Raw genomic sequence first — 118305 nt, 5'->3', positions numbered from 1 at the left:
GGGACGCGTTTACATCCGAAGCAGCAAAGCATTAAAAACACCCAAAAAAACCTCAGTGTGCTTCTCAGACCCGCCGCTCCAAATGCAGGCCAGCTATTTTCATGAGATGTTAAGAGGAAACGGGTTTTCTGGTTTACGGGAAAGCCATAAAATCCTTGAGTGGTCTAGGCAGCAGCTAGTTTAAACAAAGAGAGAAAAGGAAGACTCGTGTGAGGTGAGGAATGACAAAGACAGATGGAAAGAGACAGGGTGCTGTGATGTCATAACATTTCTGCAAGACCTCAGTTAGACAAGTCGTCACTGGTGGAGATAAAAAACACACACCACGGAAAGACCTTTATTATTATTATTTACCTCATCTGGAAAATGGAATTAATTCGAAACAGATGCTGTGTTTCATGTGCATGTTGTTAACAACATGTTACGTTGTAAAAACATTTCCCTTTCTGTTTTCTAGGACTACCTACAAACAATGCCCGGACAACCGGAGCCCGAAAGCGAAAATATACAGTCCACATACAGTATGAATTACTGGGCCGAGCTTACTTCAGCAAATCTTTGTGCTTTGCTGGCTGAAAAACGCTTCACTTTTCCCTGCATTTATCAAACGAGGTGAACATGTGTGCGACAAACACTGCCAGGAGGAGAGAGAATAAAAGACCCCGAGAGGCGCAATAAGGTTTTGAGGAGTGAAGTTTAATGGGATCATGATTGTCTTTGTCGGAGGTCAAATATTTAATTGGTTTATGGGACAGAAAGCACAACCAGAGCTTCTCCTACTGTACATTCACTCGGCCAACTAAAACTCTCTACATTAGATAAACCATCGCGGCACAGAACCACTCTCGGCGGCTCAGTCTCACAGAGGGTCATTACTTTTGACAAATTACAGACATTTTGCTCTTTCAAAGGTTGAGAGAAAAGGCTACCACATATTATCTTTCTCATTTTGTCGGCACACATTGCACACTGTTCCCAGCTAACTGTTTTCATCTCCGCCTATCAAAGGGATTTATTGATCTAGCCGGATGAAACTCTCCTTCTCTTTTCTTGTATCGGGGCAATCTCTTCTCTGTGATGACACTTTAGCTAGTTGAGATCAGTGTTACTCTTTGGGAGAGTAAAAGTGACCTCAGACTGGCTCTTTGGTTGACATCCATCCGCTCCTCGGGCACTACGACACGCACAGACTGACAGAGAGGCCGACAGAACGACAGACCGGCAGAGTGCTGCTGGGAAGACACAGGTAAATTTGAACAGAGACAGAGGTACAGACAGACGAAGAAGGAAGGAGGCAAATTAGTGCGGTAGAGAGGGCGGACTGTGACCTTATTGGCCAGACTGTTACAGGTGACATCACAGCGTGCTAGTTGTGGAAGCAGCCAGTCGCTTTCCTATGTAGATCCTAAAAAGAGAAAAGAAAAAGCTGTTATTACTAAACTTCTCCTAAAAACTACAATTGTACAATAGGCATTTTTTAAGTCTTTCCAAACCAATAACAAATTGTAAAAAAAATAATGTCATCAATGGATTTTTATCTGCTATAGCGGAACACAATCGCTAGAATTTGTGGCTAACTACTTAGAAACAGAAGTGGATGTTTTTAAAGGGATGGACAACGCGCTGCCACTCAACCTTGCTAGTTAAATCTCCCAGTGGCCACTGATGGTATTGCAACAAAGAAATCCTTTGCAGCTCTAAAATAATTTCAACCATAGACTAGCATTACGTGATACATAAATCAGCTAACAAAACAAAATGATTCTCTTTATTATACATTTTCCATCCAATGAGGTTTATTTTGTATACATTTTTCCTGAAGCTGGTGAAAGTAACTGATGTAAACCATAGACTGTATATGAAGATGGATGACCAAAGTGAAGCCAAAGCGTGTCGATCGCCACCTGGTGGCTGGCAGCAGAACAGGTCATTAGTGAGCAGTTGGGGCATGGACCAAAGAACATGTCGAATAAATCTTTCTCATAGATGGTTTATGTCTTTTTATATAGCTCTTATCATACTCATGTATTTTCTTGTGTTCCTTTTTCTGGCATTGATGGTATAAAAACTAAGTGAAACATCGTGATTGGCAGCTGAGTCGGACTCGTGATTGGTGATTGGCGAGCGCGTGTATCGACAGGGCCTTGCTACTGTGGCTCCATCCCCCGAGCGCTACTGTGCAGGCTCTGTTTCCAAATGATGTCATCGGTGCAAGATGGCAGCGTTCCTACCCTGGATATTTTGACTTGATTTCTGGATAGCGTAAGTGGAGATATGTAATCAACCTTAATATATACAGGATATGATGTAAAGCCTATAGGCTGAGCAGAAACATGCAGACGGGCATGTTGGGGGCAACACTAATGTGCACATGAGGTGGGACTCCCAATGCAGAAGAAAACCTTGAAGCTACAATCATTTCTTAAATAACATGCCAGGTGAGCAATTTTCAGCCAAATGACTCCATCGTTGAGTCCATTATCCCCTTCCTGTGATACATCCATGGTAACAGAGAAGTAGTTCCAAGGCCAGGAAACACCTCATTAATCGTTAACTAACTTCATTATATATGTTCCGTTTATGACTAATACATCCACTGGTTCTCAGTGTGTGGGAGACGGTCAGGGACGCAATTAGAGCTTCAACTAAATTTAGCATCGCTGTAGTTTACCCTCCAGCAAAGCCAGCAAATACATTAGCCGAGATTCTGTTACGTTAAAACAAAACAAACAAGTAGTTAAGCAGACCATTTTTATTATAGGACCACCTAGCTCTGCTGTATACTGCAACACAAGAACATCTGTTCAGCTCTACATCCGACCATAAACTAGTGACGTCGCCTGGATGTTTTCAACCTTTTGCCTCTTTCTGAGGTTTCTACATTTGCTTTCCCCTGTTCAGATTTTTTTCTTGCATTTTCCTTCCTCTAGCTGAGGGTTAAGGGCAGAGGATGCTGCACCTTATTTCTGCTTTATTCTGTTTTAAAAGTTAGTAAGAATTGGATGTATCTGATTCCATTAGCACTGCAAACTACTCTTTAAGACTTAGAGAACAGTAGCACCGCTGTAATGAATTTGCTTCGGATAATGTATTAATTAACGCAACACGAGTCTATCTTTGTGTTAACATGTCTCACCCGACGCCGAGTGTGAGCAGGTGTGAAGCCAGCAGCGAAGGAACGAGGATGAGGAGAACATCGGAGGAGAAGAGTCCTCTCTTCATCACCTCTGTCTTCCTAACGCTGAGGGAGCTCGGCTGCTTCGGGTGCTGAAACACAAACTCTCTGAAGAGAGAGAGAGAGAAAGGAGAGAGAGGACGACAAGGAGCCACAGATAAGAGGTGCAGGGAGAGGGAAGATAGAAAGAGGAGAACAAAATAAACAGAGATAATGAGAACACAAGAGAGAAGAGTGGGAATGTGAGAGAGGGAGCAGAGTTCTCGGAGCCGGGGATCATTAAGAAGCACTACCTGTCAAACAGATTAAAAGATCTAGTGTGGCAGAGTAAATAAAAAGGAGGATGATTCATGTGTTTCTCAAAACTCAAAGGTAGAATCCACAAGCCAGAAACAACATTGGAATGTGCTGTCAAACTGATCAATGAATTCCCAGTTTTTTATGTTTTGAAAATAAAACAGACCGGATTTTTCAACTAACTTTTTAACAAATGATACATACTATCACAACATGTTAATGTGTGGGTTCCAGAGGTGCTATGTGGATTTCGAATCCTGGACAGAGCCATGCTAAACCCCTTCCCCCTCCTTTTCAGGATTTATGCAAAGCTAAGCAATTTTTTTCTGGCTCAAAACCACGAGAGTAGTATTGATCGTCTCGTCTAACTCTTGGCAAGAGAGAAATGTTCATTTTAAACCATTACACATCTTTGCAAGCACTCTTACAACGTATGGAACATCTTGAATACAAAATAAAATGTAATTATTGACTTTGACAGAGTTGGTCTTACTTTGGTGGCATATTTTCAGGTCTACTGGACCAATCCCACACCCAGTCTGTGTCCACTCGCCGCTCACCGTCCTCCTGCAACACACATGAAGGATGAGAGGATGTGCAAGAGAAGAAATAGAGTGATAAAAAAAAAGATGGAGACTGTGATGTTAACAGATAGACTGTATATAAAGATGGATGACATGGCAGCTCTTAAAAAGTGAAGCCAAATCATCTTGATCTAGTATAGTTCATAAACCCTGTCTCCTCCATGTTAGTGGAAAGGACATTTATACTAAAAAGCCAAAGTAATATTTTTTCCTCAAAGATGGTTTTTAGTTGGTTCTTATCACACTGACTTGTCACATTTTTCTGGGGGGTTTGGTTTAACTTATTTGATGCTATAAAAACGGGGTGAAACGTCATGATTGACAGCTGACATTGACTTGTGACTGGTCGAGTGTGTGAATCAATCTTTATATACAGTCTATTTGTTGAGTACCTGAGTACATGTGCATGGCTGATGCTGACATTAACTTACATCTTGAGTTTGAACATATGTCTCATAAACCTTGAGGGGAAAATCTCTAAATACCATTTAGCAAGAAGCAACTGCACCAACACAGTTACAACATAGTTATAAGAAAGAAAAACAACTTGTTTGACCGTCCCTAAGATGTGAGTGGACACTTGAAGGCATCACCTATGAGTCTTTAATTTTCTGTTGAACAAATACATCACTTCATGAATTCAAATAAATGTTCCATAATATAGATTATAGATTTCCAGCAAGCCTCATGTCTCTGCAGGTTGATTTTAAACTGTGCTGTAATAAATGGTAAGAAGTGGTTGGGTGTGAAGCAGGAAATCTGATTAAATAGATTACAAAAAGGAAGGTGGCGTTGGGATGAAGTGTGAGAAAAAGAATACCTGTATGGTGACACAGTCACTGTCCTGGTCACTGTTGGGTCTCGGGGAACCAGTGGACCGAGGAGTCCCCACCTGCGGAGGACTGTGGAACAAACAGGCCTTTACAATGTGGTCACACTGCAACCGAATGAGTCTACATTACTATTACAGCAAACAAAAACAGGAAAATAAACACACGGTGTGAAAACAAAGTTCCACTGAGTACAGCCCCCCACAAACCAAACACACAGCATCCACACCAACCTGTCTTTACTCCTCTCACACTCCAGCTGCGCCTCCAGAAGGATCCTCTCTAGCTCCCCATGCAGGGCGGAGGAGATGCTGTCCTGCGGCCCTGTCAGACTCTCCCTGCTGCTCACGGCTGCGATCAGCTCCTCCAGCTCGACCCAGGAGCCTGATGAGTAAACGACACGAGCAGCAGAGTTTGTGATGACACAACGAGCAGGGGAGGCAGGAACCAGCGGGACCCCATACACATACATTCAACTGTAGTGGGCCAGAGACGAGCCGTGATTGTGTGAGGGAAGTAAACATATTTATACGTTTTAAACGAGTGTATTTACATTTTGATTGAGCGTGCAATATTTTTTTGTTCTAATCACAGTACACACTGCTGAGAGAAGATCTGTCACTGCAAACAAATTATTACAAAATGTTTAAATGCTTTAAAAAATCTAATCTGCTCAGTAAATAAAACTACATTAGTATTTTAGAAAATGCTAATAATCCCTTTCAGATTGTGTGATAAAGTGTGATAAACCTAGCATAGTTTTTTATATGTAAAATATTCTTATTGATGATTCGACCTGCAATAAATTGTCTGTGCATGAATGATTGTTGTATCCTGTATTTTTAGTTCATATATTTAAAAAAAACATCATCGGAAAAGCAGTTTCCATTGCCAAATTAAGAAATAAGCCTTCTTGTAAAATGTTGTATCTTCGTTGTGGAGTAGACAGGTTTGTGTTGTGCGCTGACATATGGTGAGTCATAGGTCAAGCAGCACCACCAGGGATGTCCTGACACGACACCCGACCGGGGACATGTTGAATTCCTGGATGGAAATGCAGCTGGACAGTGACATCACACACACACACACACACACACACACACACACACACACACACACACACACACACACACACACACACACACACACACACACACGTATAAAAACATGTGTATGTAACATACAGAGAAGAGACAGAGACCAAGGGTCTGTTTCCTCTCTTATCGATGACTCCTGAAAACACAGACGGCAAATTAATGAATGGACACATGAATGGAGGGTCATTGGGTGCATGGGCAGGAAGAGATTTACACATGCACACACATGCATGCTGGTGTGTATGGCGTGCCCACACTCAGCAGCCAAACAGTGGAGCAGTGCTAACTCGGGCTGACAGCATGCCTGCTTATGTAAGATGTTATTTCTGTTAAGAGATTAGCCATTCACCCTCTGCTTTCCTCCCCTTGTTTCTCCCTCGTCATGCTGTCTGTATCCCTATCTGACACATTTACAAAACATCAACACCTCATCTGTATATCCTTCCCCTCTCGTCTGATCTCTCTAATCTTCACGTCATAACTGGGTTTAGGACACGGTGCGAACGTCACCGACAGTTTGCAGAAGAGGTTGGAATCAGTGGGGACGGGGATGGAGAGAAGACGGGGGACGAAGGGTGAGGAGGGGAGGTTGGTTGAGGCAGATTTAGGGGGGGGGGGACTCTGCCATTGCCCTAGTTGTGTTCCCACAGAGGGGAGGTATGACATAACAACTGCCTCGCTGCCTGACTTATCTAGCTGGCAACGCTCTGCGGCGCTAAATCAGTTTCTGTGCGGTGCAATCCCCCGTACGCACATTCATCTGTGCCACACTGCCAAATCAGCTTTATATAATGTGGACAAGAGCTGGATGTTAAAAGACTCAATGAGCTGCAGCGCTACAGATTAATGTTTGTTATGAATGCCAGTTCCCAGTTTAGAGACTGCACACAAGTGATCAGGCTGTGAGGGGGAGGCAGAGAAAGGGGGGGGTTTGTTGTGTGTTTTCTTTATGTTGAAGGGAGGGAAGAGACGACAGGAGGGTCTTTAGATTTTTACTACCTCATATTTTTATATATTCTTTTTCTTTGTCTTTCAAGATGTAACATAAAAAAACCTTAAAACGACATCAAAATAGAAATGTCTTTGTGTGCACCATGCACCATAAAGATGAGTTTATTCTGCACGTGGTAAAGTTAAATGTATCCTAAACAATTTAAGTACCACAGGATATATATGTTATAAATCATTTACATTATACATCCAATATATATGATAAAATGCATGCTCATCACAAACCAACATGTTCTGCTGTTTGAAGCAATAATATGACGGTGCCTTGATCCGTTTTAATGCACATTTTCAATTTTACACTTTTAAAAACCTGAGGTGGAAAAGATGTGTATGGACCAATAATAAAATGTGACCAAATAATAGAGAAACAAACCACAAATGATTTCCATATTCTTTTCCTGGAATTTAATTTAAATTTGTACTTCATTTCGATGGAAACCTGAGTTTTGGTAATAAGGTCATTCAGAGGCCTGCTGGAAAACTGCGGAAATGACCCACATTCGTTATGTTTTTTGTAATTGCCAACTTTGCCAGTAATGTGCAGTTTGGGCTGTTAAAAAAATGATGGTTCCATTAATATATTAAATCTGAAACTGGGGTTAGGCAATTATAGGGACGGGTGTTCAAATATTAAAATACTCCAGTATTGGTAGAGCTGTAATTGATAACCCTGTGCAGATTTGTAAAACTCTGAATTTAAAGTCTAACCCCCTCCCCCACCTCAGTAACTCTCACACAGTTCCTCAGTGTCCTGCCCCCCCCTCACATTGCTCCACATGTTGGGCCCAGCATCCTCTCTGCACACATAAGCTTCAGGAAATCTCCACAGCCTAATTGGTTTATAGAGATACAAACAGGTGAGTCAGGGAATCCGTTTACACAATGACGGTGTCAGTGGCAACAACAATGACAAATAGAAAAACTGCCTCTTCCCTCTTCTTCTTCTTCTTCCTCATCTTTCTCTCTGTAACATCATGTCACACTTTCCCTCTCAGCCCTGAAACTGGGAGAATCCTGTGCAGCTGTGGGTGAACATCTGCCCATCACACCTGGAAACGCACTGATCCACGGGGTCACAGCTGCCGTTGTTTGTCCAGACTGTTGACATTTGCACTCGGAAATTAGACTGTGAATCTGTGTGCGCGCACACACCAGGCAGCTTTAACCATCCTCCCTGTTTAATACACGTGAGGTTACCCTGCGTCCCAAAGCGACCTAGTAACTGACTGAATAAACAGCAAAACAAAGAGCCGGTCCGTGTAGCACCACCACTCACCGTAGAGTCCGTCCTCTGGTGTCTGTGAGCCGGACAGAGACATGTTGGATGGCCGGGGGCTGTGCGGGACTGTGCGGGGCTGGAGGCTGAGCGCGCAGAGATGCTGACACTGACCGAGGAGGACGAGCAGGTGCTGGACGAGGTTTCTGCGCCAGTGAGGAGCTTTTTCTCTCAATCACTCCCTGTGTTTGTTGTGGAGTCTAAAACCGGACACCGACGCTGCGTTAATCCACCCCCTCCTCTCCCCTCCCTCCCTCCATCCATCCATCCATTCATCCTCACCCCCCGCCCCTCTCCCGCGTGTCAGCAGCAGGGAGGAGGTAAACAACACGAGCTCAGCAGGTGAGACCGAGACAGACCTGTTTCCCAAAAAGTTCCCCCGTTCTTTACAAATAGAATTCTGAAATATTGATTAAGAACTTATTAAAATGTATTTTGTACAATATTATTATTGTTACGATATTGTACTTTACAACGTGTACAATGTTGTAACTGTACAATGTTGTAATGTTTATTTACAATACGGTAATTTACAATCTTTACATATTGCAATGAAGTTTTTGCACAGTATTGCAATTTACAACATTTACATATCTATAATTTTATTATTAGTTTCTGACATAAGCTTTTACGAATAACTTTTAGTCAATCAGAAGTGTTTTATTACAATTGTTAGTACAGTCTTACAATATGCATTTTACAAGAAGTCACACAATCACCACAGAACATAAGACAACATCTTCTCACCTCACTGTTGATGTTACATTATTTATTTGAGAGTTTAACTTAGTTAGTTAGTTAGTAGTTACAAATGACGTGCCATGATACAAACAGACCAACACCTAAACCAGTACACATCATTACACAATAAGAACAGCAACAGTAACAATTAAGGACATGTCATGAACATGAAACACTGACTGACAGTAGAGAGCTGGATTAGTGGTGGCATGTCTTATATAGTGCTGCTTTGGCTGCAGGTACCAGGCTATTTCTGATGCGGGCAGCTGTTGCACCTTATTGACCTGTATCAGTGTCCTGATGGCATTATGTTTAAGTGGCAGATGAGTGAGTGAGGGATGCCTTGTGCCATTTGAGGTTCTAATGCGGGTAATGGCCTTGGAATTGAGTTCATAGAGGTTGGATGGGGAAAGACTTATTATCTTGGCAGCAGTACAAGTTGTGCGTGTTTGTTTTGTCCGGTTTGTAAGATCGTGTTGAAGAAACAGGCGGAGTGGAAAGACAGGATGGGTTGGATGATAATGCGATAGATCCGCTGTGTTTGCAGATGACAGTCAGAGATGTTGACTCTTTGTTATCGTGTGGTGCTCATGTTCTGCTGGAGGACGACAGAAACACCACTCAGAAGCCATTTGCATCTGATGACACAAATCAAATAACTTCCCTTTCCTCGTTTACAACACTGCCCTGAACATATCAAACTGTTGATATGTCATACTATATCACGCAATTGCTGATTCAGTTAACAAATGTGGTAAATGACCTAAAAATTCTAAAAGAAGCCTCCAAATTTGCTGTTAATTTTAATAACAGCAGTTGGATGAAACCAAACATAATAATTATATTGTAATTATATTTATCTCCTCTCATCCTACACACAGTCAGTGTGCTAATTAAATTCCATAACAACCTGCCAGTTAGATTAAATTTTTCTTGAAGGGCTGAACTAAAGGAGAGGTAGGATTAATGGCTTCGCTATGTGCCTATAACAACAGCTAATTTCAGAGGGGACCATTTATCTTTTAACTTGAAGAATCGTGTCCCAAATTGTTGGTCAAGGGTAATTTTGACCTGATAGTGTTATCTCAGGAAAGGTCAAGTATCAAAAACACCCCCACAAAATGTATCCAGATGATGAATGTCCACATAATAATTACCATATTATAAACTGCTGAACCGGTGGTGATTGGAAAGACCAGTTGAGCAGCCAAACAATATCACCGTCCTAAGGCCCAAACCACACTGGGTATCCTCTGTTGTATGCAGCAGCTTTAACACTGTGATGTTATAGGTGAAAGTGCCATGAGAACGACAAAAGGTTATGTAGTTATACATGTACACATATATCACTATAGTAACCTATAGGGATATGGTTAGTAGTGTCAGCCCCAAAAGGAAATATTGTTTTGCTTGGTGGAAGGAGAGCAGTGACAGCTTTCTTGGCTCTGGGAACAAGTACGACAAATACCAGAACTATATACTCAGATCCGATTGATGGATTATGAGACGATGGCAGAGATCGTTTAAAGACCACTCCTTTCTTCCCACACACTTTGTGCAACTGTTTTATGTCACTTTCAGCAACATCGTGCAGAACAAGTGTGCAGTGCTGCGGTCGGTTGAAAAGTACACTTGAATTTCAGCGGTGTGTTACAGTAATGATGATAAGAGCAAATTCAGTTTCTTTGCTTTTGACAGAGCTCTTTGACTTTCCAACGACTGATGTTCTTAATATGAACTTAAATAAAAAACAACTTAAATGTTTGTTTATCGCTGAAGAAGTCCTCATGGTGTTTAGATGTGGGATGTGTGGTGATTTTTAAGCTAAGGGTTAGAGAAGATCAATACCACTCAAAAGTTCATCCGTTTCATATGAGATTCACCTTGGAGGCTGGTTAGCTTAGCTTTACATAAAGAAAGTAAGTAGAGCAAAACAACTGACATGGCTCTGTCCAAAGCTTATAATAACCTATGAAGCACCTCTTCATGAATCTTGAATCTTGAATCATGTAGTTTCGTATAAACAGATATGGGAGTAATTGTCTCATCTTATCCACCAAGACAGCAAACACATGCATTTCATTTCATTTAAATTTCAGCAGAAGAAGGTCACCTTGGTATTATTTTATGCACTTGACACATCCATTCCTTCCTGTGCATTATCATGCGTTTTATCTTCTCTGCTCATTTGTAGCAAATAACATCTTCATGGCACCAGACAGTCATTTTGAATGATTTCATGACCATTAGGTTTTAATCATCACTATAATCAATCAGATAAACATGTCTACTAAAACTGTTGCCCTTTAAATCAAATCCTCTTCGTGATGTTCCTGAACGTAACTCTGCAAAAGAAAATTGTCATCACACGGGATTACAAACAGATTATAATGTATTTTAATGATTTCAATCTTTCCTCATAGATAAGAAAGCATTTGTGACAACCGTTACAAATATAACACTGTAACCTCTTTTGAAAAATAGTAAATAAATGAAAAATATTTAATATATTTAAGATTTCACATTTGTAGCCCAGAGATGGACATGCAAAACGTTTTTTTTGGCGACCTGCTGTTCGGGTGCGTGTCTGTTCTAAAGCCAAATAATTTAGCATCCATCTGTTGTATCATTACCAGCCATGTTTACAATATGGATATTATAGCTGTATATTGTAATCAGGGTATGCTTAGGTTGGGGTTTAACTCAGTTAACTCTGGAGAATATCAGCAAGGCTCTACCTTTTTAATCTTTGCCAGGCTGTATATAGGCTGCAGAGCACCGTTTGATGTGTGCCTTAAAAACATCAAATGAAATGGACCAGAGCAGATCAGGATTTTACATGGTTGCTTCCTCATCACCTTATCGGCAGCATATACCTGCAGAACATGGGAAAACCTCAGTGTTATTATTTAACTATTTTTCTAAAATTAAAATTAGATTGAGAATGTGTTTTAGACTTCAGTGTTTGCATCTGTATTAGATGAGCCCTGTGGCCGATGATTCATTTATTTCTGTGGCTTCACTTGAAGACATCAGTGCACGGACTCGGTGCTGCATTTCACTCATGTAGCCGAGAGCAAAGGGAGACTCTGGAGGATGCACACGCTACACTCTCATGCAAATACAGTGCTCGTCATGAGGCGTGTACACCTAATTGACCCTGAAACTTATTAACAATTATAAATTCAGTGAACCTTAAATCACTCAGGGACAAATGAGCACAACATTTTAAGTGGAAACAGATTTTCTTTTCTTTGCTGAATCTTTTTTTTGGAGTGTTTTGTCATGCAACACTTCAAGAGCAACATCGCCACCTAGTGGAGAGAGCTACCACAATGCCGCATGTCCAGAGGCAGGTTTATTTACAGGCGACAGAATTAGAACTGTCACATCTTCATGCTGATTAAAATACAACTGGTTTAGAAGCTCTAAACATTTTCTGTAAATCACTTTGTCAAACTTACTTGAAGTAGACAGGCAGATCAAGCATTAAGGATTGATGCAAAGTACCGTGAGTGCCTTCTGGTGCACGGCAGCGGCCACAAACCTCTCTACCTTCACAGCCCATCTTCTCAGCCATTTATTATGTTGCCAGGCAGCGTTTCTCTCCTGACCCCCAGCCTTGTTTCTAGACAAGAGGGCAGACACAGAAAGTCACCGCTGGGTCGAGAAACAAAGCGGCAAAAGTTCCCTCATCCATCAAAGCAACTTATAATCTTTGACAATGTCCCGGGCCCGGCTCAGATCAGAGAGGGAGATGCCAGCTACGCTCAGGTCCGGCAAATGACTGCCCACCTCGTTCATCCATCATGGTTGAAAGCGAGATAGCAAAAAAATAACAAAAAGAAATCCTTTTCAGGTAATGACCACGGTGGATCTCAGCATTAGACACGTCCACTCTGCTACAACCTTGTTTCAGGCTATGATTGATCACATGATCGGAGTGTACATTAAAGGATCTGCTTAAAATTCACCAGACATGGTGGCTGATTAATGAGAGCCGGTGAAACTCGGTGGTGTTCTCCCGGTTACTGTGCGGGCACATGATCTGATGGGCTGTATGCAGAGAGCCTTCAGATTACAGCGGTGATTACAGTTTGTGAGAGGACGGTGACAGAGTTACAGTATGTGGACAACACAAAGCCAGAAACAGAGAAAAAGAGATACACACTTTTACTAGGACATGTTGTCGATCCATAGGATAATTATTGCACAGCCATGCTATCAACATGGGGAGACTCTACTTGGAACAGTGGTGCCAACATGTTCACGTTGACTATGACAGCATGTCCATGGTTCATTTAATTACTGTAGGTTAGTTTAGGTAATTTAGTTGGTTACTAACCTAGTTTAGTTAGTTATTTTTATTTGTTAGCATTATTATTTATCTTTTGGTGTTGCTCATTATTATTTGACCTTTTACTATCTTAGTTTAATTTATTTTATGTAGTTATTTGTATTTTTATTTTACTTTTAGATATCTATTATGTGTATTTTTATTGATGTCTTCTCTGCTATATGCATTTGTCTCTAAATCTGAATGTTTGCGCACATTCTTAGTAAATTGATCCTATGTTTTGTCAATCACCTGGGAAGCACTTTGGGTTGCATTTGATTTGTTTGAAAGGTGCTATATAAAATTAAGTTTGTTTGACTGGTCACCGTATTGGTTTAACATTTGCTAATTCGTAATTAGCAATTACAACTGAGGCTGATGGAAATTGCGTCAGTTTTTCAAATCTTCCGGAGGGGGACATTAGTGTGTTTACCAAATTTACCAATTTCAATAGCTGCCAAAACATTTCAATCAAAACCCTCATCGTCAGCCTCATGGTGGCACTAGAGAAATTGTCAGGTGATCACAGAAATCCTCTGGAGACTATGAATGTCTGCACATTTCAGGGTGATCAATCTAATAATGCTTTAGGTGATTAAATATGGACTTAAAGTAGTGGACTGACAAACTGGAGTTAGCATCCCTACACCCATGTTGCTAGCATGGTTACATATTAACACATATTATCCATGTAGGTATCTTCTGCAGCCCAAATGTACACAAACACTGACTCCAGTGATGTTGCCGTTTTAATGACGATGCCATCAGCGTCGTATTCAGCATATTCATTATATCAGTAAATACAGTGGATTTATTTCCAACACTGTTATAAAAAAACTAATATTCTTTAAAGGGTCATTACAGTAAGCAGTTTTTGAATTCTGCCTGGCAAATACATCAGCATCAGCAGTGTGTGTCTATTATGGCCTATTAGTATTCTCATTTCTGTGTCGTTCCACAAAGCGGTGTGCGCACAGCTGCTGTGTCTGTGCCCGCGAGTCTCTAAAACTAAAAAGGACCGCTTTTCAGCTCTCTCAAGATACCTTGACCCTCACATAACTCCACTGTAATCACCAGAGGGACGGTTTAGATGGTGATGAGTTTCGCACGTCGTCAAAATATAATGTGCAATAAACTAAACGCCACCTGTAAACACTGCCAGCAGAAGCTCTTTGTCGTCTGTAAACTCAAGGTCCTCTCTGTAGCCGGCAGACTGCGCTGCCTGTTTGGAGTCTGTCCTCCTTTCATTTTCCTCCACTGCTCCATCTGCCGCATCGCCGTGCTGACAGTCTCCAGCAGACACAAACATGCACGGATTCCAACAGCGCTGGTCTCTCAACTCGTCAACGTCGCCGCAGTCGTGTACAGCAAAGCTCTCAGTGCAGCACATGACCCTGAACATCCCTGTAACCGCAGCGTCACTGCATCAATGCGACTGCCGATGCAGAACCTGGGGCCTGTTTCTGAGTTAGATGGAGAGAAAATATAATAATGTAAGTTTCAAAGTAGTTAACTTTAAGAATAAAAAATACTATTCTTAGACGAGATTTCTGTCGGCGATTTTGCACCAAAACCACAATGTTCTTTCATTAATTGAAAATGTTGCGGGCACACCATTGGAGTACAACCTTTTAATTTGATATTGTGAACTTAATTATCAAACAATTACTTACTCATCGTTCATTTGTAGTCTTGCCACCTTGATGAATATAAATCCAAGATTCACTCTTCTTTTTGCTTTGGTTTTGTTCTCTACCAACTCCTGAGAGACAAAATTGGCCCTGAAGCTGTTAAATGCTCCACAACTTCCACCAGCTAGTTAATCACTTTGCATGTCTGCTTTCTGGAGCTGAGCAGACAGGAGACAAGCTGGTGAACATTCAACAAGATGCACTTTCAGACCCCTGAGATAATTACAGTAAGGATCCAGCAACATTGCACAAAACTGTTAATGGATATGAAGGAAACTTGTATCTGTGCACATGTGGGGGCAGTGAAGGTCCCATCAAACCCTCTGAGGATATGTTTTCATCACTGAATACAGTGGCACATGTAAAAATACTCATGTAAGAGAAGACTTGCTTATTTGCTTCGTCAGTGTGAACCTAATATTTAAGAGGTCTGATGATTCGAATAAATCTCAGAAAAATGTCTTTAATGAGTTTTTTAATGAATAAACGATTCATCTTAAAAATTGTTGATTGATTGACAATAAAGATAATTATTAATTGCAATCATAAATCTAATACCATGGATCTTTTATCAAATCTGACTTTTATTAAGCCGCCTCTATTGCATATAAATACGTAGGACAAAATATTTGAAACGGATCTCAATATAATGTATTCCAATACATCATTTAACTATGATCTCAATTATAAAATAGAATTGATTTAACATTAACAACAATGTAAAAAAAAAAGCAATATTCACTTTGTAAATGAAGAATTTATGGCAAAACTATTGAAGTGAGTTGCATTAGATTTTAAAAAAGTGGCTACAGAGTGTTAATACAAAGTTGTGCATGTACTGGAATACTTATTAATAGCTTAAAGGCTTGACTCCATGTTCGAATGCATATTCCATCTCTTCCATGACTACATTATATTCCATTACGGCAGCTGAGGACCTGTCTCATTCAGCTCCTATCCTGTGGAGGTAATTGTGCTCTTTCCATGAAACTGTAGCTGAAATCCACTGAAAAGACGATTCCTAGAAACTGGGTCTAAGAGTGTATACGATCTGAGAGATGTAAGAAAAACAGATTCAGTGAGATTTGAATGCAAGTCTTATAGAGAGAGAGAGAGAGAGAGGGGCGATAGGACAAGATAACTGATCAGAGCTGATAAAATGGAATGAGATGTCTCAGCCCTGAAGGCATCTCGGTGTAGACTTTATCTCTCCATCTCCGCTGTATTGTGGTTTTCTACTATTCAGCCTCAGGTGACAGCAGCCAGTGCGGTGATGATGGGGGTAGATGTGCAACTACAATAATAAAAAAAAAAAAGGAAAACATTCCAATTTATTCTTGTCATCATACATATAAAACATAATTCCGATGATTTGTTCGCCCATTAATTTGCATGCACAACACTTACTCATGTTAATCAAGAGAGGCTTGAAAACACTGGAGTGGTTTAACCTTCGCTGGCTGTGGATCCGCCTCTGCTTCAGAGGGCCATTGTCCATGTGTCTCTATTATGGTGCTGGTCACGGTTACCCGGCTCTGCCCCCCCGCTCATATGGGAGATATCTGAAGAATAATTCCACCTGTCTGTTCCTATCTCCTTCTCCCTCCTTCTTCCTCCCCTCTCTTCCTCCCTCTCTCCATGCATGACCTTTCTGCATTCCTCTCCAGCTGACCTTGGTGTCCTTTCCTTTTTTCCCACCTCACACTACTAGCAGGCTCTAACACCCCCCTTAAACCACCTCGTGCCCCCCAACTCACTGCTCCCTCTCGGTTCCGCCCCCTGGATCATTCTGCTCCCCTCTCTCCTCCCCTCTCCTCCCCTCTCCTCCTCTCGCCGTCTCCCTCTTTGCTCTCTGCAGCTGTACATACTCTGCTTTTTAATTAGACCGACTCACTGGCTCCTCCTCCCTCTGCCTCTTACTCTCCATCTCACACCCCCTCTTCCCCCAATCCCCCCTTTCCATCCCTCCCACCCTTTGCTTACAAGGATACAGGGGCTTGCATGGCGACACGGAGGGGAGGTCATGATGGAGAGACGCAGAGAGAGAGGAGGAGAGAGGGACGAGGAACAAGACAGGGAGAACTGAGAGGAGCATCTGAGAGGATAACTGCCTGTTTGCTCACTCTTGTCTCCTTGCTCCCCCTCCTGTCCATTCACTTCCACTCACAGCACAAACGCTCAGACAGCTATAGGTAGGCACAGCGGAGCGCAGAGCTCTGAGGGATGGATAAAAAGGTTCCCACGTGAAAGGCATGAATCCACGGAAGAGGAGGAGGGCGAGATAGGAGAGAGAGAAAAAAAAAAACAGACACAACCAGAGAGGAGAGGAGAAGAGGAAGGGGTGAGGAGGAGAGGAAGGGGGAGACCAGAGAGGACCAGATGGACTCCACACAGAGGAGAGGAAACGGTGCAAAGCTCACCGAGCGGCAGTGACAGAGAGGTGGGAATAAGAGCAAACGTGAACGTCAGAGGGATGGAATAATGGGAGGAAGAGATGTGAAAGAGCAGCGAAGAAGAGGAGCGAGCGTTTGTGGGAGAAAGAGACAACACAGAGAGGAAACAGGAAGAGAGAGAGATGTGGTATGTGTGACTCAGTTCTGTGTCCTGATGGAAGATAGTACAGCAATCTCCCCATCAGTCTCCTCTCAGCATCACCATAGAGATAACCAAGTGAGAGAGCTCAGAGCTGATTTGAAAGCATCTTACAAGTATGTGTTTTGATTTTGTGCAGTTCAGCAGCTTCTACTTAATGTTTTGTTTTGGCTGCTTTTTACATTTTGCTGAATCGTACAACGAGGAGAGAGGCAGTGTGTGTCCTTGCATGCGTGCACACACGTGCATGCATACATTTTGTTTACGTTTTGTGGCAGCTGTCTGTGTGTGTGTGCACATATTTATCAATAGAGGTGTGTTGATGTGCTCATAGTGTGTCTGTGTTTGTGAAATGGGACTGTATAGATATAAAAATAAGTGTGTGTGTGTGTGTCTATGTGTGTATGTGCGTGTGTGTGTTTGGGAACTGGGATTTGCTTTACTGCAGGTGTGGGAGTTATTTTCCAAGATTGTGCAGCTTTATGAGAAGCTTTTAAGAGTGAGGAGCTTAGATTCGTCTGTCAGTGATGTAGCTTTGCAGATTCCAGCCGCGTGCTTTCAATGCATATTTGTCACGAGCATGTGCGTGTGTGTGTGTGTGTGTGTGTGTGTGTGTGTGTGCATGCGTGTGGTGAGGGGGGGTATACACCGAAAGTTTGTGGAGGAGGAGGTGGAGGCACTGAGTGAGGGAATTCCATTTGTATGGATCTGTGTGTGTGTGTGTGCGTGCGTGTGTGCCTGCAAGAAAGGTTCATTGCATACTATTCTGGCTACATGACCGTTTAACTTTGCAGATTCTAAGTGGTGTGTGAAATCGTTATTGTGTTTCACTTTCACAAACTATAATAATATTATGTACACATATGCTTTTATGCAATTGTAATACATTTAGGAGCAATAAAACTGTTGTGGTCTGCACATTCCTAATGTTTCTCAGTTAACTCATCTCCAACTAAGTGTGTAACCGACATGCATGATACAAATGTAATTGCACATGCACTCTCCCATGCATGCACGTCATCACATACACATGCATGCACAGGTGCACATTAGTGCACGGACATTTGCTGTGTGAAGAAACCCTGCGCTGTTAATCCTGTCTGTCGTTGCACAAACTCTTTTCACTTGTTCTCTCACTCCCTCTGCTCTGCGCTTCAGTATCTTTCCCTTTTATCTTATCTTATCAGCGTGTCTTTTAAGGGGTCAGCTATCTCCGTCTCCCAGCTTCCTCTTAATCGTTTTCTCACGTTGCTTATAAGTCTGTCGTCTGTCTCCACCACTTAATTTTCTGTCTTCACCTCGCGGAAGTGAATAAACTCCTGTCTTATTCCTTTACTTTAATTTCCGTTTTCCACGCTCTGATAATCTGTCTTTCCGCGGGCCAGGTGTCGCCGGACTGACAGTGATTTGGCATCATGGGTAAAACGCAATTAGCTTTTTACACCAACATTAGCACATATGTGCAGTTTTCTTTTTAAATATGAGTAAACCCGCTCAGTAAGGACTTACACATTTCTTGGAGAGGACTTTGTCTTTCTGTCCAGGCTGCTGCTAGCTGCCATGCACAGTGACAATATAGATCTATCACATCTCATTGGTGCTCCTGTCGGTGTCGGAGCCTCACTTTATGTGGGGTGATGTGTGTTTTTAAAACTTATTTCGGAGCTACACTCGAAGCACAACACTCTCTCAGTGGGCCTGTGAAGCCAAAGCCTGTTGATCGCCACCTGGTGGCTGGTTGCAGTATAGGTCATAATTTCCGCCTCCTCCATGTTGGTGGATAGGACATGGTCCTAAGTCAAAGTACAGTCAAATAAATCTCTCCCAAGGATGGTTTGTCATTTTAGGTTGTTCTAATCACGCTGATGTTTGTTTAAGTGCTCATTTTGCAAGTAAGTTTGGTTCTACTTAGTAATTTGAAGCCATAAAATGGGGGTAAGCTACTCAGACTCTGGCTCCCAATGATATCTGGGATATTTTGACATCCTTTCTGGATAGTGGGAAAAAGTGGAAATGTGTCATCTACCTTTGTATAATGTCTATGTTTTAGACAAGAATATTGCAGCATGACAGCCTGACAGAAAGTAACCCCCAGGGCAGGAACCAGGCACTATGTAAATACGGTACATGTAGCATGCTCTTTTCTTGACATGTCAGTCATGCCACCTGTTCTGTTTGGTAGCTGATAATTCCCACAGAGTAGTTGGAGCATTTAACCTCTGTGGCAGAGAGAAGAGGAGAGCTGGAGCACAAAAGAACCAACCAGCCACAGAAACAAGACAATTAGAGCTGCAGAACCAGTGCAAGGAAGAAAACAACGTTTACTTTGGCTTCCTTTCACAGACACCCAAACATCCTCGAATTTGCTCACAGTTGGCTAAGTATGCTTATCGCAATCCATTGGCCTGCATATAGGGATTTCATATTAGGCAGAGGATTTTGGTCAAAAGAGGACAGATGGAACAAATCACTTCTGGCACTCTCACTCCAAAAGTTAGAAGTAATCCGGCCATCCTTCAAGGAAACGGGAGCAAGTCGGGTGGCCGCACTGTCCCCTTTAGTAATGAGCATTCCAGTGACTCGGCAAGCTAATGTTTGTGTACTTGTGTGACAGTGAAAGTGATGTTTAACCTTGAATTATTTGCATCCTGCGCTGTTACATAAGGTGAGAGAGCCTTAGTATCTCTTGAAAGTTCTGCAGCAAAATATTCATGGTGATAAAACATTGAATTGTTAGTGGCTGAATCTATGAGGATAAACACTTTAGGCCAATTCATGCTTGTGCGTGGAAGCTACGCCGTAGCAGACGCCATTTTTGAATTGAGTTGAAAGAACGAACATGGATGACTTCTTTCTTTTCTTCATTGCTGTTCTTTTTTTGGCGGTGTAATTTCAGTGTGACTCACACAGAAACACACCTAACACAACTATGAATGCTCTGCCCTGTGCGTGTAAGCTACATCGTACCTAGGAGTACCTGGGGTCCTTTTAGGGTGGGGGTAGATTTGCAAGTGATGAGAAAGAGCAACAACTGAAAGTCTTTGCTTTGCTGTTCACTTTTCTTGAAGCGATGTCCCCTGCATACGTTTATTTTGTCACATGTAAAGGCTGCTTCATAGCACTTCCATATTTCATATGCTTCGTTGCTCAGCGATGGTGGCTACCTCTTGGGTGATGGCTTTATTTTGATGACAAGAAAAAAAAATCCCCAGAGACTTGTGAGCACTCCTTTTGTGGAGGTTGATTATGTAAAACTTCTGCTGCAGCCAGTGCCTGGTGAAATATGGCTATTGCTGTGATGGCTGACTGTAACTGGCCAAATTGGATGCCTGTACATAGTCATAAACAAACAAACTAGCATTTGCATCTTGCTGCTATTACACAAGCATCTGACATGAATAACAATGGTTGCGTTCCCCCTGCGTTGCCTAGGATGTATAATGAATTAAGAATCATAATTTAATTTGTGTTTGTTTGTGTAATTTCATTTGCTGTTAAGCATGATCAGGCTTAAGTTTTCATTAGCCAGAGGCAGCGACATCAGTAACAAGCTCTTACAATGGAGATTTTTCTTTTCTCCTCAAGATCAAATCCCAGACCAAAGAAGATGATGCCTTTAGTGACTTTACGTACTTCTCTTACAATTAGCATCATTTTAGATTGTATTTGGCTTCTGCTTTGCTTTGCCTGTGTATGCATATGAATGTGTTTACATACAAATATATGTGCCCATAAAGTCATTTATGGGCTTACATCTGGATTTTTTTTAATGTGCTTGTTCATTTTATTGTACCAAATAAAAACAAACCACCCCCTTGTTTGAGACGTTGCTGTGCTGCACATGGTGCTTACCTAACAAGGTTTTCATCTACAGGCAACTCTCACTTGAATTCAAGATCTCTTTGGACACGAAAGGAAACACCACAAAGGCTTATGCACTTTGCATCTGTTCTGTTAGATGACTAAATTCCTCTGACAACATGCAGGTATAACTCTTACCTTCCCTTGTGCTCATAGGACCAATAACTGATCATATAGCTTTGCTTAGTTCCTCTCCAGTTCCCCCTTAAATGCCCTGACACGCTGATGCTCCTGATTTACCACTTCACTGAACCCTAACCGTGACATTTCCTCTGCTGCCAGGGGTTGTTCCCTCCTGCTTTGCTCCCCGTCCCCCTACCTCTGCCTGTCTGTCGCCAACCGCCTCGTCTCCCTCCTACTTATTCAGATTCCTACTCCTCTCAGTTTGCTATGTGTCTCATAGCATCTCTAAATATAACCGAGTATGTCTGCCTCCTCTTCCTCCCTGTGCCTCCTCTTCATCTCAGCCCTGTCTGACAAATTTCAGCGTGCCTAGACGATCCGATCTGACATGCCTTTACATAACAATTCAATCCACGGCACCTTCCACCTCCTCAGCACAGTGAGACCCAAAGGTGTGTTATTGGCATGGATGCAATTTTCAGCATCCCTGAAAGACTCAAGCACAGAATATTATTAGATCTGCGCAAGCGGAGCCTTGGCTTCTTGAATTTTGAATGCATCAGATATGTTTCTCAGAGTCAGCACGGCTTAGTCCAGGGAGATCAGATGTGACCTTAGCATTATCATGACACACACACGTACACAGCCATAAAAGACACACACACACAGGAAGGAGGACAGAAGCCTATATTCACAGTAAAGTCTTCTCGGAGAGGTAGGCAGTTAGCAAGGAGTCAGTAGTAAATCTTAAATAATAACCGTAAAGAGTTATGACCCTTGCTGACATTATGCCGTGGCACACCTTCCTCCTCCTGCCTGGTGATTTATCTCTAGTCTGCCAATAAAGCTCAACATGAAAATGTCACATGTAGGAAAGGGCTGGCCTCACCCACAGGAGTGAGCCCATGCAGCATTAAGAGGGACCGGATTCATTAAACTGTCAGCGTAAATTTTGATGCGAGGGTAGTTTGAAGATCGAGAGGGAGGAAGGGGGATGGGAGACAACATGACTAGGTCAAAACTAAGTACATAGCAGGACAGTGCACGGTCAATGTGCGGCATTGAGGACGTAGTTAAAAAACTTTTTCGGAGCAGCTATTATACTGAGTGTCATTCTAGTTCTGTTTCTGTTCTCAAACAACAGAAGAAGTATGAAATAGCGACTGAAGTGCAGCTCACTAAAACTACATGTTAACCTGCAGTCACTTCCAAGCCATTTCCGAGCTGCTGCTCTGCACGGCTAAAATCCAGGTTTTATAACCACAACACTGTCTGCCAAAATCATTGTAGACATAAGTTAAAGGCTGTGCTGTGATCCCAGCCATATTAACTTGTGAAATGATCGCTCAGAGAAAAAGTAAGAAGCTCATCCATGTCTACGTCAGCCACTGTACATGCGGTCAATTGAATGAGAGGCATAGAGAGTGGAGCAGTGTGCTTGCAGGGGGAATTAAAGCCCAGCCACGTACTTATAGTGCAGTACTGGCGTTTCCTCTTCAATGGAAAGTAGTGAAAGGTTTGTCTCAAAAGTGGCTAGATTTGTCACTATATCTGAAAAGTAAAAAATCAAGCGACAAAGGCAACATAGCCTGTAAATGCCACTTGATGATGAAATATAAACTATTTCAAATAATAGCATCCAATAAGGAAACTCAAATGCTCAGCTGACCACTATCACTAAAGTCAGTCCGCCACGGACATTTGCATTCTTCCTGGGGCTTGCCTCGCGTTTCCGTTCCGAAAGAGGCAGCGACGGAGATTGGAGTGGTGGTAGTGGAGGAGGGAAGGAAGAGAGAAATGGGTTGGAAAGAAAACGGCACAGGGACCAGATGGAAGAAAGATTGAAAGAAGGCAGGATCAGGATGACACCCCAGAGGATGAGTAAGGGTTATGGTGCTGCGGCGGGTAGATGAAACTCTGAGGGAAATCTATCCAAGAGTGTTTCATGAAGTGCTTTTTGAAGAAAAAAATCAGGAGTGGAAACGTGATTGTATCCAGGGACAATTAGGAAAGATAATCACCATCAAGGTCAAATGGACAATGTAGCTCGAAGCGGGTCAATAATGTCCTATAGATTAGCCTCTGCTTTTGTTTGCTTGCCTGTGTAGCTTGAGTGAATGTGCACCTACTATTAGCCACAGTGATTAGGTCGCCTGTGTGAATCAGAGTTTAACCGCTTGTCTGTATTACTTTTGCAGTAAGTAAAACAAGAAAGAATCCTGTGGTCCGTTTCTAAATCCATTAATATATCTAAATACAGTATATAGTCTGTATAGTTGATATTTACCCTCAAGGCTCTGTCTGCTGTGACTTTGATCGTTATTAATCCTAATAAACGTGTTTTGAACGGGGTTGACGGTGGGGTGCGGTTGTGACAAAGATCCTCCTCTTCAGAGCTGGAGAGAGAAACAGAGAAAACAGTGGACGTAAATAAAAGTGGCAGCCCCTCGGGTTTCTCTCTCCCTAAATAACCTGGGAGCTGTGAAGGAGTCACTAATTACCCCTCCCACTGAATAGAGGGGGCAGCAGAGTAACGGCCAGTCACACTCCCGCACAGAATTAGCCTGAGCCTGTCAGTGTCAGAGGCTATCACAATGAGATAACAAGGCACAGATCCATAGATCGTGTAAGGCAAATGACAGCATCACGCCTGACTGCCAGACTGACTGTCTGTGCCAGACAGGAAATGGAAGTGATATATATACGTATTAAGGCCATAGTTTGTCAAAAACAGGGCGCAGAATCGGAGTGACGAGAACATACTACTAACTACAGCATGCGGACAGACTGTCACACAGTGACCAGATGAATCAGAATGGATGTCATCATGGCAGATCATCAAGGACTGATAACAGGGCCGCAGACTGTTAAACATGGAGGAAAAGGAAATTCAGTGAGACACACACATATGAGGAATAAAATACGAGTCACACTGTGTGTCCATGAGCGGGAATAAAACTGAAAACCACCGGTGCTGCTTCTTCTGCTGCTACTACAGTACAGCTACTTTTAATAATAGTGTTGGTAATACCCACTTGAAAAGAACTTGAGTATCGCCTTCAACCAGAGTGAATGGGTCTTAATTACAATCTCTTTGCTTTTGTTTTGGATGGATATTTCTGTGTCGCTGATGATATACCTACTGTTTTTCTTATTCGCTGTTTTTCTTTCAACACCGCCTTCCTTTCATTAATCTTTCCCAAATTGATGTCTTCGTTGTCAATCCTGTGTTGACCCCTCTCTTTATAACAGCTGCCTATCTTATATCTTATTATATATATTATTATAACAAAATATGTGTCTTACTCCTCTTTATTTCTCTTTCTTTCAGCCGTCTTCAGGAGCTCACTGTGTCTTCAGTCATGATAGAATGAGTCACTGACAGAAGACTTCCGAAAGAAAGAAACAGAAGGAAAGTGATAAAATCTAAAGGAAGGGAAGGAGGACAAAAAAAAGGTACAAGAGACAGGCCACTATGGGGAATCAGGCAGCCCCATCACAAACTTTGGCCATCCAATCTCCTGAGGGCCCAAGAGACAAAGCAAGAAGACAAGGAAGGGCCACCAATTAGACAAGCTGATGTGATGGACACAGAAAGGATGGACAGGTTGCGTTCCTTGTCTCCATGCTTATTTGCCAGTAACTTCTTTGGCCTAGTCAAGAGTTCACCTCCCTGCAAAGTTCAAGAAAAATGGGAATAAGAAGTGCACGGCTTCAGAGGACATGGAACACTATGGACACTTCTCATGTGCTGATTTGAATGAATATTTGATGCTGCATATATTTATTTTTGGATGAGTTGAAGAGCAAAGGCCTATACAGGTCTTTGGGTTATCATTTATCACAAAGATCTATACTCATTTTTTACTTAATATTACTACAATGTGAACTGTGAATAAGGATATCCATCCTTTCTCGAGGACAATCTGAGTTGCAAAATAAGGTTTGGTGTAAAGATTGGAGATAACCTGAGCAGCTGCATACAGGCCTATTAAGAGACAGCTGTATTACCAGTCTGCTCCGTGATGGAACTGAAACTCAGTCAATCAATTGTACAGATCTCTCAATGTTATAATAAACATATATTAAAGGAGAGGTCACTTTCCTTGTTGATGCACTACCACAGCTAGGTTTTCACAAAATCAAACAACCTGCAGAGCCTGTGGATGTTGAGAAATGGTGAGCAAAGAGCCAAACCACCTGCTTAGAGCCCAAACCAACGGCAAGAGCACCTTGGCGGACAAGCTGCCTGGGACGATGACTGTGCGCTCAGTACTGCTCAATCGAGACTCCCCGGATATTGAGAGCCGCCTGAAGCGGCGTCGCAGCCGTACCCACCAGGTCCGCTTCAAGGACCTGGAGGATGGCAGCAGCAGCAGCGGCAACAGTGGAACAGGAGAAAACAATAGCCATCCGAAACCTGCCGCAGACTGTGCGAGCCCACATCCTCTTCGTAAACACAGCAGCAGATCCCCGCAGCCATGGACCGACAGGGATGGGCCACGGACCGGTGGCCTACCTGGCCAAACCTCTGTGGTTGGGGCCGTGCGTGGGGACATGGCAAGTACTATAGAAGTGGTGGCTGCTTTTTTAGCCAGGGCCCCTCCTCATCCACTGACGCCGGGTCCTACACGCCGATGCTGGGCTCCACCACAGACTAACTCATTAACCTTGCCAATGACTCGCAAGCCCAGTACGAGCACCAGCACAGCCATCCAGACCTCCCCATGCCTGAAAAAGCCACAGTCCCTCTCTTCCACCACCACACGTAGCCACAGCCTCGGGGACTCGGTTGGCGTAGATGGGGATGACGAACATGACTCTCAAGATGAGTATCATACGCACAACCATGTGCCTGGGTCCAGGGACCTGAACGGTCCTCTTGGGCCTGGTGATCGAACTGTTGTGGAACGGAGGTCGAAAGCCTCCAGGATCGACATTAAATCAGCTGTTAGTGTGGTTAAAAACTCAAGGCACAGCTGTCCCCCTTCAGTCCTTCACAGCATTGAGCCATGTCACTGTTCCTCTGTGGTCCTCCGCGATGGCCCCAAGCGGCAAGGAAGCAGCACTCCGTCAGTGGTCAGGAGGAGAAAGCGGCTTAATAGGACAACAAGTGATCCTGGAAAGGAGGTGCACTACTGCACCATTCCTACTCAGACTGAAAGCCCTAGACGATCTCCGTCTCTTTCCAATACCAAACTCTGCACCACTCAAGTTCAAACTGAGAGCCCTCCCTCACCTCAAAAATCGAAGTATTCCACCGCCCAAAGTCAAACTGAGAGTCAGCATAAGTCTCCATCTTTGAGTGACAAACAATGCACAAACCAAAATCAAATTAGTAACACTTGTTTGGCCCTACCTCCCAATGTTGAGCTGTGTACCACTCAAATACAAACAGACTCTCCCTGTCACTCTCCTGCAAATAATCAGCCCTCCGCTATCCAGACACAAACTCGCAGCCCTTGTGCTTCCCCTCCTCCGACAGTATCACCCAGCTCAGTGCAAATTCAATCTGTGAGTCCTGTATCCCCAACTGTGACTCAAGACCCTCCCAAAACCCAAATAACTACTGTGCCTTACTCTACCTCTCCCCTACCTACAAGTGCACCAACACAGACTCCTGAACACCAGGCCATGGCACCATGCTCCTCTCCAGCCAAGCCAGTTTGCACGACCCCATCTCTGCCCATAGCACTTTGCATTCCTCGCTCCACTTCAACCCCGACTATCATCCAAAACCCAATCCCCTATCATACAGTCCTGTTAACACCAACAACCCCTAGCACTGCTAATGTAAGCTCCAGTCCTTCCTCGACTGCTCCACCATGCCTCACTCAAAAGTGCACATCTCCTGTCCCAATGGTATCAGATGCTCCCTTAACCTGTTCCACCCCCACCCCGACTACAACCCCGAACATAACTCCCTTTGACCCTATCAGACAACTAACCACTCCTCCAAACGTAACACATCAAGCACCACTCAAGTCATCAAACACAACAACCCCATCTAATCTAACACCCTGTACATTTGTAACCCAAACTGCTATGTCTTGCACCTCCATATCATATTACACTACCACACATCCAGGTGGTCCCCATGCCCCTCACCCAAATTCTACATCCCCTTCTTATGCGACTCTCATACAAACTGTATCTCGTTGCAATATACCATGTCAAACTCTTCAAAATGCCTCCTCCGTCAACACAGGCATAACCCCCTACTCCTCTCCCGTCCCCAACCTTAAATCGTGCACTTCTCCGCCTTCACTTGTAAAAACGTACGCGTCCACTCTTCCAAATGCGCAACCATGTGCAACACCAACTAAAGCTGTTCCTCTGTACTCTTCCACATTTCGTGCTGCACCACCGTACACCCCCCCCTCTCAGGCCCCCAACAATGCTCAGGATAAAAGGGGCATTCGACTTCCCCCTCCTCCCCCACCACCTCCACCCTACACGCCTCGTAAAAAGGGAAATGATCCACCAGGTCCTGGAATCCGAACACCCATGCTCAGGGCAGACAGCAAGGCCAATGTGAAAGATAAAGACAGTGGGAAGGAGAAAAAGGAGGAGAAAAAATGTACAGACTCACCCAAGCTCTGCGAGCGAGCCAGCTCTCTGAAGCACAGAGCTCAAACCCCGCCAGTTGCTGCGATGAAGGGAGAGAAGCAGTCCTCCTCATCCTCTCCTGCCAAGGCCTGTTTTAAGCCCAGCTGTCTCAGCTCAGCCCAGGCTCAGCTTGGGGTCCTACACAAAATGCTCTGCTCAGGAGCCAACGTAAGGCCCAACACTCCCAACAGCCAGCACCCTCTCCCTCCAAACCAGCAGGGTTGCTCGGGAGCCAGGGGCTGCTGTGCTTCTGGGGAGCAGTCTACAACGGGGCCCCTGACTGCCACCCAAGCTGACACACTAAGACAGGTCCAGGAAATTCTGGGAGGGTTGGTGTCTGGGGCTAGGTGCAAACTGGACCCGTCCAGAGTGACAGAAAAGCTCCTGGGTCCCAATGGACCCCTGCATGATATTCGTAACTTGCAGACCCAGCTCCAAAGCTTGGAGGGGGTCCTGGAGACCAGCCAGAATACCATTAAGGTCCTGCTGGATGTAATTCAAGACCTTGAGAAGAAGGAAGCGGAGAGAGATGGGTGAGGCAATATTTCATTTCGGTAGGACAGTTAACATTGTAATAATGAAAAGGTGATGCCTGCACGCTGTCTCCAAATCACAGATCTGTTTTAGTAAACAATGATTTGAGCTTTGATTGGAAGGTTAAACATGTGACTCAAAAGGCTTTTTACACTTTTTATGAAACCTGGGCTACCTAAACTCCAACTCTCTAGAAATACTAGCTTAGTTTGTATCACATTAAGGTCATGTTTCTACATACAACAATACTGCATGAAAAACTCATTCATCTGAATGAGGTCACTCTGCTGACACAGTGGAGACAAAGACAGCTCCAGCAAAAAAACATAGTCATATCTTGCAAAGTGCTGGAGAATACGTACAACCACTGTATTTCTACTGTTTAACTAACACTGAATTACTAACTAACACATTCTAGAATTGTAAAACAGTGCACCTTGGTATTCTAAAACATTCGGTATTTTGTTTCTGATGTGTTTTCAAACTCACTGCTCTACTACTAAAACGCATCAGTAGATGAAAAATAAGCCAAAGCAGGCTGTTGGGTTGTTGAATGCAGGGAAGCTTTCAAAGCAGTTCAGCAGTGACACTTAAAAAAATCACAGCCCAAAGTTTGTGTCCTGGAGGGCTCACTGCACACAATTTAGATTCAAAGTAACCATGTGACACCATTTTGATTGGACAATGAAAGAGCCTTCTTCACTGACATGATGTGAGGACCATTAACCTCAATCTGCACAAAATTAATTGCGTGATTCTGGTTCTAATTTGAAATTTCAGGACTAACCCTGCTCTGGAGTGCGTTGCAAAAGTGTTGACTTTCGCTTTGACTATTCCAGGGGCTAATTTAACTCTACTTCACTTTTGAAAGGTTAAAAGTTTACCCCAAGTGTGCAATTTTAGATTTTCACATCGAAGATGACCCAGGATCACAGTATTGTTCTTTGCACCGCACGCGTCCAAGGTGTGGCTCAAAGGTAGTGTTAACAGTAGTGTGAAATATTGCACAGCCTCGGGTTGAATCAGGGGTTTTGAAAGGGGTTTGCCTGAGTTTAAAGGTAGTGTGAAAGCCCTCGGCCATAAAAAGTAGCAACCCCATATTTGAGGTTGCAAATGTGAAATGACTGGAAGCCTTAGGCGAATGGACCTGTAAACCCAGGACTAACAGAGGCCTCTGAGAACAGGGCCGAGCGTGGTAATGAAAACCATCTGGTAATAGGTTGGTCTGTTGGATGGAAGGATGGATGGATGGATAGATAGATGGATAGATAGATAGATAGATAAAACAAAACAGTGGGAGTACGTAAATCATGACCGCCTGGTATTTCCAGTCCTGGAAAGTAAATGTCAGCGTGTAGCCCTATAAACCTGCTGTTTTATTACCAGACAGTTAATTTCTTGAGTAAGATTCAGACTCTCCCCACACAAAAACAAATTAGGGGCAGACATGTTAATGCAGCCGTAGCTTTGCATTAGAAGACTGTTTCTTTCCTGGAACAGAGTAGACAAGTGGGTCGATGTTTAGTCAAATTATTGTTCCCCCAAAAATAGGAATATCCACAACCCGGCAGTAACAATGTCCCTGCATCATGTGAATATTACAAATACAAGGTTGTTGTGATGCAGCTTCTCTATTTATAGCCTATCCCAGCATTGTAAGCATTGTAAATACTGTGGGGACAAAGCCGTGTGGACAGGACACAATTTGGTAAAAAAAAAAAATGAGAAGGGAGAAGAGACGGAAGTGGCCGAAACAGCCGGGAGAAAGAGCAAAGGAAACTGAAAGTGAGACAGATGGCATGCAGTAGTTATTTTTTATGAAGTCTCATGTCAGTCATGCGAGTCCCAACTTTCGATATGATAAAGAATTTATGTCTTGTCAGACCACTGGGAGACTTTTGAGAGGCTGCTTGCACCTACTTTGCAGCAGGTCTCCTCTCGTGCACCGTGCATGTATACGCAGCAGCAGGGCGGGTGTAGATAGAAATCAGCGTTTGGCTGTCACCGTGTTGGTGGATTCAGATGCTCCACGCCTCTTAGTGTAAACCCTTTACCATTCTCATCAAGTCTTTAATCAATCTGCTTCCTACGTTGTAAGCTGCTTAGTAATTTCTCCCGCCTCATCATACCAAAATAGTACATGATGTGGGGGACAAGAAAAAACTCCTGGATGGAAAAAAACGACACACTCGGATGGATGTGTTTCTATGAATCCATGGAAAGGCTTGACTGAAATTTGAGCAGCTTAATCCAAATCACACTAACGCTCACACTAATACCAACACTATACCTCTTCGACATTTGAACAGGTGACTCCACCGTCTTGTGTCTCATAAATTGACATCTTGCGTGTTCCGGTGTAAGAAAACAGCGATGGGACGACGTGTAACGCGTGCAGACTCAAACCTTTACCTCATAAGCATTTATTTTATGCCTGAAGTGATGTGGTGACTCATGTCTTTTACGTAACAGCCGAGCCGGTTGGAAGGGGTATCGTTCATTAAAAAATTATCAGGGGTGATTTCAGAGAGAAGATTGGTTTATTTGCCGCGGATGAGTGCGTGTGTGTCTGTGTGTGTGTGTGTGTGCCAGGAATTCTGGTTCAACGAGGGAGAGGATAACCTAAATATGTCTCTGTGGGCTCACACACAACACACACACACACACACACACACACACACACACACACACACACGCACAACATCACTCTTTTACCCCTGATATGTCATCTCTGTGCTTTTCAACAGAAGACATTCCTACAGGACCGGACAGGACATTGAGAACTGTGGGACCTGCAGGGACTGTGCCTGCATCATCTACAGGTACTTTGGGATGGATGCATTGTGTGAACTGTTTGCATATTTATTGCTTGTTTTACATGAGAGCAGTGAGAGTGCAGTGCGTGTCTCGCTGCAGAATTATGTGCATCGCGCTGTCATTTTGCATCACGTCAGTTTTGGGGAGTTCAGTTTTATGGCTTGGTAGGATTGTCGTTCTGCTCTGTGTGACAGCACAGCCGGATGCAGCAACTTTGGAGTGTATGGCCACGCATTGCGCAAACACACACCAGTGCAGGCTTGATCACTGAACGCAGTTATGAGAGATTTATTGAGACTTATCACACACACACACACACACACACACACACACACACACACACACACACACACACACACACACACACCCTCATGCTGTCTCTCTCAAATTTAACGAGGTGAACAGTAACACACACTTAAATCGTGCACCAGTGTGTGTGTTCCCCTCTTAGACTCTTCTCATTTTTCTACACTCCCTATCTCTCCTTTTACACACAGATGCACAGATGACACAGTGTCACACACACACACACACACACACACACACACACACAAACGCGCACACACGCACAGTTACTGCATAATCATTCCGCTCTGAGATTTGAATTGAAATCAGTCAATTAACAAACAGGATTTCACACTTTACAGGAGGGTGAAGCAAAGCAAAAAAGAAAAAGTGTGGCTTGCTATGAAATTGAAATTCCTGTCTCTCAGTTGGAAATGTCAAAACTGCAACAAAAAAAAAAGTGAGGATATTAGAAGAAGGCAAATCTTGTAGCGGGAGAGGTGGAAGCAAACAGTGCAGCGGGCAGAGGGACGGTGTTCGGGGTGCTCACATGCACAAATGTAATTTGATTATAGCAGGATTATGGGAGTACCGTGATTATTAAAACTTGCATGTAAACACCTTACAGGGGTTATGTTCATCAAATTATGTTGTAAATCTGAGAAGGCATAACCCAATTACCAGGCCGAGCTTCATCATCAGTCTTTTTAATTGTAGACTGGAGCTGTGAGACGTGGCGTGTGTGTGTGTAGACCGCGGACTGATTACCTTCAGTGATTTGATTCTGCACACTCACCTACTCACTCATTTATTATTTATTATTTTTCGCAGCTAATAAGGTGTTTCCTGTAGCCACACAACACATCCTCTATGTTAAACCTGATTATCAAACAAATCCTATTATCGCTGAAGTCGAGTTACTGTAAACCGCATAAATGAATCAAACTGTTATCCCTAACCTGGTTGTTTCTCTGCGTTTTATTTATTTATACTGTGTACGCAAAGCTCCCCCCAATAAGGGACCAGAAGAAGAAGTCAGACGGTTGGGGGCGAGAAGAAAGACAGTGGAGGATAAGAGAGTGGAAAGCAAAAAGAAAAAAAAAGATCTGAGAGAAAAGATCTGAGATTTAGAAATGGAACAAGAGAGAAGAAGAGAGAGCAGAGGGAGAAGAGGCCCGTAAAGAAAATGATTCATTCAGAAACTAAATACAGCTTCATCTTGAAAGATAGGAATATTACGGTGAGGGTTCCCCGCTCAGGATTGTCAGCACAAAGCGGCCATACTTCCTCAACTTGAAGACAGAGAAAAATAAATAGAGGCGACTGCTCTGAGAGAGGGGAAACGTGACAGTAGATACTTTATCTTCCTGGTATGTTGTACCGTATCATCATGTGTTCATCACGGAGGTGGCTGGAAATCCCAAGCCACTGTTTTACGCTCAGATGAGGACTTATCACTCAATCGCCTGTCAGGTGGACATGCTTTCTTCCATGTGTGACAAGAGGATTTTCCTGCTTTGAAAGGGGAGGAGATTTTCCTCTACTTTGAGGCTCAAGTTGAGCCCGGTCTAAAAAGAGAATTTGGCAGCGACGGAGAAAAAAAAAGGTGTTTGGGGGCGAAGAGAAAAGATAAAGTGAAGCCTGAAAAGGAGTGAGTGATGGAAAAGCCATAAAATCTGACAGGACAGATTCCATCAATTAAAAAGCTTCTTGAAGAAGTCTTAGCCCTCAAAGAAAAAAAGCACAGCTCAGCACACCACACACTATCAATCTACTTCAAATGATTAGACAGGAATTTGTTTAGAAGAATGGATATAATAACAGATTGGACGGCAAGAACATTTGTTCTCGCACAATAAGCTACTGATACATTTGACCTGGGTGAACCTAAAGCTATAGAGTTTTTATTTTAATCAGTATATTAACAATAGATCAAATGATGAGAGTGTGAAAGGGATCGTCTGTGGGGATCAGCTCACAGAGAAATATTACTGCACTTGAACATTTACCCTCAGCTCCACGCAGCGCTTTAGCATATTTCAGCAAATCTTTTTGGTTTTATGTTCAGTCTAGCCATTTCCATTGCGTTGATTTCGGCAACAGCAACTTGCAAACTGTATGTAAAGATGGACATCTTCACTTCCTCCCACTATAAAGAAATGAGGGTGAAATATACCGAATACAAATCTATAATCTGCACAGAAGCGATCAGAGGATGGAGCAACAGTGGTGACCACGAGTTAGTCTCACCTGTCAATAATGACGAAAGTTACCAAAAAAGGGAGAATTTTAAATCCTACTTAAGTGTAACAAGAAGTACCTAAAATTACAAAAGCTGTATATAAAATCTGTATCTGACATTGTAGTTTGACTTTTTAGTTTGACCCATGTCCCATCCACTAACATGACGGAGGCATGGTTTACGATCTATACTGCAGTCAGCAACCAGGGGGCCATCAAGATGCTTTGGCTTCACATTCAGACAGCTGTCCCTCAATGATATATAAACAGATAACAGATATGAAAATCATTCAAATATATGGCAATATTTGTATTTTTATTCTGGGCTTTATTCCATATCTTCTAAAAAAGAAAATCAAGCAGCAGTTCTGATGAATAATTTACCTTTATTAATACCTCCTGCTCTATTTCCACATTGTTAGTTAAGCTGAATTAATTGTAACTCAGTTTAGACTTTTTTCTCTAATGTTTAGGAGGTGGTTCAAATACAAATCATGTTTAATTATTTGATTTAAACAGGGACATGGTTAAAATGTTATATGTTATAAGGCAGAAAATGGAGAAGAAAAAGTGCAGTATAAGCCACAATTGACTGTGAACAAAGATATGAATATACATATAATCGTAACATAAGCATATAGTCAGTAAAAACCTCTTAAAACCCACTACACGCGTCAAATGCCCAATAGACAAATGTATCAACTAGCTGTGAAGCTTTGAGCAGCTGAAGAGCCTGAATATTTAACTTACATTCCTTGGGTGACTATAAACACGCTTAATATTGCTTCTTATCTGCTTGGTATAGGCAATGGTTTAATAATAAACCACTCACTGACTTTATTAGGTTCTGTCAAAGTGGTTAACTGCAAGTGGACAAAACATCAAATTATACAGATATATTATATTTTAGTATAAGATAAGTTAAGTTTTAAAAGCTCAAAAAGTACACTGAGATTCGGGCGAATTTGTATTAAATTATGCACAATGAATACGCACTGAGAATATTACCATTAGTTGTAAAAGACTGGCAGTGAAGAAACAAAGCATACTCAGTATGAATGTGTGTGTGAACATTATGAATCCAACTAAAATACACATGAACTTTTATATCATATTTTATATCAATGTGGATTTAAGAGGAAAATCATACATGTTTACTTTGAAGGAGTTAAAAGTAAAAAGTAGTGAATTTGTGAACATCTCTTAATTAGAACAAATTAGTTTGTCACGGGGACAAACTGTGTGTGTGTGTGTGTGTGTGTGTGTGTGTGTGTGTGTGTGTGTGTTTGTTGCACACTTACTCAGGACATCTTTCAGGGCAAAGCTTATATAAAAATGCTAATGACACTTAAAGCATGCAAATACGGCTACAGACTTTAACATTTGAACATTTTGTACGGCAGCCATGCACGTCTCATAAATAAGCACTTCATTTGTTCTGCTTTTCAAGGGCCTTGTATTACGGAAGGAATAATGCATGATGTATATGTGATGTTATTTATCCAGCAGCAGTGGCACATTATTAACTGCATATTAATACTTGAACAGGATTGTGTGGCCGTGCAAGAGTGTTAATTAGTGAGCGGAGATGTTTTTTTTTCCCACTGTTTTTCTCTTTGCTAATCGCAAGTGTGCTTTACGGAACAAAGTAGGGAGGTCTAACAAGGAAGTGTTGTGCTTAATCCCCGTGGAGCGTGCGGAGACGGCGGCCTAATCAGATCTGTGCTCTGCTGCTTTATCTCTGCCGCTGCTCAGTCTATTGCTCGATCACGCATTTCACTGGAGGAGCTTGATGGCCTGCTACTCTGAGATGGATTAATGACTCTCTGGACCATACGATTTCAGCTAAACAATGAGTCCACAAAAGACTTTCCTTTTTTTTCCCTCCAAACACAATCCGTCAACTCCTTCGCTCAACAGCAGATAATTGAGAAAAAGGGGCTGCTGAGGAGGCGTTTCCTGCTCTCTGTCTCCTTCCTGCTGACTGCTTATCTGAGGGGATGCCACTGATATGATGGCTTCACATCACTTGTGTTGTTGTTCCTCTATTTCTCTCATTTAGGCTCCTTTTCCACTGGTCAAAAACCCTAATCAGTTTTTTGTCTGCAATGGGACTAGATACCATCAGCATTCACTCCCGTGTCAAACGACTCTGCAGTGGTCACAGGTTTTTATCAGCTCCGGCTCAGATCGTCAGAGATGGAAACATGATACCTGAGAGCAGGGCCGTGCACAGCCATTTTAGGGGGCAGGTGCCCAAGTGAAAAGAAAGGGCACCTTTCTAATTATTAATATTATTTATGAAAATTAGGTTACATAAAGTAGTGCATCTTTTAATCAAACATTTATTTATTAAAGTACCCAACCACGAGAGGATGTTTGATAACAAATTAATATAAAATATGGTATTGAATTCACTATTTCTACATTTATATAAAGTGTATATATAGCAATCTATGTACACTGTATGTGCAGGATATGCATTGACCCTCTGATGCTTTTTAATTCACAACAGTGTCAATGTTGAGGCTTTCAAGCACTATACCTGGTGGACACCAAAGAAGACAGGTCAGGGGCGTGTAGCATTGATGCCCCTCCGCAGGGTTATCAGTTCAAATGCATAAATTGTTGTAGTGTGTCAGGCATTACGAGTTTTTAATCAAGAATTGATGCCATCGTGAGCCATATTAAAAGACTGAGATGTGTATCTGTGCAGGCAAATTTTTTTTCTTATTCATATTTTGAAATTCTAGAACCTGACCACTGCACTCTTTCTGCCTGATGTTATCATGCGCATTGAACTTTCTTACATTTGCGTACTTACTCTTACTTTACCAATTAGGAACAACCTTCGGCACATTTGTGAGGTTATACATGACTCACCAAGGAAATAAACAGAAAGGCAAACTCCTCAACTGGCAATGGAAAAGAAGTCAATTGCTTTTTTATTAGCGGGTTTTCCCACTTAAAAAAAAAAAAAAAACGTATACTCGCTAAATTTGTGTTAAAGAGGTATTAGATCTGGGCTGAAGCATCCTGTTTGTCAGTGAAGGCCTCGTAACATCACTGATGCGTACATTCGTGCGAGGCGCTGTGGAGATGATGGCTGAGTTGAGGATTCCTCCACCTTTGTCCTACGAGGCCTCGCAGAACGAGACCATGGGCCGATCCATTGGGAGGGTTCGGGAGGAACACTGTGTGACAGCGCCTACAGTAACAACTCATGACTCGCAATTCTCACCACACACACACACATCGTGAATCAGCGCTTCCATGACGCACATCTCCCCTGACACAACTTTGCATGACAGGACTGGATACTGGCACGCTGTCCTTTGATTGCGATGAACCAGAGAGTAGCGTGGCGGAGCATAAGAGACTCCGGAGAAGAGAAGCGGGATGACTCTTCGTGCATCTCTCAATATCTCCAACTTTTTTTTTCATATTCCTCATGCTTCTTCCGATTACCCCCCCGCCTTCCCACCACCACTTTCGTTCTTTTTTCCCATCATAAATGCCTCCTGTGCCGTGAAATATTCATCCGCATAAAAACTTAATCACAGCAGCTTTAAAAGATTTTAAAAAGTAATAATAGTGTTAAAGAGAGACCTGGAGACACGTCCCTGTTGGCTTGGTGTGGGTGAAGTAAGGCTCCCAGATGCCAAAAGATCCCTAAGATGGAGCAGTGCTGAATGTTTCACATGGTTAAAACAGCCTGTAAAATGGGGGCTGATGAGTTACAGACAAAATTAATTGACTGCATTTGAAAATAAAATAGTAAAAATAAGCATGAGGAGAAATAACGTGCATCCAAGGAATATGGAGACCTCGTACTCTAAAGTGGAGAATGTAGCAAGAACAATGTATAATGTCTTTGCTGTCACTCAAGGCGGTGTTAAGAGCTGTGGGCTGCGGTGCATGGAGCCCTCATTCACACTACTCCTGCCCTCTATAATGTGCTTCTGTCTACTTCCCCGTCTCCAGAGTGCTGCTCCTCAGCTTGGACTCGAGTCTCCTTTTACCGACTTTGATTCACTCTCTCATATGGCCCAGAAAGGCATAGCCGTCCATTTCACATACTCCACATGGTCCCAACACTGGCCCATAGCTACTGACAGCTTCTCATTGTCCTGGTTTTATCCATAGGAATATGCTATTTTACAGACATCAGAAAGAGGCTTCCTTCTCCCGCAGATCGCTTGTGTCACTTCCTCCGCTCCCCCCCCCCTTCACTTCTCCGTTTTCCTGCGCTTTGAATAGAAATACATTTCACACCTAAATGGGGATGAGGAGAAGTGGTGCAAGCTCGCAGCTCTGGGTTGGGTATAGGAGCAGCAGGAGAGAGGGGTGAGAGGAGCGTCAGAGAGGAGGTGAGTAGGAAAGATTGCCCAGGCATCTACATAGGATTTTTTTTTTTTTGTTGCTTTCTCTGCCACAGCCAAGTGAACCAGAACCTGGAGTGTTCCTCTGCACAGTTTATTCAGGCAAACCAGCATCTGCACTATATACACACACAGTATGCAAATGAGGAGAAACCTGTGATAAATCTGTGCCTCATTGTGTGCACGTTCAGCGGAGCGTTTTTCAAAAAGCCGCTATGTGCGAGAGTATCATAGATGAACTTCTCGTGTTCACGGTTACAAGGATATTTCTGAACCTGTATCCAAGCCTACAGCCATTCATTAAACATTGACTATTCTGTGCCATTATCATAACAGGGAGTGGAAAGACCTGACTGAATAGAATATCAAATGAGATTCCAGGAAAATACAGGGGTTAGAAAACAGGAGAGGAAAAGTGCATCAGTGTTTGAAGAGGCAACCAAGCAAAAGCGACAGAAAGAAAAAACAGAAGAGCAACAGAAGACGAACCTGTGTGTGTGTGTGTGTGTGTGTGAGAGAGTGTGAGTGAGAGAGAGAGTTGCTCATATCAGAATATTCTAGGCTTTGCAACGTACACCCAGGATTAATGATCAGTGTCAGAGTAGGAAGCAAAACTGTCCTGTAAAAACTTGGACGATCTGGAGGTCAGGGTCATTAATGGACACATAAGCAGGGTCTCAATTCAGGAGCTGCATTCTTTGGAGGACGTGATCTACAAAGGAGGCAGTCTTCTTGGGTCACCGAGACCATGAAGGTCGAACTGAGACAAAGGCTTACCGGGATCGCCGTCACAAGCTCGTGGTGTCCTTATTGCTATTGCCTAGCAACAGAGTTGATGTTGGACACAACGAGAAAGTTTTAATGGCCCCATGTGCAGGTTAGCTGTTCGGTGGAGTTGAAGCGTGATACTCAAGCGTTTAAGCTCAACTCAGAACAACCAGCACCATTAGCTCTTAGAAAAATGGTTCATCACTGAAGTGCAATGAATCCTGGGACAGGTTGGGCCAGGAAGAATTCACTTATTGGAACTTTTGTTTTTCTGGGATAAAAGGATGCATTTGTCAGCCGCATTTGAAGGACCTTTAGAAATGAAACAGTGTAGTCACGCCTCTGTGATGCAATTGGTCTTTAAACGCAGCCTCTGAAGGATGCAGCCCCTGAATTGGGAGACAGTCCAAATGTCATTCATAATACAGTTCTAATTAATTTTGTTCATGATCTTTCCTAAATGTTAAAATATCTATAATCCATCTTTCAGTATGAACAATGTATCAAAGGACATGATGAATTATCACCTTCATCATCGTCGACTCCCCTCAAGTGTTCCGGTTCATTCTCATGGCTCTCACAGATTTGTGTTGAGTCATAGCATGCAGCTATTCTTAGTTTAAAAAAAGCTATAAAGCCTGATGTCTACTATACCTCTGAGGGTGGTGGAGACCAAAAATGCAGCTAAACGAAAGTCATTGTTACCAGTTAAAGTTAACGGCCTTGGATTCATCAGTTGAGAAAAGTGCACTAAAATACACAGAGGCAATTTAAGAATACAATGAATGGCTATAGTGGAAATGTAATCAAATATGACCTGTTTACCAATGTGTTAATAATACATCTATTGACATTAAGTCCCCGCAGCACAGCATCAGTTTATTCTTCTCATAGCAGAGCCTGGATTTGAGCTTTTCTTTTTCCAGATCTTTTAAATCACTACGTTGTCCTTATTTGATAAGAAATTGATCAGATCACAAACAGATTTCTTGCTCACATCGTATATTTACCCAACAACAGAGAGAGAAAGAGAAACAGAGAGAGACAGAGATGAATAGAAACTGATAGAAAGGCAACAAGAGAGGAAAAATAGGCCCCGGTGTTCCTTCAGTTTAACTGGATATGAGAGGCTTTCGTTGCTTTAAAAAAAAAAGATTTGTCAGATTCTTGACTTTGACCTTTTGCTAACAACCCTGTCAGAGCTTTCAGACCTGTGTGTGTGTGTGTGTGTGTGTGTGCGTGTGTGTGTGTGCGTGTGTGTGTGTGCGCGCGCAGACATGAGCTGCATTTCCCCATGGATGAGACTGATAATGGAGTAGTGGTGTGTGTGTGTGTGAAATGTGTAAAGGGCAGGGCAGGCAGTTCTTCTGCAGTAATCCATCTTTTCTTCAGGGCTGAGCCGAGGAGCAACAGGCATCTCACGGGGAGGGGGAGGGAGGAAATACACTGGAGGCATCACTCTCATTCACATGAAACTAACACAGAGGAAACGTTCTCCCGGCAGGAGCGTGAGATTTTCACAGCGAGAAAACAAGAAAATAGAAGAGTATTATTTGTTTCATATCCTCAGTTTTTCTCGTGCACGGCTGACAGCACTACAGTTACCGAAACCCCCAAAAAACCAACACAGGCACAGTTGAAAGTGGCGTGTTAGCGGTGCATACATCTATACGCCACATTTGTCTCAGACCCTTCAATAGAGATGCGACACTGTCAAATTGTTGCACGTCCTTGTAAATGTGTATCCATCCACTCGTGAGTTTGTTTGTGTGAAGAAATGACAGATACAGGGCTCAGTGTGAAAACAGGGGGAGAGCGGGAGCGGCTAGAGAGGCACCGAGAAGCGAGGGAGAGCGAGAACCCTCGTTCACGCTGTTTGGCAATAATGACAGAGCCGAGGCCTTGCCAATAGTGAGTGCCAGATGGTGCCCATCACGGTTGTGCCATGTCTTTGAAATGGGGAGGAGAGAGGAAGATCAAGAGTGGCATGTGGAACTGGGAAGCGCTGCCTAATGTGGATGATGTGTCATATAAATACTAATCACGTTAGAATCACACCCACAGCTAAATTAGATCCCTAAAGCTCTTCCACCAGCACCCACTCTCCTCGTTTTGGCACCGAGTCATTATCAGACATGATCAATAGATGAGATATAAATGCTCACGGCTAATGTAAGAAATATTTTCCCATAAACAAGTCTAATAGTACTTATGTGGTACCATTAGTGGTTATTATTTGCTCTAGTAATGGCAGATTCATCATTTACTAATGGGTTATAGATCAGTTATAAGCATTGTTTCGGGGTTGCCAGGTTGTAAGAAATTACTTTGGCTCCTCCAGGATGAACGAGTGCGCTTGAAATGAATTAGTTTGCACAACGTGTCGTCCTCCCTTGTCTGCAGGCGAGTGTTAGTTGTTTACAGCAGCCACAAAGGCAAAATGAAAACGCTGCTGTAGACATGATTATTGTTCAGACGAGGATAATGGCGCACAGTTTCAGACAGGCTTGTTTTGAATAAACAGCGTCACACTCGTTTGTACGCACAGTAAATGACATTCAGACGCCGTAAAGGTGTGAGAGGAAGATGTTTTCAGATGTGAGGATCCCACAAGCAAGTCTGTTAAAGTGTCAGTGACTGTTCTTCTTTCACTGAACAGTACTTTTGTCTTACTTCTTCGCAAAGCACTTTTAAGTTTTTATTAACAATATTTATGACATTAGCTTCCATTTATTAGCCCTTTAATTGGGGTTTTAATAGAGGGTACGGAATGTTTATACAGCAGAACTAGTATTTAGCCAATGATCTGTGGCTCCCTTTAACACAACATAAACACAGCTACACTAAAGATGATCTTCTGACACTAAATCTATACCGTCTTGGCAGCAGTTGCAAAACAAATCTAAACAAAACACTGTTATCCCGCAAAGTATGTCTTTATATATTTTTGGCTCTTCAGTCATCCGGAAAAGAAAAAAAAACGCCCCCCCAAAAACCGATTGAGATAAACATTGGTGTTAATCGGTTTCCTATTTTCTGCATCTATGCACAGCCATCCTCCCTGCAGCTCACCTTAGCCTTTAATCTTCATTACCCCTGGAGACTGCCTTCATCCGTCCCACCACCAAACGCTACGGAGTCAAAACAAAACACACCCCTCAACGGAAACGAGGAAGACGGCCTCGATACATTAGTGTGTGTTTATGAATGGCTACGACGGAGATAAAGATGGATTGTTTTTTTTTTTAAATGGCAAACTGCCACCCTGCTGTCACACCTCCCTCTCTCTCTGTCTCTCTGATCTACTCAATAGCCACTCATCCGTCAGAGCCTTCCGCTCTAGCAGCTATCACTCAATACCTCTGTGGTGCTGAGGACAAACAGGTACTATATGCGGGCAGCCGTCACCTCTTGCCTTTTAATTCACCCTAGCTGACTCACTGTCCAGTTCATTTATCAGGATAATGTGTCAGATGGTCAAATGATGACTTACAAAACTTTCCCCAGAAAGAGGAAACCTGTCCAGCGCTTTTGTGTCTATGCCCATCCATCGCTGAGCTTTGGATAAATATCAATTGTGGGTGGATGATGAGGAAAAAAAATCCTGGCTCGAGTGTTAGCACAGGCTGGGTGAGCACACCTCATCACATATGTTGCACTAAATTTGGTCCACAACAGCCTCAGGAGGATGAACAGTCCATTTTGGTCCAGTTTCCTTCAATACCAACGCTCAGCTATATTTTGACACGCTGAGTTGTGTTTAACTACACTTTAACACTAAAGCTGTGTTTATGCTCACACTCTGACTGAATTGTAAAGACATGTTCAGCAGTTCGTGGCTCACAATTACAGGGAAGGCTAACCATGCCGTAGCTCAAACTGTCGACTGCAGACATACTGTAAGAGAAGTTCAACATTAAAGCTGTGAGCAGTTTTAAGACTATACCCACCAAGAAACCTCTCTGAAATCTTAGGTTTAGTTTGCTGCTTTGTGCTTCATCCTTCATTTAGGACGCTGTCACTCCCACCTTGCTTTGGTCCGGACCTTTGGACTTTTCAGTTTAGTCTCAGGTGAGCGAGGTTCCTCGGACCAGGATCTGAACCGATGGATAAAAACTTCGTCAGATCAAAAGAAATGCTCTTGGAGCAGAATTAGCTGAACCATGCTTCACTTTGTTTGCAGTATAAGAAAAAACTTTTTTGGAGGGTTCAGACTTTCGGCAGCTGAGTCAGCATTAAACCATAGAAGAAGAAAAACAAAGCTGAAGCTTGCTTGCAGTCTTCTCCTCCAATGATATCACCTCCGACAATACACGTAGGTGATGACGACAGGACGTACGCAAGTCATACAAAACTCTTTATTACCCTAAATTGCAACGTGAAACCAAAACTGACCAGGTCAAATGTGTAACACAGACATGAACCTTGATTTGAAAGTTGGTTTGTAATTCAGGTGTGAAATCATCCTTCGCAGCGGTTCATCTGGAGTTGCTATAATCAGTCATTTATATTACCATAGGATCAAATGACTGTGTGTGTAAAGAAGTATTGCTCACAGTGATAAACCTGCTGCATTATCACCTGACTCTGTATTTCCCCTCATGCAGTTATAGCACGTTGATATGAACATAGGGGAACATTTTAGCCATAGACTGAATTTCCCTCAGAAGAGGTGGTGGAGATCAAAAACGGAGCTAAAAGAGAATAAATATTAAACTTAGATTTGACTATAATTAATGATCATGTTGCTCTCTGCTACATGTGTAAATATGGCCCAAAATGTAATTTTCTTATTTGCTTATTTTAGATGAACCCACTGTTGTACCAACAGCCATACATGACGTATTCATGTCGTCAGAGGTCTACGTCTCACCTACCACCACCTCTTTTATGGTACATTTACTAATCTGGTTGCAGAATGTGTCTATGACGGACACAAATATTTGATAGCAGCATGCAGGCCCACTGAACTCCCAAAGTAAACCAGTAATGAGTGTGAATTCACATTGAGCAGCTTTTTTCCCAGCGAGCAGATCCTGGGTGCTCAGCACTGCCAGCATTGCTTTTGGCCGCTGCTTCAGTGTATGCGAGCTTGTCTCATTTATACACTTTGTACAGCATCTTCCTATGGTGCAATGAGCCCCACTGCGTAAACAAAGCACTGAGCGTTAGACCACAGTAGCAGCTCAGGTCTTAAGCTGATGTGGGCAATCTCTGATGGGACTGTGTGCTCCTGGTCCACATCTGTTTTTATATCTTAACCTCAGTTGATCTTTATTATAACACAATTTGATGCAGAGGATTTTCTCTGATATTAAGCCTTCCAGGTTCCTCGTCTCGTCTCTTCACCAAAGAGAATTTTGTGTTATTTATTCATCCGCAAGGAGAGAAAGACAAACAAGGTGAGGGTCGGTGCTGTCTCTCAATTTGCTGTAGGTTTTTTGAAAACAAAGCATTGTGCAAAGCGCCAGAGGTCACTAATAAGGTCACATTTGTAAAATCTATGGGAGTAATTCCTATAAAAATGTAAATATTAGGAATTCATTATCCCACAATGGCAAAAAGGATGCGAGCGAGAGGACAGGGACGGAGGGAGCAACGGTAATATTAGGGCAACACAAGGTTAAAATCATCCACAACAGGTGTCCTTCTGTTTATTCTGAATTGCTGCCAAGAAGTTCAGCTCTTAGTTATGGAGCCAAAAGTACTGACCTTGAAAAATGCCAGATTTGTATCTGAGCACACATAGTTTCAATACAATATATTGTTGACTTATGCTAAGAGGTGTTGTGGCATAATGTGATCCGACTGCTGATGATGTGCAGTTAGGCTTTTAGCATCCTATGATTATCATAAATTACATCGCAGAGTCGAACCCTACCGTGGATAGCATAAATCAAATGATGATGAGTCCCTGAGGTATAAATCATGTGTACAGTGTCAGTATCTGTTTTTTTCTTGCTTAGTCAATCTCCTCCCAGCGATACAGACTCAAATCTCATCGTTCTCGGCTCGTTGCAGACATCAATTTCAACTGGTTGTAGCCGGAGTCCACTATCTTGTTAGTGAAGCCCTCTGTATATCTTTAGGTTGTGATGAGATTTCTTGCAGACCTCTGTGAGCTCGATGAATTGGGGTCTGGATATGCAGGATTACCGATTTCAGTGTTTTTCCTCCACAATAAAACTTCCTCTGGCAGCTCCGTGGCTACACTGGGACCCACCCTCTGTCAATCAGAATCAGTTTAAACCATCAGACAGAGCGAAGCAAGATGACTCAGCCATCTGTCAATAAAATGAACCTGACTACAACAAAAACTGGCTGACTGGGTGTCCAGCCTGAAATCATGCCCTAATAATCTCATTATATTTAGATCTAAAGCAATTTCTCAGGATTGCAGCTCAACTGTCTGGAGCTAGGATTTTGGTTTTAAGACTCTCATCCTAACATACTGTGAAATTTCATAATTTTTTATGTTCTCCCCAGGGGATAGATCATAATGACGTTTACTGTAGTGCCATCATGAGGTTAATATTTCTGTTAAGTGAAATATCTCAACAGATGTTGGATAGTCATATAACTGACAGACATTAATGGCCCCCATGAATTGTATTATTAATAGCAATCCCTTCAACTTCCAGTTCCAGCGACATCACAAGGTCAAATATTTAATCAGCCTAAGGACGTTTTCACATTTACCTTGTTTGGTCAGTACCTTGGTGTTAAAATCGGTCATCGGTGGGAAAACATCTTAATACTTTGATTTATGACCAAATACCTGGAAAATTTGAGCAAATGGCAGCATAGTAATATCTTAAAGTAACGCCGTGAAAAAAAAGACAACAATAAACCTGCTAAACCCCAACATGCTGCCATTGTTTCTGTGTGCGTGTTAGTATGCTGCCGTTAGCCTCACCCTATAGAGCTGCTATCATGGCTGTCGACTCTCAGCCATGTTTGACTTTGTGTTGCTCTAAACTCTTTGTTCGAGGCCTCTGATTTCACTTCAGTGCTGTAATTGTCTTAAAATCAAATCTTTTCTCCGTTTCATTGCTTGGCTAAATTCTCGGCTGGTCAATTGCACATACTGTCCGTTCCTTAAGTGATTCTCTCAGTGAAACACTGACTTCACCTGCTGTAAAGGACTTCACAAGTATTGATCACTGCTTTTCCTCTTTCTGCTTCTTTCTGCTGCACTATGGCTACACCCACCGCTAACTGATGGTGAAAACATCAATACAACACAGAGCGTATGAACGTGTCTTTGTGGGGCATCATTTATTTATTTTTCATTCTATAGCGTTCAATATCACACTGGTGCAAATCGTATGTGCACGGTTAAATGAATTACGGTGTGGTGCGAGAATCAATTGTTACGTACAATGCGATCTGTTTGCATCACATGGCTTCTCACATCAGTGCAATCTGAATGTTAATGCAGGTATCAAAGGAGGATTTGTAAATCCACTCCACAGTTTGGGACATCACCTCAGAATAATAGTCTGAGGAGAGTGTCACACCTGAGGGTACAGCTTGTTCTCCTGAGAAGTAATAGAGATTACTGTGTGCATGTGTGTGTGCATGTTGAGGCGCTGTGGGGTTTACATTCGATGGGGGAAGTGTCTATGTATGTGTGTGCAAACATGCAGGTTCATCTCTTGCATTGTGTGTTGTCATATGCAAGCATTCGTGGAGGTGTGGTACCTCATCACAGACGAACTCCACAGAGAGTGACTGCTCGGGCAGTCAAATGACACGTTCACTTTTTTTCTTTGAGGATATTCGGCCTATAGGAAGGGAAAATTGCAAAGATATATCGAGTTGATTGCCTCTGCGCTGCTATATTTCTTCTTAAGGTCTCTCCTCCGCCACACAGGACAAGAGATGGGGGAGAAATCACGATCTTGTGGTGGTGTGAATGTTTTATAGATGGGAGGTTGAAAAGGAGATGAAAACCTGCTCAAACTCTGTGCTTATGTTATTATAAAAAAAAAAAAGCTTGTATCCAATCCTCTCATCCTCATTTGAGAAGCAGAAGGCGAGTATCCAGCTGACCAGCATGCTATTGTGTGCAAATTCATCCGACTGCAGTTAAAGCCACAGCACTACAGACATTTACACAAGGATTTCTAGTGCTAATTTCACTGTTTAAATATCAGAGTTAATTGTTTCCAATGGCAGTTCAATAATTTTTAATTCCAGGCAAGTGGTAACCACAGACTGCTGAGGTCACCGTGTCCCGCACTGAATGATTAAAAAGAGATTCACACTGTAAATCTCTGAGGATGGAAGACCGTGTTCAGGGTTCGCTGGGAACGGATCGAGCGCCGACGAGTTCACAAGTCTTGCAGCAAGAAATATCAACTCCTCTGACTGATGTGTTGTTGATTTTTGAGGCACTTTGATCCTCCCACTGAAACTCTGACATTATACAGCAACTGCAGGACTTAGAGGGATCATATAATTAGAAGTGTGTGAGGGCAAAATATGTTTGAAGACTCATAAAATCCTTTGGAGTATATTTACTCCTTCTCCCTCGTTGGAAGAATTCAGGATCTGTGCAAATATTTTTTCATTTTAAAAGTTTAACTGCTTCACACACAATGTCTCCCGCTTCACTAAGAGGTCCATTCTCAGTCTATGTGAGGTGGAGGTTGTAAGTTTCATATCACACTTCAGTGGGTTGCATATCGGAGAGAAGACGACCGCGCACTGAGCTTCAGTGATTTTATTGTACACCTGGAGTTTGCTGCCACAGTCAATACCAGTGTCAGATGCATATTTACAGATATACACACTCAGTGTTACAAAGGTAAATCTGAGTTCATCGTTTAGTTTAGATTTTGTATTACAATTTGTTTCTCATTTCTTAAGCTTAGACTCTTGACTTTACCGTCTTTGTAATGGCTCAATGAATACAGGTCCATCTTTATTTGAATCCTTACTCAATACAAATTGTCCTCTTTAGAAATAAGTAAATAAGTCATCTTAAGATTTGGGGATATAACCCAAAATATATGTTTTATATAGTTTTATGGTGTATTAAAAATTCAATATGGAATTTGTCATGGTTAGTGACAAACTCAGGTACATCTTAGTAATTTGTTGATGCTTTTGATTCGATTAATTTAGTGTGAGGTCATCTTCTCATAAATATACATTATTGAGCAGAGGTTTCAGGCACTGAAAGTACAGCAAAATGCTCTGAGTTAGTTTTAGTTTTGGATTAGTTTTAGGAATCTGGAAAGTCGCACATTTTTACAAATCTATGCTTAAACTAAACTACAATACAGAGACTTCCCCCCACCTTCTCTCCTGCACCTCAAAGTGTCTTAGCCCCGCCTCCAGCTGCGTACTAAAGGCATTTTCATATTTCCAGGAAGAAGAACTTCAACCAAAACGTAGATCAGAACAATACTTGGTGCAATGACCTGATGCCTTCAATCCTTGTTAAATTTGCAGTTTTTTCAAACATCTTGTAACTGGATTTGACAAGAAATTGAATTATTCGCAGAATATAAATAATTATTGATAGATCATTCACAAAAAAATTCATATGGAGCCTCTAACGATTTCAGATGCACGCACCACCGTGATGCAGGGAACTCAGCTAATCAAGTTTTATTTTCATATCTGAATGTCATAATGAAATTAGGGACTCTGTACTAAACACATTTTTGATATCAGGGGACTGCATGTGATTGTTGTAACAAAATATTAAGTAATCAGAATCGGGGGTTTATTGCAAAGTAGTTTTACACATACAAGGAATTTGCTGTGGTGTGTTTTGAGCAAGAATGCCTATAACAAATATAATAAGCACAGAAGCACATGGCTACAGAAAGTACCAGAGTCACAGGTGGAAACAAACCTCCACGGGGAAACAACTTATTCTGCAACTATTGTAAAAAAAATAAACGCTTTTTTTGGATGAGCTTGCAAGTTTGCAGGTCAACACACTACCGCGACCATCCCATCCTCCAGTTTTGAAATCTATATTTTGCAGCACATCTCTAACCCTCATGGCCTGCACCAACTATAAAACACACCTAATTTGCCCACAGGCTTGGCCTGGGGTGGGCAGTAGCCTACAGCCAAACAGGCGGGAAAAAATGTGAGCAGAGGACAGAAGAGGAGCAGCGAGGTAAACTGTGTTAGGTTCACAGCTTCCTGCCTGCCACAGTTTGTGGGCTCAGAGTGCAGATAATTAAGGTTGAGAGTGGACAGCTCCCCGCAGTGCCAGTGTGCCTTGATCATGCAGCGCCGTGGACCAGGGCGATACATTTTCACAAACAGGGAACACAGCAGCAGGAGCCACTGGGGAGCTCTATAGGGAGCTGAGCTGTATGGTGAAAATGGGGGAATGGAGCACTTTATTTACTCTGTCCATGTTTGGGCGGTAGAGACTCCGTCAAAGGACTTCGGTACTGACTAGTGGCTCATTCTACGCAGCTCTGGAGGTTTGTTTCAAGCTGTGAAGCAGTCCCCGCTGCCACAAAGAGGTTTAGTTGAAGTGGCTTTTTTCCTACCTGCTTTAAATATTGCGGAGAGAAGAGAAGAAATCCTCTCCACTGCTCTTTGTACCCACTCACTGTTTCACTGTTTACTCTGTCCGCACCCGTTGCCTGCACCGTGCTCCTGTCTGGAGTTCGGTGTTTCATTTGTTTTTGTGTGCATTAGAATACCAGTGGGCATCCACAGTGAAGTGGTTGACTGACTGAGGGAGTGGGAGTTATGAGGCCAGATGGATATGAATGTGAGAGTCCTCACTGTTCTCTCCTAAAAACTCGGGGCCCCACGCCGCCGCTGCTGCTGCTGCTGAGCTCAGTCCTCCTTGCTTCCTCTGCAGCACTTCTCTCCTCAAATCGTCAACCGAGGGAGTCCTCTTTATTTCCAGCATCTGCGCTATGAAGAGAAACACCAGCAAACTAGGCCACTGCATAATAAGCAAGAATAGCAGCAAAGTGAAATGAATAAAAAAAAAAGAAAGAAAAGAATCAGTTTGTGGGGAGAAAGCTTATCCAACATGCAAATGTTGACTAAAGTAATGCAGCAGGCAAATATTGTCCTGATTATTATTATTGATTAACTTTACCTACAGCATCTGCTGAGGTGCATCAGAGTTCACATCTCATTTAAAGCCCTCAGCTATATGGTCACATGACTGACGATGTACCTTAACCCAACACAGAAAGACCCCGGGTGAACAAGGATTTGAACCGGGAACCTTTTTTGCTGTGTGGAAACAGACCATTCATTCTTAACTTTGTAATGTAACTCCACATTTAAAAACTTACTAAAGCAAAACCATAAAACCCTTTTCAGCAAAGTATTAAAAGTGTTTGTTCTGCAGGAAAATGGACCTTATATATTATATTATTAGATTGTCACTGATGCAACAAGCAGCTGTTTGCCGCTGCAGGAGCTTATTCGACATGCAACTGCTGACAAAAGTGAATCAGCGAGCAAATATTATCCTTATTCCTTTTTCTTTTTGCAGATGCGACCGTTTATTATTGCCTGCCTTTACCTATAGATTCTGCAGAGGTGCATCAGAGTTCACATCTCATTTCAGCGGCCGAGCCCCTTCAGCTATGCTGTCATGTGACTGACGATGTACCTTGCTGACTTTTAGTTTTCGTGTGAGTGTCAGCTGCGGTCCTGGGATCCCTCCTGGTGCTGCACTATTTCTGTGATACTCAGCATTTTTGCACTCGATTCACTTTGTCAACAGCTTCATTATTGTCTACTAGGAAGTGACACATGCTCGAGTACTCACTGCTTCTCCTTTAATGATTTTTGACTCTAGTTCTTGGTTGTATTTTGTGTCTCGTCTATATTTCTGTAACAATCCAGCGTCTGAGACACATTTTTTATTTATTTATTAAATAACAACGTCCGACAACCCTGACCTGTCCGGGGTGTGTACCCCACCTCTAGCTCAATGTCAGGGCTCTGCAAACACACTTAAACACATTTGAGCAACACTTCACTGCATTGTTTCTCTCTCTCTCTCTTTATTCTCTATCCAGTGTGGAGCACGACTTTCGCCTGCAGGAAGGGCAGGTCGTACGCACATGGAAGGTGGGCGACCCTCCGGAAGGCTCACCGCAGCCCTCCACTCCCCAGGCCTCCACACCCAACCAACAAGACTCCCCGCAGCCGGTGCGACCCCCGGCCACCACCAAGAAGAACAGGAAGAAATGCTTCTGGTTCCTCTGAGCGCTGGAGGACGGAGATATTTTGATACTGTAATGCACTGCGTACTTTTCTTTAAAAAAAACTTTAAAAAACAAAACAAATTACAAAGAATTAACTATGGTGGTACGGAATGAACTGGATACTTCAGATTGAAACATAAAACTGTGGGTGGAGAAAGCAAAAGACAAAGGTTATGTTTTTAGCTGTTGGAGTTGATGAAAATGGTTTGACTGGAGCGCACATGTTGTTACTGCTCTTAAAATGCCTCTTCAGCACTCGCAGGTTTGATATGGTGCAGGGAAGTGAAAGTGCTGAAGTCAAATAAAAGCGAAAGTTCAGTCCACAATATGGGAGGAAGCAATTAGGAGATATAAAGAGAATGTATAGCAGGTGGATGGGGGGGAAGGGGCAAAGTGCAACAGGCAATACAGCCGAGACGACAGAGCATATTTATAAAAGATGATATTATTAGAGTTTATAGGCAAAGAGGGAAAAAGACAAAGAGAAAAAGATGTATCTTCATTAATGGACTTCATCAAATCGGTCAGAACACCAGCTTTTATATCCACTGACATTTAAAAAGAATTATTATGAACTGTATTTAAAACTTTTAATATACTGTAATTGATTACACATGTCTACATGCACATGCATTAACATATACATAAAATAACTGATGAACATTTACATTCAAAGCAAATATAAAATGAGATAATGGGTGAATTGAGTTCTGTACATACCAGAGCTGTTCTGCTTGGATGCTATATTTCAGATATGGATTACTGCTCTATAAAAGTATTTTACCACAGCCGGCTTGTGTGTGTGTTTCTGGACACTGGACTCAACATGTTTCAAGACATTATCCTCACATTCTTAACGTCAGCATGCAAATACCTATAGTGTGAAAACATAAAGTAAAGGTGTACAGATTTATCCAGTTTTAAAAGTAAAGGTATCTGCTCTGCAGGGATTGACTGTGTTTACATGAACACCGATAGATCGACTATTGACCTTATTCAGAATTCAGGTATTATTTAGATTATGATGTTTACAGTTGCTAATAAAAGTAAATCCCTTCACATTCCAGTTTACATTTCACAGCATAGTCTGATTATGACTCATGTGATTATGTCCACTGCTAAACTGTTACATCCCACGTTATTCCACCAGTATTAAAACAGTTTAGTGTACGATTCTACCGTTTACATTTTGGATGTTTTCTTTCGAATTTTGTAAAAGCTTCCGCCTTTTATTTTTTGGACATCATCATTAGACCTTAGTCACTGCAGGAAACTGGGATTAGGCAAATGACTGTCAATCTTTAACAAAAACAAAACTATATATATATCACAGGCGAAATTGAGTCAGGGAAGCGGCTCAGTCCTCAGATGGCGGCTCAGACAGCCCACTTTCCTGGACACTCCAGGGCAAGTCTCAGGAAATCAAGCCTCAGCTGTTTGATGGCTGTGAGAAGCCCCAAATATTACTACTTAGTAATTCATGACACACATAAGCTGCTTCTGTGAGGCTCTGAGGTGGCATGAGATTGTGGCCTAATTTATTCCCAACTTCGGAAAGTGTTAGCTCTCGGTTTGTTTGCCTGCTTGTTTGCATTTGTGCGGCCCGCTGCCAGCTTCCACTTCCACTACCACAAACAGAGCAGTTGGAAACTATTTTGTTTTGGTTGGGGAGCATTATTGGAAGCGATGGGATAGTTTCAGGCATCTGTGTCTGGCGGTGTATGAGTCCACAGCCCCCCTTATGTCCCGGACTGGTAACTGCCACTTTTTCAAGCTGTGAACACACAAGCGTGCGTAGGTACACACGAGCAGACGCACACAAACACGTCAACCTGAGCTCTCAGTCCTGCTGTGCTGCACTGAGGTGAAGAAGTTGAAAAGCCCTCCCTGCACATACCATCGCTTCATAAGCAACACATTTACACACAAACTCCGTCACACACACTCACCATCTCGCAACCACACAATTCCACTTCACAAACACACACACACACACACAATCGCACAGCTAACATATTGTTCTCAGAACAACATAATGCATTATCTCCCCCGCAGTTGTTCCTCTCTCTCTCTCTCTCTCACAACCAGGCACATGCTCGCTCCTAGTAGCTCTGTGTGTGCCGCGCAACGCTGAGAGGAGTGTAGAGTTGTCAGTCATTAATCTGCTACAGCACAGCCTGTAATCCTGATGACAGAGCGGAGCGGGCTTACAGAGAGCAGAGAGGATCTGAGCTCAGCCTGGAGTGGGGAACAAAGGAGCCAGAGAAGACTGGCTTTGAATCCATAAAGAGAAAGGGAGTGTGCACGACTCTGTGTGTGTGTGTGTGTGTGTGTGTGTGTGTGTGTGTGTGTGTGTGTGTGTGTGTGTGTGTGTGTGTGTGTGTGCGTGTGTGTGTGTGTGTGAGGATTCTGGGGTGAGGTAGGTAACTATTCTGTCAGCAATGCTGCAGTGCTATTCAAGAATGAATGCTGGCAAACACAAAAGGGGAGAAAAGCTTTAACAGGGAAAGCAACCCTTCCTGCCGGTGTGTCACAGCGACACGCCGGCTAAATGGGCTCGTGTCCAGACTGGTCATTAAAGCGGCTCCGGAGAAGCGCGGCGGCTCGCAGAGACGGAGAGTGAACAAGCGTTATTTTGGAGGCCTCTTCAAAGAAACATCAAGGGTCAAAGTTGGCTCACGCAATTCAGCGCAACATCAGTCGCGGCTCGGCTGAAAATGAAGGAGAAAAAAAAAAATAACCATGTCTCCAGGCATCAACAAGCATGTATAATGGGCATGTGAAAACAACTACAACTGGCCCCGCATGCTGAGAGAGGAAGCGGCAAAGCTAATACTGCATGAGTCATTGGGCTCCGGCTGCTATAGAGATATTATGTTTCACTTTAGCACATTACAACTAAAGAGGTCATTTCACAGTCAATCAGACCGAGAAGTCATAGGTGCGGGAGGCAGAACCTGCACGCCGGTCCAGCAGTGAAATAATATTATTTGAAGGCTAATGCAGTAAATGATGCAACATAAACTGTGTCTTTTCTCAATGACTTAATAATGATGCTGATAAACAAGCCCCAAAGTTGCAATGATACTTGAAAGAAATTGCTTTTCTTTGATCCGAGATAGGAGCCTCATTAGTGGCCGAATAAAAGGAAAAAAAATGGATTGAATGTGGACCAGGGGATTCAAATTAAAAATACACCCACATGCGTGTGCACGAAAACACGTGCACACTCATACAGATAGACTTGCAAAATGCCTGTGAACATTCTTCTGGACGGCTCTTTAGATTTCAGGGGCATCACACAGACTCAGTATCCCAGCCAAATACAGACGGCAAACACATTTTTAGGAACCAGCAGAAAAAGCAGGATGACAATGTCCTCAACCACAGGGCACAACTAGTGAAGTATAAAGAGTTTTAAAACAAGGGTTCTGCATGTTTCAAATTCAAGACTTTTTAAGACCATAATAAATAAAACATTTCGAGTAAGACAGATATGTGGGAATATTGAAGAAATGACTAATACTGCATGAGTCCATGATGACCCCATAACTGAAGATAAGGTGTAGTAGCCTTGTAGAGAATAGCCCCGAAACGCAATATTATCTCTTAAAACTACAGGCAGAGGGAGTAGATATCCATAGACTTTACCCCAGTCAAGGTGAGTGTCCATTATAATGATGGAAGTAGGGTAAAATGTTAACATTTTTAAGATCTAGCTTAAGACTATGTTCATAATAGTTGAATATATTACTGATTTGTTGAGGTCTAAAATTCAGATGATTCAAGTTTAGATACAGAAACCCTGATAAAAATGATGTGGTGCAGTCCCCAGATCTCAACCAAATTGAGCGACTGTAAGTGCAGACCTCTTGTGTGTACATGCATACTTGCTCTTATATTGTGGTGGTGACAGTGATCTGAGTCCAGACTAATCCATGTGGACAAAACTTGAAGTCCCCTCAGGAAGACAGCTGTTCTTTGGAGGGGTTAAGATTTGGTTTGAGGGTTCAGGTTGGTCGTCATGGTTAAGATCATGAAAAGGGGCTAAGAAAAGCATTATATCAATGAGTGTCCCCACAGGGATAGTGGAACAGGACTCTCTCTCTCTAAGTGTGTGTGTGTGTGTGTGTCTGTGTCACTGGGAAATTGTAAATAATAAATTAAAAGGTACCCATTTCCAGAAGACCCGCCAAGTTTCTGAGTCGACCGGTTTAATAAAATATGAGCTAAATTCTCCCCTGCCACTGCTGTCACTGATGCAAAAAGGGGCAATGAAATGTAAATACATTGTGCCTGAGCTGAGAAACACTCAGAAACACTGTGGACCTGAGACTCCAGCTGAGGAGAGGATGAGCCCATGTGGAGGCAACAGGAAAGGTTGAAAAGTCTGCGGGATTTGTCAATATGCTGCATAGATTTTAATTAGCTCTGGACATTTTGCCTTCACAGGGAACTTTGGAGTATGGGCGGCAAAGTTTTTTAAGAAAGAGTGGGATGTTTGAAACAAGGGCCCAGACCGAATTCATGCTGGAGGAGGTTCACAAGCATCAGACGAACTTCCCAAATGTGCATAATTGGAGCTTGGAGGAACATCAACATAAGGTTTGGCCGAGTGAGTGAAGTTTTTAATCTGTGCTCATTCCTCATATGTATTTTTTAGGATATGTGAGCCGCCTGCATTTATGCCCCAAATGTAGTCATACAGAAGTTAAACCAAAAAGGGATAGTTCACCCAAAAATGAAAATTCACTCATTATCTGCTCACGACTGTCGATGGAGGTAGTGTTTGAAGTGTTTCAGTCCACACAACACTTTTGGAGTTTCGGGGGTAAACAGCGTTGCAGCCAAATCCAATACAGTTGAAGTAACTGGGGACTCCTTCAGACGTAATAAAACAACAGGAAACAAAAACCATAACATAATCCACGTGTCCGTAAGCCCCGATATTCAAATTCGACTCGAAACGGCGTCATTTACACCATGTTTTTAGCCTTAATGTCCACTGATAGCTTCAGCCCGAAGCCGCGTTCACGTCCAAGCGCACACACCGCACAAGCTCGCACCTCTATGCGCCTGCCCAAGAGAAACGTGACGACATTAGCGATACACTCAAGAATTTATGTTTGTTCTTCATTTGTTTTTTTTACGTTTGAAGAAGTGGTCTTCCAGTTAAAACTTGGATTGTATTGGATTTGGCTGCAACGCTGTTTACCCCTGAAACTCCAAAAGTGTTTTGTGGACCCATCGGCATAGTGGAGGGTAGATAGAGCGAATTTTCATTTTTGGGTGAACTTTCCCCTTAAGGCTGAAACATATTTCTCTTTGATGGTCACAGGCAAATCTACTCATCATTTGACCTTTTTCATGTGGCTTTTTCTTTTATACTTGAAATCCTGGAGCTTTTTTCTTCTTCTTCTTTTCATTACTTTTTCAAACTCGTCTCCCAACAGGAGGTGGATCAATCAGTTAGTGTTCTTGAACCTGGAATTAGGTCTTGTTCAGAGCTGCTTCAACCCTGAAAAGAAAACACAGCTCTGAGTAAAAAAACTCACATTCTTCTTTTATCCGAAGGTGGCCACTCCTTTAACACAGCAAATGTGCTGATGCACCAGCACGGGGAAAAAAATTGAACTGGACACAACTTTTGCTGCAACGCAATGCAGCACCATCCAGCAAGGTGCTGCGGTGGCCAATCAAATCCACATAATCCTGGTACTCTTGATTATTTCCACTTTACTTACTTTCCAGAGTTGTAAAATCCTGCGTCAGGGTTTTATAAACCTCTGTCCAGAGTCCAGAAGTCTTCACACTCATTGTTGTCCCAAACTGACCTTGTTGAGTCTTATTTCATTGTCTCTCTGGTATTTGACACACACCCCCAAAACGCAGACCCTCACATTGTTGTAGCACAGGGATTATTTCTGTCTAAATTATAGACTTCATATGAAGATGTAACAACATGTCTCCTATTACTCCCACTATCCAGAATGAAGCCAAAATACTGCGGATATAAACGTCGCCATCTTGCTCATTTAGCGCCAGAATCCGTGCGGTAGCGATCTGGGATGGAACCATGGTAGAGAGGTCCTGACAAAACATGCGGTCAGCGGAAATTAACCCTGTTTTTTTTTGTATCGTCAAATAACTAATTAAAACCAAAATTACCAGAAAAATAAACATTTGAACAATCATCAATGTTACACATGTTCTGGCAGCAACAGCTTCACCGCTCCTCCTTCTCCTGGTAATTCACTTACCCAGATCTACTCTTGCTGACCCAGCTGCCGTATCGCCCATCTCCCAGATGTCCCCAATGGTCTTGGATTCATGGACTATGCTCGCTCCCTAGGGTGGTCTCGACACACGATGCCACTGCACCTGCCTCCATGGAGTGTGAAGCAGCTGGGGAGAATGAGCTGGAGGCAGGTGCAGCAGTCTCCATCACTACAGAGGTTTGAACCGGAACCAAGGCTCAGATGTTTAGCTCCACACCAAATCCAGCATTTTAGCCTAAATTTGACCTTTTGTTTAGCTCACCTACACGGACTGAACCTCACCATCTGTGTTTACCACTGAGTTTTCCCAAGCTGCAGTAGTAGGCTATAATCCATTACCTGTTGTTGGCCTGGCTGACTCAGAAAACAATCCTGACCTGACCCATCTGTTCTTACTAGAACCCCAGAGAGAGGCTTGAAAAAGGTGATGTAAAACTACATTGTTATTGTTTCGGATACTGAAAACTACAAATGTATCTTGTCACAAGTGTCAAAACCTTAAATAAACCACCAAACAAGTGCAAAATGTGGAACCTTTAAGTAAACATATCAGTTTATCACTGCCTCCGTACTCAAGTGCACACAAGGTCTGACAGTTCACAACAAACAAAGCAACTAAATCCAGACTATGGATGACAGCGTTCAGAGCTTCAAAATATGAACTTCCTACCACGACATGTCATGCGGCAAAATTTATGAGGCTGAACACAGAGTTTATAGAACAGTGAGACATTTTGAACTAAAAATAAATAGGAGTTCATGCCTGTGCTGCCTGCAGGGCAGTCGGTGTGCTCCGCAACACGCTTGACAATCATTTTCAAGGGATTGTGTCACTGTTTGAGAGGAGCTTTCTCAACATGAAAGTCAGTCTCTCTGAAGACACCTTAGATAACTTCAAAGTCCTGTGACTGCTTTGCCGAGAGGTGCTCTTCCTTTGTTTTGCTCAGCCAGTTTGTTGTCTCCTCCATTGAGGATTAGATGATAGAGTGTGAGTACATATTGCATCACGGGCTGTTCTTTTTAATTTATGATTAAAAGGTAACCGTGGACAGTGAACAGGACTTTAAATGCTAAAATAGTCAGAGAGCTTGGTATCCAAGAAGAAACTTGGAGAAACCCTTACAATGGGATTTCTTATTTTCTTTAGCAAACTTTAGAAAACAATTTAATTCAATTTGTACAGCGCCAAATAATATCATACATTATCCCAAGGCACTTTACAAAGTGAGGTCGAGACTTTAATAATTGTTGAGCAGCCCAACAGTTCCCACAAACAGAACTTCTTTTATTTCAAATTAAAAAATTGGATTTTACTTAGATTTTCTTCTGACTGCAGTTTGTAATTATCCTTCTAATTAGATGTTCTATACGCTGATTCACTTTATTGTCAAGAATTAGACAAGAAAATTGATATCATGGTTTGTACCGTAGACTATAAATAAAGATAGATGTTTTCCCAAAAGTGAAGCCAAAGCATCTTGATTGTCCCGAGTGGCTCGTGGCAGTGTAGGTAATAAACCCAGCCTCCTCCATGTTAGTGGATGGGACATGGAAAAATCCAAACAAAACTACAAAGAGTACAAGTGTTATGTGTAGTTTTACAGGAGGTAATGCAGTGGACTATTTCCTGGGTGGTCGTAAGATACTGGAGTCATTACTGTGAGGTTACCCTAGCCACAAGTTTACGCTACTAGCTTAGTTACTGTCCACCACAAAACACTTCACTGCTGGAAATGTTAACATGAAATAAAAAACTGCAAGGTTGTGCTTTAATTGTTAGTTGGATTTGATTATCTGGTTATTGTCTGTTAGCTGTAAATGTACATTTAGTGTATAGATCAGATATCTCTATAAGAAAGTGCCTTTTCCAATGAATCTGAAACTACCCTTTTCTTTAATTATATTGCTTATAGTCATGAATATTTGACGTGAAAGGGAAATATTTATAGTGCGCTTTGAAACCAAATCTGTGTTCAGGAGCTTGAGTTGAAAAAATCTGATAGAAAACAACAGCTGCTGCCTTATCAGAAATGATCAGTGTTGTGCTGACTTTTATTTCCCACAGCATTAAATCAGCAACAAGAGGCTGAGGCGTGTAACTCCTCTTAATTAGCATCAGATCCTCCGACAACATGCAATATACATCACATTATGAACCTCGTCTAGCTGCCACACATACAGCATAGTGGGTCTCCAGTGGCATTATTCCTTGACTAATGATGTGGCATTAATTGAAATTACTGTCCCTGAAGATCCGTGTCAGTATCTATCTATCTATCAAGTGTTGGGCTGGAGCCCATATTGACATCTTAGCACAATACACTAAAGGAAGATATAGAGGTTTGTATTTAAAGGTACCATTTTGTAGAAAGTGGGATTTCCATGTCTTTTTTTGATCATAAAGCGAGTGTAGGTAATACAAATATACACATAATAATGAATATATACATATGTATGTTTTTCTTATTATATAAAAAAAGAAATAGTCATGTGTTCTGTTGACATAGATTTTAAAAAAATATCACTTTTAAAGGTTTAAATAATACATTTTTGTGTGGTTAAAAAGAATGGATAGATAGATAGATAGATAGATAGATAGATAGATAGATAGATAGATAGATAGATAGATAGATTCAGTACCATGACAGTCATTTCCCCTGGGTTTGGTCTTATGTAATGAGATACAGGCAAATTTCTTCTGACGTAATGAAGATTTAACTAAAATTAACATACAGGGACATGTTGCATCACATTTTCTGCTAATCCTCCTCCGATTCCCATTATTTCCCCCTGTAACGTGGTATTGTGGTTTCTGAAACATGCGTTAATAAGCTACGCTGGCACTGGATGTCAAGTTGAGATCGACTTCCTCTGCACTGTGATACAATATGAGAAGATGAATAGAGCTCCGCAGCTTTGTAGATCGCACAAAGGATTTCACTTTGTTCATCTCCTCCCCCAGTTTCTCCTCCGGTTTTCTTAACAAACGCTCTTCACTAATAACTGCATGTAAAACAAGTTGCATTACCAACGTGCACTCAAGTAAACAGTACAGTTTCTAGTTTTCGTGCCCCCTCACACACACTCACAGCTCAAGTTTGATTCATTCACTTAAAGACCACAGTGTCCTCTTACAAATCCACACAGGAGAAACCCAGAATAGATCAAAATGTTCAAATACTCACCTGTGTGTCGCCCTCAGTTATTTCCCCAGGCTCAGAGATTTAAGCTTTTAGGGAGCTAACTTTCTTGCCCTGTAGTTACTTCTCAGACAACCAATAAGCAGGCTTTAGTAGCCAAGTCTGCAGACCTAAGTCAGGGTTTAATCAAGTTAATCAATCCTCCTGCATTTTGGGCTAAAATAATTGGTGTTTTTATATTTACAGATAATTCTCCTAATTAGATGTTAAAACTGATCATTAATCAAACAAAGATATAAATATATCGTCATTGAGTTCAAAAGTATATTGATGAGTTTTTGTCAAACATTATTATACAATATAATCACTACAGATTTTTTTTTAAATCGCAATAAAGCCACGCTAGCGATTAGAGTCTTGATACTAAGCTAAGCTAAGCAAGTGCAGGTTGTAGCATCATATTGTTTTCATATTTCGATATGTAAATGAAATGCTGCAGATGATTTCTCACTTCACTAACTGCAATTCATCACCACTCACTCACCATTCTCGTGTTTCCCATCTGTGTAGAATAGCTACATTAAAATTTAAGAATATCGTGATGGTCTTTTAAAAACACCCCGAAGCATTTTTTTTCCCCTGATTGTTTCAAACTGACCTAGTTAAAGCAGTAAATTTTTATATGCAGGGATATCGCTTCACAATACACTGACTGCTGTGGTGCCAAGGCGCAAGGCATTCGGCCAAAACAATAATAATGAACTGCCTTAAGGCAAATATTATTTTACCACCCAAAATGCCTAATACATCCTCTGGGTTCATGATAAGACTTCAAATGTACATTGTCATTACATGCCATTATAATCGTATATATATAAATATAAATATATATATATATATATATAGGGTGTTCACATTGGGAACAGCAAGTCTCTCTACCTATGCTTTAATGCTGCTGTTGTGAATTAAAAAAATAAAGGTTTGTCCAAGAGGAAGTAGGTTGTTAATGATGAAAAAACGTGTTCTGGGCATCAAGGCTCAAAAACAGAAACTCTCCGTACACATTATTCAGACTTCATTACTGAGTGAGCTCTGAAAGAACAAAACTCTTACACTCAGATAAAATAATGGTGCATTACCATCAGGCCATTTGTACTCTTCATACTCAGTTTGTGTTCTAATCAGTGTGGTGAAAGTGCTGAGATTGTTTTGTTTAGAAAAAGACGGAAAAGGCTACGTCAACGTGCATTAGAAGGAAACTCATCTGAAGCCTCCCTCTGTAAAAGTAGCCTGCAGTTGTGTTTTCACCAAAACATACTTAAAGTATCAAAAGTAACAGACGTTGTAAGGAAATATTGGATTCTGTTACTGTTGTTGTGTAAACTGTTTCTTTTCTGTTGTCGACAGTTGTAGTGGAGTTAGGTTTAATGACTTATAGGGAGATTAGTAGTTTAATCACACATATTAAAAAAGGATTATACTTTATTATAAACATTATGTATAAACAGGACCAACTTTACTATGATGGTCCTATAAAATTACAATTCTTTATTGTTATTGTTGTTGTTGAGGATAATGTAACCTATTTATTTCATTTTAATAGTATATTATTGTTGGGACATGTAACCACGTGGTGTGTGGCTGTGAACCAACCTCTCACATCTCTTAATGGTCAGTCAGCTCATTGATGAAAGTTGCTCTCTCCTGTTGTCAGTGCACTGTGGCTCAGTCTAAACGCAGGTGAGGACACTGTGTTTTTTTCAGGTCCTCGTGATGGACAGTCTGTGTATATTTGATCCGTGGCTGCCATGTTGAAGCAGTCATTGGATATCAGCCTGTTCCCAGTGAAGGAGTCAAGTCATCACAGGTTCAGCTTCTGCTTCCTCCGCTGCTCAACACCTCGTCAGTTTCTGTGCAGCAGTTTATCAACAGTTTTCCACCATGACAATCATCCCGAGCTGCGTTCCACCCGCATGAGACACCTGGGAACCGTCTAATTGCTGGGAGCCTCCACACCTCTGCGGCCATGGTGCGTTCACTGACGCTGTTTTTGTTAGCACTTCTTCATCTCGGTCATGCCACAGTCTACACCAACGACTGGGCGATTAGAATAAGAGGCGACCTGCGTTATGTGAACAGAACTGCAGAGAAATATGGATTCACCAACATGGGTCAGGTACGTGTGATCCAACACACACACACACACACACACACACACACACACACACAAGCTGCAGACATGGACACAACAAGCATTTGCATTATTGATCTTTAATTATTGTCTTGTTATTTTTTCAGTGTATCTCATATTTGTGTAGACTTATGTTGGCCTTGATGTTACAATTAACTGAGAGACATCAGCAATAACAGCAAGTCAACAAATAATGGGACAAAATACAAGAGTTATAATACTACTACTACTAATAATAATAATATAAAAACAAGCTTTATTTGTATACCTCTTTCTCAACAAAGTTACAAAGAGCTGCGCAAGGGGATAAAACAATAATGCCAACAATTAAAATAAATAAAATATATTGAAATCCACCCAGATTTTGAAATGTATTTATTTATTTTTCACTTTTTTACGATTAAAAGGCTGAAACACAAAATACATTCGAACAAAACAACACAGAACAAAGTAAGACAAAAGGTGCTGACAAGTCTAATCTCCTCAGGTTAGGAGTTTCAGAACCTCAGGGTCCTGATGGACAAGCCTGGTCACCCTTAGTTACCAGCCTTGACTTATACTAACTATTAGCAAGTGTTGGTTGGACGATGTTAGATTACAGCTTGGAGCACAGGGACTTTGAAGCTCTATAGTATAACTGGGGTTCCGACTGTGCTGAGCTTTAAAAAGAATCTTAAAATCAATCCTCCATTGAACTGGCAGCCAGTGAAGGGAGGCAAGAATCTGGGAGATATGGGCCCTTTATGCTTGGTCTTGGTTAACATGCGAGCAGCGGAATTCTAAACTAGCTGAAGCCGAGACACTGAAGATTGACAGTAGTGCAGTAGTCCAGGCGTGAAAAGAAAAAGACACGAATAAGCCTTTCTATCTTTTATAGCTTAGCTGATTTGACTTTGGCTGAAAATCACAAGATTGAACCAGGTTATTGCCATTGGCTTCGAAACCAAGTGCCATAAATGACATTTTGAGATTTCTTCATAATGTTTGACTGTCAAAATATTTGATTTATCTCCAGTAGATAACATCAGTTAAAAAAATTAATAAAAGGTTCTAACATAAAACAGAATGAAGTTATATTATCTTCAACACTGTTGGGGTTTTTCTTTTACGGCGTCCTGGAGAACTTTTTATGTCAGAAGTCAGCGGCTGCTCATCTACATTAAGAGTCTGTGAAGCAGCCAGAGACGTCGTTCTGTTCTCTCATCTCTTGACCTTTATCTCAGCAGCCTGACCTCGACGATATAATATTAATTATACAAACTGTTAAACTCTGAAGAACCAACAACCAGCGCTTTATTGCCTTTCAATTAGGGTTGCAAAGAATTTTGTTAGTGCTCATGTACACGAAAGAAAGAAAGACCGAAACCAATCAGAGCAGACTCGCCAATGCACCGGCAGAATGGCCTAATAAAAAACGGAATCAATAAATAATAAAGCAAATAAATAAAACCGGAGCAGGGTTTAGAGGCCGGGCCCATAAAATTCAACGCACGCGCTCCCTCGGGACAGGGGCTGTAATGAAAGTTGCAGGTCTTGGGTCTATGTGTTACTGTGGGTGAGATGAACCACAGAGAGACACTTTGAAATAGAAAAAAAAAAAAAGAGTTTTATGTGCTTTATGGAGCTGAGGACAGAAATCAGAGAGCAAATTTCCCAACATGAGGCATCAGGAAATAAATTAAGAGCAAAACTTATTCTTGTCAGTTGCAGAAAATGGACAGCACAACATAAATTACACGGAGCGTCTGAGGCCTCTTAAAAATCTGCTAACATCATGGTGTCAAAGGCACACACACACACACACACACACACACACACACACACACACACACACACACACACACACACACACATATGAGACACACACATGAGCAGCAGTGTGGCTGAAGTCATGTGGCTCAGGTTACCTTCGCCTGAAAAACTATCACAGGTGTCATGTAGCCACTTGAATGAAAGACGCCAAAGGCAGCTTCATAATTTAACAGATGTTTAGCGCAGTGACGGAGCGGGATGAGCAGCTCTCCTTCACTTGGAAACAAATTAAATAAGCAGATTCTAACGTCTGTTTCAACAGATTGGAGACCTGAAGAGTTACTACAGTTTTCGCCACCAAGAGACGGCGAAGCGCTCCACCGTGTCCAACGAAGAGGTGGCTGCTGGCGTCGCCAAGGAGACCAAGGTATAGTAATGGGATACGAGGATTGGGAGACTCTGCTGGATTATTAATCAGCTGCGTATCCCTCCCTACCTACTGATACAAACACGTGAGCGCACACACACACACACATACAGACACACACGCACACACGCCTATGTGTTGGCCCCTTCTACACAAAAACACACACTCCTCCCCCTCACATGATGGACCAAAGTGTCAAGTGTTAGGCATCACATTTAAATGATAATAAGCACATGGAAGAGAGAAGGTTCTTAAAGTGAAATGTGCTTAGAATACAAACACCAAACACACATTAAAAAAGAAGAAACACGTGTAACAGGATGTTCAGGGGAGTGATGGGTTTGATTTAGGTAAGCAGCAACATTACACACCAACTTATTTATGTATATTTCATTTAAAAGGTGGTGATATAGATGCGCATATAAGAACCCCGAAGTGCAGTGAGGCAGCACTGTTGTTAAAGTGCCCAATAAAATATGTATTTATAATATATTCTGCTTTATAGTCAGACCAATTGGCAGCAACAAATATCAGCTGTATTTCAATTCTGACACCAAATGTTATTTTCTGGAAGGAATTATGTTTGGAAACACTTGCCCTCACAGAGCCGTGGTAAATTACCAAAGGGCTTGCCAAGATAAGAATGTTCTCTCTGGGACGACGGTGGCCGACTGTGAGCTGCTGAGAGAGGAGACGTCCTAGAACGTCAGAGTCAATTTCAGACATGATTTAGATAAACCAAGTGTATATAAAGATGGACGATACGTCTCCACTTCCTCCTGCTGTCCAGAAATTTTGCCAAATTAACCCACATATGAACCCTGTCATCTTGCGTATTTGGAGTCTAAGCAGCTATTGAGGGATGGAACCACAGCGGTTTGGTCTGTGTCCCATCCACTAACATGTAGGAGGAAGGATTTGTGACCTATACTGCTGCCGGCCAGATTGAGGCGCTTTGGCTTCACTTTTGGGGAGCAGTGATGTCATCCAACTTTATACTGTATACAGTCTATGAGATAAACTTCGAAATCGAAAGTCCAGTTCTTATCAAAATGAGTAGGATTCATCCTCTGGGAACCATGGATGTTAGCAGTAGTAGTAGTAGATAGTTGGTGAGATGTTTCAGACTGGACCAAAGTGTCAAACAGACCATCCAACCAACTGACAGACCGACACTGACATCCATTGGGCCATGCTGCTAGCTACATGTCTACATAAATAACCTTGTGTACTAGGAAGGTTGGATGGAGGGCAGCTGGGCCTGGATGTAGACACTTGACATTTAACGTCTGTGGGGTCGACCCTACTGAGATTAAATGCGTGGGACTTCCCGCTCGTCTGACAGGACTGAAGAAGCATCTTGGATGAGAGGTGAAACAGCTTCAAGCATCTACAACCTCGTTCAGCTGCCCTCGACTCAACCCACCTGTGATAACCATGACCTGGATGACGGAGAATCCACACAGGCTAACAGACCGTGTGGTTCCTTTTTAAGGTGGAATGGCTCCAGCAGCAGGTGGTCCAGAGAAGAGCAAAGAGGAACTCCAGAGCAAGTCACATCTCAGCAGACATGAAACCCAAACGCCCCCCCGCTGCCCGGGCCCGGTCCAGCCGCACCCAGACGCTGCGCTTCAATGACCCAGCGTGGAACAGCCTGTGGTACATCGTGAGTCAGATATTTTTTTTTTTATTTACTAAGCTCCTGTCTGAATTACAGACACATAAACCCAGACAGACAAGAGTTTTAAAATAGACCCCGTTTTATTCTTTTACTCTCACGGGCTGTATTGGATGTGCCACTGTTTGCTCCACAGCACTGCAGCGGCGAGGCCGAGGGCTGCCTGTCTCACATGAACATCGCGGCGGCCTGGACGAGGGGCTACACGGGGAAGGGTGTGGTGGTGTCTGTCCTAGATGATGGCATTGAGAGAGAGCATCCGGATCTGAAGCCAAATTATGTAAGTGCCCCGGGATGGGACGCCCTTCTCGGGAAGGAGACATTAATCATAAGCAATTTGGCAGAGCTCCTCGTGCAAGAGCGCGGAGCTGAGACAGATATTGCAAGGCGGTCGAGGCAGAGCTTTTGGGCCAAAGGTTTGGAAAGGCCGACTAAGAGTATTGGAATGGACATTAAACGTCCGATCCACTTAACTGTGGAGTGGACTGGTGAATAATGCTCTTTGTGATTTGCCTGATATAACAGAGACAGATAGCTGCTGGCATCTTGTTATGTGCCGCTACTAACTATCCATCTGTTTCAGGATCCTCTCGCCAGCTATGATGTGAACGGACAAGACCCAGATCCCTCTCCGGATCACTCAGGCGACGCTGATAACTAGTGAGCACTTCTTATTTCTAGATTTCTCTCCCGCACCTGTTTTGCCATCTCCATTTTTCCCTCGTAATTCAAATTTTAATTATCGCCAACCTCTCCTTTCCATTTTCCCCCTAGTAATTACATGCATATATGGATATGCAAATTCCCCAGTCTGAATTCTGTCTTCTCACTGGTTTGATGTAACGGAAATAGCCTGTCTTCTCCTCATGCATATGCATCTAACCTCATGTTCTGATGATCTCCTCCTTTCTCCGAAGCCATGGGACTGAGTGTGCAGGGATGGTTGTTGCCGCTGCGAATAACTCCGAGTGCACGGTTGGAGTGTCTTTCCATGCACGTATCGGCGGTGAGTGCATGTGACGGCATGAAACTCGTGCGCCCAAGGACTTCTGTAGGTCAGAGTTTTGTGTATAATGCTCTCAAACGTTTATCCTCTGCCCTCTTTACCTGTAGGCATCCGCATGCTGGATGGAGATGTGACAGACATCATAGAGGCCCACTCGCTGAGCTTCAGACCTCAGCATATTGATATTTACTTAGCTAGCTGGGGGCCAGAGGATGACGGAGCCACTTTGGAGGGACCAGGGCCTCTGACTCATCTCGCTTTACAGAATGGCATTAAAACAGTGAGACAGAGAGAGAGAGAGAGAGAGAGAGAGAGAGAGAGAGAGAGAGAGAGAGAGAGAATTGTGTGTGAAAGAGGGGGTCTTGTTGACTGCGTGTGTTTGTTTATGTCTGCGTCCTACCTGCGGCTGTATATTTACTTCAAGGGCTTATCGTTCTCTCCTCATCGATGTGCAAATATCATTAATAAATTAATCACCTCTGTCTGCTTCTCCCAATTAATCTCAGGGCCGACAGGGGAGGGGCTCTGTTTTCGTCTGGGCTTCGGGGAACGGTGGGCAGAGAGGTGACCACTGCTCCTGTGACGGCTACAGCAACAGTATCTACACCGTCTCTATCAGCAGCAGCACTTGGCGTGGAAGCCGGCCAGATTACCTGGAGCAGTGCGCCTCCACACTGGCGACAGCTTACACCGGGGGAGACGCGGAGGAGATGGTGAGTCGAGGCTGTGATGAACATAAGGAACATCCTCTGTATTAAATACCCAGAAATATAAATGTAAATCAATAACAACACAAGGGTTAATATGAACGTTATTAAGATCCAGGGCCCATCGTCACCACAACAAGGGCTGAGGCTGCTCGTTCCCTTCACAATAAATCCATGAAGTCTTTCAGCCAGTTATCAAAAACAAAGCAATTTAGTTAACATAATGTGTCTCTCATCATAATAATAAGTTTTACTGACAAATAAGCAAATGCAATGATGTGGTGTGTGTGAGCATTGACTGTAAATTTGTTTACTCAAGAGGCTTGTTAAGTTCTGTTACTATCGCTGCGCCTCTCAGTGACCATTTGCAGGAACGCTCTGCACATTGATTCTTCACTTTAATTAGTCCATTTAACTTTATTTTACAAAACATAAACAATATTATATTCTTTGCCTTATATAGCAATTACAAGTTATTCTAATACAATATATGTATTGTTTATACAGGCGTATCAAACAAGTCACATAATCTCCTGTCTGATCAAAAATAAAATAATGCAAAACATAATGGAGATAGAAGACACTTCCTGTTACTGTCTCAGTCTGAGGAAGAATGTTTCTGGGTTTATTGTGCACAGGAAAATCTGTGATGATGAAACTAGAGATTAGATTCAACATTATTGTCATTGTGCACAGGTACAAAGGCAGTGACATGCACTTAGCATCTAATCAAAGCGTCAGCAGAGCATTAGCATCATATACAACTACAGTGCAGATCTGAGTAAGTACCACGGAATAAATGATGCTATAATGTAAATTCGATCATATACAGAGATGATATGATAAAAAGTTCACTTGTGAACAGAATGGTGGAAGTTCAGTTAACTAACATGTAAGTAGAAGAAAAAATTCTGAATTGATCAGACTCAACTTAATTGTAAATTTTTGTCTTTAATAAATATTTTATACTTTTTTTCAACTTTATTCAATAAATAATCTTTAAATAGTTTACCTGGGAAACCTAAAATTACTAATTCCATATAATATAACACAAATAATCTTTAAGAATCCTTTACAAGTTTCACACAGAAGTTGTATCTTTGTGAAACAATGAACATTTACGGCGGATAATGTTTTCAACAATAGATGAATGATGAATGAATGTTTAGTCTAGTTTGAATGATGCTTCTCCTTTGAAGAACATTTCTATTTCCCAACAAGTTTTCTCTATAAACCAGGTTATATTGTTTCTATCAGGAAACTTCTGAAAATGATTCAATAATAAAACATTTTATTAACCTGCGAAATATAAAATATGTAAATCTGACTTAGTCATTTATGCTAAAAGTGTTTTCAGATGTTTTGCCTTCTGCTTGCATCTCTACTCTGCAATCAGTCCTGGTCATTGATGTGCAACATTGCAAATAATTCAGCTCAATTCCACAATGATCTCATAGATTGAAATACATAGAAACACTAAAGCAAAGTCTCTGATCCTGCAATGTGATGACTACAACCCTTGTGTTGTCGTCGACAGATAACGTTGGGCCCGCAGCAGAGCTGTCGCTGGGCCCAGTCGGGCTCCTCCCTCTCCGCCTCCATGGCTGCAGGTGTCATCGCTCTTACTTTGGACGCCAAGTAAGCAGCTCTCACACACATAAAATCCATACATACAGGCACAGTTTCAAATCAATACGTGTTCCTATTGATGGGGGGGGGGGATGAGAGTATGATGCTTTGCTCCGTTTGACCTTTTCTCAGCCCCGCTCTAACCTGGAGGGATGTGCAGCACATTATCGTTCGCACATCAAAAGCTCATCATCTCATCGCTCCTGACTGGGCCGTTAATGGAGCCGGATACGAAGGTATTATTCCCATCAGATGCTGAATTCCCCTCTTCTTTGAGAGTAGTTTAGAGAATGTGAACAATAATCTTTTTGACGCAATCATCTCGAAACTTCTAATAAAAGAGATGAGCGGAGATAAGCATATTTTGGTAAATGTTCTCCCGGCCCCTTTTTTTTTAGGGAGACTATAAAACACTGAGCATGAAACTAATGAGATCCTGTGAGCAGAACAGTGATAAACGCCGTCAAAGTCCCAGGAGTGTGTGAAGTCTTTTTAAAGCTACAGTGTCTTTTAAGCCCCATCTAATGTGTCTTGTGTGTGTGTGTGTGTGTGTGTGTGTGTGTGTGTGTGTGTCAGTGAGCCACCTGTACGGCTTTGGCCTGCTGGATGCTGAGGGCCTGGTGAAGGAGGCCGAGCGATGGAAGCAAGTTCCCTCGCAGCACGGGTGCGCGGAGGAGGCTCCCATCCAGCCGAGCAGGTATCCCACCAAGAGATCTCTGCTTCCACTCTGGGGCTTCCCTTGAATCCTCCTCTTTTATCACACTTTATTTATGTCTCTCTCACTTCTCACACAGATCCCTCTCTCGGACTCTTTATTGTGTGTCACTTTCTTCTTTACAACTTCTCCCCGTAACTCTCATGCTTCTCTGTTTTCCGCCCTCTTCTCTTCTCTCAGCCGCCCACTGCATCTGTTTTATTCTTTTCTCTCCGTCTCATGACAGAGCCATTCATCCAGGCCCGGTGCTGACGTCCACCTATGAGGCCACGGGCTGCTCCGACGAGCCCCGGCAGCACGTTGTTTATGTGGAGCATGTCGTCGTACGTGTTACCATCACTCATGGCCGCCGCGGCGACCTTTCTATTACGCTCACTTCACCTTCGGGCACAGTGTCGCAGCTGCTAGCTAACAGGTAACAGAGAGCGATGTTTCATCCAACAATAATTATCCCTGCCCAGGTAGCTTCAACACATGGTCGCTACACATCATCTCTGAGTGTATGGCTTGTTTCTTATCTTGATTCAGTAGTGTTGTCTTTCGGGTTTGAAAGCAAGAAAATAAAATTGTCCTGCCCTTGTTCTGGGTGCATTAGTTTGCATTAGTTGAATTCCCTTTCCCATAAAATACAGGGGGGGAAAATAAACAGGGCGGCATCTATTTTGAAAAAGAAACAACCTTGAGATCCTTGATTTTGCTGCTCCATGTTGGCTAGGGATCTGCCAGACTTTTTTATTGATGAGAAGGCGGTGTAATAATATAATAAGCAGTGGAGGGCAGGAGTGCATGAACCCGTTAAAAGTAACCATCGGTACGATAAATGACATATGAGTGTCATTTATCTTTACAGCCACTCCACAGGGCAGATTTCTTCAGCTTGGCAACTTGTCCCATTAGGGAGATAAAGGATTTTGGCAAATACTACTGGAAGATTGCAAGCGCTCTCCTCACATCGTGTTTCAAAGGGACTGTCCGTGGCCAAATTAATTTTGAGCATTTTTCTGCCACTTTCAGCAAAAATACACCACAATGAAAAGTGCAACAAAGTGTTGATGGCTAATTAAAGCACGTTCAAATCACATTGGTGCAAAGTTGCTATTTGCTTCTGCTCATGTGCCCTACTTAAAGCTGCTCTCGTCAAACTGTTTGATGTGTGATCTGGAACCTGCACTGAATCATCACGACTCTGCAGTTCCCCTTAACTCTACGGAGCGTTCTGGTGTCTTTCAGCTCGTTGTTTCGGTCTTAGAATTTGCGACGTTACTGGTTCACTCTCTGCTGTCACCAATCTCATTTCCGGCCACAACAGGTTAAAAAAAAAAAAAGAACTATAAAAACCCAATGCACCCGACCTGCTCTGCACCAAACAGCAGAGAATCACATTGAGCATCTAGCTGGTGAACACAGTGGAGCATTTAGCAGCTAAAGAGCCTGATATTTCCCTCGGGAGCTGGAGGAGAGAAGACAGAGTGAATATTGAATTTAAATTTGTCGGGTGGCCAGAAACATGACTCCAAATGAATGATAATGTCCCTCTGTATTTGCTGGATGTGTAAATAAGCATCTGTTTGCTAAAGACTTCCCAGTGTCATCTGTTTAAGATGATAATGTCAGTCAATATGTTTAGATTAAGACATTAGTCTGAATAAGTCACTGTCATGCAAAAAGCCTTTTCTGATTATCTTAATCTGAATAAGGTGTAAGAGTATTCTGACCTTTGTCATATGTAGGAATATATACATCCTAATTGCAGTATAACATTCTAACTACATTTTCACTGTATTTTGTGACATCGACATACATATGACTATAAAGGGAATATCGTTTTAGTTATTTATGTAAACATTGTTATCAAAAATGTCTTATTCAGAATGAGGTCAACAGTCAGGATCTTGGTATCCATGTAAACAGTGTCAGTGTAGTGTTCACAGCTTGTAGAAATTATTTGGAAAAAAACCCACTAAATGAATACTTTTGCTATCTGTTCTTACATTTTGCTGATAATCTTCTGTTAAATAAGTAAAACTGAATCTGGGGATTTTATTAATGACAGAGTATTTCTACATTGCCTTATTATTTTATTTAAGTAAAGGATGTGAATAATTCTCACTGTAGTAGTAGTATTAGATGAAGCAGCAGTAGTTGTAGTAGTAAAAATGATGTTTGTAGTTGATTTAGCAGCAGTATGGTTATGTCATATTTTTGTGTTAGGCCTCTCGACAACTCCACTGAGGGATTCCACAACTGGGAATTGATGACGACTCACTGCTGGGGGGAGCAGGCAGCCGGGGAATGGACGTTGAAAATCAAAGATACTCCCTCTCAGAAGAGAGACAACGCTGAACTAGGTCTGCTCTTACTCTTCGTAACATCTCAGTATTACAAAACAATGGCATTGAAGTTCAGCCAGAGCAGCGGCAGCTAAAATACAGTCCAGGCCTCGCGGGACCGACCTGTTATCTCGCCCTCTTTCTGTTTCTCTGTTGTTTCCCAGGGATGCTGAAGGAGTGGTCCCTGGTGATTTATGGCACCGCAGAGCAGCCGTACCCGGTGCATCGTGAGCGAGCCCGATCAGCGGAGATGCTGACGGATAGTGACCTCACTGAAGAATACAGTGGTGAGTCATGTACTCAGACTATTCAAACAGCAGCTAAATGTACTCTACTGTAATGGAGATTTACAGTGCATTTTAGATTCTGGTTTCTTTATGGTTAGAGTGAGGAAGCTCCGTTGAAATCATTTTTTTATACAAATAAACGATGCAGACATGAAACTATTAGTCACATAATTGATGAGCTGACCACCGTTTTAATCATAATTTATCAAACCAGATATTAAAGTGACAGTATTCTCTGCTTTTATATGTGATTATCATTTAATGATGTTTGTTCAAGCAAAACAAGATAACACATTTGAAGCCAATATTAATCATAACAACAATAATCATCATAAACTATATTTTTACAGCATTTTTCTTAACAATGTTACAAAGTGAGATTAAAATAAAATTATTGAACACGAGCAGAGAAAATAGAACAATAAAATTTTTTTATTATCAAATAAATAAATACGATTAGTCAGTGTAATAAAAGTCAATGTCATCACTTCTAAAAGCTTTCGTAAAAAGAAATGTTTTTAGAAGGGATTGTCACCTTGACTTTTCATAGACTAAATTAGTAATGAATTAATCAATACATTAACTGGGAGAAATATCCATCAGAGTAATCAAAACAATGAACAAATCTAATGAATAACACACAAATCAGTAAACGCTGTGTTTGATGTGAATAAGAAAAATACAAACATTCACTGGGTAGGTTGCTAAAAACCTGTGAGTCCCGAGGCTACTGACATCGACAGGAGCTCACTGGAGTCAAACCTGGGGTCCAATCAAAGAAAGCCGACTGGAGGTGTGGGTTACAGCTACTTTGACTTAAAAACACTCCACCGTTTCCAGTTTGTTATTCTCAAGAAGTCTCGGCTGATGTGAACCACAGTAAAAAAGGGGTCTCAGAAAACTCCCGATCAAGAATTGGTGATTTGCATAAAGCTAAGGGGTTACAGAGTTTAGATATTTATCAGTCCATAGTGAGACAAATTTAAAGTTAGCTCCAAAGGCAAAATGCAGAATGCTCAATGAGGCAAAAAAAAAAAACAACCTCCAGAGTTAAAGCTAAGGGCTTGAGGGAGTTAGTGAGCATCACTGTTCACGACTCTATCATAGGTCAAGCAAATCCTGTCATGATGCGTGGTTGCATGGAGCACATTGGTCATCGCACGACACCTCAGAGGAAGCTGCTGCAGCTCAAACAAACTCCACTGCACGTCTGAAGTTTGCCAAAGAGCACCTTGACACTCACACAACACTGCACTTCAAAGTAAATCTGCTGCAGAATGACTTCAGACACAGAGAGTCCTCCTGTTGGACTCAGAGCCCAGAAGTGAACCCGGCGGAGACGCTGTGGAATGAGCTCCAGAGAGTCGTTCACACCAGACATCTCGAGAATATGACTGAGCTCCTGAGACCCCTGAACTAAATGTTGTGCAGGTCTGAGCTGCAGCTACCAGAAGTTTCTTGTTTGAAGTCGTTGCTGCCAGAGGAGGTTTGAGTGGTGTTTAAACTCAAGGGTTGACTTACTTTTTCCACCAGTGAAAGTTTAATACGTGGAAAGACATGAAAGATTATTAATGTTTGTGTGTTTGTCTACACCATAGACTGTATATAAAGATGGACGACATGACTGCAACTCAAAAGTGAAGCCAAAGCGTCTCCATTGCCACCTGGTGGCTGGCTGCAGTATAGGTCATAAACACCGCCTCCTCCATGTTAGTAGACATGGATCAAATTGAATTTGTCATGTTAGGTAGTTCTTATCACACTGATGTTTGCTCAAGTGTTCATCTTGTGTATATATAGTTGGATACAGAAAGAAGGAGACTCCACTTCTTCCCACTATCTGGAAATAAAGCCAATATATCCCAGAAATGAATCCTGCACCGATGACATAGTTTAGAGCCAGAGTGTGCACAGTAGTGATCTTGGTGTGGTACCGCGGTATGAAACCAAATTTATTAGAAAGATGAACACTTCAACAAATGTCAGTGTGATAAGAACTACCTAAATACTTTTTGGTAGCCATCATGTCATCCATCTTTATTTAAGGTCTATTATTTACACTTGTGGGGATCAGATCACAATTTTATAATCATTTAATGCAGAAACCTTTATCAGCAGATTAACACAGATTTTCAGTTATGTTTAATCATGTATAACATCATGTGAAACTGTGTCAGCGGTTTCACATGATGCCATGACACCGCAGTGACTTTGCGAGCATTTGCCCTGACAGGACCCTGCGACCCAGAATGCAGTGACGATGGCTGCGAGGGGCCCGGCCCGCAGCAGTGCGTCACGTGCTTACACTTCTTTCTCAAGTTCAAGAACAGCACAAGGTTAGCATGTTCGCTGTGAGTCGATCCAGACGGCAGTGAACTGTGTGATCAGGATGTTGCTGCAAAGCAAAGGGATCAGTCTACTGTAAATAAAATATGTTGTTTCATCCACATGTAAAATTGTAAGATATTTTTTTCACTATCATATTTATGAGGTTTTCTCCACTCTCATTTACGTCAAGAGTCATAGCTCTTGTCCTCTGTGTGCTCTGGCCCGTGTCTGTCCAATAGGATGTGTGTGTCGGAGTGTCCCAAGGGATTCTGGGGCGACCGCCGGCGTTGCAAGAGGTGCTACTCCTCCTGCGAGAGCTGCACCGGGAGCCGTAGCGACCAGTGCACTACCTGTCAACCTGGTCACCACCTGACTGAGGGCACCAACACCTGCACAGCCGTCTGTGGGGACAACTACTACCTCGACCATGGTTGGATTTCTGTCTTTAAAGCCTTATTTCACACTTTTTGTTGTAGTTATTAACACGGCACGAGAAATATCCTTGAGTGAACCTTTAAGGATTCATGGCTCACCAAAGAGCTGCTTGGATCCAGCTGTACATGCCTGCTAATGAACAGTCGGTTGTTGTAAGCACAGTTGATGGCTGTGTGAGTAAGATTGATTCATTGCTCTGATGCCTTCGCCGTGTTTATTGTTTGATTTCCCCACAGATGCAAACATGTGCAGGAAGTGCGGCGAGAACTGCGTGAAGTGTACCTCCTACAGCATCTGCACAGAATGCAGTCCAGACACAAGGTGAGGAGAATTCTCCCAGGGATGCTTGAATTAAGTGCTCGGTAAACACTGCTCCTTTTTGCAGCCGCTGACAGACAGCGCCGACTCTCTGTTTACACACTCCCTCTGCAGCATCCTAACAATTAGAGAAGGTTACAGTGCTGTATTCAAAACAGTGTGTCATCCTTCCCTGTTTATACGCAGCTCCGAAAAATAATCTGGAGTTCCATTTTTGCTAAATCATCACAGGAAAGAAGAAAACATCTTAGACAAATTCACCATATTGTTGAGTTAGAAGTTTCCCTGAGTACAGTGCTCAGTGACTCAGTCCACCAAGTGCTTGTGGTGGTGTGCTGTGGGTTGGAAAACTGAGCCTGCAGTCGAAAGGCAATGAGTCATCAGAATGGTGTCACATGATTGGCTGTGTGTGTGTGTGTGTGTGTGTGTGTGTCACGGTGCCACATGCTCTCCCCGCCCTCTCCAGTCTGCAGGCGAATCGGTGCCAGCGGAGCTGTGCGCCCGGATTCTACCACGACAAGCAGGAAGGCACGTGCGAGCCCTGTGACAAGGCCTGTGCTACCTGTGCAGGTGAGAGCCGAGCTGGAGGGTCGTAAACTGTGTGAAAACCTCTTTGACTTTCATTAAAATACATCACACTTAATTATTATAAAAATGATTCCAACAACATACACAATAGCGCATAGTGCAGTACTATGCTGCTTTTTTCTTTTTCATGCTAATAACACCATTCACGTGCGATTTCATCATCACATTAAATCAATATCATGTGCAATATCCCACATTTTTTTTCTCCTTTGTCATTTAATGTCTACCCACTGCCCTTTTAATTAGTGTCTTTTTCTCATTTCTATTGATATCTAGCCCTGCTTCTGCATTACTCTGTATACACTTAATTTATCTCACTTACAATCCTATGGTTACAATACACTTATACTCTTTATTATTTTTTTTTGTTTGTTTTTTTACGGTATTCTATTCTCCTTTATATTGTTCTGTACTGAATTCTTGGAACAAGCTGTCAGAGGATTTTCCTTTGGGATTAATGAAGTGCTCTTGTTTAAAATCACCTTTGTTTTCCGGCTCGTGCGGCGTCAGGTGCAGGTGTTGAAGCATGCAACCGTTGTGCGGACGGCTACTTGCTGGAGGAGTGGAGGTGTGTGTCCTCCTGCAGTGCGAGCTTCTACGCCACAGAGCCAAGCCCAGAGATAGCTGATGGGCACAGGATATGTAGGAGGTGAGTTCACTGGTGTGTGTTCAGATGTGGGTGGTTTGTTTATCTGCTGATGGCAGGCCTTATTCTGCTGGTTGGCTTCTGTGTGTGTGTGTGTGCTTGTTTTCAACCTTGCCTTTGTTGTAATGCGTCTGAATGAGTGTACTTTTTTCGTGGTCACTTTGTGTGTTTGCGTGTTCAGCCTCTGCGCTCCACTCCTCAGGTGTGACGCCAGCTGTCTCATCTGTGTGGGGCCGAGCCGGGGGAACTGCAGCGGTTGCTCCAGCGGTCACAGGCTGCAGGAGGGAGTGTGTGTTGTCGACACTGTGTGCACAGACGGTCAGTCAACCATCATCATCATCCGCTCAGATAAATATAGTGCAACCCTCACATATATAGTTCTTACTTCTCCAACATCTCTAACTGTAACACACAATTATTTCCATTTACTGAATTCGTGTCATCTATGAAGATAAAGGCTTTTTTCTATAATTGACATTTCATATCTATATATATATATGCATGTGTTTTTGATGTGATACGTAATGTGACTCAACCATAAGTCATCTGCGTTTATTCTCATAAACAAACAACATGGAGCTGTGCGCTGTATGCGCGGCTTCCGTTCTTTGGCATCTGACATTAAGCCCACTCCAGTGCCTCAGATACGATATTCAGTCCTGAGTCAGCGCAGAGTTCTCTTGCTGTGTGTCTGTCAGGAGAGTACCAGGACGGTGACGGGGGGTGCCACGCGTGCGATGCAACGTGTCTGAAGTGCACAGGGCCGCGCAGCGAGGACTGCATCAGCTGTGTGTCTTCACGGTAAGCTGGACCTGACTTATATAGATCCGGGGTCAGAGGGGAAATGATCACATCCCGCAGAAAACAAGTTTCACCAAGATGTAGAGTAAATAACATTCATATTCACAGATAAATTGGGACTGTCTCTCAAAGGCAGTAAGACAGGGATTTCAGTATAATAGTCTGTGTAAATTATTGAACTGTTCATGTTATTTAAATCTTTTTCATTTTAAACAAAGGCTAAAACAGTGGCAAATCTAGGATTTCTCTAAATCATTTACACAGAGAGACCAATTACGTTTCACAACATCCATACACAGTTCCTGATTGATTAAGGTGCACACATTTCAGTCATTCCCTCTTTAGGTTGGCGCAAAACCATACATCATTGAATATATTTTGAAAGTCGTTCCTTATTCAAGCACATTGTGTACTTTAAAAAAAAAAGTATTTATAAAAATAAACAAATTGTCATTTATTTTTATTATTGTTAATAAGTGACTAGGTTAGACTACAGAAAGAACAGGGGCACTTCAGGGGTCAGTCAGATTCAGCTGGGGCCAGTGCCCCCCTGGCCCTGACCCTGGATCCGCCCCTGCTCTATTTTTATTTCATTTTTGGGGGGTTTTCATCACAAATAGTGAAAAAATAACAAATGTTCTTTGGGCAAGCTTCTTGAAATGATGATTTCCTGCTTTTCTCGCTCATGTATAATTAAATACTTAAGGTATTTTGGTGTTGGACTTTTTAGAAACAAGACATTTCACTTTGGGCTCTGAGAGGATGTGATGGACATGTTTTGACATTTTAAAGACTAATAATAAACCTGCCTGATTTTGTTCATCAAGATCCATATATTATTCCCTGAGAAATCAATACAAATGTCAAAGAAATCCGCCTGATCCGGATCCACACCAAAATTTCATGGGTTCTTTTCGGACCATTACCACATCCACTACCAAGTTTCATGTTTATCCATCCAGTAGTTTTTATGTAATCTTGCTTATAATCATACAAACCAACTGAACAAGTTGACAGGGCGAATGCCAAAAGGCAGATTTCTGCTAATAAAAATCTGTATTGGTTTTTGCCCTGACAAAATACAAAAGTGCCTCTAAAAGAAATGTGACATTCACTTTAATTATTTATGTATAAATAGAGAAAGAAAATGTCGCCCACTTGAGTATGAATAAGACATAATGTTCTTTTGCTTCTACATAATTCATCAGAAGAAAATTAAAATAACTAACAATGTATGATAAAAGACAGTCAATGACTGTATACATGGTTAGGTTAGTGCTGCTGGTGTATATACAGTATATTAACAGATTGAATGGTAATTGTATATTTAAAATTCAAATACTCCCCACTCCTCTTTGTGCTCTCCCTGTGTCAGTGCTCATCTACATCTGTGTGACCCTACCACATGCTGGGTTGTTAATGAGCTCAACTCATTTGCATTGACATAATTCATATGTGTGGATTTTTTGTGGTATTTGCAACTGGAGTGAAAAAGGCTTTTGATGTTGTTGTTGTTGTCGGCTGCAGGGCTCTGGACGAGGGCGTCTGCGTGGTGGAGTGCGCCAAGGGCAAGTACCAGTCAGGCGGCCGCTGTCACCTGTGTGACCACACATGTGCCACCTGTACGGACGCAGCGCCTGCCAGCTGCGGCAGCTGTGACACTGGTGAGGGAGGGAAATCAGAGCGAGTGTGTGTGTGAGAAAGAGAGAGAGAGAGAGAGAGAGAGAGCGAGAGAGACATGAAGAGAAACATAACAACTGGTTAAATAACACACTGTACAGTTTGGGTTTTAAAGCAATAGGGAACTTTAGATTTTTGTTGATTTATGTCTCATAATCTCCTGACTGTAATTCTGCATATTGCTGATCATGTTTATTATTTGCAGTTGTGGGAGGTAGAGATAAGTATTTTTTTTTTTTCTTTCTCCAGGCACTAGGACAACAGGTCAAAATCACTCCACCAATCCATGAACGTACTATTGTACAAACAAGCTGATCCTTAAACACACACAGTTGCGCAACCCAGAGCTAAATATATGTATATTCTCCTTCATAGCTCTGGGTTCTGCAACCAGGTAACTTCAGGAAGCTGGGTTTTTAGGTGTTTCCGGGGTACATCGCCATGGTAACTTGCACACCTAACCTTCTCTGAAGCAGGTTATGTTGGAGATAACAGATACCGCCCACTGACCAATCAATTCTCTGTTAAAATGACCTCACCATTCTTAAGAGATCCCTCGGTGCTTGGTGGGCGGGTCGTGAGACGTCCTCCAGAGAGTGTTCACTGACAGGAAACCCCCTTTGGCTTTCCCTGACAGTCTTTTATTGAGTGACCCTCATTATTTCAGAGTGCACTCCTGTGTAGGAGGGTTCCCTCCCGTCTACAATTGTTTGTTTTTTTCCTTTTGGCTGCAGGCAATACGAAAGCGGTTTCATTGTGCTTTTGTATACGATCATCGAACAACAGAGACTGATTGAAGCATTAAAGCCGTATACTTGTTCTTATAAGATATGAAGGTGAGCCTGCACACACCTTTGATTCATATTTTTATATGGCGGGGGCGGAAGATGATAGAATTAGATTACCATCATTAAGTATAAGTTTTAATGTAACACAATTGTAGCTACAGTCAGATCTACTCGGGCACTAATGATGGGGCAGTGATATTATAAACCTGTTCATTTATGCATTCACATAGTTGGCTCTGTTCTTCCTGCATCTGGCAGCTGCATCTGTTGCTTTTAGCCTGGATCATGTGTTAAACTTCAAATATTATAATTATTATAGAAGTATACTTTGTTTTTAAAATGTCCATCTTTGCTGCCTGTAGACGTGGCCATGTTTATTATTGGTCATTTGATGCAAACGCTTCTTCTTTAATGTAAATTCGCTGTGGAAATCCTGGATGGACTCACCAAGTTGTTAGGTTTAGTGAAGCCAACTAAGGAAAAGTAAGTTGAACAATAGAACAGGCGTATCCGTATTTTCCTTGGAGGAGGTGCACGTGTGAACACAAATGTCCGAGTGAGACGCTCCGTAGTTTCTGCAGAATTTCTCTGCCTGGCCTCCTGGTATAAAGTCTGTAGGAATCCAGGAAGAAGTCTATGTGTGAACCAACACAGCAGGGGATCCCCCGCTGGATTCCCGGTGAGCGAGTGGGGGGATTGATGACACTTCTAACGTGCGACAGACACAAAAATGAATAAAACTAAAAGAAAACAAATATCTCCCGGTGTAAAAGCGCTGTCATACACGTAGAAGACAGCGACGAAGATGTCTAGAGTTTGTGTTGATAAGAGCTGACGGCGGTTGTCATAAAATCACGTGATCTCTGGAGCGGAGTTGATACTGCCTCTGCTGTTGTGAACACGTCCTTGCGGAGAACCTCCCGCTGTGTTGTGCATGTGTGAAAGGCAAAGTCTGGGTAAACTCTGTGGCCAATTCTCCGGATTTTACCCGCAGGCCGTGTCTGAAAACAGCTTTAGTCAAGAACTGTGCCTGTCTGATGTATCTGCATCTGAAAACAATGCTCATGAGACAAGCGTGAAACATTTAATTTAAACTAAAATATTGATCTGAAGGATGATAAAATGAGCCAAAGAGGAACTGTAGAGTCATGTGGTATTTTCATCTATGAGTGACCTCTTTCACATGCATTGTTAATACAGAAGTGTTGATTTTGAGCATCTAAAGTCTAAACGACTGACATTTATACTTTTTTCCCAAGGATGATTTATCATATTCATTTAGCCTAAATGAAAAGTTGAAGCGAACTGACTGTCGTGGAAATCCATCCAGACAAACACAGACGAAAACATAACCTCCTGGGCCGAGATGAAAATAAAAAATAGCTCTAGGGAAACCAAACCTAATCATGAGCAGGAAGTTGAACAAGCCGAAGTTCAACCACATATCATCATCGCACTTCTTCACGCCACGATTTGCTGTTTTTCCCTGCAGATAAGTTTGGAGTGGAGCGTTACCTGTATAAAGGTCAGTGTCTGGATGCGTGTCCCGAGGCCTTCTACCACACCAAGGAGAGGAGCTGTGAGCCGTGCGCGGACCAGTGCCGGCTCTGCACCAGCCCCAGCCACTGCCTCGGGTGTAACTCCTCCTACTACGTCTCTGATGGAGCGTGTGTGAAGCTGGAGTGCGGAGAAGGTAAACAAGGTCACCGCGTTGTTTGCTCTGCGGGTTCTCTCATATTTCAGAGACGCGGTGGCAGAGGCGACCTTGACAAGCACTTGTCTCTCACCTGTCCCCCTTCCACTCTCCCTCACCTTTGTTTCTCTCTTTCTGAATGTGTCCCTTCCTTTCTCAGGGGAGGTGGAGGATCCGGATTATGACGACTGCATGGCGTGTGAGGAGGGCTGCAGCAAGTGTGTCCTGTGTAAGTCAGAGGCGCTGCAGCCACAGCACATTCATTTTGTCCCTAAATGAACACTGCCCACTGACCGAACTCTCCTCCCAGCGTGTTGCCGACCATGTTCAGGGGTTTTTCCTGGTGGTGCCCTTTTAAAAAAAAGCTGAGTTTCTTTGTCTGCTTTCAACAGATAACCCCAGGCATTGTCTGTCCTGCACTGAGGGCTTTTACAAGTAAGGCTGTGTGCCTCGCTGTCGCCATGTGTGATCTCGCTTCTCTGCACTCGCTCTGCCTCCCAGTTCACTGCAGAACGAAAAGACCCGTTTTTTTGCTGTGGAAGTAGAGTAGATATTTGTGTGCCTGTGTGATGTGTGTGTGTGTGTGTGTGTGTGTGTGTGTGTGTGTGTGTGTGTGTGTGTGTGTGTGTGTGTGTGTGTGTGTGTGTGTGTGTGTGTGTGTGTGTGTGTGTGTGTGTGTGAGAGAGAGGGAGAGGTACAATCACAGGTATCAGCTGCTGTCTTTGTTATCAGTTTCCAGGATGGCTGTTACAAAAACTGCCCAGCTAAGACGTACAGCGTGGACCAGGAGATGACCTGCGTCCCGTGTGATGACAGCTGTGTGAGCTGTGATGAACATGAGTGCTACTGGTGTGAGACGGACCTCTTCTTATCAGGTAACACCGCCCCACTGGGTCAGGACATGGAGTCATGAAGTATTATATTACAGCTGGGAAAGCGGTACCGACATTCTTCACTTAAGTAAAGGAAGATACTTTGACATGAAATGACTCCTTTACAAATTAAAGTCTTGCACTGAGTGAAAATGTCCCTTAAGTAAAAGTATCAATACTGCAATGTAAAATAATTACAAGGGTTTGCATGTTAATCATGAAAAGATCTGTATTGACTAAAAAGTAAGGCACTTGTGAAAGGTGGACATGAAGTATTACTATTATAATAGTGGTACTATTTAGTGCTGATTGTAAAATAATGTTAATTGATTTATAGGTTATTCCGCCTGCAGCTTGCGTACCAAAAGCTTGCTGATGTTTGACCGATTTGAGGAGACATTCACGTGAATTTTCCGAGTCTAAAATGCATTTTGTTCCGATAATTCTGACCCCACATGAACGCACAAAAACCCCACTCTCTATTTTTTCAAAATTACAAACTCCAGATTAATCGGGCTTTGCACAACACCATCTGGAGCCAGTAAAGGCTTTCACATAAATAATTCTAACATACACATTGATATTCCTGAAGACCTGTAAATAGACTCTGAAGTGTAGATTCCGTGGCGCTCCCCTAATAAGGGAAGTACAAGCAGCTACTTCATCTAAGTAGGTTACACACAGTGTTAATCCCAGAAACGTCTCCTTTCCATTCCCAGAGGGGAGGTGTGTTTCAGTGTGTCCCGACGGTTCCTATGGCGACGAAGACACCAACGACTGTGAGGAGTGTCACTCAGACTGTGTGACGTGCAGCGGCCCGGAGGACAGCGACTGTCTGTCGTGCGAGACGGGGAGGACGCTGGAAAACGGAGCGTGTGGGTCTGACCACGAGGTCTGTCCCGCTAAGACCTTCCTCACCGGTGAGACTAACACTTACGTATTCCACTAATCAAGCGTCTGCCCATAATGAATCAGGGATTTGGGCACTTTCACAGGGCCAGAAAAGAAATCTTGGAGGGTAATTGGTCTGTGTGCCACCGTCCCTGAACCCTGTTCCAACTTAAGTCGTCAAAACAGACGGGACTACTGAACGTCGGCCAGATACGGACTTTGAAATAATTGACTGTATGCTGAACATTTAGTTCCCCCACAAGAATAAGTTGGACAGGCCTTAAAACAACATATGGTGATTAGTGGGAGGCAAGACATCTTAATTATAGGAACTAAAATAACTTTGAGGGAAAGTACATAGGTTAACTCGAAGGTTGGAAATGAACATGCAGAATTAAAGTTATTCTTAAACTTCGAACCTCAGCAAACACAAAACCTTAGATCAAAGCCTCAGACCTTTGTACATAATCGTGAATAACAGAACGTTGGAGGAAGCAGTTAAGCTTTTGCGTAATTGCCAGTTTATATTCGCAATCAAGGAGGTTATGTTTTCACTCCTGTCTGCAACTAATCTGCACCAAACTTTGTGGAGGGTTCAGGGAAGATGATGCAGTTACAAGGTAGGATCCTGGACTTTTCTCATGCCTCCTGAGACAGCCTGTGGCCAGAGGCATCATGTTTACAGATTGTCCGTACGTCCTTTTTTTGGTCTTGTGAACGCAACAGCTCAGAAACACCTTGAGGGAATCTTCTCAAATTCACTACAAATGTTCATTTGGATTCAAAGATGAACTGATACGATTTTGGTGATCAGAACTCAAAGTTAAAGGTCGCGGTGACACAAACCCAAGGCCCATCTGTTTGATGGACAAATGTTCACAGATCAACTGATCATAAAACATGTTAACATAAAACATTTCCCTTGCATCACAACAATTATAAATATTTTTGGAAAAAACATTCGGACATTCAAGGTGTGTACATCTTTGAATTTACTGGAGTAAATATCAATATCAAACTATTTGCTTTTTCCCTTTATTTTTCTATTATAAGACCAAGACAGACATGTAGGATTGTTTGAGATTTGCACTTTAGGTCAGATTGTGAAGAGAGTAATTACTTATGTTCAATGTTGTTTCTTTTTCTAAATGCTGGTGTGGGAAGAAATTGTGAAAAATGCTTTCTTGTCCAGAGTTTGACGAGAAGATCAATACCACTCATGTCAGTGCACCGAGTAGCAGCCAATCAGACCATTTAACATGCACTGTGTTGTTTACCCCACAGATGATGGCGAGTGCGAGGACTGCCACCCATCCTGCGAGTCCTGCTCTGGAGACGAGATAAACCAGTGTACAACATGTGCAAAAGGTCTGTAAGTCACTTCTGTGTCAGGTTGTGCTTTCAGCGGCAGCAGTTTCATGTTTTCATGGCTACATCACACAAGTTATCCCGCTGTGATGATGTTTACTCTTTCCTCTTCCTCCTCCAGGGCAGTTTTTGACCACGCAGCAAACATGTGTGTCGAAGTGTCCGGGGGGTTTCTTTGCCAGCCGGCTCAGCGGTGTGTGCGCGGTCTGCCCTCCGGGCTGTTTGCAGTGTGCGGACGCTCATCGCTGCACCCGCTGTCAGAGCACTCGCAAGGCTCCGTTATTCCTGCAGGACGGACAGTGTGTCCAGCAGTGTGTCAGGTCAGGAGTCCAGCCTTTCGCTGATTGTTTTTTAGATCATATTTACATGCTTTTACATACTGTGACATTGTCAGTGGGACTTTATCTCTGCAGTTTGAAATCATGTTTTTTGACATTATGCCAGATGTTTGACACGTCCTCTAAAGAGTCTGAAATTAAATGTCAGAAGACGTATTCGCCGGCCTTCGCTTTTGACGTTTTCATTTTGATATTCATTAAACTGTTAAATCCTTGAGACTGAGAGCAATATCTCGTCCTTGCTGAAGAGGTCCTTGAAGCTCCATTAGCACAGAGATGAACTTTTTGGCCATGGGAGCTTTTTTTATTTTTTATTTTTTCCAGCAACTACCAAACAGCTCTTTAGCACAGCTTAAGTACAACACCATTGTTGTGTGGTTGAATGATTAGTTGTTGTGGAGGGGAGCAGAGAGCGGCGCAGAGCAAAATGTCAGTCCTCTTGTTTACCCCTTCAGCAGCAAACACAGTCATGCCCGTCTGTTCCATTTTTTTTCACATTGTAAAATATGCAGTCCAGGTTAACTTGTGTAACAAAAAACAAAAAAAAGTAATAAATTATGAGGCTTAATGCATCATATAATTGGTTAAATGTTAAATATATGTGATGTGGTTCTGCCTTGTGTCTGTGCACGTGTGTCTTGTGATCCCTGTTTGGTTTTTCAACAGGGGTTATCCTGCAGGCCAGGTGTGTCGTAGCTGCGCGGCGGGCTGTGCGTCCTGTGGGAGGAACGCCACTCACTGTCTCAGCTGTGACGAACCTCTCATCCTGCACAAGCACCAGTGTGTGGAGGACTGTCCTCCAGCGCACGCTGTCCGGGACCGGGAGTGCCAACGCTGCCCCTCGGCCTGTCAGGAGTGCGGCCCACTCGGGCAGTGCACAGGTGCTGAGACACAATGCAAAGCAGAGCCCAGCTGTTGGGAGCTCCTTCAGTTTTAAACCTCTCTATAGTCCTCTTCAGATTGCATGGTTATTATCTGCAGGTTGGTCGTTATTGCCAATCTCGGAGCCCATCGGCCATTCCCTGATGACGAATGCAGTGTCGATTCTGTCCTCTGTTTGCCGTTCACTGTTTACAGTCCGACCAGTTTCTTTTATTACACAAATTGAATGTTTCTCCACACAAAACCCAAACACTGATACTTTTTGTAGGTGTTTTAAGTCCAGACAACATGCTGGCTGATCTCTATTAACAGCTATGTGGAAATGAATGGAGATAAATGAAAAAGCAGATAGCCGATGTGTTTCGGTCAATGTGTTCCACCTGTTTTACTGACTGTTTACCAAAGCCTGCTCAAACGTGATTGGTTGTTCCTCAACTACAGATTCCGTATATTCAAATGTAGAAACTGTTTATAGAGATTAAATTCATTGCTAAAAATGTTCAGTTGGTTGGTCTACCACTTGTCAATACGTTTCCCAGACAATGTAACCTAATTGCTTTGATATTCCCAAACACATTCGTTCACGCTCCCTGCTCATATATTCGTCTAGTTGACAATGTCAGGAATCTTTTCATTCCTATTGAACACCGTTGTAATGCTGTGTATGGTGAAGAGAATCACCTTTGTCTTAAATCTGTATTTTATTCACGTATTGTCGTTTTTTTTCTGTCACAGTGAAATCCAGTTCATTCCTCTCCAAAGACTTTAGGATCCTTAGTAGAGTTTCCCTGAGTTGCTCTTAACTCTTCTTCCATGCAGCTGATGTTGTTCTCTGTGCAGGCTGTGAGGAGTATCACTTCCTCCATGAGGGCCGCTGTGTGCCAGACTGTCCCGAGAAGTTCTTTGAGGACAAAGAGCGAGGGGAGTGTTTGAGTTGCCACCCTGACTGCGCGCTGTGCGACGGGCCCAACGCCGATGACTGTGACGCCTGCTCTGACTCTGAAGCCACCCTGCACGACGGGGCATGTCTGGCAGCCTGCTCCGCCCACACCTACAGGGACACCGTGGCAGGGGAGTGCAAAGGTACGACAGAAGTTTCTCTACCCATTTTAAAGTTTTGGCAACTGAGAGATGCTGTGTTGCAGGGAGGCAGAAGCAAAAAGTTCAATTTCTATATTTTAATAATTTTTTATTATAAATTCACAATTCCGGTGCTTTCAGGTTTGACAAACTCAGAGATAATACATTTTCCCTTCTACTTTTTTATCTTTTGACTGATGCAAGGTTTTCTGTCCTGTAGAGCGTCCTTCGTGCATTTGTCGCGGTGGATATAAAAAGTCTTCACACCCGTGTTCAAATTATGGATTTGGTAATTTTAGATAATTAATTCATTTAGAAATTAAATCATTAAAAATCATAAATCCCAAGTCCATAAGTTTTCACCTTGAGAGTGACCGATAAACTAAAAAAAGTGAAATCATTTGGCAAAATAAACTTGTTTCACGGCATGAAATAACAGATCAATGAAAAAGACGTAGCTGATGCATTTCGGTCAATGTGTTCCACCTCTTACTCTCCACACAGACTGTTTACCTGCAGGCAACCAGAACCTGCTCAAAGAAGACGTGTCAAACTAGAAACGAAAACCAGAAGGCTTCCGACCCCCAAATGTTGTTATGATAGAAAATACATGTTCAAATGCCGTTTATAGAGATGAATAGGAAGGCAGCTTGAAATAATCCACTGATCAGCATCCAGATGGATGATGCATGATGATGTTATATTGTTTATATGATTCAACTGTACACATACATCAAACCTGATGTCATACCCAGGTAAATTAGATCCATTGAGCACAGTGGGGCTTAGAATAAACTTTATTAAAATGCTGAAATATCACACTGTGTAGCTGCTTTTAGTTGCATCCTAATGTCCATGAAGAGTTTCCAACATAGGATCATGATGTTGTTGTTGGAAGGTGTTGATCAGGAGAGGGTTACGAAAGAATTTCCATCAGAAAAAACATAAAATAAGGCTCACTAGTGAATTTGCCAAGAACAGGAAGTTCTTTCAAAATTGATAAAAAGACAAGAAGAAAAAGGGAGATTGCAAGGACCCCTACGGCAACATTAAAAGAGCTGCAGGAATTTCTGGCAAGTACAAGTTGCTCACTACATTCTTCATGTGTCTGGGCCATGGGTGAGGATGGCAAGATGGAGGCTCACAATAAAAGATGTTGGACTATAATTCCAGCAGGTATGTTTGGCACAAAGACACAGCACATCACCAAAAGAACACCAAACCCTCAGTGGAGCATCGTTCTTTTATGAATCATCAAAAGCTCAGAATACCTGTGGATTCAGGTGAAAAACCTTCAGGCATCTGCGAGAAAGCTGAGGATGAATTTCACCTTTTCGGTACGAGAATAACCCAAAAACATGCATTCAAATCAACAAAGGAATGGCTTGATGAAAAGAAGATTAAAGTTCTCGAACGGCCCAGTCAGAGCACAGACCTGAATCCAATCGAAAAGCTGTGGGGGTCACCTGAAGAGGGCTGAGCACTGGAGACGGCCTCAATTGCAATTTGGTGCATCTGGAAGAATGAGAAAATAAATGCCAAGTCTAGATATGCCGAGCTCCTGCCCAAAAACACTGAGTTCTAAAATCTAAAGGTGCCTAACAAAGCTAGTTTAAGGCTGCGTACATGAATGCAACCAGGTCATTGTTTTTCACGGGGATCTTATAGAGGATTGGATCTGAAACGATTTCAGTTATACGTCACAAAATCCTTCCACTTTAACACAGTGTTTTTATATCCATTCTATATTCTCCATTAAGCCTGGATGTGCTTCCTGCTCGGACGGAAATAGCAACACACTTCTCAGATTAGTTAACAGGCAGCTGTCGAACCTTGAAAACAGAGCAGCGATGCCAAAGCCAGTTCCCTGGAGAAGACACACTGCTGCAGGTTTCCTGTTATTTAAAAACACAGAGGATGGCGTGTTTCTCTCCCAGGAAAGTGTTGTAGGCGATGCCCACTTTTGTGCTACTTACAGGAGCTGCCAGCAGCAAGACATTTAAAAGGAAGCGCTGTGAATCGGACAGTGGGTGAATTTTTTTTTTGTGTGTTTATTTTCATCTGAAGTAAATAAGGGCTGCAGAAAACTGTGAAAACTACCAGTAAACATAAAAGCAATAAATTCTCAGTGGTGGATCTTGGATTTTTCTAAATCAGGGGCCTCAAAGGGGCCACAATTTACACAAAGGGGGCCAATTCTATACATCCATACACATCCCTGGTTCAGGAAAGTGGGCATTTAAGTCTTTCCTTGTTTACTGTTAGCTTTATAGCTTTGATTCAAAGTCACACATTCAAGCACATGTGTACCTAAAAAAAACCGGAAAATTAACAAATTGTCGTATTTATTGTCAGTATTAAGTTATTTTGTAACTACAGCTGTTGGATAAATGTCGTGGAGGATATAGCTGAATATTTCCCATTGAAATGTATTGTTGTGAGTAGAAAGAATCATAAGATGGAAATACTCAAGTAACTCATATTTGTTCTTGAGTAAATGTACTTAGTTACATTGCAGCACTGTGACGTCCTGCAGACTCTAAAGGTTCTGGACCCCAGTGCAGCCACCTGGTTATTAATGTAGACTTAATTATAGTTAACTATAGTTAAGTCTACATTAAAATAAATAACTGTAGGAGAGTAATAAATATCGTATAAATTGTTTTATTTATTTTTAGTATTTTAAGTAGGTGACTTACCTGTGAATTCTATTAAACTCTATCAAATCCATCCTAATCTGTTTTTTCTATCAGATAAACTATTACTGTGTTATATATCGGTTTAAAGAGAATAATGTTCATATAATAATAAATCCTATGATCCATTTCCTTGTTTTACTTGTATTTCCAGACTGTGACGTGTCCTGTCTCTCCTGCTTTGGGCCCAATGCTGGCTCCTGCACCAGCTGCAGGGAGGGCCAGAGGCTGGAGGGCCACGGCCACTGTGTGCCATCCACCAATAAGTGCCTGCCCCACCAGTACGCCGACCATGACGGCGAATGCCACCCGTGTCACAAATACTGTCACAGGTGTACAGGTCCCAGAAAAACCCAGTGCCTGAGCTGCAACCCGAGACACCTCCTGCTCAGTGAGTCGAGTTCCGCCCCGATTCATAAAAAAGCAAAGCACTTCAGGCACGTGTGACTTGCACTGACCATTCGTGTTTGTTGGCGCAGATGGCACCTGTGTGGACGAATGCCCGTCGGGCCACTACGAGGACGAGTCGGGGCAGAGATGCGAGCCCTGCCACCCTTCCTGCGAAACCTGCGTGGGGAAGCACAGCCACGAGTGTCTCACGTGCAAAACCCACCTATTTCGAGAGGGCAAAGAGTGCGTGGAGACCTGCCAGCACGGGTAGTTTAACCTGCTCGCCGTCCAGCTGTCGCCGCTCGGCCACCTCATCAAGTGCAGCCACACAGTCTTGTCATTGATAAAAGATCAGCGTCGTCGTATAATGTCACAGTGGACACTAAACCGGTGCTTTTCTGCAGTTATCTGGACAGGGGTGCAGTTTGGAGACACAAGCTAATTCAGCCTGAGATTTAAATAGCCCTTCATGTGGCCTGTAAAATGCTAATTAGACTTGATTTTATTTGGGATCCGGTGATTGAGATAGTTAAATTAACGTGCCGTTAAATTGATGTGCAGTTAAATACTCACGAGAAAACATAAAAGGGACACAAAGGCTATTTATTCCTGCGACGTGCCTCCCTCGTACTTTCACACCTGAGGAAAAGAGGAATCTGTCACTTTGCTCAGTCGTACTTTGAAGTGTTTGGCTGTGGCTGAGTCTTGGCCTATCTCATGTCTGAGTAGGTGGCGTGTGTGTGTGTGTGTGTGTGACTGAGTGGCGATGGAGAAGAATTTCCTTTGAGGACAAACAAAGCTCTAATCTCATCGCATTTAATTGAATCTCATCTATCATAACTCTCTCGCCACCTATGCCCCGTAGTCACTATGGAAACGCCGAGTCGAGGACGTGTGAGAAGTGTGACCCGAGCTGCGGCGAGTGCATCGGGGGCAAGGAGGACAGCTGCCTGAGCTGCGCGCCGGGGCTCATCTACATGCGGAGGGAAGGCCGCTGCCTCCCGTCGTGCCCTCAGGGATTCTACCACGACGCGGCGCACAGGACCTGCGAGCCCTGCCACGCCAGCTGCAGAACATGCTCAGGTACCAGCATCCACTCTGCAGCTGTCGCCCACATAAAGCACAGGGAGATCACGTGTAGGTGATGAGATACTATGAAGCCAAAATCGGGGACAGTTTTTGTCCTTAATGTGCATGACTTTTCCATCATCTGTCATAAATATATACTCTCAGTTTTTGTCATAAGTTACTGAACAATTCCCTTAAAAGGAATTTTAAGCGTTGGGAAGGAGTCGCTTCTATGTTCAGGAGTATCACAGTTAATATTTACAGCAGAAAGTGAGGTTGACATAAAACAAACTACACTGCCCCTGTTCATCAAAATAAAGGAACATGTCACATTTAATGGTGCGACCCCAGAGACTGTATATAAAGATATAAAGATGGACGACATGACAGCTCCCCAAAATGATGCCAAAGTGTCTCGCTTGCCTCCTGGTTGGCTGCAGGATAGGTCATAAATCCGGCCTCCTCCGTGTTAGCGGATGGGACATGGACCAAACTAAAAAGTTAAAGTAATCAGTTCTCAAAGATGGTTTCTGTCATTTTCTGTAGTTCTTATCGCACTGATGTATGTTCAAGTGTTTCATTTTTTCAGTAACTTTGTTTTTAATTCGTTATTTGATGCAATACAAATGAGGTGATTGACAACTGAGACTTACTCATGATTGGTGGAGCGGATGTATCAGCAGGTTTAATCCCCTGATCCCCACTGTGCAGTTTCTTTGGCTTCATTTCTAAACAGTGGGAGAAAATAAAGTCGTCCATCACTGGAACAAAAACACGGCAAAAGATGGTAAACAGTCCACCAGCAAAAGTTGCCAAACCCCTTCCCTCAAATTACAGTAAAAAAAACGTTGGTTATTCTACAGATTTTTTAAATAGAGATATGAATGCAAATAAATTCACCAATAGGATGTGTACTTTAGAAATGTTTCCATAAAATTCAACAATAATTATATTAATTTAACATTCAAGAAAATGTTGCAATGATTAACAACTTCCTGGATTACAACTTTTATTTTATGGTTAATATTTTTAATGAAAGTAATTTACTGTATTTTTATGGCATTTAAACTTAACAAATTAAATAGTAAAATAATGTAGTAAATTTGTGTGGATAAAACTTTTTATTAGAGTCTATGTGATGCACACTGTGTTTTGAACTGTTCAGAGGAGCTCTGTGGCTTACACAGTATAGAATCATTTATTTTATATTTTCCTGGGAATAATACAGAATATTACCACTTACCCTTGAAGTTGTCTCGTCTGTGCAGGGAAAGATTCCCTCTCCTGTGACTCATGCTACGCTGGATACCTGCTCTCAGATGGAACCTGCGAGTCCTTGTGTGACATCGGCCAGTTTCCCGTTATAAAGGTAACGACACTTCTCTAGGTTTTTAATTTCACAAATATTAACTTTCTATTTGAAAAATCCTTACCCTGTCCTTGCCTCACCAAAATAATTACTACTAATGTTTTGGCCCCAGGTATCACATAATGTAATTCAGACTGACTTATTACTCCAGCAGGAGAAATCTCCAACAGCAGAGTAGAAATTATTGCTGTGAAATTATTTCAAAATAAATCTCCGGGCTTCTTGCTGTGAGGCAACCCACTGAAACTGTCTGACATATTAATTGATTCAAATGAGAGGCAGTGCATCACTTATTTTCAGTGACATAAGTTTTGCATATGTTTTGAAGCAAAGAATCCGTAGCTGTGATGTAGAAATGCAGCGGCTGTGTGTCTCGGTGCGCTTTTCACTGTCAGTCTGTCCTCCTGACCCTCATCAGGGTTCAGGCCACGCTTGTGAGGACTGCCACGTCTCCTGTCTCGAGTGCCGGGGGCCCGGTCCAACCAACTGCACCGTATGCCCTGCTCAGGCCATCTTAGAAGCTGGAGGGCGCTGTCTGCTGTGCTGCCGCCACGAGGAAGGGGAGGAGGAGGAGGAGGCCGCAACGCAGCAGCAGGACTGTTGTAATTGCACTGAGACTCGAGGTAGGCTGCAGGTTTGTCTGTAGGTTTGTCTGTAGGAGGATGGGAAGGCACATGGCAGGCTGTGACAAGTCAGACCTTTTTCCTGGAGCTGATAAAGTATGTTAGGTCAGCACTGACTTTCAGGTTACACAGGGATTATCTGTAAATTAAACTTCTCTGTGTAGTTTGTTAATGAATAACAAGTTCTTAAAGTCGACAAAATGCCAATTATGGTTTTCAGCAATTTATTGTACAGCAACAGAAATAAATCATTACACTAGAGAAAGGGGGAACCAATTATTATAATTATTATTATTATATTGCATTTCTTTTTCTTGATAAATTATTTATCAGATTATGAAGTGTGTTAATTAAAGGGGTTCATCAAAAATGTACTACTGGATTTGTACAAATTCAGGAGACAGATTAAAGAAAGTGGTCAAACTTGAAGCAGCACAGGCTGAGAAATGCTGGACATTTACTCCCTGGTATAAATCAAGCTCCACAAATGCTGGAACTTCTCATTCCTTCTTAATTTCCCCTGTTCTATATTACAATTTTTTTTTATGAGCAAAATTGTGGAGTGGACAATCACGCCGGCATTATCAAATCACATGATGCTTTAATATGATGAAATCCTATACCAAAGTGAAAAATGACTGGTTTTAGTTAAGATAGATGATAACTTTATTGATCCCAAATGAAATGTAGGCATCCAGTAGCTTAAAACACACATACCGGGCAAGAAAAGGAATAAAGTATAATTGAGGTGGAGTAAAAGTAAAAGACAAATTATCACTAATATATGATAGAAGACAAATCTTTAGTGAGGAAATCATAACCTGAAACCATAAGCAAACATATTGTGCAAAGTGTGTTTCTATGGCTGAGCAAATAGTCAACAAATTATAAGTAATATATAAGAAAAATACTAAACTTAAACCTAGATCCAAAACCAAACATATTGTGCACAGGGGCTAGTACAGTCAGTAACAGTCTGAATGGAGGTTAGTATGCTGTGAGCAGAGAGGCAGCTTTGTGCACGAGTGTCTAAACCTCCTGCCTCCGGGGCTCTTCTAGGCGAGTGCGTCCTCAGCACCAACTTGGCCTTCACGAACGAGGAGGAGGGGGAGGCCAGAGGGAACCTGACCATCTTCATCATCGCCTGCGTCCTGCTGGTGCTGGCCCTGGTGGCTGTCGTCTTCCTCATCAGACACTCCCGTTCTAAGAGAGCTCCCCCAGACATAACTCCCCGCGGCTACGAGAAGCTGGGCTCCGGAGGGGTATTCGGAGGCGGCGGTGGCGGTGCGCACCGAGGCTACAGCTCTGCGTCTTACAGCGGCCGTGCCAGCTCCTCCGGCGGCCGCTTCCAGGAGTCTCAGCTAGTCGACCTCAGTGACCGTCGCTCACGTGGTAAGAAGGAGGATGAGGATGAGGATGATGATGATGAGGACATTGTTTACATGGGCCAGGATGGCACCGTGTACAGGAAGTTTCGTTACGGACAACTTGGAGATGACAAGGACGACGAGCTGGAGTACGATGATGAGAGCTACACGTTCCGGTGAAGCACAAAGAAAGATCCCATCCTCCTCCTCTGACCTCTTCCCTCTTTTGATTCATTTTGCTCTTTGCTGTTTATCTCCTCCTGCCCTGAGGGACAGACCCATTTATCCACCACTGAATATGAACCAAATGAGACATGTGCAGCTATTTATAATGAGTTGTATTTTTACGACTGTTATTCATTCACAAAACCAAATGAGCTGGGGAAAATTCCACGTCATTTAACACCCTCAAAGACTGTTAACATAATTAAGCTTGATTTTTCTAGACTTTGTTTTGATTATGATCACTTCCCACGTAGAACATAATTTATCGTGGGCGTTTACGAGTTTTGACAGTTTCATTAATCGTATTATTCATCTATTTGTTAAATGTGTTGTTGGATTAGCATTTTACATTTGATTTATCATAGTATTTCTATACTTTTCTGTTTGCTGTCCTCGAATTTTGATTTAAAAATGTGTTCAAATAAAGTCTTGGAAGGAAATAAATACTTTGAATTGCGCTGTATATGAATGGTGCTATAGAAATAAACTTCATGACATCACAAGGTGGAAACAGAGTCACTCATTTAAACATAGTTCAGACTTAAGTCCATTTTATTGATTGACTAGACAGTGATCCATAATTTTTCTGCACATCCTCATTACTACACCATAATAGGACTCATTGATACGAGGACCATCAGTTATCTATGTGGGGACATGCACTGATGTACAAATGCACACACACGTATATAGATGATATTGTGCTTTACAGAGACCCCATCTTTTATTTTCATCCGATCCAGGAGAAGCTGAAGAGATTATTCCCAGTTTATGCACCTGACAGAAACCGACTGAAAACACATGGGATCAAATGAGGGTCACTTATACTTTTTGCTTGGGAAATAACGTTGTAGCTGTACATCATATTTTGTGCATCTGTGTGATTCACATTTGTGCAGGGATAGCTTTCACAAAGTCTGAATTCACCCTGTCCAATCGGGACGTTCTCCTTTTGTCTCTGGACTCCTCTGAAACACAGGTGGGTTACTGAATTCAACATGGTAGCACAGATGGTCAATTGGCAACGTTCTGATTGGTTAGTCAGTGGGAATCGTGCTGATTGGCCAATCAGCTTAAGAGTAAAAATAGGGTCCAGATTTGTTGCTGTAACTTCAACGTCCGTCCCTCAGACTTTGTGAAAACACTTGAAAACATCCCAGCACAAGTGTGAATCAAACATACTCAATATTTCTACTGCTACAAAACTGTTTTATTGCACAAGCACAAAAATAAATCTGTGACCCTAATTTGATCCAATAAAAAACACACACACTGGCAAGAGAACATGGCTAAAAAGACATATTCTCACATTGCACGGATAACTTCATTGTATATTTAATTTCCTCCTACTTGGTTTCAGTTAAACTCTTCAGTTAAAATATCTATTTTTCATTATATTCTTCAGTTTTAGGGCATTAGTGTTAAGACAGAGGTTTTGATTTGCTGAAATTCAATAAGTTGGTCATTTATGGCACAAGGTCTTTATGGTGTCCCCTTGTGCTTTTATTGTAGATTGCTGACGCACAAGTTGAATCTGAAGTGGTGATACTGTGGAACCAGTAAAGGGTGAATATTATTGCTTCGCTGCTTCTCATGCACACAACTAAGACACTTTAGTCTCTAGAAATGGATTTGCACGGTGCACTGTCTGGTGTAAATTGCATTTCCTAACCTACCGTGAACACTGATGCTACTCTGTAGGCGCCGCCAAGCGTCACACTTGACTCTATAGTTCTCTGAACAGCAGATGTGAGGGACAGAAGACGCTGCTGCCGCCTGAAAGAATGACATCTGCGTGTTAACTATTGTGAGGTGTGATTTCATATTCAACCCCGATGTGTAATTGACAAACACAGACACACACACACACACACACACACACACACACTAGCTTAACAACCCTCTGCTTTTCCCAGCTTCAGCCGTACGACAGTGTTTTCTGAACACCAAGGTGACCCGTCCGTTGAGGATGTTTGGGTTTAAGAGCTGCTGGCACCGGCTGCTTTTGCTCGGCTGGGTGAGATGACAGAACAAAACAGAGACATTAAAGACGGGTGGTGTTTATGTATGAGTGACACAACGCTGACAGAAGGCCGTTTCTCTTCCTAAAACGTCTTAGAGGACTTACTCTGCTCTGCCTGCTGCTGCTGCTGCCGCTGGCTCCGATCCCTGCAGGAAAATATTCACTCTTGATAGAAAGGAGAACAAAAATGGAGAGGTTGTTAGAGCAGGATTTATCGTTGCAATGCCCTGGTACACTGTGAATGTGGAGACACGTGCAGTTTATGATTCAGTGCACAATTAGTCAGCAAGAGATTAGTGTGTAATTCCACAGCTTTGATCCTGCATTTATTATCAGGGTAATAGATCACTCGGCAATAAGGACGGGCTCATTTATTTTACTGTAATGATAAATGAGATGAAAGCAATGCATTTAGCATCTTTAGCAACTTTTTTTTGCTGTCTCTTTTTTTTCTTGTAATTGCAACCGTAGCCAAATCCAATGCAAGTCGTCCGGCAGGATCTGAAAGTGTGCCGTTTGATAAATGAGCTCTGCGGCCGAGGAAAAACCTGAGACAGGGGCCCCTGTCTCCGCAGAGGGCAGTAACGAGAGGCAGGAGAGTCGGTGCTTACTTTGAGTGCTCCGATGCTTCCTTCAGTTCCTTGTCGAGTCTGGAGGTGAGAGTTCAGACGACAAGATGAATATAAAAGGCGTTTAAAACGACAGCTCGGGCTCGGAGGAGGCGGGCGTGGACTCACCTAATGATGCACTCTGGGATCTGGATGCAATCCATGGGGATGAGTTCCTGAAGCTCGTCCAAATTGTTCACGTACTTTATCTTACTGCTGAACTTGGCACTGGGTAAATAGCAAAATGTACACACACAGTCACACACAGTCACACACACACAGTCACACACAGTCACACACAGTCACACACAGTCACACATGCATAAAAACAAGTTTACATAAGCTCACAAACAAGAAAAGCACGGTGAAAGAAATCTGCTTTAAATCTGAGGAATAACATTTTAACCAGATAATGTCACCAGATGAAAGTTTACTTTTACTTTACACCTAAGTTACTATAATTCATCCTAAGGGAACATGCTTGACCCATACACTGTGTATAAAGATGGACGACATGATAGTTCCCAAAAGTGAATCCAAAATGTCTAAATCGCCACCTGGTGGCGGACTGCAGTATAGGTCATAAATCCTGTCTCCTCCATGTTAATGTACAGGACATGGACTAAGTTAAAAAGTCAAAGTACATGACAAATACAATTTTCTCTAAGTCGTTTTTTTGTCTTTTAACATATTTCTTATCACATATTATTGGTTCAGGATTGTTCAGTTGCTAATTTCTTGATAAATTTGGTTTTAATTAGTTATTTGATGCTACAAAAAAGAGCTGAAACATCATGTAACACGTCGAGCACACGGGTCGACGGGACCTCGCTACCACAGCTCCATGTAACGATCACTACTGCGCAGATTCCTGCTCCAAATACGCAAGATGGCAGTGTTCATATCTTGGCTATTTTGTCTTCTTTCTGAGTAGTGGGAGGAACAGGAGACGTGTCGTCCATTTTAATATACAGTTTATGGTTTGAACCAAATTTCATGGCGAATCATCCAAGAGTTGTTCAGACATTTCACTTAAAAAGCTAAAATGTCAACCTCAAGTGGGACCAGAGGAAAAGTCATGGGATCATCGAAGTCAGTGAAATTCATCCTCATGGCGATATATAACAGAGCTTTTAAGATATGTCAGTCGGGATGAGTTTTACCTGATGAAGGGCTTGGTAATTGCTAGAATGGTCCTGATAAACCAAGATGGATGGAGAATAATGAAGGATTTCAAATTCTTCCTGAGCCTGCAACAACACAATATGTCACATAATAGGAGCTTCAAATGTTCTGAGCGTCTGTTATCTCTCGTGAAATCATATTGTCATCACATATCAGGTGAAGGAGAAGCAGGTCTGACCTTCTATCAATCATCTGATAGCATTTCTTCAACCAACCGAGGCCGGGCATTCTTCTGTGGGGTGTGGCGCCATTCAGGTACACGATCAAGTAGTCCTCCGCCACCATCAGCTCCAGGGTGCTGATCACATAGCTGAAGACACACAAACACACACAGGGTGAAATACTTCACAGTTCACTGACCATGACTGTGACCCTGACTACAAACTAGCAAATTATTTCTGACTGACCGACATTTGACCCAAATGTCCTCCACCTTTTACAAGTCAACTATTTTATTGATTGAAAATTATAACTACTAATTATTTGCATGTACAAAAGCTAAATTCATCCTGGGGGGAGCATGAATGTCTATAACATTTTTATTTGATCATCAAGGCAATTCAGATTAAACATGTCAACTTCAAAATCAAACATGTCAGCCTCATGGTGGCACTAGAGGAAAGCTTTTTCTTAGGGTTCGTCATCTGGGGACCATGAATATCGACACACAATTTTGAGCAATCTATTGATTACCACTGTAGAGCCACACCACTAGGATGACGAAAAGTATTTATATTTATGGCTCTGGAAATGTGAATACTACAACAGATAAAAACAGATCATTTAAATGACAAACACCAACCTGACAAAACCATTAGCTAGTGCATATCAACTTGGACAGCATCTTGTGGAGTTAGGAAAATATAACCTTTCACCATATCACAGTGGAAAACATGTCATATTACCATGTAATTTAAACACAATAAGAAGCAAAGTCACTATATGTCTTTAACATTATGTATGTTACAATATTGTGCAGGGAATTTGAATGTAAAGCCAACAATATAAGGATATAAGAGATCATACCGTCTGATATCAGCTACAAGAAATGGGTACAAACAAGGCTTCATGGATGAGCTCTTTTGGTTTGAATCCCATCTTTTTATTTTCCTTCCCTGCATCAATTTCAGCAGCTCAATCAGACTTCTACCTTTTTAAAATCCAATTCTCTGATTCAGACCAAGAGAAACCATTATCTCTTTCTCATTTCTCTCCTCACCCCCTTCCACCTTTTTCTCATTCTTCTCAATCAGCGGGGGAACTTTGTCAATTCTGACAATATCCTCAACTACCACAGTCCTTCTGATTTCCTAAATAACCCCTGAGTTGATAGGCTCAGCCTGACTCTCCTCTCTTCCTGATCTAATGTTATTCTGCAGCTTACAAACCAACATCCACTCTGTTTCGTGACTATTGTGATTATCTCCCACTGACAGGAGCCGCACACTGTTCACCACCTCGAATAGTTACTCCTCCTCGCACGTATTCACACCTCAAGCCATCTGGCAGCAGAAACTGCAGACACTACGGTTTACCTCCTTTCATTCCTATCCAAAAACTCTTGGATACGCCAGCTTACTCGATATCTTTCTCAGAACAGCCCGTGGGATCCCAACCACACTGTCCAAGCATGCAATGCATCTGTGCCAGCACAACAGTGAAGACATCAGCATGGGAGGTCTCAGCAAACAAGCTCCATTATCACTTTATTTCTGTCGCTTTCTTTACACAGCTTCCCTTGCACGGAGGAGCCGTGGCTGATTAAAAGGAAAATCCAGCTGCATTCCTGATTCACGAAATGATTTCAAGAATAAAATGCAACTTTTAATGTTTCCTTATATTGGTTTTGTATAAATTCAACCAGGGTGGATTTAGGTTGGACAGAATTTCTTTGAGTTAAATGTGATGCATGCTTACAAGCTCATAGTGTCAATGATAAAAGGTTGATGAAAGTAAATTGTTGACATATCATGAATCACCATCTTAAAAAGATTGGCTAATCATCACTAAAATCAGCTTGAGGTCAGGTTGAATGCTGTTTGTTTTGCAGGTATTCGGATCTCTGTGCCATGGAAACTATAAAACTAAACCTGAGTGCAAACATGGCGCAGTTTCCCAGTTTGGTTTGGATTATTTTCAGGATATAGTGTTTAAATAGAACAAATGAACAGGTTCTTTGTATCTGTTTACATATGATCATAACAGAATGCAGGTTTCTGATCGTGTGCCTGCAGTTTTCTTTTGGCTTCTCATCATCTCAGCCACTATGAGACCGTTCAGAAACCTGAATAAGGTTTTCCCTCACCACAGGATCCTGGTTTCTATCAGAGTACTCCAGGTAGTATATCCAGGATTCTCAAGATACTGGGATACGGTCTTATACTCGTTTCTAAAACAGGGTTAACCAATACTAGAAGGGCACTCAGTAGCATGCATACCTCCGCCAAGGCCAAACAGTCCTCTTATAAAACCATATTAAATTCACTTAGATCCAGAATTGTATTTGGATCTGTACTGAATTGCACACATACACATAAATATCCACTACCTAAACAAAGATGTTGAAGATAATCAACAAAAACTTTTAAAAACGCCCTGTCTCACAATGTAAAAGAAAGAGAAAAAAGATCCCTGGATCAGCCCCCGATCCGAATCCACACCAACATTTGATTTGTTCTCTCCTCCTTCCACCTATTTTCATGGTAATCTGTTCTGTAGTTTATGTGTAATCCTGCTTACTAACAAACAAGCACATTAACAAACAAGTCAGAGGGTCACCACAGTGTCGGCTCACATCCCATGAGGACCATGACTGACTATCGGGCAAATGCTTTCAGTGGTTTTTAGCCACACAAGCATGAAGGCTTGTCAGTTTACACTGAAATATTTCTACACCTTCTAGGTGAATTTGAGAAGACAGTCATGGTCCCCAGAGAATGAATCCTACTGAGAATGAATCCTACTGACGTGTCCCCTGATGTTTCTGTAGCGTCACCCTGATGTTCACATTTGTGGCTTTCAATAAGATATCTCTACCAATGTGACTTTGATCGTGATGCAGTTTGGTGCATTCATGTTCCCTACAGGATGAACTGCAGTAGCTTTGGTGACATGTTGTTTCATGTAAATGTTGTAAAAGTAAATGTTGGTGTTTGTAAGTTGTTACTCACAGGAAGAGGTTCTCCATTATTTCATGGTAGTCCTCTCTGTCGCTGTCTGGCAGGAAACAGGCAGCAAACACGATGATGGCATTCACTCCATTGGCATAGTAGCCTTGATTAAAAAAAAACATAAAATTAAAAGGAATGAGAGTCAAGTTGAGCCAACAATTCTTGGTGAAAGCTTAGCCTTAATTAGCACAGCTTCCTAATTTGATTGTTCCCTTGTTTTTCGCTGTTTTCTTTGTGTTTATCTGCGTCTCTTTTGTCTGACTGTCTCTCTGTCCTGCTTCCTCTCATTAAGTTTCAGATAATTCACCAGCTCATCCATCGACAGGTTTGGTGTCACTCTGACAGAGGGTCTTTCATCTGAGACAGAGCTGCTGATGTTGACTGTTCAGTAACAGACGTCTCCTGTTACACTTAAGCCCACAGCACAGAGCACAGTGGGGGGAAAATGTGCTACGTACAATGATTATAGTGTCTGATTTCCATCAGTAACGGTAACATGGTCAGGGTTTTCTTGAGGCACAGGCTTATTGGGGCGTAGGCCATTGGCCCTTGGGTTGTAGTGGGCCCCATTGAGAGAAATGGGGCTCCTGCCTGTGAAACTAATATGTTGTGACTCTGTATGGTCCATCTATAAAGTTAGACGACATAATAGCTTCCTAAAAGTGAAGCCAAAGCGTCTTGATCGCCCCTAGTGGCTGGCTGCAGTATACTTCATTAACCCTCCCTCCTCCATGTTAGCAGAGGGGGCATGGGCCGAACAAAAAATGTCAAATAATGTGATGCAAATGATACTTCCATTTTAGATCGTTCTTTTCACACTTATGTTTTGTGTTAATTCTTCATCTATGTTAAGGTTTAATTGAGTATTGGAATGGGGTGAAACGTCAGGCAGGATTTCGATACTACAGCTCCATCCCCCGATCGCTACAGTGCAAACTTTGGCTCCAAATGTGCAAGATGGTAGCGTTCGTAGCCAGGATATTTTGGTATGGTACAGAGTCAGACCCAGGTCCCTCTGTGTTAATGCAGATTGGTAGATACATTAAAAGATGTTAAATCATGATTATGTAATCTTAGTGTTATGAATTGATATTTAAAGAGGTCACCTTGGGCTGTAGGAAATTCTGACGGACATTTATTCAATATTTTCTGACAGTTGATTGATTCATTGGTTAATTAAAAAAGCTATTGGCAGAAAGATATATAGTGAAAATTATCTTAAACTGCAGCGCTGGTGTTTTGATGATGATGATGATGATGATGATGATGATGATGATGATGATGATGATGATGATGATGATGATGATGATGATGATGATGATGGTGGTGGTGGTGAAGAACACTGTTTAATGCTGGGTTGAGATCAGGTCATTTTTGCACACAAACCATGACCCCTGGCACCCTCTATGGGAGAATGGATTTTCATTCAGTGAGCAGTGAGTGGTTTCGGTCAGCAACCTCCACCCTTCATTAAACGCATAGGGTATGTTATTGTCAAGTGGCCACTTTCACGGTTTTCAACCTGAGTCCTGTTGTACTAATGTTCAGTTGACGTGTGGAAAAAAAGAAGATAAAAATGGTTTTCTGCGTGCAGCTCGCTCTCTGGTGACCATCGTGTGATGTAAAACTCAGCGGCTCGCCTCCACTGCAGCCTGCATTAGTTCATTTTAACTTGGCTCCAGCTCAAGGTTGAGATCAGGCATTTCAAAACTGATCAACATCACTCTGCTAACTCGTTCTCCAACTCCGGCACAATAGATTGTTGTGATACAGTCAGTACAGCAGAGATTATGACTTCTATAACGTTCTCCTACCCTGACTCAGAAATTGAGGCCGACTGAAAACTAAAACTGAGAACTGGAGAAATCTTTAAATAGATGCTTTAGACAGTTTTTAGTTTGGTTGTTTGGCAATGAAGTCAGAGGTTGGGCTCATTAACAATGTCTGTCTGTCTGTCTGTCTGTCTGTCTGTCTGTGTGTGTGTCTGTCTGTCTGTCTGTCTGTCTGTGTGTGTGTCTGTCTGTCTGTCTGTCTGTCTGTCTCTGTCTGTCTGTCTGTCTGTCTGTCTGTCTGCCTGTGTTGTTGTTCTGTCTGTCTGTCTGTCTGTCTGTCTGTCTGTCTGTCTGTCTGTCTGTGTGTCTGCCTGTCTGTCTGTCTGTGTGTCTGCCTGTCTGTCTGTCTATCTGTCTCTCTGTCTCTCTGTCTGTGCCTCACAGATCTCGAGAACCGTTCACCCTGGCATTGGTTTTTGTTTAGTTTTTTTTAGGATCAAAGGGGGTGCAGTGTCAATTTGGTGTGATTTGGAGCGGCAGTACTTTTAATAATAATAAAATTTGAATAAACAGGCAAACAGCTCCTTTGATAACATGTGTTTTCACTTCCTGTGGTGAGTAACTCACTCGATCAGATAACCTACAGGGCCACTCAGCCATTAAAAATCAAACTGTGCAAGTTTGCCACAGTAACATATACCACCTGTCATCGGCTGTCTGTATGTGGAACACGTATTCCGAGAACCATTCATCTTATCAGCTTCACACAAGGTATGTGCATTGTGAAGGGCCCAAGGAAGTGCAGTGTTGAATGTGGCTCTGTAGCAGCGGCGGTGTCAACACAAGTGATTGTTGTCAATCACGACAACAGCGTGTTCGTGACAACGGGCGCCATCCATGACTACAGCAACGACAACTGACGCTCCAGTTCGGGGTTCTGCGCGCTGTGAGAGCTTCACCGAACTTTGAAGAAACAGGTGAACAGCTCTTTGTGCAGCAGCTGTGGCGCAGCCTCAGGGTTCAGCAGCTGGTCTGCACTTGCTGCAACTCATTTACTGCAGGTCACTTTTACAGTTGAACACACTAATAGTAATACATTATTAATGCACTGTCGCCTCACCTAATGCTTTTTAATGTTATACTAAAAATGTCTTGAATGAGTTCACATTGAACCAAAACTCAATAATTACCTATTATGTATTACAGGTGCCTAATGTATGTATAATGTATTTTCAGTTGTACTATTAAAAGTAATTTCTTTTACTAGATTATGGACTGGTATTTAGTTCTTTTTAGGTCAGCTGTAATTAAAAGTGATTTAAAAGAATGTAAATGAGCATATAATACAGCTCCAGCCAGCGTGTTGCCTGAGAGGCAAAATCCTGTGAAAAAAAACGATGCTTACTTGGGACTGTTCTGAAGCCTGAAGACAAATCAGACACCAGCTCAATCAACTCAGACCTTTTCCAATCTGAATTTAGTTGTTTAAATACAAACTTTAAATGTAAACATCTTCTTTAACTAAGGCCTTCACGACTACTGCATTTTAGTATTTTGTATTCCTGAAAAGGATTCAGTATTTTGGTTGGCGATAGGACGTTCTGAGAATTATTAGATTGTCGTCTGCCTTCCTTGTCCACTCTGTTGGCGCTTCTCCTCTCTAACTTTGCTGCTGCTAGCGTTAACTGTTCGCAGGTTCGCTGGTATAGTTGTTGTACTTTAGGGCAGCCTGACATATGTTGCGGCTTATCTGCTCCAGTAAAATATTTCCACACTGTTATTTTTAGTCGAGCATTCTGTTGTTGTTTGTTTCCGTCTCTTTTTCTTTCTGCATGTCTGTAACTTTAGTGTAAACTGCTTGTCGATAACAACAGCGATAGATCTGCTATAGATGCCACTCCCTCTGCCTTATTGCTGCACTAGACCACAGCAATGCACAGTGTTGACTTGTGGTTTCGATAGTCAACCAGTGAAGTGTCAAACCTTTAGCCAGTATTGGGCCATAACCCCCAAAGTCATGGTGCTGAATCAGCTCTTTAATATTCACCTCCGTGGGAGATGACTCTCATGTAGGGCTCAATGATCTTCATGTTGATGCGGTGCTCCTGCTCCCCGATGACGACCGTCCTCCACAGCTTCCCGTCGTGGCGCTCCTCCTCTGCGCTGTACGTCGGGATGGATTCATAAGGCTCACTGGTCCCAGTCCTGCTGGCAGCATTCGGGTCTGATATGGGAGAGGACAAAAGAGCAAATACTGTGTGTCGGAGGCCTTTTCAGGAGCAGACATTTTCTGAACATAAGCTCAGTTGTTCCTTGTATTATTAGGGACGGCTCTGTTATATTCAAGTGCCCCAGTAAACCACAGCAGCGTGACCGTGAGCAGCATGAACAACACCAGGACCCGGAAACTGAGGCCGCAAAATGCGACCCAGCCATCATTCAGTTTATTATTAAAATGCCTTTCCTCCTGTGACATGTCAAAATGTGTCTTCTTAAAAAAATCTTGACTACGCAAATTATAGGTTCCATCATGATGGATTAAAATAATATTAAAATAGAATGTTATTCAGTAGAGCCCAAAAGTCCCAGAGGAATAGAGGAATGAATGCCAAACATTCTCTGGTCCAATCTTCTTGAATGAGAGGAATTCCTGTTTCTCTTATACATGTATAATTAAATACTGAATATCTTAGGGTTTTGGACTTTTTGGGAACATGACATTTGATTTTTTGACATTTTATGGACAATTATAAAAATCTAGAATGGCACTCAGCAGAGCATAGACCTCTGCCAAGGCTCGACAGTCCCCTAATGAAACCACATTTAAATTCACTAGATCCTGATTTTTATTTAAATCTGCACTAAAATGCACACACTTATCAAGATCAATGAATTACTCTCTGAGAAATAAACAACAACTTTGCAAAACACCTTATCTCACGAAAATTAGAAAAGAAATTCCTGGATTTTCCCCTTGATCCAGATCCGCACCAACATTTTATGGATTCTTTCCTGACCTATTAAACATCCTTGTACCAAGTTCTCTCTTTTTTGTCAAACAAACCAATCAACAAAGAAATGGATGGCGAAGGAAACGTAAGCTCCTTTGGTGGTGGTAATACAAACAAAGGCATGGAAGGAAGAGACACCTGGGAAACTACAGTGCAAATTATTAATATTTTGGAACATCTCGCCTCCTCCAGGATCAGGATGATCAAGGACTATATTGGGATCAGTCTGATATTGACTGTGTTCTGAATAACCCACCTTCCCAGTCCATTTCATGGTCCGTGTAGTCGAGGTAGTCCCCCTCATCAGGAGTGTCGAGATCGTCGACGTTGATGTCGAGATCGTCTGGCGTTTCCCCCAAGTCGTCCTCGCTCTGGTCAAGTGAAAGGCTGATGCGAGGGGCGGAGAGCTTTTTCCTCTGGGTCGGGCCTCCTTGTAGGGGAAGAGAGGTAGGAGGCACTTCGGGGGGGGGAAAAACAGCACATAAAAGCAGTTATTTACTTTAAGATATAACAGGTAATTCTATTTGAGTAACTGTTGGTTTGCTGGTGGAGTCACACTCACCTGGTCGGCCTTCGCCCGCTTCAGAGTTCATTTTACTCTCTGATGCCAGGTCCATCCCCAGAGGACCTACGAGGACATAATGACAGTTAATAATTGGACTCTCATGATAAAACCACAGCAACAACCACTTACATAACCCATCGCCTGTGCTTCCTCTCCATAGTGATTTACAAACAAGTGCATTATTCAGATTTTAGTGTGAGGTAGACATGTCAATAAATTACTATCATAACATGACCAAACTTTGGTGTAAGAATTAATAATTTAATTTCATGCTATATTACACATTTATTCCACCACTTAGATGGAAACACAATTGTTATTGATTATCTAATATAGCAGTAGCCTATTGCTAATTTTATTTCAAGTAAGGATCTGAATACTTCCTCAACTACAGGAAAATAATTTAGTATATTTTGTTTATTTCCACAAAAAGGTGATAAAGCAGTAAATAAATAAAAGTAAGAAAGTCTTGCTGTTGTATTTAAGAAATATATGGTGTCATTCACATACAACTTTATTTAGTCAAAATAACCTGATCATTTTCTCTGCATCTGCACACAGTACAATATGATAAACTGTTTAAATGGAAGACTAAATTGACTGCATTTATAGTTTTAGTCTACACTACGAATGACATTCACACATGCACACACACATTCGTACAGTGTATCTAAAGATGATTATCTCAACCTGCTGGGCCACAGCCAGCGATCAGAACTGTACAGCGTATTTATTATAAGGTAAATATCTACGTGCCATAAATATTTACTACTACTGCCAAAAAATAGGCCATGGCAGATATAGTATCTGATATAGCCATAGATATGTCCATATCAAGTTTATTTCTTTGTATTGTGTAAAACACAGACTATTTGTCAATATACCTGTATCCTGTTTTTTACTCGCAAATGTCAACATCAATATCAGCATAAAAAACTCCTGCACTGGTCAAACTATACAAAGCTTTGAAACACCAGCTTGTGTTAAAATAGATTACATTAATTCCACTTGTCTGACCAGATAGATTTCTGAAGTTATCAAAGAACATTTGGGGACAAGAGTGGTGAGGTGGATGGGGGAGAAAAATGATGGGGGGAGGGGTGAGAGAAATGAGAAAAATCTTCCTCTGTGAATAATCCTCCCATTCAAACTGGAGGAGGGGGAGGATGCTGGAAGTGGTGTATGTGTGTGTCTGTGGTGGTGGTGGGGGGGTTGCTGTTACATCATGACGAGCTCGCTCCCCCCTCCTCACTGCCTATTTTTTTCCTTTTTTGTTCTAGTGCTGATTCAAATCGAATGACTGCACGCCTTCCTGAGCACGGACTGGGCAGAGATGCAAATTCTCAGTGAGTCACGTGCATGAAAGGAAGAGAAGCTCCTCGATGCACTCGGCCCGGAACAAGGAAAATGTGATTGCATTTGCAGATGCAAGAGAAAAATGCTGAGTGGTGAATCCCTGTACAGTGGAACTGACTATCGTGCTGACAATTCATAGAAACATGTACAGCATGTGCACGCCTACTCACACAGACACAGAGAGATAATCAGCACACACTGACACAGACACACACTGGTACATTGCAGAATAACACAAGCAGCATCATCTGTTCTGAGCATCCTCCTATGGAGGATGCTGCTGCCTCGCATCCACAGCACAGCACAGCACAGGACCACAGTGCTGGTGACAGCAGCCCCTCCCTTCCTCCCTCTCTCTCTCTTCCTGTCTGCTGGCAGTGAGGAGGGGGAAAAAACAACATATCCCTCTATCTTTTTCCATCTTCACGGAATAAAAACCATCTACTCACCACTGCCGGGGCTCGGGATTGTGTGTCCTCCTGCGTCTCAGAGCATGGATGTGGCTCCCAGTTCCCTGCCTATTTCCTGCTCCCCCAGCCTCTCGATGGAGATGCTCAGCTTACAAACACCTCACAGCTTCCACCATTTTCTGGTCACATGATCTGGGCCATCACCAAATAAGGGCGATCACCTGCTACAACGGCGTGCAGCGGCTTCCTCAGGCAGTGCAACAGAATGGGTGGGGGGTATAGGAGGGTGGGTTTATGCGTGTATGTTTCTGGGACTGAAGTAGATAAACTGTGTGTGTGTGTGTGTGTGTGTGTGTGTGTGTGTGTGTGTAGGTGCAATTGTGTTATTAATACCAACATGGAGCTGCTGTTAAATCCTTACAGTAGATTTGTGAGCCTGATTTTGCAGCCACAGGGTTTTATTACCCCTCAGGTCGTAAGACAGAACAAATAACAATCACAAATGAACATTGTCCGTTCCATGTCCTGATAATATTCACACGCTTTATCACGTGCTGGTGAGAAAACAGTGACCGAGCCAAAGCAAATACATCATGCCTGCCCTTCCACTGTCTATAAGGCAACTTCAAATGGCCCCTTTATATTCTGAATTAGCACTAAACTTTTTGACCCTTGAACAATCCAACTATAGCCACAAAGCAGATAAAATCAATAGCACTTGCACAGCTTCTGCTTCCATGTGGAAACAGGCATTGTTCTCGTCTCTGCACAGGTCTAACCTCGCTGAATGCCTCTTTTCACTTACCACGGTTCAATTCCAACAGTTAAAGACAGGAAGGCAGAGAGCAGACCTTTGCACACTGTCGACTGTTGTTTGGTACAAAGGTTGTTACCACAGCTTCGGTGTAGCCACGCCTGGAGCTCGGGCGCAGACAGGAGGTGTCCAAATTAACAGTCTGCGGCGACAGTATCACACATTCCTATGGGTTTTCTTTTCTTATATTTATGTATTTTTATCCTCAAAATAAAAACATGTGCAAATTGACAGAAGAACGGCACAGAATTTGGTTTGTTTAAAAACATGCATTTGGTTTAATATGTATTAAGTGATTGTTTCACAGCCTACATGCTTGTGGTTGTTGTTGCACACTATATTATAAAGTATAAATAAAACTTAAGACACTGAACTTCCCAGTAGACAATCCTTTTTTTTGCTCCTCCCAATGTAGCAATGCAGAGTGGCTTCAATTCTTGATAAATCAGACTCTGTCAAACCGGTTTGCTACCGTTGGCTGATTCTCAGAGAATAATGTTAGAATAGTAACACTTCTGTAGAAACATTAACCAACACTGCAGGTGTCCATTTCCCTCCTGTAGCAAATATAAATACCCAATATTAAACTGTGTGATGAACTGTGTTGAAAAACAGGGCACAGACACAAACTGTCAGTGTTTTACAGTACTGACATAAACATGTTACCTGACAGTGCTGTCTGAGGGCCAACAGCACATAAAAGAGAAAATGTCCGTGAACCTGTTACACCATGTGACTTTCTTGTTCCTAAAGGTGAAAGGAATCGCTTTGTCCCCTGGCCTCTTTTACTCGAGGTTGAACCCTTTCAGGATATCTCTGAAGAGTGTGTCTTTGACGTCTTTGAAGACGATGCGGATGTTTTGGGTGTCCGTGGCACAGGTGTAGTGCGTGTAAAGGTGTTTCTCATGTCCTCGGTGATTCTCCTCGTACATTTGCAGGATGAACTTTTTGGCAGATTCAGCATCATTCCGACGCCCTGAGAGAACAGACAAGGTCAAAAATTGTCACTCCTTCACTCCTAATATAACAAACGTTAGAGAGTTTACTCTGCATCGAACAGGAAAGTGAAATTTCAGATGGTTATTACCACAAAGTATTGTATATGCCAGAGAAAATGTTTTATCATGAGAGTAATTGTTGCCGAAAACTCGTGACATACAGACTCATATGAGGTCTCTGAAACCTTTGACGCCCAAATCTAATAAATAATCAATCAATGAGTCTAAATTTGTGCCAAATTTGAAGAAATTCCTAATTTCACTTATCAACACTACAACTGGCATTCTTTGGGATGGGAGAACAGGAAATTTGTCCAAGCAACATAATATCTGAGTGCAAGCGCACAGTTAAAGCATAAGCAGAGAAAATCGAAGCACAAGCAGGGGCTATTAAGGTGCGAGTGCAGGGTTTTGAGTGAAAGCATTACAAAATCCTGCTCTCGCACTGACAATCTTCGTCTTGAATGAAGTTAGAAAAAACTACGGGGGTGTCTTCAAAGTGCTTGTTTTGTTTAACAACTGTCTAGAACACAGAAATATAGATGAAATGGCAGAGAGCAAATGCAGTCCACTCAAGAGTAAACAGGAAGTGACAGAGCAGAACATGCTTTACCTTTGTAGGCTGGGAAGTAAGTTGCCAAATGGGACTGTGAGATTTTCTCTTCGAGCAGGTCTGTTTTGTTCAGGAAGAGGATGGTGGAGGTCTCTTGGAACCACTGGTATGAAAGAATGGTCTTGAACAAGGCGAGGCTTTCTTTCAGTCGATTCTAGGGAAAGGGGAAAGATAATCTTTAGACAACGAAGAATGGTCCACAATGTGGAAATAGATGGAGGAAATATTTTTGGACCACCACTAAGCAAAATGTTGATGTGAGCTTACGTCATTTGGATTTTCATAAAGCACTTGGTCATACTCGCTGAGGGCCGCCAGGAAAATGATGGATGTGACATTTTCAAAACAGTGGATCCATTTCTTCCTCTCTGAACGCTGACCACCCACATCCACCATCCTATAAAATATCAACGCAGCTTGATTATTAAATGAATCGTTCCTTACATCGCTACATTGTGTAGCTTGGCTCAGAAAACCCATCATTGTTATAAATGATCTTATATTTATTCTGTAGCAGGTGATAAAGTGCAGCAGGCTACCTGAAGATAGCTTTGGAAAGGACAAAGGGGTACTCTATGATGCCTGTGGTGGGGACCCTGACCCTCAAGATGTCCTGCAGGGTCGGGATGTAAAACAGGCCTGTGATTCTGTCCAAGTCGCTCAGGTAACTGAAAAGTTAACAAACAATGGATCAAGTTTAACAGCCTAACACACTCTTGACCTGATAGAAGAGAACACCACACAGAACACTGCACTTTATGCCCAGTTTTATTTCACATTTATCTGAATGAATCCACACATGTATTTGAGCTGATGCAAATGAACAGTTGCTTTGGTTCTCTGGGAGATCCTTGGGCTTGTGTAAATGATCCGATTTTTTATAATATAAGACTCTTACTATTTGGCAGAGTCAGATAACTGGAATTCCCTCCTGCGGTCGTAGCACCTTTGAACACTGTGGTCATTCCACACTTTCCTTATGGCATCCACCTGCCAAGGCTGCAGAGCGGACACCATGGTTGCGTCCACTGTGCTCAGCTTGTCCGCGCGGCTCTGACACACAAGACATCCACACAAAAGTTGTTTTGTTCTGTGCTGTGCATGCCCACAGGCGGTAACACAAGGTGTTAGTGTGTGAGTGCAGCGCAAGTGACACACCGAGTTTCATAAAATGTTGCAAAAGAATTATCATTGTCTTTATTTTTTAAACCTGTAAGGTTTCTCACAGTGTTGTGCACGTCGATGTAGTCAATCTGTAACGTCCTCATGGCGTGGATCAGAGCCTGGATGGCTGTGACAATGTTCTGAAACACCAGCCGAGTGAAACCCCTCCTGTCGGCTTCACTGTATCCACTGCCATGGATGATCCTCATCTGTTTGATGAAAGTGCTCTTCCCACTTTCACCAGTCCCTGAGCAAATTAGGTGGATGAGACCGAAGGATGAGATGAACAATAAGATTAAAAGCAAAGCCAGAAATATGTGAAACTGTGACATGCACTGAGAAATACATAATCTGAACACCAATCAGCTGCAACAAAACAGTTTTTTAAATGAGAACAGGCTGTAGTTTCACAGGTTGTAATAGTCCCCCCCACCCCTCAGGCAAAGAGGTGTGTATGCGTGCATCAGTGGAATCAAGTTTAAGCAAGCCACCAATAGTTCCTAAGGGGCCCAACACTCCTCTGAAATTCAATCAAGGTGCACCAAATTTCTCACACACTAGATATCAACTCCCTGAATATGCCAGATTTTTTCATCAAGATTAATTACAATTCATATTAAGTGAAAATTAAAAAAAAATGCACTATCTTCCTGATCTGGATCTGCACCAAAATTGTTTGGGTTCTTCCCTGACCCCGACCGCATCCTTCCACCAACTTTAATGGTAATCCATTAGGTAGTTTCTCCTTAATTTAGCACACAAACAAACCAACCAACCAACAAACAAGGCACTTTGCTGAAAACATAACGTTGGAGGTAAAAATAAATATATAAATAAACAATATGAATTAAACGTGTTTGTTATTGTGTGTATTTGAGTTTTTTAGTCTGCAGGGAACATTCGATCCTGGCTAAGTCAACACGTCAATCAACAGCCATGTGTCCTTGACTGGAACAGTGAACTGCTTCCTGCCCACTGGTTGTAAATTATACTCTCGATAAAAGTGTCAGCTCGCCACCTGAAATGCTTAAAAATGTTAACCATTAGACTGACCTTTACAGGAGGATATTGTTCTCCGACCAGTCTAACTCAAGTTGAAGTTTAAAGTAGCGCTGACCTTTAAACAAAGTCCTTCATGTCTCGTGTATTGTTTCCAACATAACCAACAGTGGGGCTTTTATAAGTGCGGCTGTTTTGATAGTTCTGGGAAGAAAACAGGCCTCAACTGAAGCTATTAGGAGCTGTAATACATTTCACAATGTGTTTACTCATCTACCCGGTTGTCAAAATGTTGCTCTGCCCCGTATTGTTCTCTCTTTCAAGTTCTGCACTTTTAACATACCTGACTTTGTTTTGCAAATGCATCTTGGCAATTCAGACGAAGCAAAGAAACAAAATGAAAAAAAAAAGAAAACAGCCCGTATGCACTGTGTTGTCGACCTATATGGCTTTTACAAAAAAAACTCCAGAAAAAAATGCAGCACTCTAGTTTGATTTGAATCAGGGGAGAAACAACTATGAAGGTTATCAAGCCGCTGACTCATCAGGGTTTCACCAACTATTTGAAGAATGCAAAGGATAACCTGCCACTGTTTTAAAGGAACAGTGCACACAAAAACATAGCCTCGCTATCTATTGATTCAAATACTTTCGTCCTCCCTGTTGAATTGATACATTCAACTCACAATCTTTTAAATAAATAAAATGATAGTTGGTCACAATCTGCAAACAATAACTGAAACTAGTTTCTACTACAAGCTGTCCACCATCTGTCTCCACAAAGACGCTCCTTTTTTGTGTGGCGTTAGGTCATGATAATATCTATTAGTTGGTCGGTCCACTGCCTGCGTCCAGACTGAATTATCTCCAAAACCTTTAGGTGGATCATGGTCCCCAGAGGATGACACTTTTGGTTATGGTGAAATATCTCAACAATTATTTGATGAATTTCCCGGAAATTTTGAGCAGATTTTCTCAGTGACCAAAAGATGAATTCTTATAACGTTGACAATACTTTGACTTTGATGAGTTTTGATGAAATTTGGCACAGACAAATTTGGTCCCTTCAAATTGAATTACCAAGGTATTGATGATTGTTTCCTTTGTAATCTAGTGCCATCAACATAAAATGAATAGAATTTGACCTTTTATACTTTTATAAATAAAACAGCCTCTGATATACTTAAGTAAGATGGTGAACATTATGCCCGCTTAACATTAGCATGTTAGCATAGTCATTGTGAGCTTATTATCATGCCGATGTTGGCATTCAGTCAGCTCAAAGCATCACTAGGAAATGTTAGGATTGTAGCTCATAATTATTTTAATTATCAATTTATCTTCAGAATTTTAATCAATTTGTAGTTTTGACCATAAAATATCAAAGAATTTTCACATGAAACTATTGATTGATTGATTTTGTGACTGATTAAAAATAACAAAGGTTGCAGCCCCCACACAAATTTAAGGTATCGTTAGAAAGAAATACAAATACTAACCAAATTGATTAAATATTTATAATATATCTAAACTCATAAAAAACAACAGCAGTTTATCTCAAATATACGCCATGAAACTTCACATAGTAACAAACTAAATACAGTTGGGCTGATTTATGTGTCACCAAATCACAATGACGTGTGAATGAATCATCATTACAGGAAGGTCTGCTTGAACAGGTTTGTTTCTGTTTTACAATGATGTGACTAATATGTCACATTGGAAAAATATACAAGTGTACATATAATTAGGTGTATTTTTTCACTTTTCAGCATAATATTGACTGATTAAAAGTCAGAGTCTTTGTATTGAATCATTTGGATTGCCACTGTTAAGAATGGCAGTGGGTAAACATGTGTTTTTACAAATGATCTGGCACACAGTGAACATGTGTAATCGCCACTAACCTCTACAGACACTCACCTAACAGCAGCAGCTTAAACTCCCGGCAAGACTTTTTCTCATCACGACGGAGCTGTTGCTCTATTGATCTGTGTATCCTGTGTCTCTCTGCGTCCTCGGCAGACATGCAGCACTCCATTGTTGTCCAACTTCTACCGGCTGCTTCAGTTTTTTATGATCAACCAACGCCACAGGGGAAGTGGAGTTAGAGGTATGAATGGTATAATGGTCTTCCTCAGTCCTACCATGGGAACTCATGTCCCGGAACAGGTGGGTTGGTTGGTTGGCGACATACTTTACTCACTCTTCCTCCTGCAGGAACGAGTTCAGGTGCATTTCACATTCCTGCTGTGCACGGGAGGAGGAGGAGGGAGGTTGGGCCGGTTCTCACTCGGAGCCAATGCAAGTGTAGGTGTGTGTGTGTGTGTGGTCAGATCATGTGTATCTACTTACAGGTGCACATACTCCCATGTGCCTCTGAATTTGAAACTCTTTACCCCACAATGAGGCAGGAGGGGAAGAAACGTCATGGAGCAGGGACTCTGGAAGTTAGACAGAGTTAAGGGTGCTGAGATAAAGTCTATATAATGACATCTACCTAGTTATTCCCCAAGTGTCTGTCTGTCTGTCTGTCTGTCTGTCTGTGGAATGCTCACCAACCCTTCATCTTATTGACTTAATGCTTGGCATGACTATCGTATTATTATGATTGCCTGAGAAAGTGCAAAGCAATTTGGACACACAATGTGTTCAATAATAGTAAACACTGAATTGACAGGCGGGTTCAGTTTCATTTTGTGCAAAACATCGACTATAAAATCTTCACTGCAAATAATCCAGATAGGATGGACACAGTTTTCTAACTTCCCCCTGCACCATCGACTGTCTGTAAAAAGGCTCCATGCCCTGATCCCTACTGCCCAGACTCCGACTCCAAATGTGCAAGATGGCAGCGTTTGTATCTGCAATGTTTTGGCTTCAGTTCTGGATAGTGGGGGGAAGTGGAGATGGGATGTGTATCTTTTTACACAGTCTATGTGGCGCGCCCGTACATCACTGCAGCAGGGTGACGTGTTACCACTAGAGGGACCACAAGTGGAGTTAAATGACTCTTTAAGGCAATTCTCATGCAACAAAGACAAAAGATTACAACAAGCTTTTCAAACAACTTTGGCTTTACTCTTTTTATACATTACCAAATTGAATATTTTAGGGGTTTATAGAGTAAACAATTCATTGATTTAAAAAAGAAAATAATCAGACAATGTTCACTGTGTACAGTACACTCAAATGTTTGGGTTGCAACTTAATGGGTAACTTCTGCATTTTGATATCCATCTAATCTTTTGATTCATTTTTAATCAAGCATTTCAAAAGATTCTTGAATATGAGGATTCTCTCTGGAAAAATCATATTTTCTGACATTTTACAGACAAAATAATGATAAGTCAAGAAAATGTTTGATTAATCAGTAGTGAAAGTAATTGTCTCAGCCCCAGTAATTATTATAGTATATTAGGTAATGGGGCTGGACTGTTGAAAGATAGATTGATTCAGGACAGGTTTGAGTCTGCAGTGATAACAATGGGAACCGGACCACCAAGGACCATGTGGCCAGCAGCCTCCTCACCCCTTCAACCATCGCTGCACATCACTAG

General features: G+C 42.2%; 5 protein-coding genes across 9 annotated transcripts; 2 read left to right on the top strand and 3 right to left on the bottom strand.

Annotated features, from left to right (window-relative positions):
* Positions 1-675: 675 nt before the first annotated feature.
* On the bottom strand, positions 676-8510 carry zgc:73226 (uncharacterized protein LOC402792 homolog). The gene is made up of 6 exons (XM_035141605.2): positions 8271-8510; positions 5120-5270; positions 4877-4958; positions 3966-4039; positions 3137-3283; positions 676-1405 (listed from the first exon to the last, which is right to left on the bottom strand). Exons 1-6 carry the CDS (start codon positions 8311-8313, stop codon positions 1357-1359), a joined length of 546 nt encoding a protein of 181 aa, XP_034997496.1. The 5' UTR covers positions 8314-8510; the 3' UTR covers positions 676-1356.
* An 8499-nt stretch (positions 8511-17009) lies between these two features.
* LOC118098121 (mucin-5AC) lies at positions 17010-52259 on the top strand. 5 transcript variants are annotated; one of them, XM_035141604.2, is made up of 4 exons: positions 17010-17618; positions 24946-28756; positions 31508-31579; positions 51283-52259. In XM_035141604.2, exons 2-4 carry the CDS (start codon positions 25791-25793, stop codon positions 51470-51472), a joined length of 3228 nt encoding a protein of 1075 aa, XP_034997495.2. In that variant the 5' UTR covers positions 17010-17618; positions 24946-25790; the 3' UTR covers positions 51473-52259. The 5 variants fall into 5 exon arrangements, with proteins under 5 accessions (XP_034997495.2, XP_034997490.2, XP_034997492.2 ...); XM_035141599.2 differs by having other exon boundaries at positions 31505-31579; XM_035141601.2 differs by having other exon boundaries at positions 17010-17708; positions 31505-31579.
* Positions 52260-62915: 10656 nt separating this feature from the next.
* On the top strand, positions 62916-96270 carry pcsk5a (proprotein convertase subtilisin/kexin type 5a). Its single transcript, XM_035141718.2, has 37 exons — positions 62916-63065; positions 65155-65259; positions 66755-66925; positions 67074-67217; positions 67521-67597; positions 67855-67943; positions 68051-68223; positions 68450-68656; positions 70188-70288; positions 70412-70515; positions 70856-70976; positions 71221-71409; positions 73206-73342; positions 73489-73611; positions 75845-75947; positions 76179-76369; positions 76611-76695; positions 77159-77262; positions 77791-77929; positions 78129-78244; positions 78625-78727; positions 80255-80391; positions 82688-82888; positions 83049-83117; positions 83281-83323; positions 83621-83763; positions 84480-84680; positions 85936-86019; positions 86141-86339; positions 87024-87238; positions 88080-88322; positions 91170-91406; positions 91495-91672; positions 92271-92488; positions 93742-93842; positions 94261-94465; positions 95525-96270. Exons 1-37 carry the CDS (start codon positions 62916-62918, stop codon positions 96010-96012), a joined length of 5694 nt encoding a protein of 1897 aa, XP_034997609.2. The 3' UTR covers positions 96013-96270.
* Positions 96271-96580: 310 nt separating this feature from the next.
* prune2 (prune homolog 2 with BCH domain) lies at positions 96581-110411 on the bottom strand. Its single transcript, XM_035141719.2, has 11 exons — positions 110197-110411; positions 108389-108454; positions 108083-108283; positions 106863-107039; positions 103044-103146; positions 100052-100183; positions 99852-99938; positions 98818-98916; positions 98692-98730; positions 98186-98245; positions 96581-98070 (listed from the first exon to the last, which is right to left on the bottom strand). The coding sequence occupies exons 2-11, from the start codon at positions 108441-108443 to the stop codon at positions 98037-98039; spliced, it is 987 nt and encodes a 328-aa protein (XP_034997610.1). The 5' UTR covers positions 108444-108454; positions 110197-110411; the 3' UTR covers positions 96581-98036.
* Positions 110412-111225: 814 nt separating this feature from the next.
* LOC118125522 (guanine nucleotide-binding protein subunit alpha-11) lies at positions 111226-117011 on the bottom strand. The gene is made up of 7 exons (XM_035184191.2): positions 116669-117011; positions 113809-113993; positions 113481-113635; positions 113122-113250; positions 112850-112979; positions 112583-112736; positions 111226-111947 (listed from the first exon to the last, which is right to left on the bottom strand). Exons 1-7 carry the CDS (start codon positions 116784-116786, stop codon positions 111757-111759), a joined length of 1062 nt encoding a protein of 353 aa, XP_035040082.1. The 5' UTR covers positions 116787-117011; the 3' UTR covers positions 111226-111756.
* Between the last annotated feature and the right edge of the window lie 1294 nt (positions 117012-118305).

The sequence above is a fragment of the Hippoglossus stenolepis genome, chromosome 18, assembly GCF_022539355.2.
Source record: "Hippoglossus stenolepis isolate QCI-W04-F060 chromosome 18, HSTE1.2, whole genome shotgun sequence".
NCBI lineage: Eukaryota > Metazoa > Chordata > Actinopteri > Pleuronectiformes > Pleuronectidae > Hippoglossus > Hippoglossus stenolepis.
Note: the sequence above shows the minus strand (reverse complement) of the source record. Positions and strands in the feature narration are given on the sequence as shown.

What these genes read in the sequence shown, in the direction of transcription:
- LOC118125522 (XM_035184191.2), bottom strand. Translation starts at nt 116,786, where the DNA reads ATGGAGTGCTGCATGTCTGCCGAGGACGCAGAGAGACACAGGATACAC. An exon ending in TTATCTGACTCTGCCAAATA is followed by an intron (nt 113,251 to 113,480) that starts GTAAGAGTCTTA and finishes TTAACTTTTCAG; the next exon opens with TTACCTGAGCGACTTGGACA. An exon ending in CTTTCCAAAGCTATCTTCAG is followed by an intron (nt 112,980 to 113,121) that starts GTAGCCTGCTGC and finishes GATATTTTATAG; the next exon opens with GATGGTGGATGTGGGTGGTC.
- prune2 (XM_035141719.2), bottom strand. Translation starts at nt 108,443, where the DNA reads ATGGACCTGGCATCAGAGAGTAAAATGAACTCTGAAGCGGGCGAAGGC. An exon ending in GAGAGTCATCTCCCACGGAG is followed by an intron (nt 103,147 to 106,862) that starts GTGAATATTAAA and finishes TTTTTAATCAAG; the next exon opens with GCTACTATGCCAATGGAGTG. An exon ending in ATAATGGAGAACCTCTTCCT is followed by an intron (nt 100,184 to 103,043) that starts GTGAGTAACAAC and finishes GTGTGTCTTCAG; the next exon opens with CTATGTGATCAGCACCCTGG.
- zgc:73226 (XM_035141605.2), bottom strand. Translation starts at nt 8,313, where the DNA reads ATGTCTCTGTCCGGCTCACAGACACCAGAGGACGGACTCTACG. An exon ending in TGTGAGAGGAGTAAAGACAG is followed by an intron (nt 4,959 to 5,119) that starts GTTGGTGTGGAT and finishes TTTGTTCCACAG; the next exon opens with TCCTCCGCAGGTGGGGACTC. An exon ending in CCTGAAAATATGCCACCAAA is followed by an intron (nt 3,284 to 3,965) that starts GTAAGACCAACT and finishes CTCTCTCTTCAG; the next exon opens with AGAGTTTGTGTTTCAGCACC.
- LOC118098121 (XM_035141599.2), top strand. Translation starts at nt 25,791, where the DNA reads ATGGTGAGCAAAGAGCCAAACCACCTGCTTAGAGCCCAAACCAACGGC. An exon ending in AAGGAAGCGGAGAGAGATGG is followed by an intron (nt 28,757 to 31,504) that starts GTGAGGCAATAT and finishes GCTTTTCAACAG; the next exon opens with AAGACATTCCTACAGGACCG. An exon ending in TGTGCCTGCATCATCTACAG is followed by an intron (nt 31,580 to 51,282) that starts GTACTTTGGGAT and finishes TTCTCTATCCAG; the next exon opens with TGTGGAGCACGACTTTCGCC.
- pcsk5a (XM_035141718.2), top strand. Translation starts at nt 62,916, where the DNA reads ATGGTGCGTTCACTGACGCTGTTTTTGTTAGCACTTCTTCATCTCGGT. An exon ending in TGCACTGAGGGCTTTTACAA is followed by an intron (nt 83,324 to 83,620) that starts GTAAGGCTGTGT and finishes CTTTGTTATCAG; the next exon opens with TTTCCAGGATGGCTGTTACA. An exon ending in CCCGAGACACCTCCTGCTCA is followed by an intron (nt 91,407 to 91,494) that starts GTGAGTCGAGTT and finishes TTGTTGGCGCAG; the next exon opens with ATGGCACCTGTGTGGACGAA.